Source organism: Hydra viridissima, unplaced genomic scaffold, assembly GCF_058129835.1.
Source record: "Hydra viridissima isolate aposymbiotic clone 2 unplaced genomic scaffold, HvirCarnegie_v1 scaffold_12, whole genome shotgun sequence".
Lineage (NCBI taxonomy): Eukaryota > Metazoa > Cnidaria > Hydrozoa > Anthoathecata > Hydridae > Hydra > Hydra viridissima.
In genome coordinates this window covers 2,024,215-2,161,046 of record NW_028324311.1, presented here as the reverse complement: position 1 = coordinate 2,161,046, position 136,832 = coordinate 2,024,215, and the positions used below count along the sequence as shown (strand labels likewise).

Sequence of the window (136,832 nt, the reverse complement as noted above, 5' to 3'; positions counted from 1 at the left end):
AGAAAAAGATTTTTTAGGTAGATCCTCTTCAATCATAAAATAATATTCCTCTTTCATTTTACTTACTTCTTAATAAAATTAAGTTACCGAGACATTACTAACAGTCTAAAAGCTGGTTATCAACGTAGACGATTTTAAAAAACGTGATAAGTAATGAAAAATTGGTCGCTAAGTAAAAATTCATTCTGTAACGAAGGTCCGTAGCCATTTTGAAAGTTCTAAAATTTTCATAATCCAACTGCGCTTGCGCACAATAACCTGTCGCTTATTAACAGAGTTTGAACGACCGTGTGTGGTCATTGGTTACCTTAATGGTTACTTTAGTTCATCTTGTTTTATATGGCTACTTTTTGAAAGTTTTCATTCTGAGAATAAAATTTCTAAAAAACCTGATTTTAAACATAAACAGTTTCGTACCCACCACCAATATAGAATGGCAAAGTCACTTTTTGATGCTTTTCAGTTACTGGGACATTCAGTCAACAGTGTTGGACGGATTCCAGTATTTGCTATCAAGTAACTGATTAGCACACTGGCTTTCCAAAGTGATAAATTATGCAATTATCATTATTTTAAGTGATGGCGGTTAAAGAACTTAATTCACAGGTGCTAAAATTTTAAACAGTTTGTCGTGTATTGATTTGTAAATTCCCACCTTTCCACGATTTCTAGGTAGAATTCGAATTCTACGATTTCTAGGTGGATGAAAAGATAAGTTTTTATTTTTAATAAAGATATTAGAGTTTATCTATTCAGTTTTAAAACGCAGTAGATACAATTTTTGTTTAAACCGTACATTTACCGCTTCTCTGTTCGGATTTGTAAAAAAAAAAAAAACTCTAAGCTTTCTTTACTACAGGCGATTTCATATCTGAAAATAAAATCGAAACATTGAAACGTAAACAAAGAAAAAAAAGCCAGAAAAACATTTATCTTAATAATCTATTAACAAAAAGCGAAAAAAAAAAAAAAAAAAAAAAAAGGCAAAATAATATTCTAAGAGAATAAATCGTTTTTTTACAAATAAAGTTTGGATGACATCAAAAAAAATAAAAATAAAAATAACAAAAAAACCCCAGAAATAGGAAAATTATTGGAAAAAGGTCAATTTAAGAGAAAATCCTGAAACTTGGTATTGTTTTGAGCACACCTTTTAAGGAATAAGTTTGGGACATTATAGCCATTATTGAAAAGGTGCGGTCGCATATTCACAGTCATTATTGAAAAAGTGGGGTTGCATATTAATGGCCATTATTGAAAAAGGCGCGGTCGCATATTTATAGCCATTATTGAAAAGGTGCAATCGTATTTTTATAGCCATTATTGAAAAGGTGCGGTCGCATATTTATAGCCATTATTGAAAAGGTGCGGTCGCATATTTATATTCACAATCAATCTTCGAACGCGAAATTATATATTATCCTTACTATTAGGATGACTAACAAAAAATTTGAGGAAAATATTCTAAACAGTCAAGAAGAAATAAACGTTGACATTACTATGATGCCCATGCAGCTAGTTCAGCCATATCTTCGTCTATGTCTTCTTGTTTCGATTTTGATTTTGCTACAAAGAACGAAAATTTTAATTGAAAATAACAACTAATTTAAAATCCTCAAGTTGGAAAAACGCTTTCCTATCATTATTTTTCCACTTTTGGTAAAAATTTAAAAGAATTATGCCTTTTTGAAATCTGCAAAGGGGGTGTGAAGTTTCTGTACAGAAGCACAATTTTAAAAAATTATCTGCGTTTTCTCACAAGAGATTGTATGCTTCTAGTATTATTTTGTTTAAATGTAGAAAACTAAATAATGAAAGTAGATGACCACTTACTAGATTTGGGGAGCTCTGTAGTAGGGACATTTGGTAAACTAACACCCTTAGATGGACCAACATCTAAAAGTTGTTCTTCCAGGAGTTCTTGTTCGAGTTCTTCAAGTTCTCCCATAAGCTCATCCTTAACAAAATACAAAAAACATTATAGGAATAAATTAATTTAAAAAGTGTGTAAAAAAAAAAAAACTTAAGCAATTTATAATACCAAGTGTAACCACAAACTCATGCATAAATTTTTATCCAACATTTGCTGAGCAAAAAAACTTGTTTTGCAAGAAAGTTTTTCAAAGTACATAATTGTCTAACACTTTTGACAAAAAAAATAAAGATTAATACTTCATCAACATCTTGATCAAACCCAGCAGTTGAGAAAACATCTGATATTTCATTGGCAAGTCGAGTTTGTTCTGATATCTCATCCATTAAATCATGAACATCATCAACATCCCTTCACAATAAACAAACAAAAAATTATTTAAGATGAGCAAAAAACTGTAAAAATGAATCTAACTAAATTAAATGTAGCAAAAAGCTGCAATCAGTGTGTTGAGATTCTTTTTGATTTACTACAAATTAACTTTTAGTAAGAATGCCCAGACAAAAGAAATTTAGACGAGTTACAATTATTTTATAAAAGCAGTAAAAATCAAAATTGAAATTTTAATTTACTACAATTTATAAAGTTTTTTTGATAAGTTCAAAAAGTTTTATAAAGAAATAAAATCTACTGCTTAAAAAAAAATTTTGTTCAATATTTTAGAAGAAAATTCAATTTTTTAATCTCTACACTTCCATCTAAAAGTTTGAGATCACTTGAAAGATATCTGTATATTTTGTTAATATTAAAATTGTATATTGTAACTATTTGATTTGCTCATACAACTGTCTGAGTAAGAAATGCTGATGTACCAAACTATTTACTTTAGAGAGAAAATATATATATACACTACCGTCTGTAAATTTGGACCCACCTTACAAAAATAAACAAAACGCGTTTTAACTCATAAATAAAATTAAGAGTGTCTGGATTGGTCTCATCATAAAGTACTGTGAGAACATAGTTAAGAGAGATATTTTTAAAAGAAATATATTCTTACATTATTAAATTAGCTACTATTTACAAAATAAAACAAACAGAAACATTTTTAAGCGATATTGCAAAAGCACCAGAAATTTGCATTGAAGTGAATGGAAATCAGAATAAACCTTTACTACAGTTAAAAAAACACCTACAAGAATCTAATATGTTTGTTAAATTTTGGAGAACCATTATTCTAGCTCAAAAAGAAGACTAAAATGGGTCCTTGCTTACCATAAAAATACTTCAGAGTGACAAATCAAAGTTTGAAAAATTTGGCTCAAATAGAAGAGATTATGTTTGCAAAGATCTTTCCAGAGTGTGTGGTGGCTTCAGTGAAGGATGAAGGGAACTCTGCTATGGTTTAGGGTTTGACTAAATCTCCAATAACCTTGTTATTGGAAATTTAGTTAAAATTCATATATTCAAAAAAGAACACAATACCATTCCTAAATAAAATCAATTCCATCTGAGTGCATTCTTCAGCAGGATATGATCAAAAACGCTACTTCAAAATATGCAGGCATTATTTTAAATAAAAACCAGGTAAAAATATTTTCAAGAACATGATTTGGACTTCATAAAGCCCTGATTTCAACCTTATTGAACTTCTATGAGATGAGCTGGACGGAAAATCCCACAACTGGTATCCGTCATCAAAGGAGGATAGTTGTAATATTCATTTGTATTTTGAGTTCTTTATTATTATTATAATTTTTTTTTGTAATTGCATGTCAAATTTAATAAACTTTTGTCTGATTTTGCAAACATCCTACCTTGTTAATCTATTCATTAGCTTTCATTCCTTTTTTTTTATTTTTTTAATTTTTATATAGTGGTCTTAAACTTTTGGTTTGCAGTATAAGTATTAAAATACCTTAAAAAATGTTTAAAAACAAGCCATATATATATATTGTGTTCTTCCACGGTTCAAAAAAATGACCTTCCACCCAACCTTTCTGACCCAGAGAAAACCTTTGGAGAGATGATAGTACATATCTAGAGGATTAAAAAAATCATTTCCCCAAAATCAGGCATTGGCATCAAAACTAGAAAAATGCATCTAAAGATTAAGCTAATATTGTTGATATATGCAAACCTTAAGATTGCTCAATTTAGTTATGATAAGGGGGCTTTTGATTTCAAATTACATCTTTTGACAAATATCATGTTAAATATGCATAAAATAATGAGAAAATAAAAATAAATTACAATTTTTCAATTTCAAGTGGCACTCTCAAATCCTGGAAATCAATTTATTTCTGTAGAACGTTTTTTACCCTTCCCATAATATCATTTGTAAGTGCCCTTGAGGCAAAGAAAACAAACTGATCTTCTATTTTCATCATGGTTTTTTGCCTTATTGGGCATTTTTGATCTTTGAGAATTATGCTTCTAAATAATTGAATACAAGAAATTTTTATTGACAATAAACAGATGATAAGTTTTTGAAAGATTAGACATACGCTTTTTCCCAGATTTTTCTGCTAAACAAATTGAAACAGTTAAATACTCATAAAAGGTGGCACAAAACTTTAGGGTGTTGTTATACAGCACAAAACTTTAGGGTGTTGCTATGCATTTATTAATTGGCAATGTGTAATACATAAATAAAAAAAAAAACACTTCATATTCTAATGGACAAGTATGACTTACACTGAGCAAAGCAAAATTATGATCCTTTTAGAATAAAAAAAAAGACCAGCTTTAATGCACTCTTAGAACAAAATCACTTTGTAAAAAACATTTCATTTGTTTTCTTAGTATTTTTTTGTTATAGTGCAAATATTAATGCTTTAAATTGATATTTGGGTTAAAAATATAATTTGTAAATTAAAATATATTTTACTAGAGGTTTTCTTTGGGTCAGAAAGGTTGGGTGAAAGATCATTTTTTTAAACAGCGCTTCACATTATCACTAATATGCAGAATCAGCATAATTTCAACTGATAATATCTCAAGAACCAATATGATACTTTTTAAGAAGAACTGAAGAACCATATGATTTTGCTCTGCGCACTTTATTGAAGATAATTTGAAAACTTTTAAATAAATTTGTTGTTTACTTTTACAAGAAAAAGAAAATAGGTTCAAAAAACCAGAACGTTCTAATCAGCACTACTTGAAAAATGATTCAGTAATTTTAGTAAACTACAACTTCTAAGTTTACATTAAAAATATAAAACAAAAAAACATACAATCGCTGATGGGCAGTTTTCAAGGCTTTAGCAGCAAAGCCCATACTCTTTAGTACTTCAGTGTTAGTGTTACTGCTTTCCAAAGCCTCAACTTGAAATTCTATAGTCGACAAAGCTCCATCATTTTGTTGTAACTGCTTTTCTAGTCGCTTCTTTTTCTTAAGAGCATTTAGAGCAACTGAAGAAAAATAAAAAATTTTAACAAATTATTAATCTATAAGGTCATTAGCAAGAGCAAAACAATAAGAACTACTCCATATATCTTTGGTTTTATAATCTGGGATATTGCTTTATGAGCTGTTAATGTGCTAATTATGGCAGAAATAGAGATTAATTGAGCTAAAACCACATTAACTGGAATAATTTTTAAATGAACTATATTATAAACATATTATGTTGAAAATTTGTGGTACATATTAGAAAATGATTTAAGAAGTCAATATATACCAACTAAATCACTAAATCACTAAAAGAGACAGATTTGGTAGAAGAATCAACTAAAATTCTATTAGAACACATTCAAAGTTTGCACAAGTCAATACCTCACCAGATTCAATCTGTAATTACCACCAAAGGGGGTCCTCCCCCTTACTAGAATAAATTTGTTTGTTTTTGAAGTTGTTTTTGTTATTTTGTCCAGCCCCTGTATAATATAAACATATTACGTAGAACAAATCCTTGAAGTAATAGCTAGATTGACTTTTTTTATTCAACACTTTTTGAAGGTTTATAAATTTTTTTTGTCTTTATAAATCTAATTGACTGCATTGTGAGATAAGCAGTCAAGTATTTAATTAGCCAGAAATAACCCAATTATAAGCTAATTTATTACTAATAAAAAGAACAATTTAACATTTATAATTGCATGCCAATTGGTGCTTGGAGAAGGACATGACCATCTAATGATTGTTTTTGATTGGCATTGATTAAGAGCCAAGTCTCCACAATAGTGTCAACTCCCTGAAGGCTGCTATCAGAAATAGTGGAACAAGATCCCCAATATTTTTCACAAGTACCAACATTAATCAAAAGCCTTAATAAGAAAATTTCAAATAATTATTTTACACTGGAAAAATCTATGAGCTGTGTTTAGGTAAATCAATACTTAGACAATTTTTGACATCCTCCCTTGCAACATTTTTTTTACCATAGTTCAGCATGAACATTCCATGCAAAAAAAAAAAATTTTTACTCATACAAATAAACATACATCGATTTTAATGAACATTTCTGAAAAAATACTTTTTAAAAGTGTAGATCCTTGAACTCCATGCTCACTTAAATTTCTACCAGCAATCAAATCTAAATTATACAAGTCATATTTTTTATGTCTGGGTTCATAAAAAATGGAACCAAAATTAACCAAAAACATTGGTCATCAATCAATGTTGTAGATTAAAGTAAAATGCCAAACTAAAAGTAACTGTAGCCTAAACAGGGAGATATTTGGAAATGTAAATAGGGAGATATTTGGAAACATAACTTAAAATCAGCTTGCCAACAAATTGTAGCAACAAAAATTCAGAACATGTAACCATTCCAAGCTTTGTAAAAAGATACAGGCCTTTATTTGAAGAAAATTACACCAACTTTTATCAATTTTAATACAGATGTATAAATATGGTAATAAAATTGATTAAAACGGTTTGAGCAAGCATATATTTTGCAACAGTTTTTTAATCCTTTCAGATTATACTTCTAAATATTGAAAACAGCAGTTGTCAATTTTTAATTTCAAATAACACCTGAAAAACAAAATATAATTAATAAAAAAAAAAACCCAAAATATAAATCAGGGCTGTGAAGTCAGCTAAACTCTGATCCTGACTCCTCTTTATGTAAGAATTTATATTACTTAATAAAAATTTCCAAACTGATAGATTTCTATTTTCAGTACATGTAAAAGTTAAAAGGATGTTTCTTAAACTTTTTTTCAAGTAAGGAAAGCTCAGGTAGCCTATAATGAGTTAGCAACCAAACTTGTCTTTGTAGAAAAAAATCATAGTAAAATAAATATACCATAACCTGTCGCTAGTACTACATGACATTGCATTTATTTTGATATTAACAAAAATAATAACAAAAATTAAGAATAATAGTAATAATAATTAACAACAACAACAACAATAACAACAACAACAACAACAACAGCAACAACAACAACAACAACAACAAAAATAACAACGTAATAATAACAAAGAAAATGCTGTGGCAATGATAGGTAAGAATATTGGAAGCTTATCAAAAGTTAAAGCTGATGACAATGATTATATACCTACTACTGACAGTATAATGCATCAGGGAGAAGTCAAATAAAAACACCACATTAAAATGATGTTTCAGGCAATCCAATCAAACTTATTAACATCATTAAAACCAGGCCTTGATTATTATTAAATCTTTGCAAAGATATAAACTCTAAAAAAATATACCATAAATTATGGTCCTTAAAACTGTACCATTTTTCAGATAACTTTGAAAAATTTAACGAATTAAACATGTCACTTCAAGAAAAAGCTGTTACATAACATTAGACTAATCTTAAGATTATAGACAGTATAAAGTCCTTGGAGACACAACTTCAACAACACTTTCCTTTAAAATTTAATGTTAAGACAGTAAGAGTTAGAAACTATATTCAATTGAAATGAAAAAATTTAACAATATATGCTCAAGAAGAACAACCCAAGGTATTGGACATCAAGACAAAACCTGAGTTTTCTAAATGACTATTAAATCAACTTTTATTTAGAGTAAAACAGAATTTCTATCAACTTATGAAACCAAAACATACTTCTACCATTTTGAATTATGTATTAATGCAAATTATTATTTTAAAGAGATTAGAAAATCAGAGAATTGGTTGCATAAGACAAACAAAAAACAAAAAAAAAAACAAGAAAAGTAATTATTACCAATTAATTAAAATGATACATATGTACATTTATAACTAGTTCATGTGGTCATGGTTGTTACCAAACATGGACCAAAACAGTCATACTGAATGGCATTCGTTGCCTTAGATAAAAATGCTTTGATAATAGTAAGTATTACTATACTATACATATATTATAAGATCAAAATAACTTAAAAATTAGCAAAAAAATTATAATTATAAAGAAATTTTACTTATTTTCTAGTTTTATTTAAACAATAACGAATTTTGCTTCAGACCAAAATTAGTTTTAATTTTTTCGTTTCAGACCTTAAATAGTTTATTTAAAATAAGTTTTAATAGGTTAAAATAGGTTGATTCTTTATGAAAAGTGCTGAATAAGTCTTTTTAAAATGTCCATCAATTTGATACAGAATTAACACAAAGCTATAAAATGTACATTTAATAAAAATTTAGTCACCCAGCACAATTTTGGTATGAAGCTTTTATTTTTTTAAACTTTGTAAAACATTCAGTTGTGTTGCTTAACAAATAATCCATTCTCAATACTAATCTAAGGTTACTATGATACATTAGACTCAGCCAAAATAAAGTTAGGTTTTGATTTTATTGCTTAAAACAATTACTCTAAAAAATAAGCCAAGTTACAAATAAATTATATGCATAAACAAATTTCATGTATAATAAAATTGTTGTATAAGTAATTTGCAATATAGGCATAAATAACCATTGCCGATAACAACAAAATTAATTGAAAACATAATATGAATTAAGAAAAGTAAACCTCTTTTATTTTTCGTTCCAGCCTTTTTAGCTATATCAAGTTGCTCTGCTATTTTCTTTTCCAAGTGCTCTGACTTTTTTGTTAAAAGCTCCTCGGCTTGTCTTAACCTTTGAATGGCTTCTGAAGCTGTTGGTTCATCTTCCTTTTTTTTAGTGTTTCCGAAGATTTTTGCTAAACTCATTATGAAAACTTAATATAAAAAGTTCATATTATGTACAGTTAAATATGAGAAAACAGTTTCCATTTATGATTTGTCTGCACATAATTGTTTTAATGTTACGTCATGGAGTAACAGAAACAAAAACACCTCATTCGCCTCAAAACTACCGCAAGATGCTTGAAAGAGGGTTTTGTTGGCCAAAAATCTTTTTAATATTAAAAAATACTGACCAACAAAACTTAAGTTACACTTTATTGCACAACTGAAGTTTATTTGGATAATTTTTTATTAACACTGCGTATCTCAGGGAATATATGGTCACATAAACACAGCGCAGATTTTTACAACTAATATAAACAAAAATCGATTATTGACTCATAAACTTTACTGATAGGAAGAAACATTGCTGATTAAAAATGTTGTATTTTCGGAAGTATAAATAGAAGACCAAAAAATTTCACGAACAGCCGAAGGTATGAATAAGATTTTCTGTATCTTAGCGAAACTCAAAAGAAAAAATCCGAATTTTAGGCTTATTAAAAGTAATTTAAGAATTTTTTTTTTTAAATCATCTTTAATAATTTGTTCATCAAGTTTTAAAACCCCATTAACCGGGTTATTACAAATATTTAAGTATGAGTAAAAACCTTGTTGAATGTTATAGTATAACTCTTAGTATTTTAGTTAGATTTTAAAAAGACAAAAGTAAACAATAGATTTATTTGTAATTGCAAATGCAACAATGAGAAGGAAATGTCATAACAAAGAGCAGGAAATGTCATAACAAAGAGCAGGAAATGTCATAGCAATGAGAGGAAATGGGATAACAATGAGCAGTAAATGAAAAAGAAGAAGAAAAAAGTAAGAAAGAAAGAAGACTCAAAAAAAAAAAAATAAATAAATAAGGAAAAAGTAAGAAAAGAAGTAAGAAACGTAAGAGAAGAAGTAAGAAAAGTAAGAAAAGAAGTAAGAAAAAAGATCCAAAGCCAAAATATTAACAAGTGCAATGCCTCATATGATACTATTTTGAAAGTTGACCCCTTTAGCACTGGTATCTGGTCAATGACTGGACTGTGGATAGTTGTAACTTGCAGTATGCCTTTAAAATAACTTGTGTTTCAATTCATGCTTTTGAAATGTGTTGTACTCCAAATTCTTTCTTTAAAAATGTGTTGAACTCCGAATAGCCCTTTTGACACTTCTGATATTGAAAAGCTTAAGAATACTAGGAGAAGGTTAAAAATAGATAAGAGATTATTTTATAACAGCAAAGCTTAGTTTAAAAACAAAATATTGCTGTGAGAAAATTGGGGAACCAGACTATCGCACATTCCCATTATCAATTAAGTACTCATAGCTGATTCAGAATAATTAAACATCTAATGAAGATCCATCGCTAAATTTTGAGGTGTTTAATTTAGAGCAGTTAAATAACAATAGCAATCCATAGTATTGCTCCTTAAAGAGCTTTTTTGGAACAGCACGTATCACTTGATCAACAGGAATTTTTGTCTGCTGCCGGTGAGGCACCGCATATAGCGTACGAAAACTCAATCTTCTAATCATACAATATAAACATGGTAAAAAGGTACTAAAAGCCTTTTGAGCTGGTGTTCTTCGAAAATGCTCTAATCGAGTCAATCTACCCAATCGAGTTGAGGATGTAAAGTTGGAAGAAAAATGTTAGGATTAGAGGGCTTTAAGAGTCATTGAACAAGCGCCACTCTTACACGCCATACACCTTTGAAATGTCTCTGAATAAATGTTTAATGTAACTTTTGTCGTTATTTTTCTGATCAAGTAAAATTTATAAAGAAAATAGGAATTTTTTAACTGACTTGTAACGCAAATCAAGATATCCAAAATAAAAAAACTGATAACCAATTTTGTTGGAATAACATTTAAAAAAGATTTGTTTGCTCAAAAAACAGTTAAAATATCTAATAGTAAAATGGAGGTGTAGATCATCCACCATTTATTTTATTGAAATATAATGCAATTGAAATCTCAAAATTCTTGTACTTAACTAATCTTTCAGTGTAAAACTGTTCCAATCATAAGAAAAAAAGAGCTGTAAAAAAAATCATCTGAATTTTCCCTTTGTATTGGAAAAGATAATTTACTCGCAGCTTTTAGCATGCTTTAAGGAGAACAATCTGCAGTATGATCTGTAGTCGAAAGTTTGTCCTAAAGGATATCCGCAGATCTTTTTGCGCCGATCTATATATGCAGCAAACTCTGCTAACTTATGATCCGATGATCATAATAAAACTACACAAAAAATTTAACAGCAAAACCAAAAATCGCTTTTATTATCGCATGTATAAAATTGTCCTGATTATCGCATACCAGTGTTGCTATTTACGTTCAAAAAATAAGAAAGGTTTAGTTTGCTTATGAGACTGCATATCGTTAACGAAGTATCGAAAATAACCCATATTTGTTTCGATATTGAGTTTTGATATGAAGTCGATTAGATATCGTTTGGATTTCGATGTTAGCGATATCATTAATATACCGTATCGTTATTAACGATAATATTGATTTAAATATCGGTTTAATTATTAACGGTCTTTTCTTTTTTTAAATATATAATTTTACATATTTAAAGATAATTAAATCAATATAATCGTAAATATTTGTCGAGACTTTTTGATATTTTACGATATTTTGGATTAGATACAAGTAAATGTTAAGTTAAAAATATCATTTTTACTTTTTTTGCAAAATATTTTCTTAATCTATTGATTAAAGTATTGATAAAAACTAATAACTGCCAATAATTTTTTAATGCCATTTTGAAGATTAAGTTGTTGAAAACAGTCCAGTCGGTTAGGAGGACATATCAACTGTTTGTTTATTTTTAAAAACAAAAGCAAAAACAGTCAAAAAAAATTGTTCATTTTTTGAAAAAGAAATATATTTTTAAAGCAATTATAACAAGTGTGGTCATTTCAATTAAAAAAATATTTAGGTTAGACTATTTTTTTAACTTACAATTCGCCGCCGCTAATTGTATTTAAAACGTTTTCTTAATAAAAAAAAAAACTCTGGGATTAAGCAGGTTTTAAGACCTTCTTTAAAGTACAAAAGACGTACAAAATTAAGCTCTTGAAAAATTGTTTGTTTTTTTTTGAAGAAAGAAAACTTTAGTTCGAAGTATTATAAAAATTGTAATTGAAGAAAATTAAAAAAAAAAACAAAAAAAAAACAAAACATTTTGATGCTAAAGCCAAGGACAGAAATTTGGAATCACTTTGAGGAGGAAGTCAGAACTACATTTGATGGAGAGCGAGTTGTTATTGCTAAATGCAAGCATCGTTCTGCAATTTTTAAGGTGGTAGACAGCAATTACATGGTCCTTTCTATAATGTTGAACTAAAGGAAGCTCCTGCACCTATAATTGCCTATTCTGGATTGGCTACACCTATAAAATTGGACATTGTCACTGAATAGGAAATGTTCGAAGAAGACCCAGGGGTTGTTACTATGGACATGCTGAACTTTTGGTAATCAAATAAAAACAAATTCCCTATCCTTGCTCAGGCTGGTTAAAAATGGTTGTGTGTGCCTGCTTCCTCAGTATCTTCAAAAAGAGCTTTCAGTGTTGGTGGTGCAATTGTCTTTTGCAAAAGAACAAAATTGCAGCCTTAGCAAGTTGAAAAATTGTTATTCACTCAGCAAAACTCCACTAAGGTTTAGATCAAAAGAAATTGACTTCTAACCAATCAGAATGAAAAAGAAAAAGAAGAAAATTGTTTAAAGAGGCTTCTACCAAGGACTTTTTTCAGGACTCTTCTGCTTCAAGTTAGAGAACTCTTACTTCGGTACTTACAACAGTGATTAAAATTGATAACTAACTTAATTTGGCCAATTGCTTTATGGCATCAGTGGTATACTTCACTGCCTAAAACTGATAAGATTTGCCCTTTGGTAATTTAGTGATTTCAACAAACCTTGTCTTCGGAATTTAATTTTAATCTTTAAATATTGTAACGTTACGATAAATATCAAAACTTTATCGTAAGTAATTTTTTTTGGAAACGATATAACCATTATATCGCGAGGTTAGAATTATTTTGTTCTATCTCCAATTTTAAAAGTTGGGAGAAAATGAGTTATTAATTTTAGTTAGTAATAATAACTTTAAACAAATTTTACTTTTAGAAAAAATCAAAAACTTTCTCCCAACGTTTAAACTTGGAGATAGAACAAAATAATTCTAACCTCGCAATATATCGAAACGAGCGATGCGCACAACCTAGTGTCGTATCCCATCGAAACAAAAAAGTGTCGATATGCAGATGCTTAAAATTTAATATTGGCATAATTATGACAATAAATTTATTATGATTGTTCTGTTTTTTTTTATCTTTTGATTGTTCATTTGTTTGATAAAAGCTGTAAACCAAAAGAACTCCGTAATTATTCCTTTATTGGTAATTCTATTTCACGCTCTCATTGCGTTGTATTTTGAATTAAGAAATTATAAAAATTCTAACTTCATCTAAGACATTTTTAATTCAAAATAGTTATCAAAATGTTCCTTCTTTTAGGCCAAGAAAATCTATGTTTTGATATTTTATCTATTTAATATTAATTATGACTTATTATTTTTTGTGGATAGCCAAAGCTTAATCATTATTTTTTTATAACTCGTTTTGTTTATTTGTCCTTTCTAATTTGCATTTTGATTCTTTTACAATTATATTTTTAGCTTGTATTATTCTTTGCTCACTATAATTAAGCTGAAGACTTTACTGTTGAAAGTGATTACATTGAAGAAATAACGTTGAAGACATTACAGGTATGAAGTTTTCGCAAGTAACTATAACGTTTTAAATAACTTTCACTTTAGCTAAGTTTCAGTTTAAAAGTGTAAAAAATATTTTCCTTCAAAAATTGATTAAAATAATTTTTATATGTTATGTAACTTCTGAAGGATAAAAATAAAAAGTGAATTTTTTTGTTTGTTTGGAGGGCAGTTGTTTTACTGCAGTTGCTGCAGCTTATAAAGGCTGCCGTTTAGAATAACGAATGCCCTGACCCCAAACCCTAACCCCAGCATGATTATTTGCTTCAAATTTTCAAATTAAAGTTTTATGACGTGGCAGTTGTTGCAAGTTAAGTATTTATCTTTTCCATTCGTTGTAAAAATAAATCTTAGAAAAATTTTTAATTCGAAAGTTTGTAAAAGCAACGCTGTTTTTCTGCGACACATAATTTTTTAAAATATGAGACTAAACGAAACTAGGCCTACGTCTACAGTTTCCGTCTTTACGTTACAAATTTCTTATCATACATTAAATGAATGTAGGACTATGAGGGCGTTTATCAAGTTTTAATTTTATTAACCTAGAATTTATTTACCACTCAAATGTGTCCTAGAGGACTACTTGATTTCTTGTCTAACCTAAAGTCCAGACCACACTTAGAAGAAAAGGTTTCAAAGTAAGTTAAAATTTTTAAAAACACGTTTTAGAGGCACACTATGTAGACTGGTACACAGTGTGATGATATGTGTAGAAACTTAATCAGAGCTCAGTAGAAAGTCAAGTTAACTAATCTTGCAGAGACCTTTAATAATCTTTATCTTAATCTTTTGATGTACACTGTTGAAGGGAGGAATTTTTCCTCAACTTGAATGTTGAAATAAATTTGCCTTTTCTCTAGTCGGGCATTTCTTTTCTTTCTTTCGAAATTTTAATTTTAATGTTAACGAAACATTTTCGGCTAAAATATCGATAAAAGTTTTTTATTGCGTTTGCGCAGAAGTATCTTGCCATCGACACGGTATTTCTGCACTAGCGCAATATTAAAAAATATAAAAATATCCATACCGCGTTTTGAAAATAAAATCTTTTATAAATAATAGTAATATAATGAAATCCCATGTTTTGGAAATAATCATTCAGATGATATGTAACTGATTTATTACATCAAACAGGCTCGCTTTTGTAGATTTTTCAAAAAGAGAGCATATCGCGTTTTGAAAATAAGATCTTCACATATAAATCTATCTCTATTCTAGAAATCATACTTAAATGGGGAATCCAAAAAAAATACTGATATTTGGATCATGTGGTGTTGGAAAGACATCTCTTTTAAATATTATTACTGGAGAAAATCACAGCACAAGTAGCAAAGCTACAGGTTGCACATTTGAAACAACATATTATAGACCTGTTTCGTTTGGAGATGACATCTATGAATTCATTGATACTGTTGGTTTGAATGAAGGTTTACTAGGAACAGTATCTAATAAAGCTGCTGTATCAAATTTGATTAACTTAATATTAACAAACAAAAAAGGATTTAATTTACTGGTTATGGTTATCAAATGTGGTAGAATTGATGAAGCTGCTGAACATCAATATAACTTTTTTTTTAAAAAGCTTGTAGGTAAAAAAATTCCAGTTATTTTGGTAGTGACGCACTGCGAGAATGAAGAATCTCTCTCTGCATGGCCTGAAGATAGATTTAACAAATCTGCTCTTGAAAAGTATTCGATGGAATTTTCTGCGATAATTGGACTTGCTTGCGGACAATCTAAAAATTTAGCTGTGGAATCAGAATTGAAACGGTTACGGATAGAATCAAAAGAGATCTTCCTCAGCTCGATCAAAGAACATGCTCTCGATTCTCCGAAAAAAATATTCCGAAAAAGTCCATTGATATTGTTACGTAGGACTTATCAGTTTATTGCACATCTGATGAATTGGTCGCCTTGGAGTGGAACACTCTCTAACCTTATGACAACTCTAGGTTTTAGTGAAAATGAAGTCTCGCAAACAGAAAAAAGTTTGAGTGAAAATGAAGTCTCGCAAACAGAAAATAGTTTGAGTGAAAAAGACTGAAAGTGAAGTTTGTATCAATTTTTAACCAAAAAAATAATGAAAAAAATATTAATAGCTGTTTAATATATTTTTTTGATAGTTTGAGAATCTGTTGCACAAAATTGCTTCATTATATTGGGGCCTGGGAAACAAAAAGCAAATTAAAAAAAAAGAGTTTATAAACCTTAAAGCTAAAGTTTTGAGAAAAATGTGCTCAAATAAAAATAAAATGCACTAGGGAGATATATTTGCGATATATTTATTAACATTGAATCATTCTCCAAATATTTTTTGTTTTTGAATAGTTCGCAAATTTTATTTGAAAAGTTTAGAGCAAGAGACCCTATTGTGAGGACGGCCCTATCAAACAAGACGTTGGCAAGAACCACGATATCTGTCCTAAACAGGAGTTTCGGAAAATAATTTCTCTTCAATATTTTAGTCATTTCACTGATGTACATTTGTGGACAAAATAGTAATTTATACAGGGTGCGGTAGCAATTTGCGAACTTTTTAGAACATTTTTCAAAATGAATTTTTAAAGCACATAAAAATCATATTCATGGAATATAAGGAGGAGAAAAGTTGAAGATAAATACTTTTCCCGCCTTAACATTCAATTAGGTTTCCTTGTTTTTTTTTTATCACAGCCTCAAGCCTTAGACGGAAGGACTGGCATATGCTTATTGTATAGTCCCTTGACATTGAGTTCTAAGCACGGGTAATTGATGACTTTACTAACTTGACACTTGAGTGGGCCTTTTTGCAACCCTTACTCTCAACTACGTTCCACACACTATAGTCAAGGGAATTCAGGTCAGGGCTGGATAATGGCCAAAATTGTTTGGGCAAAAAACTAGCCAATATTGTCTTGAAGATATTTTTGAGTTTTTCTGGATCCAAGACAAGGTGGATTGTCCTGTTGAAAAATTTCATTGCTTTCTAGCAGCCTTTTTCAATTTTTATGAATTCATGGCGCCACATAGCGTTTTAGTAAGCTAATATACACATCAGGGGTAACTTTTTCTTTCTCTTTGATGTAGATTGGTGGACATTTCTCTCAATTAGAAGCGATGATTCCTAGCATCATGATGGACTGAGGGTGCCTGATGTGACACACAGGTGGTGCTTTGTCACTCTTCTGCAAAATGAATCTGTCATTACGCCTATTTATCACACAGTCAACGCTAAAAGGTTTTTCATCTGAGAAAACTTTAACTGTTTACGAAGCATGGCTTTTTAGCTGATTCAGAAGATTCTTTGATTGTTTCAATCGTAAAGTTTTTAGTCTTTCTGTCAAAATTTGACGTGAAGGTCGGGCCACACTGACTTTTGCAAGTGTTTTTAGAGTTCTTCTGTCTGTTCTCTCATCAATATTAAACAATTTTGCTGTCTTTCTGATGGATGCAGTAGGATTCTTTTCCACATACTTTTTAATCTTTTTTGTGAACTTTTTATCAACTTTTTTGTTTACTGAAGAAGGCATTTTGGCTCTCTTAGCACTGTCACAATTTTTTACCTTGTAAAATGTAGTTTTAGATACTCCAGAAACACGAATCACTCCACGTGTAGGCAAACCCGCTTGAATCAAATTTAAAACTTCGGTTCTTTTGGCTTTAAAACTTTTAACTAAGATGTTTTTTCTTCACAACTTTATTAAAATTTAAGACGTTCATTGAATATTAACCAACAAAAACAAATTTACATCACAAAACCTAGCCAAAAATTAGTTCGCGAATCGCTGCCGCACCCTGTTTAATAACAGTCAATGATAACAACTTCATTAAAATGTAAATATAAACTAATAATTTTAGGTCAGTGGTACAAACATTGAACGTTTCAGAAGCTTGAAAACATTGAAAACTTGTTGAAAAGTAAAAAGAGATTTTTATGTAATTAGAAGAATAGAAAAAGTTTGAGTCATCTACAAATAGAAGAAGTTTAGAAAATTTTTTTATCTAAGTACAAGTTGATTATATACATTAATGTATCAAGATAGGTGGGACGCCTACGGTACATGTTATTCCAGATCGGTGAGAAACTTTTGGTAAAGTTGTTTCTGTTTACAGTTGCATTTCGTGGATCAACTAATATTCGGAAAATTGGTTGCAAAAAGGGTTGTCCAACCTCCACTGAATTCTATTCAACTTAAATGAGTTCTATGCTCATTCCAGATCATTCTTTAGTTTTGCTTGAACGTATTGATTACAGTTATACTTTTAGAATTTTCCGAAAAGCTGTATATCCTAAAATGTTCCTAAACTTATTCTCATCCGCACAAGCTTCTCATGAGGTCATGTCAAGCGGGTGCCCAATTCTACAAATATTTCTTATGCTCACCTGTAACGCGTTCATGAATTCATTAAACTCAGCATCAGATAAAAAAAAACCTGACGCTGGTGAGGCTGAAATCCAAAGTACTCTCTAATCCTCCATATTGACCTCTCCCCTAAAAATTATTAGAACAATCGATAACAAAATGAAGTAAAAGAAATTTCAAAATGAACAAGAAAAGGAGACAGGAGATCAACGGGTTTCTCACCTTTCAGAAGAGATTGACATTTCACAAATTACTTTGTCATGATTAGATTAGATAAATCACTTTATATGGATTTGTTTAGATTCGTAGTTAAAAATATCTAACGCTTTCAGGTTTAAAATGCGTAGAACTTGAAACTTGATTACGCTTTTAAACTTGAATTTTAAAGCAAAGTCTTAAAAAACTTGAACATTTGAAAACTATTTACAGAATTGCAGCTATAATTTCTCCCCAGCGCTACTTTCACTTTCATATGTAGCTATAGAAATCCTCACTAAATATCAAACGTTCATTTAACAAACTCTTTTAACTAAAATCCTTGTCTTATTAAGTAAATCTGTATGACACTCCTCTGTCTTTTGAGTATTTTAAAGTTTTAAAATAATTCTTAATAGTTTTTATAGACCGTTTAACTATTTAAAAAAAAAAATTTTTTTAAATTTATCATATTATCATTTATATTTACTAAGTCATCAGACTAATCAGGGGTTATCTTCATTACACTCAGTATAAAAATGCGAAAGCTGTTATAAAACCGAGCAACAACGTTGATGAGGTTATTTCATGTTGGTATTATTTGTAAGAGTAGCTTATTGTATCAAAATTTTCAAGTGGGAAACGGATTTTTATTGCAACTTTTGGAAATTAAATTTGATAAAAGCAACAATAAAAAAAGTTTTTGATTGCGGCTTTGAAAATGAGAAAGAAGAAGAGATTTTTTTTCCAAATCAATTTCAAATACCAGACGTTATTAAAGCTGACTATGAACAGACTTTTTTTTATCCTGGAACAATGAAGTATTGGCGATTGCGTTAAAATTCTTGAGTTTTTAGGCTTAAAATTAATGGGAAAATCCCTGTGGTATATTTTGATGAGACATTTTGATTAACATGCAATGCGTATGTAATGCATCTCCAGTGCTTTCAATTATTTAGAAAGATAAGCGCATTACTTGTTTTTTTTAATTTGAAAAAGAATTTTTAAATAAAACATTCGCATGCAACACATTAATTTTGACTGATTTTACAAAATTTTAAAAACAATTGGTTGAAACTCAGTTTTTAACGAATCCTTGTTTCTGATCTGAATTTATTGATATTCCTATATATATTGCCGCAATTGAGCCACCTTTAAAGACGCTTTAGCCAAAACTGGTTATGTTGGATTTTAATCCGGTGAGCGAGTAGACCAGCGGAAAAGATTTTATTTTCTTTCTTCAACTCTTTGAATTTAAAAGAGTATGGGAAAAGGCTTTAACTCTTTCAAACTGTTACCATTTATTTCAATAAATTAGCAAGTCAGCAGATATAAACATGCAGTTCTCTACTGCCTCCATGAAAAGTTACTTTTTATTCAAGTTCTGTAGACTTTTCCAAAAAACACCTTCTTGTAGCTTTGATGATAGAAACCGGTTGCTTCACTTTCGTGAGTGAAAACTTTATTTGTTTAATTATTCGAATTTCATCACAAAACGTTTCTAATTTTTATGTTATGTTTTATTATTTTTTTTTTTTATCTTTATTTCTTTGTGAGTTATGTAAAGTTTGTGAACTAGCGGCAAAATATTTCTCCTTGTTAAGACGATCCTTACTTATTGTTACAAGAATCGCCTTAAGCAAGGAGAAAATGAAAACGTAAACAGATAAGCTTTTTATGGCTGTTGTCATGATAACTATGTTATGGATATTGTACTAATACCACTCTTAAAAGAATTTGCTTGAAAGTGAATATTTTTTTTACAAATTTTGAGCAAATGGATTGTTGATGGTGATTTAATTTACAATATCAAAAATTCAATAGCAAATCGCATAGTTCCATCTCTGCAATTATCTATTGCTTAACGAGGCATTTTTCTTTCAACGACCTAGGGCCAGTATTGTAAAACATTTCGTGATCGTAGCACAATCTAACGGTAGCTGGTGCGCATAATAAGTTACTAAATATTTATAAATATAATTCTAATGTTTTTTGCAAATAAGTAGAGATTTTGATTAGTTTTCAAAGTAATAATTTCATAAAAGTTTTACAACGTTGATTACGTTGGTAAATTGTGCAAAACTTTTGCACAATTATTCAGCAAACAATTGTTTTATTGCATTAACACTAGAAGCCCCTGGTTATTATATGCCTATAAACCCTAAAGTAGATTGATCGATCCAGGTTAATCGCAACTTAACGTACATCACTTAATGTGTTATGTAGTTTATTCCTTTTTCAGTAAATAATATCAAAATAAGTTATAATATATCAATTTTTCAAAGTTAATATTTTGGCTTCGGCAAAGTGTCAAAATCGTGTTTGGATCAATTGATCCTTCTTGGGGCTTCTAGTGTTAAAATATGCCAAAAACTCAACATTCACAGGATATTTTGTTGCACCCCTTTTTTTGCTGCATTAAAGCACAACTAAAACCTGTTTCTCTCGTAGGAGACTTCATTTGATATCTGAAAGATAAGAAAAGGTTATAGCTAACAAGTGAAAACGCTTTGAAAAATCATCAGTCAAGTTTTTATTTAGAATAATTTCTTTTTTTACATAAAAAACAGCGGAAATTTGTTGAAATACGAAAGCGTATATAAAATCCTTCATTAATTGGTATTATACAAATGAAGTTTCGTATGATTATTGCAAGTTAATCGCATGATCCCTATTAAAGATAACACATTTAGTTTTGGTTAACAGGAATTGTTTTGATTTGTGCATTGGTGTTTAAACTGAAAGCATTTTTTTTTACATATAAATGTAATTTTGCAGTTCAACGTGTTTGTTAAAAGTTCTTTTTGACAATTAGGTTTAAAATAATGTCAATCGTTTTCCATTTTTCGTAAACTAAGCAAAGTTTTTCTTTCGTTAAACTCAGCAAACTTTGCTTTCGTTTAACAAAAACCGAAAACTTTTTGAAACTTTCTTAAACTTTCTTTAATTAGAATGGAAGCTAAAAAAGTGCTGGTGTTTGGATCGAGTGGAGTTGGAAAGACAACCCTACTGAATAACATTACCGGCCAAAACAACAAAACAAGTAGTGGCGCCATGGGATGCACATTTGGAACAACTTACTATGACATTGTCAGAATTAAAAGTACTGACTATCAGTTTATAGATACAGCCGGTCTGAATGAAGGATCGTGCGGCACCGTTCCTTCAAAAACTGCGTTAACAAATCTGATCAACTTAGTTTTGGACAATAAAACTGGCTTTAATTTAATGATTATGGTTATAAAATGTGGAAGAATTGACGCAGCAACAGAGCGTCAGTATAAGTTATTTACAAACCATTTGGGATGTAATATAGTCCCAATCATTTTGGTAGTTACATGTTGTGAGGGGGAAAACTCTCTGTCGGCGTGGAGTGAGAATGAAGATAACAAAAAAGCTCTTGCTATGTATGGAATGACATTTCGGGCTGTAATTGGCACATCTTTTGCTACATCTAGAAACACAAAGATAGAGTCAGCTTATAGCCATTTGCGACAAGAATCAAAAATGAGCATCATTAACGAAATTGAAAAGTATTCTCTGAGCTTTCCGATACGATTAGTAAGAAGTGGTGTGCTTGAGGTGGTTCGTCATGTATACAACTATATTGCCAATATTTTTAAATGGCCACGTTGGACAAGTACACTCAGCACTTTACTAATTTCAATGGGGTATGAGATAGATGAAGCTTTGGAGACAGAGAAAAGGTTGTCAAAGGAGAATGCAAAATCTTTAGGAAGTTAGTTCGCTATCGGAGTATAAATTGTTATTGTCTAAACTTTGCAGACATATGTAGCGATAATTTTCAGAATGATTTATTTCAAGAAAATATAACTAATGCCACTTTTTAATTATTGCTATTTATGTGATTTTAACAAGCATTTTATTTTGAATAATTACAAAGCTTTTCGTTCGTACAACTTGATATAAACAAGTTGATCATGTTTTAACTTGTTATTCAATCTGTTATTATCAAACCTAGTAGCTGAGCTAAGAGCTAAGAGGCAGACGGAGTATATTATGAACCCAATCAGTCCAGCTTTTACAGGGATCTGCAATCTTTATGCTGTGATAAAGATTGCAGATCCCTGTAAAAGTTTGACTCTTCCATGAAAAAGATTAACTAAATATTAAATCATCAAAAAAGTTTGTGTATCACGGATAGTCAGATACCAATCCCTCATAAAATATGATAAAATTGAGGTTGAATCTTGATCTCTAAATATATCTTTGCTCTGAATGACTGTGGAAGTGTGAGAATTATTATTTTTCATCTAAATGTCTCACTCTATGTTTGGTGTTCCTTTGAAAGTTATTATTACAGCGCGACGGAAATTTTTTCCAGCTTGAACTTAATCAATAAGATGCTTAATTAAGAAGATACTTAATCAAGAATATTTTTAATCAAGAAGATATCTTTTAAATATTAGCTTGATAATGAATATGTGTTTGTGTTGTTAAATAATCTTTAACTATGTTTGTGGCGTAGATTGAGAGGTTCAAATAGGATATTGGCGCATACTTTGCGATAATTTGATAACTTTGTGTGGATAAAAAGTACAGTAGTTTTAATAATATATAGGAATAAAATATATTTTGCTTATAAAAAAAGACCTATGTTTTTATCTTTTTGTGTTGCAGTTGTGTTTTCCACAAAAGAACCCTAAGAAACTTAGTAAGATGGGCTCAATGCAACAACTGCAGCTATTCTCTTAGATAAGCTCTTCCAATAGTTAATTTTTCAATTTTTAACAAAGGAAGAATGTTTTCTTTTTTGACCTTTTAGAATAAAAGAAGGTACATTTTTTGCATCTAATGGCAATTTATTTGCCTTGAAAAGTGTATGCTATACTTTTTAAGTACAAAATGTGCAGTTTCAAGCATTTAATTGACGTAGAAGAATAAACTAATTTTTTGCATTTTATTAAAGTTAGGTTGTGCGGTGGTTTTTTAAAGGACGCCATTATATTTTGAATTTTTTTTTATATAATTTCATGCATAATTTTTGGCATAATTTTTAATTAAAGTCACGCAGCAATTTTATGAGTTACAAATACAGAAAACTTAAATTAACCAGGAAAAGTTAATTATAAACTGTTAAAATGGAGCGGTAAACATTTGGTCTATATGTTCTGAACATAGTTATTTTAGTGGTTATCTGTTCTAAGGGTTTCTATTTCGAATAAAAACTTGTTAAGTTGTAATATAACTTTGTAAATGTAACTCTAGCATATTTTATTAATTATTATATTATATATTATTTATATATTTTGTTAATTATTATATTATATATTATTTTATTAATTATTATACTATATATTATTTATATATTTTGTTAATTATTATATTATATATTATTTTATTAATTATTATATTATATATTATTTATATATTTTGTTAATTATTATATCATATATTATTTTATTAATTATTATATTATATATTATTTATATATCTATAATATAATTAGTACAGAAATGCTTAATGTTTAATGTTTAATGTTTAACGTCGTTTCGTCATTAGTTACTAGGCTTTGAAAGAGCGCGTTCTCAAAATGCACGCGGCCATTGAAGAAAGATCCATGAAGCGAGTTAAAACTTTTTTCCTTTTGGAATTTAATTATTAGTTTAGATTTGGAATTTAATTATTAGTTTAGATATATTACATAAAGAATCATATTAAGATAAATAATCATCGTTAAGATCATCTTACAATTGAAGTAAGTATATGAAATAGTTATATATACATTTTTATTAGATAAAGTAGAAAGGATTTAAATTTTTATTAGATAAAGTAGAAAGGATTTTAATTTTTATTAGATAAAGTAGAAAGGATTTTAATTTTTATTAGATAAAGTAGAAAGGATTTTAATTTTTATTAGATAAAGTAGAAAGGATTTTAATTTTTTTAAATCGTTTATATTTTGTTTGTTTTAGTTTTTCTTTGAGCAGTTTTATTTTTGTTATGTTATTTTTTAGAAGGAAAATAGGGGTATGGATGTTATTTAAAGTTATACTAATGCTATTTCCATAAAATGGTTATTACTACTATGAAATTTCTGTGATGCTATTAACTATTTTTGTGCTTTTTTAGAAAATCTAGAAAAATAAATTAAAATTTTGTGCCAACACTGACATGGCATGCCACATGTTATTGTGTGTGAAGGTTAAATTTTGTTGTGAGGATTACAGTTCTTATGAAAAAAAAAAAGAAGGTAAAGAGTGCTGTTTGTAAATATATATTTTGTTTACTTTGATCTTTTTAAATTTTCTCGCGTCATTTTTAAAATTTTTGTTTGTACATGTTTATTGTTTGCATATGTTTTTTTGATATGTATGTGTATGTGGTAATAAGTGCTTTATAGTTGTTTTATCAATGTGTTTTTATAATAATGTAAAGTGTTTTTTTTTATTGTTTGTGTATGTGTTAATATGTGTTATATAATTGTTTTAAAAATGTGTTTAAATATGTATATAAGGTATACATTTAACCTTATATATATATTTAAACACATTTATTGAGTTTATAGTTGGTACATATGTTTATATTATGTTGTTTCTGTGTTTTCAAAGTGCTGTGACTTGGTAAATGTGTAGAGCAAGGTTTGTCAACTTTGCCAGCCAAGTGATGTACTTTTAACACAGGGTTACATGATAGTGTTTAGTGTCAAACTTTTACTGCTTAAGGTCTAGCTGTTTTCAAGCCTTTGTTATTAATTATGCTAAATATACATAATAATGTATTTTAATAACATTTTGTGTAATGTTGTTACTTATGTTTTGTTATATATGAATGTTATCTTACTTAAGTTATATTATAGATACATATTATATTAACTTATGGTGTGTGCTATTGTTGTGTGCTGTTGCTGTAATGTTTTTTTTTGTTATCTTTTGAGTTAATAGACATTTGGCTTATCTTCATGTTGGTGTCTATTGTTAAAAATGGTAAATAGGTAATTTTATTAAAAATCACTGCTTTTAATCATTCACTAAAAGATAATATAAGTTATTTTGCCATATATACAATTTGTTTTATCTCTATTTGATTTTTGGTCTTTAGCGCTGTTTACTACATGATTTTGCTATAAATATTTTGGAATCATGATGTTCCAGCATAAATTATTTTGTAAAAGCTAACGTAAAATAATAATATTTTACAACTACTACTCTGGTAAATCACAACAGCTTTTCTCTATAAGGTACATTGATTTTCATTTTTTGTATGTTATATTTTTCTTATTTATTTACTTATTCGTTACATTTTTTATTTTAGATTTATCAGATGTGTTTATGTGGTATAGAAGAACAAAATATTGTAAAGTTTTGTGAATTTTTTAAAAACATTTACTAAAAATTTTTTTTGAAGAAATAATATATGTTTGCAAAAAAGGGTTACCAACGTTTTTTTTTTTTTTTTTTTACTCAGATATGACATATGTCAAGTGTAAATTACTAAAATAATGTTAAATAATTGTAACTTATTTAACCTCCTTCTTCCTTTTTATTTTATTCTTACATATAGTCTAATTTTTTCAATTTGAAGGGGTTTTTTCTAAAAGGTTATTAGTTAAGGTTTCACTTTAAATTGTGGAAAACAGCCACTATAAATTAACAGACCGACCATAACCCGTATTACGGGTTGCTTATTGCTAGTTTTATTAATTATTATATTACAAATTATTTGTATATTTCATTAAGTATTATATTGTATACTATTTATATATTTTGTTAAGTATTATATTATTTACTATTTATTCATTTTATTAATTAATATATTGTATACTATTTATATTGTTTATTAGTTATTACATTTCGGCCATTTGGAAAGTAACAATATATATTTTTATACTGTAGAATATACTTAGATACAGTAGGGGAAAACCTCAATGAATGGGACAGTTTTTGCAAAATGCTTTTTAAACGCAGATAAAATTATTTAATATATATATTTAAATATGTTTGATAACCACCGACTCTTGCTCAATGATATAGTAAAAAAAAAAATTGGATTTACATTTGGCTATTGGTAAAAAGAGAGTTTTATTGGAGCATGGCATTTGTCCCATTCATTAAGTATGTCTCATTGAATGGGACAAACATAAAAGAATTAAAAACAAACGTATTTATTTCAATCATTTTTCAAATTAGTTTATTAATTGTAAATGTAGTTAAATATATACATGCATAAAGACCACACAAAAACTATTTTTAACTTTAAACATTTTAACTCTAATTAAATTTCAATCAAAGTAGAATTTTCTCATTTTAGAATATTATATTTAGTTATTTTTATTTAAGTAAAATATTGCAAAATAAGAGTGTGTAAATAATACCCATTACCCATGGGGATAAAAGTAAGGAACTGCAGCATCCCTATGCTGAGCTGTAAGTAATACTTTATTAAACTAATTTAATAGGTAGTATTTTGTCCCATTCAATATGCGCATCACTTTATCCAAAAATGATTAGTCACACCAAAAACACCATTATTTTAGCTTGAGTGTTTTACTCACTGTAGTACTAGAGATTGCTATCTATTTAAGCATGGAATTTTATTTTCCATAACTTCAAAAATTGCTGCAAAATCCGAAAAAAAAAACCATTTTTAAAAATTACTTTTTACATTCGAAAACACAATAACATCCATTGTCGTTACGGTCATAGAGCAATAGGATGGATGAGTCGGTCAGTTGAATTCTTGTTTCTATCACTCTTTGTTACTGGAATTTGAATATCCTTACATCGATGCTTCTACAAGAATCTGAGTTTGTCCCATTCAATAATTGTCCCATTCATTAAGGTTCTCCCCTATGCTTAAATTTTTGAAGAAATGGGAATTAGTTGATTTGCAATACATTTGTGAAAAATAGTTGTTAATTAATCTATAATGTATTGTTGAGCAAGGTCATTGGTTAACCTATAATGTATTTTTGAAGAATGACTATTAGTTAATCTATAACATATAGAAGGTAATAAACATAAAAAAAATGTGTAAAAAATTTTCGAAAGGTAACTTACCGGTTAAATTAGCATTGTGATGGATAAACCTGGGTGGATGGAGCACATGGTTACCACACACTAAAGTTGGATATTCATATCTTTATCCAGCTTAATACTTTCCAAAATTTTTGTAGAATTAGGGTTTTAAATAATAATTACCCCTCTGTAAATGGCATGTTGATGACGGACTTTCTTAGCAAAAGACCTGCTTTCTACAGGATTTAGTTTATTTTATTATTAAGCATCTTCTTCTCGACTTGATGTTTCATCAACCAACCGATAGAACCTCCACATTAATGATGAATCAGCAACATTTACCTCCTTAGATTTTTTCAACAAACAGCAGAACGCAGATAATTTTATTATCATCATTAACTATTTTATCACCATTATTAACTATCATTGTTATCTATCATTATTATCTACTACTATTATCAACCATTATTATCTGCCATTATTGCTAATCATTAACCATTATTGCAAAGCTATTCAGTCAAAGCTTGGTAAAACCTCAGCAATTACATTAAGACGAAAAATGTTCTTTCAATTGCAGGCTGTTAAACATAATGGCGCATCAAATGTTACACAGATTTTTGTTGTAGAATATGGTTATTTAAGGTAGGATATGGATTATTCCCAACTTCTTAAGTTAGAATCTTGCCAATAACTTGATGAAAATTTTGAAAAAAATATTATTTTAGTTGATTTGCACAGTTAAATGTCGTAGAATTCATCAATAAAATTTTTCTTTTCTTTTTAGAAGCAATAGGAGAAGATCCTAAAATCTTATCTCAAGCATCTCAAACTATTATCTAAAGCATCTCAAACCATTATCTAAAGCATCTCAAACCATTATCTCAACCATCTCAAACCATTATCTCAACCATCTCAAACCATTATCTCAACCATCTCAAACCATTTTTAGTCACATATAGTAAGGATCTAAAATCTGAACCCCATGGGAAACAAACAAACAAAGCGTGTCAGTTTAAACCTTGCTTTAGTCAGATTCATAAATCTAGGATGCGAAAACTGTTTTTTGTGAAATTTCCTACATGATGTTTGAGCTACAAAGCGCCCCTTGTCTCATGATTAACTAAGATGCACTGTCTTTTCTTTGTTTAATTACTTTTCTTGTTTTCTTAATTAATATAAACGTTCGATTAGTATACACTTGACTAATATACGCATTAGTATACACTAGATTAATATACGCAGTACTATGGCTTTAAGGGAGAATCGCAAGCAATAAATTGCAATCTTAACTATTATCACCATAATTAGCATTTTATCATGTTATCCAAGGGTAGTCTTTATTCAATAAATATCAAACATTTTGATGTATATAACTCTGTTACCAGACAAACTATGAGAAATGGCGCTATAGAGTTATGAAAATGGTGAAACCTGATTTTGAGTGATTTGTAGATTCTGGTATTTTTATTAGCGACAACAGAGTATAGAGATTAATGGTAACTTAAAACTCAGAGAAATAGAACGCCACTCATAGAACACCACTGTGTGTGTGTGTGTGTGTGTGTGTGTGTGTGTGTGTGTGTGTGTGTGTGTGTGTGTGTGTGTGTATGCGTGTGTGTGCGTGCGTGTGTGTGTGTGTGTGTTTGAAATTATTTTTTTTATTTTGAAATTTTAAAGTCGATTGAGCGAGACGTCTTTAAAAACTTGATTAAACACGTTTAAAGTTTTTGGTTTATTCAATTTCTTAAGTACATTTTAATACACATGTATAAACAAACGTTTAAAATTTTTTTGGTTCGAGAAGTTTTCTGTAAGAACTAAGTAATACATAATTTAAAAATGAGCGGATATCCTTTTTAACAATAAAAAACTCAATTTGCGTGACATGGCATAAAGCTTATTCTATTTAACTTACTGCTGCGATTTTAACGCATGCGCTGTCTGAATGAAAAAAAAGAAGATTTTTTCACAGTTCATATTACGTGTAAGAAGCGTTCGTGCATTTTTAAAATTTTCTTCATTATTTTTATTGCTATATTAAGAATAATAACAAATTTTCAGCTTAAGTTGTTCTTTTAATTTGCAAAAGAGGTGTTTGAGGCTCCGTCCTCTCCGTCCGTCATTTTCTGCTTCCGTTAGATTTCTACTACTTAAACTTGCAACATGTAGCTTGATACAAAATCCATTTTTTATCATTTAGCTCAAAAAAAAATCCATTTTTTCTAAAATAACTATGTAACCATTAGTTTAATGTATTTTCGGTATCCCATTTCTTATTCCACCAGACAGTTATAAACAAAGCCCGGATATCCCACTTTTCTATATTTGTTGTATTAGTAGTGTCCACATATTTGTTGTATTAGTATGGTCTGCATATTTGTTGTATTAGTATGGTCAGTATATTGTTTGGTGATTTAAACAAATTAAACCTTTGGTATTTGCTGTGCTGTGCAATGGTTGCTCTTTTAAAAAATGGAAATTAAAAGAAAATGAAAAAGGCAAATCGGGAAGTATTTAAACACATTGACATTTTTTTTACATCTTTTTCTAGTTTTTTGTTTTGTAAACAATATAAAAAATAACATTTAACTTTAAAAATTAAAACTCTAAAATTAAAAATTATAAAACATTTTGTTAAACGAAATTTAAAGCATAATAATTATTAACTATTAATTTTGCAATAAAAAGGGGATCTCCCATTTATTATGTTGAGAAATAATTATTTAGTAATATTTAGAGTTTTTATTTAGTAATAATTAGATCGCAGAAAATTTTGACAGCGCTATAAGAAAACTCTCGCCTTTCTCTGTATATGCATGTATAATAACATATGCAATAACCAATGTTAATAATACATAATTTGCTTTACACGAAAATATTTTTAATCAAATATTCATTCATTCCTCTAAATATTGCAAATAAAATCCAGCTTATTCAAATCTATAATTCTTTTTATTATTGTCGTCCCAAAACACCTTTGCGTCTGTACTCAAACAAACTGAAAATTCGGTTGTTTTTTTAACTTGAATAAAATCTTCGATGTTAAGTAAAGCCAAAAAGAAAAAGTATTCGCAGCTTCGATTATCATCTCTTTGAACAAAACCGCAAGATATATCCTGAGAGGACTTCCAGCTATCGAGAGTCAATCGAACGAAGACCTTCTTTTGAGAATTGCTGCTCTTTACAGCCGCAAGGCCGAACACGTGCTTTCCCGACAACGTGCCAAACTCAACAACGCAGATGCTTTTTTCTTGTAATATTCCTTCGTTAAAAACAAAATATCGGCTCGTTATTTCCTCGTTTATATATTCAAGAGAAGTGTTATTTTTGTCATCAACATCTTTAAGTGCCTCGTACAGTTTCACTTGGCATAAAACACCTCCCACTTTTTCATCGGCAAAACTGACTTTTTTCTTAACAACTCTCTTCTCACTTCCGTTATTGGCATTTCTCTTTTGCGGACTGTAAAGAAAGCAATTTTCTCTGAATTCGTAGCGCAAACAGTTTGTGTAATCGCACAACCATTCTTCTTTGAAATAGTTTGGCAGCATTTGTCTCGTTTAAAACAGTTGATTCAGTGTTCTGCAGTAATATCAGAACTTTGTTATGTTTGCTATAAAAGTTAAAGCAGCAACTTGTAATACTTCCTTTTTTATAGTCTTTACTTTTTCTAAATTCTTAGACAACTATTTGTTTAAAATCTAAAAAAAAAAGTTTGCAGAAAGATTAAAGATAAAGAGATTAAATCTTTTACTCACGTCGGTTGTTTTTTCTTCTTTTTTTTTTTCTTTTAAGCAAGTTTGCGTTTTTTCCTTTACCTGTAAAATACTGGGGGGGGGGGGACAACGTTTAAAGAAATAACTTAAGCTTTAAAAAGAAGCATTTTAGTAAAAAACAATGTGCTTTTAAAAATCAAATACTTCTCAAAGTTGTTTACTTGGTTTATAGCATTGAATTTATTAAAATCTTTAAATCTTAAAAAAACGTTTGATAGGTAATGAATATTATAAAAAAATCTAACACCGTAATCAAAATGCCACGTTTTTAATTTGAAATTGATTTTAATTAAATATACATTTTTGTGTGCGGAACGCTAAGAGAGGACTTTAACTTTACCTTCAGATTATTGAGATAAAATATTCATTTACACTTTGCAGGTTTTAATGCTGGATGAGTATGAAAAAAAAAAACAGATATTGGTGTGAAATTATTTATCTTGATAAAAGATTTTGATAACAGCATAAAACTACACCAACATTAAGAACAGCAGCATCGACAATTTAAGAGATACCTGTTGAAAAAAATAGTTACATGCTACGAATAATTCATATATGTGTGTATATGTATATATATGTATATATATATATATATATATATACATACATACATACATACATACATACATACATACATACATACATACATACATACATACATACATACATACATACATACATACATACATACATACATACATACATACATACATACATACATACATACATACATACATACATACATACATACATACATACATACATACATACATACATACATACATACATACATACATACATACATACATACATACATATATATGTATATGTATAAGTTCAGGTTGACATCTGAAATTCTAATTATGAGTAAATATGTAAATCATTTGCTAATAAAAGATTAATATGAAGGCGTAATGAAATTTGAAAAAAAGGGATCCAGTGGGAGTGCTTTTAATGTTGTTGTTAACACCACATCAGCCAAAATAAATTAAACTTCCGCTTACAAGTTAATAATTGTCATTCAAAATCAAAATCTTTTTTCGCTTTGAGAAAAACTAACTTTGGTTGTCTCTATCGTTCAAGTCAGCAATAAGGCTTATTTCAATGGGATACACCTTTGCAAAAGACTGGAAAAGTGAATGGAAGGATGAGTGAAAAGGTGAATCCCAATAGGTCTTTAATCTAGCGCTTACAAAAGTTACTATGAATACATATATCATGTGGTTCTCGTCACCAGTTCTCGTTCACGCTCCATAGCGGTGTAAGTGCAATGCGCTTGGCACATGAGTAGCAGACTATTTATGTACGTACAACTTTCACGAAAATTATGCAAATTATGTAAATTATGCGTGTGTTTTCGGGTTAAGCTTAAACTTGATTTAGGAAATTTACTTTTTCTTGAAATCATATGACAATAGTGAAAGCAAACTTAAATACACAAAAAAAAAAAAAATCTTTTCTGAAATAGTTTTTTTAGTAATTTATTAAATTAGTATATATATTTCGAAGTGTTTAAATAAATAAACCTTTTTTTTTTTTTTAATATAAGAAACAAATGGGCTGGTACTAGAATGTTTCTTATTTTAATTTGTCTATGAACAGAACACAAACAAAGAAATATTCCTCGAGCTCCTAATGAAATAAGCGTCTTGTCAAAAAGTAGCTTAGTACTAAAAGTAACTTCCTAAGATTTTTTGGCTTACATTACTAGTTTCTTTATAAACACGTTTTTTTTTTTTAGAAAAAGAAAACAAAAAAAAAACGTGTAATAAACACTTTGAAACAGATTAAAGCGATACCACTTCATAGTAATTTTTATCACTTAAATATATAGATAAATTGAAGTATAAATGGAGGCTTATATTATTTATAGATTTAAAAGTTAGCAGAATTTTTGATTGTGCGCTTTTGAAAATGATTGACATTCTAAGTTGAAAGCATTAATAAACAATTCATTTTTAAAAGTTAGACCTTATAAAATTAAGTAAAATCGATAATAAAATATTATCTTCTGAGTTTCGAAAACTAATTGGGCCTTTTTCGTCCTTTAAAAGTTTCCCATAAAATTTTATTCCTTGATTGTTGAAGTGTTATTATTTTTTTAAATCTAATCTAAAAAGTTTTTTATTCACGATAAATCTTTTTTTTTTTTTTTTTTAAATAAAAAGCCTTATACACACTCCTCCCTTTAGTTTATTTTGCTAAAACTATGGAGATCAGAGATAATTTCAAAAAGGCTGTAGATGTAAAAACGTTGAAACAGTTGAAACGTTTCAAGTGATATTCTTTTTTCAGGACTTTATTCAAAATTAACGCGGGAAATGTACGCGCGTAACAAATTAACCAAATTGAGAAGTTTAGTGAGTGAACGAGTAGTTTCACCAAATTGATTTTTTTTTTTAAAAACGATTTACTTAAACTTAGTATTTTCTGATACTTTTTACAAGAGATTTAGGTCATCGTTTAAAAGGTCATTTAGGTCATTGTTTAAAAGATTTGTTCGATATAAAAATCAAAAAGAAGGTGAAGATTTTGTTTTCAATTAACTATCATCTACCACGTTCATCTTCTTTAATGCTTTTTCATGTTTTGACAAATAAATATAATATAAATTACTATAAATCATTATAAATATAACATAAATTAACTCTATTGAGCGTAATTAATCACACTCAGGAATTCAATCCTGGGAATTTTAAAAAAACAAAGCACTCTCATTTTAGGCTGATGTATACATTCAACAACAATTATATATGATAATGTACATACAAAATGAATGATATAACAATGAAATATATTTGCATTATAAAGTTTAGCAAATTATTTTTGAAAAGCTATCTTTTTTTTAATTCTTGCTTTGGTTACTTTCAAGATCGGGGGGCCCTGTTTTTTTTCTTTCGTTGGTGCGCCATTTTTAAACATTTTTGTTATTTAAGTCTATGAATCTATTTTCAGTTTAAGAAGTGTAAAATTTATTGATTGATTTTATCATCTTTTTGTTCTTCTTTATTAAACTATTTTGTTTCCATATTTAAGCTCTTTTCCAAAAATATTTTCTTTTCCGAAAGTTTTTTATTTTCCAAAAGAAAACATATTCATTATAGAGGCATGATTTTAACAAATGCAAAAATAATTTTGATTTTATAATTAAAATAGTAAGATTATGTGGGTACATTTGTTAATGAGCAAGCACAGTTGTCAATTAGTCGAATATTTTTATTTTTTAATCAAGATATAATTTCATTTTTTTAGTATGAAATATTTACTTATAAATTTAGATAGTAACAAGGTTTTAAAATAACGTAGTTGTGACGTAAGTTACGTCTAAAAACTCGTTGAAAGATAAATATTTATTACTTTTTTTCTTTCTTGAAAAATATTTGTAATAAAGTAGAAAATACTTTTCAGTTACCTTTTTTAGGTATTCTTGTTAACTCAAACCACCACGTGTTAAACTTTTTAAGAAAAGCTTTATTAAAAATATAAACGAATATCTTCAGTTTTGTGTGTTGCTTCGGTTTTATTAAATCATTAATTTAGAAAACCTATAAAATATAAATCTTTAAAATAAATAACATATGGGATAGAATGCAATTTTATAAAAAGAAAGCTCATGAGGAAATATGTTTCGACCTATTGAGAGAACTTGCAAAAAAAAAAAACAAAAAAAAACACATCTAAAATGTAAAAATATAAGAGATTTTGTTTGCTTTTAAGCTTCACCGTAACTCCGTTATTTCTTTCCTGCATCGTACATTTGTTCAATTTTCGGTCTTTAAAATATTTGTGCAAAATTAATTTATTTAATTTATATCTTGTCAACTCTTCTCTAGTAACCTTTTCACTAGATATCATTTTGCAAAACACCTTTTTCACAAATTAACTGAGTATTTGTTGATGTTTGCGATATTTAAGTAACTTAAAATTAGCTCTTTTTTAAATTTACTTTTGAATTTAAACTATATATATTTACATTTCTTTCATAAAAATACATTACTTAAAATGCAATTCGACATTTATGAAAATACGAATGCTCTGAATGAGGTTAAAACGAGACAAATAAAACGAGACAAATAAAACGAGTAAAGTAAATAAATAATGGAAGTAACGCGCCATATTCAATCTACTTCACGAACTTATTAAAACAACAACAAAAAACCGTTCGGTTGAGAATCATCCGCCTCACACCCGTATTGCCTTTAGACTTTCCACTCCATCCCACATTCATTTGTTGGAAAAATATGAAAGCAACATCATAAAAAATCAAAACCCATAAATTTTCTGTTTCACTTTACTTTTCGATTTTGCTAACATTCGGTTTCGCCACGCTTTTATTTCGACGGAGTTGAGCAGGTGTAATTCCGTTGCTGAAAATACCAGAACGTTTAATGATGTTGCGGAGCTAATGGTTTTCATAGTTTTTACTAGTGAAAACCAAAAAATTGTAAATATGTGTTTGCGGTTTTTTATGACGATTTTATTGGGATATTTTTGGAATTTATACGGTGTTAATTTGTGAAACAGGTTTTTGTTTGGAGAGAAGATTATTGTGATTTATTGATATTTTGTTGCAAAAAAAATACAAGCCAACCGAGCCACGGAACTAAGTATGAATTTACTTGATATGTTTGAAACGTATGATTCGCACTTCGGATGCTACTGTCTGGATACAACGAACGAAAGTGATTGCTGAAGTTCAGAATCTAAAGCTTGAACTACTTTTTCCGATTCTTCTTAGAAAAGCTGCCCATTCATTGTACGACGTTTTAACCGCGAAAGATAACGGATGCGATTGAAGTCGAGAGCGTGTTATTAGCAGTATATTCTGTAGATGCCTACTAAGGGTCTGCGTTTGCTACGTTTTTTATTTCGAACGATCTCGATCGTATTTTTCATTTTCAAACGATTTCGATCGCGAACGAGCTTTAACGGATTTTTAACAAACTTTTTAAAAACTGAACTAACTTAATCGAACTGAACAAACTTTATATTTATTTATATTTATTTTGAACTTTATATTTATTTATATTTATTTTGAACTTTATTTAACTTTTTACTTTATTTTTTTTTTTGATTTTTTATTTTAATGTTTCAAATGAAATTTACTTATTTTCAGTGAAATTAGTCTTCATAAATTTAAATTAGAAAAAAAAACCTGGGTTTCACTTTGAAGATTTAATTCTGTAAAAAGTTTTAAGTTTCTCATAAGAATTTATTTGAATGGTAGCGACGTGAAATGTTCTGGAACTCGATCAAGACCAGTTGGTCTAACTGACTCGGCTCTACGCCGAACTTCAACTTTTGAAATGCTCGTTCGCTAAAACTCGAACTATAACAAACTTAACAATTTTTTGATCATATGATTTGAATGATGATCACAGAACAAAACTTAACGGACGCATTTTATACGATTTTATCGTAATTGCTCGTTTGATATTCTTGTTAAATTTGTGGTTGTTTTGAAGCAAACTCATACCCTTTATGCCCACACAGCTTATGAGCTGTTTGCAAAGCGTAAATTAAGTGACGGAGAGAAAGCTGACATATTTTTGACTGATTTAAGACGATTAGCCTATCTTGCTAAATTGTAAGAAGAATTTGAAGAATTGTTGCGTTTGACGTTTGTCGTAGGTTTGCCAAAAGCTTTATCATCGAGGCTTTGTCCCATGATGAACCCGATTGATATGTTACCCAAAGTAAGAGCTGCTTTGAACCATGTGGATGTGATTGACAGTGATGATGTTGACGCTGTATTTAGACACCATTCAACAAAAACTACTTTAATGTGCTACAACTGCTAAGGCTTGAACCACATTGCAAAGAACTCTTCGCTTGCAACCAGTAGTGTCCGAAGGTTTTTAGATCTTTTTAATGTGGTGAAGAAATGTTGGAAGCTGAAGGAAAAGGAGTGCTGGAGTGAGGAATCTGCGTTACCTCTCTCCTGGGCAACAATGGAGTCAGCGCGTTATCTGCTATTAATTTAAAAGTTGATGGCATGGTAGCAACTGCTATGGTAGACACGGGATGTTCAAAGACAATTTCAAATCAACGATTTTGAATAAGGAAAAAGTCAACAAAATTGAAATTAAAAAGAAAGATCATAAAGCAGTTTTTGATGGTGTTGAATATTAGGTCAAATGGAAATGGAGAGATGGAGATGGCGGCCTCCACCAGATTGTATAAAAAACTACGCAGTATGGGATACCAGCATGCGCTAAACCAGACTATGAAAACGAATTGCAAGATTGGATTGATCAAAAATGGTTATTAGAGTATAACGAAAATGAAATGTGGCCGCCCAAAGAGCAAATTCCCTTAATGGCTGCCCTTCAAAGAAACAAAGACAACAAAATCCGACCTGTTCTGGGCAAGACAGAAGCTTAATATTTTATTGTGTGTCGAAAAGCTTTGAGAATGGAGAAGAATGGATAACAAACTAGCGATTATTGATTTGAGCAAGTCTAATCTCTAATTAAAAACTGATAAATCTCTTTGGCCAATCCAAACCGTGGTAATTTAAAACAAAATTTATGATACGACTTGGTTTCGGATTAAATGTTATGCCGATGATCATGAAATCTGTTGTGAGTGCCATTATTGATCAAGACGAAGTGGTAAACAGTGGAACGTCCGCTTATGCAGATAACATTTTAGTCGACGAAAGAATGGCGAGTCTTGATTATGTCAAAAGACTTTTTTTAAAATATGGTTTAGAGAACAAAGAAGGTGAACAGGTTGGTAATGATGGGGTTCGTGGGTTAAGATTGTATGTGCGCAAAGTTGGTTAAAAACTGATGTGGTCCAGAGGAAATCGAGTTATGCTATTTCGCAAAAGTTAATTTGAAAAGTGGTGTTTTCAATTTGTGGATAGTTGGTCGGAAACTTACCAGTGTATGGTTGGCTATGAATGATAATCTCTAGATTATCTCTAGCCTTTTAAAGAGGAAAGTCGTCAATTTGATGAAGGGTTTGGGACCTTCAGGTTCGTGATGAGAATATGAAGTGCATACTTCAAGAAGGAAAAACTCCATTTCCGATATGCATCAAAGAACTGGGCACTTTGGAGTCAATCGAACGTTAAGCTTTGCTTGTAAGACAATTTCGACTGCTACTGAAAAATACGCTTGAAGCGTGATTGAAAATTGCGAACTATGTAAGTCAGTAGATCCAGCACCAATACGGTGGGTAAAAGGGAAATTGGATGTTGAAGAAAACTGGGAGAGATTGGACATGAGTATCATGCAATATGGTACTGAAAAACTTCTGAGTCTAATTGATTGCGGACCTTAAAAAGTACGCGTTGGGACGACAACTATCAAGCTCATACAGAAGTGTTGCTATAGTTCCAATACTCCATCTTACATTTTGTGAACGAGGAGCACCGTCTGAGTTATTGACGGACAATGAGCCGACGTTTAAAACTAAAGAGAAAAGGAGTTCCCTTAATTTTAGGGGAATGTATATTAAATTTCGAGCAGCTTATCCTGAAGGAAATGGAATTGTGAAAAGAAACCAACGTAAGAGAATGGCAGAACAACCGAAAATGTCAATACATGAAGCTGTAAGTTGGTGCAATGTTTTAACCAAAAAAAAGGTGTAAGCTTGATGGACAAAATATACAACTATCCAATCGGTGTTAAAGGATTGAGAAAAGAAAACCATTCGGAAAAAAATGGTAGAGGAGAAAGATTTCAATTTGGCGATAAAGTCTGGCTGAAACCATCGAATGTGATGAACCATATCCCAAGAAATTGACGTGGCTTTGCAACGGAATGCTTGGAAACGGTGAATACTTTCAAAATACCTCGATTGCTATTAGTATGATTCATAAGGAATCAAGGAGGATTGTAATTCCGTCGCAGAAATTGCAAGAATGTTTAATGACGTTACGGAACTAATAATTTTAATAGTTTTTTATCAGTAAAAACTAAAAAAATTGTAAACATGTGTTAGTGGTTTATGAAAACTTTTGAGGGATATTTTTGGAAAAGTATAAGGTAAAAATGAACGAGAAAATTTATAAAAATAGGTTTTTGTTTAGAAAGAAGATTTTGATTTATCGATGTGTTTGTTGCCAAAAAACTGCAGCAGACAATCTTTTTAAAATAATTTCCGTATCTACCAACTTAGTATCCAGCATTTACATGATGGTTATGTATTTAATCAGAAGTTTCATATTTCAAAACAAGTATAAGAGGGTGTGAAACGAAATAGGTTTCTGCTTTTTGTCAGTTATGAAACAACAAAGCAATTCCTGAAAATTGTCATCAAACTTCTTTAAACGTCATCAATATTTGTTGGAACATTCGTTTAGTATAATTACAGTAAATTAGAGTAATTAATACAGTAAATTTAGTCGTTATTTTTAGTACACAAATTAAATACAAGAATTTAGTAAATTCGTATAGTACATCCGTTAAATCTAAGTCTAAGCAAGTGCACATTTACATGCGTAGCTTTGCATGCATCCATTTTAACTTATAGTCTAAAGTTTAGATTACTTTGAGATTTATACACAAAAGAAATTAAAGCGGTTCTAACCACTGGCTATCAATATTTCTGGAAAACCTCATTCTGGAGATAAACATTTTCTTGTTCATAAGTAAATTCATAAAAACTGAACCTTCTCCTTAAGAAGTGATAACAAAATTTAGCTTTAAGTCAATATTTGAACTATAGTTAAATTTCCGTCATTTGATAAAGTGGAAAAACAAATATGTAGAAGAAATATTTTTTGACGAATTTGGAAAAAATCATTAAAAAAAAAATTAAAAGGAATATCCAGCATCCAGCATTCTTCACTGCCATTTATTTAAATATCTGGACATTTTGCCAATAGGATTACTTACTGTCAAGGTGTCAACCATTGGAACGGTTTACCTTCGGCATACTAAATTTTGTCATCAATTTACAAAATATTAATCTTGAAAAAATTGGATTGCAATCTTTTAAACTTTTTTGTTTTACAAATGTTTTTAAGCATTTTATAAAAACAATTTTTTTCTTAATTGTTTTTGACCATAGATATAAATCTATTGTAAATACCAGGGAGTCCACTAAGGATGTGACTCAGGGAAAATTTGTCACCTCTGTTTATGGTCTAAAATGTATTTCCTAAAACTTACACTTTAATTATGATAAAGTTATGTAAATATTTGAAAATTATCGCATATTTTCAAAAGGAAATAACAAGGCTATTGTAACCTTTTCCACTTCATGTTCTCTCTCTCTCTGACACACACACACACACACGCACACACACACACACACACACGCACACGCACACACGCACACACGCATACACACATACACATACACACATACACACACACACACACACACACACACTCCATCTTAAAATGTGGGACGATCGTAAAGTAGACCTCCTCCCTTCCCAACTTATCTCATGGCAAAAATGCTCGCTGATAAATGCTCGCTGCTGCTGAGAAATTATGATCATTACACATTTAAGGGTTTTAAATCTTTTATTTGATCTCTGACGAATTTTTATGTTTACTTTATTCTTATAAAAAGCAATAAAAGAAAAAAAGTGAAAATTAATTACGATTCTCTTTTAATGCAAAATTTTAAAGGGTATAAAAAGAATTGTTAATATTTGTTTTCATGAACTAAATTTCGACGTCGTAATTGTTTCAATATGGTGAAAACTTTTAGAACGTGATTTTAAATTCAAAGTTTTTATAACAATCTTAAACTTTAATGTTCACAATAAATGTTAATTTGTTTAACAAGCTTATCAAACCCTATAGACGATAAATTTAGATTCTGAGGTCACAACGCAGATTCTATTATCAAAGAGCTCAATTTTCCACTTATGCAATCCTCAATTTTAATCGACTTTCCAGGGGTAAAAGCGGTGTCTTTGCCAAAACAGGTTATAATTTTTATCCAGAAATTATTAAGTTTATAACATTATTTTCCTTTTCTAAATACATGCGTTGACTAAAGTTGCGATGTTTTGAATACCGATGTTACCATCGTAACTCAAAACTTTTTCAAATGGTTTTAAAATTTTTTATTTTGTTAGATTCTCCGTGAAATATCAATGACAACAACAAAAAAATATCTTTCATAATATTACACAAACCTAATTAACGAATATATAACTTGCTAAACATGAGGAGTGTTTATGCATAGAAGTTAATTCTTGCTCTTTGCGCGATGTCCTTTTAACATTTATATTAGGCATTTGGTTTAGCAAAAAATATATATAACTTACTGATCATGAGGAGTGTTTATGAATAGATATTAATGAATGTTCCAGAATGTTCCAGAATGTTCCAGAATGTTTTAGAAGATTCTATAATATTCTATAATGTTCTAGAATATTTTAGAATGTTCTAGGGTATTCAGGCATGTTCTAGAGTGTACAAAAGCTTTTGTTTACTAATAAATCGGATTTATTTATTTATTTTTATTATTATAGTGGTATAAGTTTTTTAGGAGTTTGATTTTCATATGGAGTTTCATTTTTTTTGTTTTAAAGCCGTGATTTTTTAAAATAAGTAAATCTCTTAAGCGCTTTTTTTGGGAGGGGGGGGGGGGAGGGTTGTTAATTCTATTTTAACAAAAACATGAAATGAGTTAAGGTTCTTAAACTTTTATAGAAAGTGGTCGCAGCAAGTGGTGAATCCCCTTTATGATCAATATTTTACATATTAAAAAGATCAGTTTTAACACATTGAAAGTTGTCATTATATTCTAACCTCAAGTTTCTAAACTGATCCATTAGAGTGATCTTTTTTAGAGTATTGTCAAATGAGTGGTGGCAGGTTTCCAGTTGGATTACGTGAAGTAACTACTTCTGAGGAAATTTTCCAAATGAGATCATTATTAAAAGAGAACTTTGACTAAAAAAAACTTATTTTTTTGATGGATTTAACTTTTTTAACTGCAAAATTGTATTAAATGAGTTCATTAATTCATGCAAATTTAAATGTGTAATTATTAATAAAAGAATTTTAGAGTTTACGGCAAATCCTCAGCTTTATTCTACTTCTTGTGTAAGTTCACTGATTATGCCAGTGACTTGTTGCGTAAGGTTTATATAAAGCTCGCTTACATAAAGCAAAATAAGTGAAAGTAAATAGACGTTCCAACATGCAATAGGTCTGTAAGTACCTTTTACATTGTATTACCGTGCAGGTATAACTGATGAATGTTTGCTATCTATTTCTCATAATCTATGTCTCAGCTAAGGTATAGATTATGCATGTGAGCTAGGCAGTGCTGTATGGATTGTTCTAAATCTTGAATTTCTATTGTTTTTTAAATATTTTATACTAGCTATGTAGATAGCATACTTCATTATAAATTGAGTAATCAAATTAACTTTGTTTGGCATATAATTAAATTTGAAGCTTTCTGTATATAATCCTTTTTTAAGATAGCTGTCATTGTTTACTATATATAGTATTAAAGATAAATGTATAGCTTATCTAATTTAGAAAAAAGCTCTCTATGAATAGTTCACCTGTAACAGTGGTGTACTACTTCAAAAATTGATTGTGTAATGTTAAAATCAGTTTTTTATCAGAACACATACATTCATACATACATACATACATACATACATACATACATACATACACACACACACACACACACACACACACACACACACACACACACACACACACACACACACACACACACACACACACACACACACATATACACACACATACATACATACATACATACATACATACATACATACATACATACATACATACATACATACATACATACATACATACATACATACATACATACATACATACATACATACATACATACATACATACATACATACATACATACATACATACATACATACATACATACATACATACATACATACATACATACATACATACATACATACATACATACATACATACATACATACATACATACATACATACATGGGTGTGTGTGCATGTGTGTATCTGTGTCTGTGTGATTTTGAACCACATAGCATTTCATCATTACATTTGTTTCTAGTCTCTTTTTGTTTTAAGCTTAAGAAATTTTTGTTTAGAGGAGAACTGAGAAAATTTTTTTTCAGTTTCATGTGTGAATCCAAAATATAAGTTATAAACATGGATGATGTGCAAACTTCATTAAAACATGAGAGTGCATTAGTTCAAAGCCAGGCATCTATACCAGCATTTTTGCTGAAGTTATGGAGAATTGTGGAGGACCCACAATTTGACCACATGATTTCATGGCACCAGGTTTAATTTAAACTTCTATTTTTTTTTTTTTTCTCAAACTTCTGCTAATTTTTGTAAAGGTTTTTGAACAGACATTAATATGGGTTAGTAAAAAGAAATCACAAGTTTAAATATACTCATAATTTACTAAAAAGATAACTGGTTTCTAAATTCTTCCAATTTCAAACAAATTTTTGATATCCTTGAAAAAATTTTTTGTAGGATGGTAAAACATTCCGAGTCCATGATCAAGCTGAATTTGCTAAGGAAATTCTTCCTAAATACTATAAGCACAATAACTTTTCAAGTTTTGTTCGACAAGTCAATATGTGTAAATTTTTTTTATAATTAACTTATTCTTTCATTTTTCTTTTTTTACTTCTTTTTTTTTTTCAATTTATCATTCTTTAGACTAATTAAACATGAATATTGTTGTTGTTGTTTTTTATGTCATCAGATGGATTTCGCAAAATAGTTGATCCAAAAACAGGAGGGTTAAAGAATGAGAAAGATCAATGGGAGTTCTTTCATCCACACTTTAGTAAAGCAACACCTGATGACTTAGCTAAAATAAAGAGAAAGGTATTTTTATTCTTATTCAGAAATCAAAAAATTTTTATCTGCTTTGATCTTTTGAATTAGTTTCTAAAGTATATCAGTTCACAATAGTTAATTACAGTCCTCATTTTAGTGAATTAGATTATCTCTTTTTTTCTGCAGCACTTTCGTCTAAAAAAAAAATAAAACACCAATTTTAATTCACTCTCTAATTTTTGTTTTGGATTTTTTATGATTGCTGCTTTGCATGATAATTTTAAAAATCTTTTAAAACTGTAAGTCTTTCTAATTGTAAAAATTGTGTTGCTAAAAATTCTATAATACTAAAAAAAGAGCAAACATGAGTATGTTTTAATTTGGTGTAAACTTTTCATTTCGTTTTTTTTCTTGCAGGTCCATATAAAAGATGAACCAAAAACAATGACAACATTTATTGAAGATATTGAACGCCTAAAACTGCAAAATGACTTGGTTGAAGAAAAGTTTAATATTGTAAAGACGTCAGTAATATATTTAATAAACTATTTTTCAATTTGTATACATATATATGATTGTATGTGTATATATGATTTGCAATTTTTCATTTTAAATTTATCTTGAATATAAAAGTAAAGTGGTTTAAAGTCAAATGCTTGAAGTAGTTGCTTTTATACTGTAATATTCAAAAAACATTGAAAATTGCTAATAAGCAAGTTCATTGAATGCATAATTTTAGAAATATGCTGAAAGGTTTGCTATTACTAAATTATTACTAAATAATACTAAATTCTTACTAAATGCTTTTTTACTGCTTGTTTTTTTTAGAGTAGATTCCCATCTTTGGATTTTTTTCTTCCTATTTGAGTTTGAGAAATAAATAAGAAATGTCCTCCTTAAAAATACTTTTCTCATGTAAGTTTCTTTGTTACACATAGAGAGAACAGTCTGCTGTGGAGAGAGATATCTGATTTGCGTGAAAGACACAAAAGTCAACAAGCAATTATTAATAAGGTAAAATTTTGTGGTTCTTAAAGGTTTCACTTTCAAATGTCGCTCTTCCCTTGATGATAGCCATATCAGGTCATTTTGACAACTAAGTTCTTCATGCATAGTTGAAACAGTAGAATAGTTTAATAGTTCTGATATTATAAGGCTATGCTTTTTTCCTTTTTTTTTTCTTTTTTTTCTTCAATGCTGTTGTTGAATTAAAGTTGATGTTAAAAGGTTAATGATCATTTTTATTATTTCTAACTTCACAATTACACAATGTTAAAATTAAAAATATGTTTTAAGTAATGTTTTTAGCCTGCTCTAATAACAGCTTCCCATTTGCTTGGGAGACAATTAATTCCACTCATTACAACATACAGTAAACTCCTGGTTATTTGGGAACCTTCTAAGGGAATAAGAATTTACTTTGAATAACTGACGTTTTGAATAACTGAGTTTGTATGTTTTTTAAGAAAAATTCTCGGGGAAGGAAAATTGCTTCAAATAAGTTGGAAATTCAAATAAGTGCCTGTTCGAATAAGTGGGAAATTCAAATAAGTGCCTGTTCGAATAAGTGGGAAATTCAAATAAGTGCCAGTTCGAATTAGTGGGAAATTCAAATAAGTGCCAGTTCAAATAACTGGGAGTTATTTGAATTTGCTGTAATAACATTCAACAAGTTTCAATGATTTATTAAGAAAAGTAAGTTTTTAGCATTTACACAAATACATTGCTTTTTTTAGTTAATACAGTTTTTTGTGAACTTGGTCGTGGGAAGTGGAAGTCAAAAACTTGTAAAAAAGAGGTAAATTTTTTATTAGGATGCCTTATTGTTGCCCATGTGTGTGTTCATCCATAATTTTTTTTTTTTTTTTTTTGAAGGCGTTCATTTGATTTTCTTGAGTCCTCCTCTTCAGCAAAAGTTCCAAAATCTCAAGTGCTGCAGCCATATAATCCTCAAAATGCAGCATTTCAGCAGTTATTTCAAGATGTGGAATCATTTGAGCAATCATCTCTTGAAGATACTGCTCCGTACACCGTAACTACTGTAATGATATCTATAGTTTTAAGTTGCTTGTTTGTTTTATGAACTTTTACATTTTCTCTATAATTTTACTAAGCAAAGAACATAACAAAGTTAAGATAAATAAAAAAACATCATTTACTGGTCTTAACTCAGTTTTACTTTTTTAAATATAACTTTTTAAAATACTTTTAAATACTTGTAATGAGCCTGTACTTTGCGTAACAATAGTACAATAACAATAAATTTAGCCATTTCACTAAACTAAATTTCTTTATGTTAGTTTGCTCCATTTTTAACATGACAAATGAATAGTATTAGCTATTACTTGTAGCATAAAACTACATGTTTATATTTTATTCTGCAGTCTTCTCAAAAAGTTCTTTTCCATCAGCTAATCATCAGTCGGAATAGTTGCGAGATATTTTTTTTTTAGGAATTTAAAAAATTTGGAAAATGCTTCCAAAGAAGCGCATTATTTAAATTCAAGATGCCGAAATTTTAAACCTTGTTAGATTATAAAGAAACTTGTATCAAGGAACTAAAATGTTTTTTTAGTAAAGTAGTAAAAGTATGTAGTTTTATTGATGGTTTATTATTATTACTAATATTATTTTTTATTTTTTTTAGCCACCAGAGGAAGATGATCAACTATTAAAAATAGTTTCAGGTTTTAATTTGGTTTTAGTTTCAAAAAAGAAGCTTTTTTAAATCTGTTGTATTGTAAATGTAATCATAAGCCTATCTTTGTTAAATCCTTAAGTAGAAATTTTCTGGTCTGCAAATCTTTAGGTGCAAGTCCAGCACAAGTTTATATGCAGCCAGTTACTTCTGATTCAGTCAGTAACAAAGTATCCTTAATTCAAGAATCAAGCAAGCCAATTTCATCGACTGTTAATATTCTTATGCCTTCTTCCTCTTCCAAAAGTGTAAATTGCTCAAAGCCTAAAACTTTAAGTATAAATCAAGTTTTATCAGGTTCATGCGTGGCACCAAAATCAATAAAAATAGTACCAACTGCAAAACAAAAGCCGACTTTAAAACCAAAGAAAATTTCGGCTAAAAAACCAAAACTTGAAGAATTGGTAAAACAATCATCAACTGCCTTACAAACTTTCCCTGATTCTTCAGACATTAAAACTGAAGACTGCTTGGATTTATCATATTTGGAAAGCATTAATCCTGATGCTGTAGCAGTTGACACCTTTTCTAATATTTCACAGGTAGCACCTATGATTACAACACCTGTCATTGATGTTGAAAATGAACCAATATACACAAACCATCCAACCTCGCTTGTAAAGAGGCTGACAAGTATTACTGATCGGTAAGCTTTTTCTCCTTGAAATTTGAATTTTTAAAAATTTAATTGTGTTGCTTTCATTCATTTACTACTTAACATCCTTCTTTGAGTATATAACGTTTTTACATATATAAAGTTTTGTGTTGAACAAAAGGTTTACATACTTAAAATTGCTACTAAAATATTTACTTGCTCAATATTGTTTACTGCAGTTCATGTTTTTTGAATGAGAACATTTTTTTAAAATTATCTTTCCTCTTTTTAAGTGATTCTATCACACAAGATGTCGACCAAATATCAAAAAGTCTGGATATCTTACAAAGCATGCTTGATACAAACCAGTTGAACTTGGATTTAAGAAATTTACAAAATGTAAAATTTTAAAAGTTTTTCAGTTTCAGAAAGTTTTCCTGTCATTTTAGATAAGCATTTTAAAAAACAGGTTTATAGAAATGAAACGAGATAAAAAAAAAAATAAGTTCATAGAAATGAAACGAGATGAAAATGAAAAGTCTTCCTTTTGTTGTTTTTATTTATTGATAATAACTTTGGCAATCTTTTTAGGCATACAATCGATTGCCCACTCAAGTTTCACTTTTGGTAAGCAGCTATTAAATAAAATGTATATGATAAGTTCGCTTGTAGCTTAAATTATAGCTTGCCTAAGGTTAAAGTTGCTTCTAATATTGAAATATTGAGAAATAATTCCTTTATATAATTTGATAATAATACCATGATGTTTTACTAATCGTTTTCAATTTTGATGGTGTTATTATTATTAACTTTCTTTCCTAGGATCTCATCCGGATGAATCAGCGTCAAAGTGAAAAAGAAGAACCATTAGAAGAGGAACATGATAAACAGATTTTAGAAGATCAAGGTATATTTTGTTATTTTATGATATAGTTTTTATTTAATGATATAGTTCGCTTTAAATATTATTGTCTTTAATTTTACAAATCTTTTTGTCTGCAGGTCAGCTTTTACCTTACACCGTGCCATTCTCACCAAGTCAGTTAATCGACGAAGATTATAGCGCAGACACTTCCATTCAAGAAGATATCCAATCTAACCTCCTTGACGATGATTGCGGTTTTTGATTTTTTCGAACATTAATTATGATATAATCCAAATGGTTAAATCTAAGAAGGAAGGAATTCAGCATAATCATGAAATATCTTTTGGTCCTGATATGCTCTTCACTAGCTTACTACTTTAATTGCACACACGTTATGTAGATATAGTATGTGCATATGTAATGTTAGTGGTGTGTACATATATACTGCTGCATATTGCAGTCTTTTTTTAATAATAAAACAGCCACTTATTCGACAAGAAATATTTCTTGAATTATAATGCTGTGCTTACTATGTACTGATAAAATCTTGATTATGTTATTGTTTGGGTTTATACCTGCCCTGAATTTTTAAATATTCGTTTCCATTTTTCTTTTTAACCATTTTTATTGGAAATTTCAAATTTTCCTTTTTATAATTAGAATTTTTAAAACTGTTGTTTTTTATTTTAATTCGCTAATTTATGCGAATGTGTTGATGCGTTTAGTTTTCACCAGGGAGAGGCTTTTTGTCCTAAAATCAGATATTTACTAGTTAATCTAGTTAGAGATGCAAATGGTTGGATATAATAAGAAAATTTTTGTCGTTTGCTATACAAATTCCAGTAAACTTATCGAGTCGCCTTTTTAACTATAATCGCTTTCGTTCAACCGCTCATTCTTAAACTAAATTGATTGAGTATATATCCCAACACGTTCGATTTTATTATATTTTAAAATCACTGAAAGTTCAAAATGTTCGCCTGTGAAATGTTTGAGCGCCTCTTACTTTTTTTAATGGCTTTTTCTTTTTTCTCTTCAATAGTTTTTATTCTCTTTTTGAGTTTGCTCTTGTAAAAATTGCAAAAAAGAAACAAACTTTACCTGTTAATACGAAAATAAAAAAGAATTCTTTGGGGAATTGATTCCGGGGTCATGTCTCCCCATCTCGACAAGTTAAAATTTGCAAAAATTAACCAATCCACTAAGAAGTCGTTTTGAGAAATTACGGAATATGCAAAGTTATTCCATTATATTGATTTAAAAGATGTCATCTCATTTAGTTATAAATCAAAAAAAAAAATAGTGTAATTTTACGGGGCATCGTAGTTTGGGTGATGTAAAAACTGTGCAATTGACTCAGAAGAGTTTATCAATATTACCATATATTTATATTGTAAACGCTTTTTTCATTTGAAGTTTTATTGTTAGAGAAAGTTAGGTATTTTGTAATGTTTTGCGAATAAATAGCTAAACCATAGCTATTGTAAAAAAAAATGTTTTTTTCTTGTCAGTTTAGGCTTTAAAAGGTTTAGATATCTGGTTGTTTAAAGAAACAAAGAATTGCCACAGTGGATAAAAAGATGAAGAGTTTTAAAATTTTCACACGGAGATCTTTGGAATTGTAAATTACTGAAGGCGCAGATTAAAGAAAAGTGCAGAAAAAGTCTTTCATTTTTACTAAAGTGACGTAACCTCAAACTACTTTCACAAACAAATGTTTATATAACTAGCAATCGTATTTTTTAGCGAACTAACAAATAGGCTTGCTTTACTAACGCCAATTTTCTAATACCGTAATAGCGAATAGAAATTGCTGCGGAGGAAACACGTTCAATGGCGTTTTATGCAAAGAAATTACTTCTGTGGTCTAAGCGTCTGCGTATCGTTATCGGTATGAAACGATAACGATATCAAACGATATGAGTTTGTCTATGAAACGATAACTTATCGTTTGAAACCATAACTGACTGGAAATTTATCGGTTTAAATGATAATATTGGTTATTTGGCTACCTAGAGCACAATGGTTTCATGTCAAGGGAACTACTTCATCTACTATATTGCTGTAGACTTCCAGTTTACGAATATTATAGAATTTTCCATTTTTATGTTTAACAACAGAAATATATACAGTTAAAGATAAATAACTTATACATAAAATAAATATAAATACATAAAGAAAAAAATAATTTGTCACAGTTTTAAAGAATTTAGCAAAGCCAATTTATGGCAGACCACAAGAATAACTTAGTATTTAATATTAATATAATGTGATTTACCAGATATATATAAGCTAAATTTTATTTGACAAAAACAAATTGGTTATGTGCTTTTTATGACAAATGAAATAATATATGAAATATGAAAAACGAAAACATAAATATCTGACCGTATTTTGTAAGATAACTATAAATTTGAATAACTTTTTAAAAGGTTTTGCTTTATCAAATGAATTATAAAAAAGCCCATTGGAAATTACACCAACTAAAAAGAATGCATAGTGGAATATATATTATGGTGCTTATAGAGTAGTCACGGCAAAAATGGCGACATGTTGGAAAAAATACTAAATAAATACACAAATTTAAGGCTGAATGAAGGACCAAGGAGTTGAATGAAACCAAGGAGTTGACAAAAAACTTTAGACAGAAGCAAAAATTCAGAAATTTTTTATCAAATTATATTTCTTTAAGTTGAATAAATTATGAAATGTATCATTTCATTTCGTTTCATGTAGGTATTTATCGGTTCCTTTCATTTGAAAAAGTCAGTAGCGAAATGCTTTTTTAAGTTGAAAAATCATACGATATTATCGGTTTATAACGATATTTTATCGCTACGTTATCGTTTGCATTTCCAAAGACCCCTATCGTATCGTTATAGTTATAGGTATTTTTTCAAAATCTTGTTATCGTATCCTTATGGTATCGTTTCAAAATAATAACGATACGCAGACCCTTACTGAGGTCTTAAAAGCCTTCCAAATGTATGTATTGGAATTTTTTGAAAAGTTTACAGAATTTTTAGACCACAGGTTTTTACACAATTGAACAAGATTATTTAAATTATACGGTTAACCGTTTAATTTAAAAGGGATTTTATTGTGCATCCCGTTTTTCTCGATGGTGCGACAATTTGGACGGCCATAGTATTCTTGTTGAATCTTTGTTTTCTTTCCTCCAGGTATTTTAGATTCAGCCTTTGGATTGTACATTTTTAGTGATAGAATTATGAATTGAAGAAGTACGAATAGAACTGTTATTGGGAGAATGATAAGAGTCAAATGAGGTTGAAAATCTATTTTCTGAGATGTCTGAATATTTAGCACTATATCCATGTACTATTGGTTGAGACACTCCTTGTATTTTAATATCTGTGTGCTGAATGTTTCTGTCGGCTACTGGAGACATTAAGAAATCATGGTCGGTAAATATGTCGTCATTAATAGGCCAAAAACCAATTTTTATCAAATGCCTGGTGTATATGGATTATATTCATTACAATACAAATGCAGGCAACTTTTTCTGCATCTTTGTAAGTTGTTAGTATTTTTTTTTTTTTTTTTCTTTTTTTCTGGATTTCTTACCATCCAGTTATTACACGCTTGATTATATCGAGTCCTATTTAAACTCACGTCAAGTGGTTCAAGGTGGAAATGTAGCCATCATTTATTTGCTTTCATTATAACATTAGTAAGGATCTGCGTCTCAGAATCGTTTTCTCGAAACGAACCGAAACAAGCATAACGAGACGAGAAATGTCCCAGAAAAAATTGACGAATAAACTGTCCCGGAATAAAGTTATAAACCGGGACAATAGATTTTCTTTCGGATTTTAAAAATTGTGTCCCGGATATCATCGTCTTGTCTCGTCTCGAATAAAAAAAATAACGAGATGCAGATGCTTAAACATTAGTATAACTGTGTGACATCGTGGTTATCCAAGCACAATACAACTAGATTCTACGCTGAACGTATAAAAAACTTTTAATAAAATGATTTAATACGAGAATGAAATTGCCGCTAGTCATCCAACCACTTGAGCGTGCTACTTGAAGATTTGAGTGTGTTACTAACAAGGGTGGTCCTGAGATTCCTGCTCAGAAAAAGCTTAAACGGTGGCGCTGTATTTCCTGCTCAGAAAAAGCTCTAGCAAAAAAGTCTCGTTTTGAAGAAGTAATTTGTTCCCTTTGTTTCAGAATTTTTTTGTGCAATTAATTATGGTGGGTTCGTCCAATGTTGTCACTTGAGCTTCGTCATCATTCAAAATTACTTTTGGTGGGTTCGTGCACTGTTGTCACTTTAGTTTCATCACCACTCAAAGTTTGGTCACGAAATTTATGACGGTTGTATTATGCTGATTGAAACTAGCACTTCGTCCTAAATAAAAGGCTTCAGGATTTCTTATGGAAAGATTTAAATTTTGTTGATAAAATGTAATCAAATATTCTTGACCTGCTCATAAATTTTCTTCACACTTTTGGCAAAATTTTGCTTCAATCAGAACTAAAAAGTCATCAATCAAAGTCAAAAGTTAATTTTCTTGTTTTAATGGTTATAAGACTGTAATGCATTTTTGAAAGAAACTTTCAAATATTCTGGCAACTGTTACTCATGCTCTGCTGTAAACACGTGGCATGCATTAGTATTTGCTATACTAAATTATTGAATGGGCATTGGAAGAGATTTCACGACTTTTCGTGACTGAGCTAAGCATAGATTTGACATTTATTATTTTTGCAACATCTCTTTTAGATTTATGTTTTTTTGCAACATCTCTTTTAGAGTTATGTTTTTTTGCTACATCTCTTTTAGATTTATGTTTTTTTGCTACATCTCTTTTAGATTTATGTTTTTTTGCTACATCTCTTTTAGATTTATGTTTTTTTGCAACATCTCTTTTAGATTTGTTTTTTTGCTACATCTCTTTTAGATTTATGTTTTTTTGCTACATCTCTTTTAGATTTATGTTTTTTTGCAACATCTCTTTTAGATTTATGTTTTTTTGCAACATCTCTTTTAGATTTATGTTTTTTTGCAACATCTCTTTTAGATTTATGTTTTTTTGCAACATCTCTTTTAGATTTATGTTTTTTTGCAACATCTCTTTTAGATTTATGTTTTTCAATTATGAAACTGCGTGACTGATTTTTAGTTCCAGATTTTGGTCTCTGTTTTTTTTTATCTTTATTCTCTGCACCTACAAAAACCAAAAATATCAGTTTAAATAAAAATAAATTAAACGAATACGGTACATCAAGGACGTATTAATAGATGGACGTTCAACGCATTGTTTCATAAAAAAGATATGCGTGTTACGGTATTGTTTAGATAACAATGGCGAAACAATAGATGATAATTGCGAAACCGGGGAGTATTTTTATTTTTTTCGACGTCGGAAAAAGATGGTCTCGACTATCCAATAAAAATATTTTTAAAAGTATTTTTCTGAGCAGCGAAACATAAAATGAGTATGACAGAAAACTTTGTTATTAATCAAGAAGATTATTCTTTTTTACTTGAAAATATTGATAACCAAATTGAAATAGTTGTGGATGACTTTATTGAGATAGATCTCGAAGAGTTAGCGGAATTTTTAGCAGAGGATTTTGAATTGGAGCTCATACCACCAGCAATTCCTACAGAGAAGCTGATTGCAGAAGAAACCAAAATGCTGAAAAAAACAGAAGAACGCATAATAACTAAATTTACCTGTACAAAATGTCATAATAAATATCTTAGAGAATCCAATTTTAAAAAACATGAAAAGAAATGTTACATTGGCACTAAAGGTGTGTTTATACTTACATTTTGTGGAACTTAATGTCTAAACTGGTGCTATTTTATATTTGCAAATACTCCCAGATTATGAAAATATTGTAATAATTCTTAACTTTGATTTCAGAAATTATTCAAAACTTTAAATTGTTGTTATGTACTATTGAACTTCCATGTAGAAGAATGCAAGTTCTATATCTTATGTTTAGTGTATTGCATTTACAACATATACCAGTGTTAGAAAATGTGCACAGTTAAAAAATGGCTGTTTAAAGATTTGGTTGTATTAAAAAAATTTAAATTTAAAATATTTTCAGTTGTAATAAGTCTGAATACTTTTGATTAGTCAAATATGCTTACAATATCTCTTCAATTTAAGCAATCTTTCATAAAATAGGGCCAAAAGCTTTTAAAATAAAAACTAGAAAGACTTAACAAAAAAAAAACAGCCTTTTTCCTAGAAATTAAAAATTAAGTCAAGATAAAAGATAGTAAACCTATAAATCACTTCTTCATAATAAAATTTTATTAACCTCATGGAAAGTTTTTTAAAATGTGATTATATTATGAAATTTAATAATGGCTATTAAAACTGAAAACTTATTTTACTTAAGTTTTGATAATTAAATATATTTTATTTTTATTTAGATTATGTGAATAATGGTGAAGCTACTAAACTAAAATCAAGTATTAAAGAAAAAGGTAAATTAAAGATAATTATTGAAAATTGTATACTGTAATCAACTTTTTATAATTCAAATTTGTATATACACACACGCGTGGACACTATATATATATATATATATATATATATATATATATATATATATATATATATATATATATATATATATATATATATATATATATGTATATATATATATTTATATATTTATGTTTATATATATATATATATAGTGCATACATACATACATACATACATACATACATACATACATACATACATACATACATACATACATACATACATACATACATACATACATACATACATACATACATGCATACATACATACATACATACATACATACATATATACAAGCTTCTCACAAGTTACTTCTTGTTTGGCGAATTTTTTTCCCATTAATTTTTTTATTTTGTAGAACTTCTATCATTGGAGCTCACAAAAGAGTTATATGAAAATTCTGTTAAATTCTTTCAAGAAAGTTTAAAAGCAGCTACATTAGATGAAACTTTTAGTATAAAAATTGAAGGGTTTAAAACTCCAGGAAATTATGCAGCTGAGTTATCCTTATGCATACTAGAAATTGCTGTAGAAAGAAAGATTGAATTTTGCAAAAATGTTTTTGAAGCATTTCTTCCTATTGTTAATTTGAGGAGAAACACATGTCAGTTAAGAGAGCAACAGTGTACTCTTTTACACTGTCTTTTCAAAAATGAAATATTACGCTCTACATGGAATGAACTAGTCTGTGACTTTTCTAATTGTAAAGCTGGGTTTGACCTTCTGTATTCATTTCTATTAAAAACATGGTTTCAGAATGTAATTGAGTGGAGAAATCATGTATTGTTGGAATCAAATTGTAAAGAGCTAGATTTAAAATTAACACCAGAAGAAGAAGAAACTGTTCGCTATGTAGCTGGATTTATTCCATTTTCATTGCGAAAAATGTATTCTAATCGTAAAAACACTGATTTGAGTAAAGCTGTAATAGACCTTATTAAGTCATGGGAATCTGATTCTGATAATAAATTATTAAATAAAACGTTTTTAGAATATACCAGAGGTTGGACAAATAAAATAAATAGAGGTGGAATTTTTTCAGTAAATGATGATTTTTACATATTCATTCGAAGGGTTGAGAATGTTGCCAGGTCAGTATTGAACTCTAACCTAATTATCAAATACAAAGGTGAAGATCTGAGAGATGTTTTAATGAAAAAATTCCAAGCAAGTTTTCTCATTGATTTGAGTTGGACATCTCTTACAAAAAATGTAGAATCTCAACCTTTGAAGGATTTGTTAAAAGAAATCATACTTAGAAAGTGGGTGAGTATACGTACACGCTCATTTTTGAAAGCCTGGGTCCGAATAATAAATAGAAAAAGTGGAAAAACAGGAAATAATGTTTCTGAAAAAGGTGAACCAGCATTAAGAAAAACATTGCATAAAAAGAAAAATTTTAAAAAGTAATGTCAATATAGGAATTAGTATATTACCTAAATCTTACATATTTATTCTATATCTTATGTTTAGTGTATTTTCTTTTTGTTAACAAAGAATTATTAATAACAAACATGAATCAATTTTACAGCTATTTTTGCTTGCTTTTTTTGAAATATCTTTTGTTTTGCTGATGTTGAGGGTCTCATTATGTTTTTCTTTTTTTAAATAAAATTTAATGAAGTTTGTTGTATTTAGATATTTATCGGAAAATCTACTTGTACATACAAGTATATCAAGAATTTAAACATGGTTTAACGATAATGTGTATGTTCTGAACTATATCTAATGTGTATCTTGATTTACTAAATAAGCTGAGTTGATTTTCAACGGGTAAATAGCTAGTTTTATATATAAATAAATTCAATATCTGGCTCTCATGAGCGTTACTTTAATTATATTTTTTCTATTCACCCGTTGACGGACAATTGCGTCTATAGCTGTCAAAGCGAAGTTCACTATGTGGCATGACGGTTATAGCCACAACCTAATTAAAAATGCTCAATTAATCAAAATTAAGTTTAAGCAGAAAAAGTAAAACTATACTTCTAATATTCTAAAAATTACAAAAACATATAGTGTTAATTTTCTAACTTCACTTGTTCCTAATGTGTTAAAAACCAACGGCGTGATTTCAAATTTGATTATGCCATTTGAATTTCCTTTTGGCATTTTGTTTTTTAGATAAATTTGGATGAAAAGGAACTTTTCTTTTGCAGCGTGAAGTAAAAAAAATGACAGAAAAAAAAACAAACATAAAAAATGTCGCAAATGTAATATGATAGAAATATTTTTCGTCTCCACAAAAATAATACGACCTATTGAATATTTTCTCTCCTTGTCAAAAAATGGATCGACCTAGACCTAATCTTATTAAAGGTGCGTGTTTCTGGAGATTCAAACTTATTTTTTAGCTAACTTAACGTTTTGGAAAATATTTAAAGAGGCAGAATAGCAGCAACACTTGTTGAATGAAAACAAATTTTATGTCAAAAACATAGCAACATATTTTTTTTCACAGATGCGTTAATTTTCCAAGAAAAAAAAAGCGAGGCAAATAAGTTCGACATTTCCGACAAAAATAAGAAATACTCTCTGATTTGAACCTTAAAGTGGGAAGCATAATCTGAGAGTGGGGTGAAAAGAACACTAAAAATATCTTTTTCGACCTTTAAACTATATTTTTTTTTTTTTTTTTTTTTTTTTTATTTTTTTGTTCTTTAATCTTTATAAACTCGTAATATATAATACAATCTTTACAGTTTAAGTATAGTTAAAAAAAAAAAAAAAAAAAAAAATCACAAGATTACGTTATAACAAATATTATATGAAATAAAACTGTAAAGTGTTAGATTACTTCAAAGAACGCGGGAAACTTGCAGAAGACCGATGGTCTTGTCATCAAGAAACCGCTTTGCGTTATTAATATTTTTGGATACTTCAATTTAAAATAAATTTATATTTAAAAAATCATGTCATCAGTTTCGACAGAATGAAAGTAAAAATGCAAAAAACAAAGAATGCAGACAAAACAAAAAAAAAAAAAAGAAAAAAAAAAAAAATTTTTTTTTTTTTTTTTTTTTTTTAATTTTTTAATTTTATTACAATACACATAAATATAAGTAGGTACACGATTTTCTAAATAGGTAATATAAAGTCGTTTTTTAATATATAGTGTTGATAAATAAAAATTTATTTATTTATTAGTGTTGATAAATAATATAATTTATTACTGTTGTTGTTGTTGTTTGTTTTTGAGTTATTTACAGTTTTTAGAGTTATTAGAGTTGATATTGGTTTCGGAACAAAGTTAGTTTTATATATAGTTTTGAATGTTTTAGGCTTAATAAAAGTTCATAAAGTTGTTAGTGTTTAAAATAAGATCTTTTAATAATGTTTTCAGAGTATTTAAGTTATTCGATTTTTCCAGTTGGGTATTTTTGGATACTAATTTGTTATATAGACAAGGACCACGGTACGAAATAGAAAAGCGCGAGAGAGTAGTTTTTTGGAAAGGTACTTTGAAGTTTCCCGTTCCTCTGGTATGGTATCTATTGTTGCTATTTTGAAAGAAATTCTTTGAAAAGTGAGAAGGAACAAGTCCAAGTTTATATTTGAGCATAAATAACAAATTTTGGAATATATTGATTTGATATACATTTAATGCTTTCAAATTTTTTAATAGTGGCTCAGCATGCGAGAGTCTATCCTTATGAAAAACTATTCTTGCAGCATATTTTTGTTTTCGATATAGTGTGGTTAGTTTGGATCTATGTGTACTCGCCCATGCAACATTAGCGTATATGTAGTAGCTTTGTATGAACGAGAAGTATAAGAACTTTAAATTATCAGGAGACAGTATAGAACTTGCTTTGTAAAGGATACCAATGTTTTTTGATATTTTAGTATTTAAAATATCTATATGTGATTTCCAAGAGATGTTCTCATCAATAAGTATCCCTAGAAATTTAGTTGCTCGGGTTCTCTCTATTTCTTTATTATCTATATTTAACGAAGGTAAATCGGAAGGTATTTTTATAAAGTTAGGATGAAAAAGAATGTATTTGGTTTTTTCTGTGTTTAGCGATAATTTGTTAGATTTTAACCAACTGTTTATTTTTTCAAGTTCAGTATTTGTAGTTTCATAAAGTTCTGTAATAGATGAGGATGCATAAAATAAATTAGTGTCGTCTGCGAACATTATGACATCCAATTTACTCGAGGCTTTAGGAAGATCGTTTATGTATATTAAAAACAAAAGAGGTGCAAGAATGGAACCTTGGGGGACACCGTATTTTATTTTGAGTAATTTTGAAGCTTTTTTTTTATGAGCAATAACGCATTGTTTTCTGTCTAGTAAAAAATTTTTGAACCAGTTTAGTGCAACACCTTTTATCCCATATTTTTCCATTTTCCTAATTAAAATAGCGTGATCTACTGTGTCAAACGCCTTAGATAAATCAACAAAGACTCCAAGGACGTATTTTTTGTTTTCAAAGGAGTTATTTATATTATTAATAAGATCTAGAATTGCGTGTTCGGTTGAATGTTGCTTTTGGAAGCCAAACTGTTTTTCATTTAGGATTTTGTTATTTGTTAGATATTTATACAGTTTATTGTATATTACTCTCTCCAAAAGTTTTGAAAATACATCATAGCAGCTTTGAAAATATATCATAGCAGCTTCAATTTAACTAGGAAAATTTATTTCACTTTACTCTATCCATTCTAGTAAACCAAACATAGCCTTTTTGCAAAAGCCTAGTTTTAGACGTCAAAGTTTAAACACAGCTAAATTTTTATTAAGCAAAGTTCATAGCTCAAATAAACCTTTTTCAGATTTGTGAACTATTCTTGATTAATTTTTTTGTCTTTTATAACCATAAGCTTCAGTAAATGCATAATTATAATGGGTTTACTGAGGGAGGTTTTTTGACGGAAACTTGACGGGTAGAAGTCGGAGTATCTGTATCATGAATTTTGAAAAATGACGGTAACACGCATAGTTTTTGGCCTATTGGCGGCACCTTTGATCTATAACAATGCGTTGAACGTCCATCTATTAATACGTCCTTGGGTACATCTAAAAATATTATTGCATACAAATTGATGATTTGGAGCACATGCAGGAAGTATGGGTAATAATAATAAGATCTCTTATTTCCTGTATTAATTTGTCTAAAAACTACTGCAGGAACATTAAATAGCTTAATTTCACAGTTTTATGGGCTATGCTTGCATCTGCAAATATATGAGAAATCATCACTGTTTCTAGTAAAAGTTTGTAAAGTAATCTTATTTTTACTCAATAGTCGCTCAGGAGGAGAAATTTTCTCACTCGGATTTTTTTTCTTTTTATGAGCAAATACAAAGATTTGTTTTTATTTCGCCCACGTGTACGAACGTCACCTATTATTAACGTCACTTATTATTATTAACATAAAGCATGCCCATAGCAATGATATATTAAGAATAACTAGATGTCTAACTGCCGTAAATCGGTATAAGAAAAAGTGAAGCAAAAATCGGCCATTATGGGGGGCAAAATCTTTACGCTATTTATGAAAACAAAACAAATACGAAGCTTTTGATTTGTTAAATTTGCCCCCCATAATGGCCGATTTTTGCTTAAAAAAATACGCGGAAGTTTGACATCTAGTTATTTTTAATATATCATTGGCCCATAGCGATATTTTTTACAAATAAAATTATTTTTTAAAATTCTCACGAAGCTTCTGACATGGCTGAAATTAATAAAATCACTTTCTTTTCTATAAAAAGCTATGTGAATTTGTAATTAGTGAAAATTGTTTTATAGACTTATAGAAGAATTTGTTTTTATCAAACACCTCAGTGTTACAAACAATTGCGCAGAAAGGAATCTAACTTATATAATAGTCTGTGAGCTCATCAAACTCTGAGGATCTGAGACAAAATGTTTTACTGGTTGTTTGAGAAAATTAAAAACTGATTTCAAGGAATACTCCGCAGAGTTTAATTGGCCAAGTAGATATTGTTACTGAAATGTAATTTTATGATTTTCGTCGAAGCTTTGATAAATTGTTTTAATTAAAATAAATGATGTTAACTTATATTAAATTATGTTAAACTATGTAAAATTTAAATCAAGGTACGGTTCTTTACAGATATTAGGTTCTTTAAAAAATGTTTTCTTTAAAAAATATTCTATTAATTGATATTGGTGAGAAATAAATCAATTTTTTGAAAAACTACCTCTAGATGAAAATCCTATTCTCTCTCAAACAAATTCATGAGTTTCGTTAAAAATAACATAATTACGTCATTAGGTTTATCACATTGACGTCATCAGATCATTTGCAGTCGGGATTCACTCGTAAGGAATTTTTTTTGCGCTTTTATTCATTTCTAAAAAATTTATTTTTCAACTCATTTTTTTCAAATTTATAGTTACTCCTGAAATAAAATATCTTAAATTTGGCTTCGACTTCCAGTTTGGTAGGACCTCCAAAATGTTAGAGTATCTCTCAATATACTTGCATTTAAAAGATTATCTCTAATATCTTTGCTCAAGTAGTAAAAGTATAAGAGGCAGTGTAGAGGCACCTAGAAACCAAGCGCTTTATTTTTGCAAATATATTATAGAGTGAGAGTTACCATCAATTACACCCAAATGCCTAGCCTAAAATATTGTTGTATAAATTAGATTCAATTTATTCAAATCAATCATATAATCAAAGTAATTGAATTTGAAACCATTTCAGTTGAATAAACTGTGATGGTGGCAGTATCATTAACAGCATACTTCATCACTATCACATATTGATATCACTCACTCAGACGATAGATATTTTACATACTATTTTACAAAAAAAAAAATGTTAGAGTTAAGGAATTTTTTTGACATGCTGGAAAAACTATACGTATTCTTCAGTGCTACCAGTCGGAGATATCGTCTGCAGAAAGAGCGCACCTGTTCGATTACGTTAAAACAACTGTGTCCAACCAGTTGGTCATTACATAATCAAGCTCTAATTGCTCTTCGCAGTTGATTTGTTGACATCATGAAGCTGTTGGCTTTGTTATCACTCAGTGGTAAGGAAAAGTGTGAGGCTGCATCGTTGCAGAAATGTTTTGAACGCTTCTTCTCAGTCGTAGTTGTAGTTCTACTTTCTTAGATACTAGGCCCTTTGGACAAAACTATCCAGTGCTAAGGCGCTAGCCAAGAGTTAGGGCATCAAGTGCGATTTTATTGATAACAAACGGGTTTCCCGCGTGAAGAAGTTCTTCGACGAACTTTCGAGAGATTCTAGACTTGATTCGCTAAAATCGGCCGACATGGGGACAGTCAGGGAGTTAGCAGAGTTTCTACTAACTAAGCATTCAGAACTGTCATTCACCTTCTCAGAAGTTATTACGGCATAGCTGTTGAACTTGACTCTTCCGGTTACGGAAGCAAGCGCGGAAAGAAGTTTTTCCAAGTTAATTGAGACATACTTGCGTAGCATAGTGTGTTAAGTTCGACTAAGTTCTCTGAGAGCGCTGTCAATCGAGAGTCAGCGCCTTAACAACCTGAATATAGACCAGATAATTGACAATATTGCGGACGCAAAGTCCCGCCAAAAACTCTTCTGGAATGTACCAAACAGTACTCACCGTCTGGTAAGAGTAAGTAAGAGGTTCAATGTTAGTAAATTTTTATGAGAAATTGAGAAAGAATTCCTAAATTTTTTTGGTTTGTTAAATATGTCAGTTTTCATTGCATTCGGTGTTTTGAAGTTTTATACAACAGTGTGGCGTCTAACACGGGGAGGGAAAGGGCGAGAGAGGGGAGAAGGGAAGGGATGGGAGAGGATGAGGAGGAGATAAGGAGAGAGGGAGAGAGAGGGGCACCTCAATATTATTATGCTTCCGGGCGCCTGGGATATAAGTAAAAAATAAAAATGGAGGAGGGGTGTAAGTCCGCATTTTGTATCAGAGTAGAATTTCTAATTAGTTTAACGTTGTTAATCGCTGAGGTCACAATGCGTTTTTAAAGCCAGAACGTGATCTTCAAACAACATAATTTGTAAAAGTGATACATTTTAATAAGCTTTCCTAAAACAACGTACCCACTAGAGAGTGTGTAGTTGCATAATAGTTTAATTTAGCTGATCTCTGTATATGGTTTGTCTAGAAATTTTTTTTCTTTTTGTCTTCTATGAAGTCTTCTCAGTCCATGATTTTTTAGGTCTTACATTTCCATATGGAGCATCACAGACAATAATTGAGGTTTTTTCTTTCATAGAATTAGTAAATAACCTTTCTCGCTCTTTTACTATTATTCGCGAGAACGTTTAACTACGCTTAGAGAATCACGGTTTTAGTTTGAAAATAATCTTAAACTTGTTTAAAAAGTTCTTAAGGTCCATTGTTTAAATGTAAAATACATTATAAAACGTGACCAGTTTTTGATTCTGTAAAAAGATTTCAAATTGTTTATCTAAAATATCGATTTTACTAGAGATTCTGAGAAAACAACGTAAGATTTTATAAATGCGTTCTTAGTATTCATTCGTACTTTTGTACTAAAGCTTTTTGGCTGAACGAATGTTTTGGACCCAGTGCCAGAATAAGACTTTTTGGGGCCTGCAGGTTCCCAAAAGCACAGTTCAAATCCGGCACAGTATGGGAAATCCAGCCTTACGTACGTTATATTTTTCTCTTCCAAAACTTGAAAGATTAAAAGGTTAAACTTTACAATTTGTATAGACTTGCCCTCAATTTGGAATAAATCTACAACAAATTAACAGTTTATGTTTTTGACCATTTTTTTTTAGCAAGTTGGAGATTCTTAAAAATAATTTTTTTTTTTTGATGAATGATTATAAGAAAAGTTACTCCCAAAAAAAAGTTGTTAAATTTATGAATATTTGTTATGAGCAATTTTATTCAAAGAATTTTGATGAGAAATTTTTGCTTTTTGTGGAAGATCAAGAGGAGTCAATTATAAGATTACGTACAATAACGTTGACGTAATTGACGTACAATAATTGACGTAATTGACGTAATTGACGTTGACGCCTTCATGTTAAAAACAATTATTTTATGATGAAACTAACTTTTTGCTTTAGAAAGATATGGTGAAAAAAATGTAATAATAGTATCCAATCACTCCTACTCTACAAAAAATTTTAAAGCATGGTCGTGCAATCATTGAAAGTTGTGTGCTACCTATTGGTTTTACCAAGAAACGAACGAACGTTTTACTCACAAAAATCTTCAAGGTTAAACGACCTGATCTCTTTCATAGACTTACGGACATCAGTTACCCGTAAAACGTTGTCCTCAGCAATACATTTCATCTTGAAGCAACCAACAATTTTTCTACCTGTGATTGAAACAGAAAATGATGGGACATTGAAAATTGAGATGTTTGAAAAAAATTTAAATAAATGATAAATTTTTTATTTATGCTTTCTGCAGATAAATAAATTTTTTTCAGACAAAAAAAAAATAATTTTTTGTTGTTATTTACAACATTATTGTGTTTTTAACCGTTTATTTGCTTTCTTACATTTTCGACCAAAATAGACCGCTGTGGCCTGGGGCTATTCTATGTCATGCGCAGTAGAGACTGGCTCTACTGCGCATGACATATCTAAAACAACGTAATTTACTTTTCTATTATTTTTAGTTTAAGAGCAGGTTAAGTTCGTTTCATTAAAATAAAATCTTTGAATTAGAATTGATCCCCCTAAAACTACAACCCGGGGCTATACTCCAATCTAACATACGCACCCTCTTCTTCCTTAAGCAATATATGGACAAACTGATAAAGTAAAAGAAAATTAAAAAAAAAAAAAAAGGTAACACTATTATCAAATATATTTACATAAATGTATATGTAAGTACAAATGTGTAACTTAATAGCGATAGAAAAGGAGAAATCATTAATCCCAAGTTACATAAAAGTTGGGTTGCGTGAAGGTGTTCGAAACTGTGTTTATAACTTTTGTATTAAAAAAAAGCAAAATATGAAACATTGTTTTTATTTCTTTATCTCTTGACATTTCTTTTTTTTTTTTTTTTTTTGCATACTTCCTTATATTGTAAATAATTATAATAAATTATTATATAATAATAATATTATATAATTATAATAAATAATTAATTAAATTATCTTTATTGGATAAAGACTTACATAAAGAGGGAGGAGAAACTTATTTAAAAGGAGGATTTTAGTTTTAAAAACAAATTTTTTTCTTGTTTTTTGATTTTCTACCGTATCGTTTTTCAAGAAAATTGTCTCACAAAAAACATCATAACTTTTGAATTAATAGTGATAGCTACTTGAATTTTTCAGGACTTATTCATCCAGTGTACTGCTAGTGCCTGAGTTTCATAATCTAAACTGTTAGAACATGCGACAGCAGAAAACTGCATTCTTTTTTTTTTTTTTTGTAATTACAGCATAAGTAATTCTTTTAAAATCTGTAGCATATTATGACTTCTAAACATTTCGGTTCCTTCTGAAATAAATTCGTAGCTGAAAATAATGTTTTTCCGTAGATTATATTTACAATTAATTTTGTAATATATGTATAAATTACACCTTTGTAATTGTATCTTAAGATGAAAATTCGTGATTTTCTTTATTTTAGAATAGTATGACTCTACAATCAAAAACTGCGGTGGCAGCTGATGGTCACTACCATACAACTGCCATCGCTGCGTTAGTGCACAAGTGTTCTTAAGACCTTTTACAGGGAGATCACCGACTGATTCAGTTCTTTCAAACCGGACGATTTGGTTCCGAATAATATTATCTCTAGGAGATATATATAATGTTATATCTCGGAGATATTTCTAGGGGATACAAATAAAGAGAAAACGAAAAAAAAAAAGAAAACAATACAATTAGAATTTTTTAAAACCCTTCAGTCTTTCAGAGGCCTGAAAAGTATAGGGGAAAAGAAAACCAAATGATTGCTCAACTGAAAGTTTTTTTAATGATAAGACGTAAGAAAATTATATTAAAGAGATAGAAAAGGAGAAATCATTAATCCCAAGATACCCATTAAAGACATGAGAGTAAAAAAGGAAGTTGTCTACTCTTAACACGAACACAACAATCTTTTCTGCATTAACCTTTTCACTCTAATTCAAAATAATTTTTCACGTACAATGAAATGAGGACACCTCTTATTTCATAAATTTCATCAAAATTATATATAGTTTGCCTTGGTTTTTCTGTAATAATTTGCATCTCCCACCCAAAAACTTGGATCAGAGCACCTGTCAACAATTTAAGTTTTCAGATGCCATGTTTTCCTATCGCGTTTGAGAGCCGATAAGTTTCTTCTGTTAACTTACACAGATATTTGAGAATTTTCTCACCAAATTTTGAAACCCAGTCGAATTACTTTTTCCCATAGCTTTCACAAAGTTCATCGTCGAGCCAAGATTTGATGAAATTTGATCAGACGATTTTTGATTTAATCTTACATCAGTAACGATTTTAAGGCAGCTGATCACAGTAGCCAGAAATTTTTGTACAATAATTAAAATAATTCGTAGTAGCTATAGTTTAATTCAATAGTTACGCGATTAAATTATTCATTATTCGAGGAAACAATAGACAAAAAAAAAAAAAAAAAAAACCTTTTCTACATTTTCATTCAATTAAATATTTCGATTAAGCTTAAGAACCACGTAGAAATTTAACATTCATCATATACTTTATAAGATTTATTTAAAATATGACCTTTTTTTAAACTTTAACCTAACCCATTTAAATATCAAAGTATATAATTAAAAGAAAAAATAGCTTCTTTATTGAAAATTAAACACTGCATGCATAGAAAAACCTAAAAAATTTAAAAGGGGAAAAATCACTAAAATCCTGTTTCCGCTCAGTAACACAAACTTCATAAAGTTGAGTTTCCACTTGTCCGTTTTAGCAACGGGAAAGGGATGGGAAAATCAATCATGTAAGCATGCGCAGTGATTAATTTTCAAAATTAAATTATAAATTGTGCATGCTCACGTTATTAATTTTCCCATCCCTTTCCCGTAGCTAAAACGGATGAGTGGAAACTCACCTTTAGACGGCAGTTACTGTGATATCTCATAACTGTCTTTGCATGACGTTCACTGTTACACTAGCACAGCTATGAGATTCGCGCTTACGGGTATTCGCAGTAAATTTTCTATTAGTAAGGGAATTTGATAGATATAAGCAGTTCTTTGTCCAATTAAATTCTTTATTGGTTCCTAACTTTTTAAATTTATGATAAACTTCTTAATTTAAAATATGACTTGCGATCAACTTTATTTCTTTTGTTATTTTTGAAATGGCAACTTTTATTTTTTTTTGTAAAATTTCAATTACTTTAAGATGAGGAAATAGCATGCATGAGAATCTTTTACACGAAAGAACCGACTTCCACCGACAATCACTCGATCAAAAAACTGAGTTTTATAAAAACCTTGATTTAGTAGAAAACTCAATTATATTAAAAAATATTAGGATAAACAGCAACTCCAAGCTTAACTTTTTACTGATTTGTTTGACACCTGATGAGGATAATTGACTTCTTAGATCAATTAAATCCTTACAATTTCAATGAAAAATGCTCTTTTTTAATTAACTGACAAATAAATTGTAATTACATTATACATTTATACAAATTGATATATTTCTACACGCCAATAAAAAAAACTCATTTTTCGATTTGGTTATCTTCAATACCAGCTTGTTGCATTAATTCGCCGATATTTTTTTCAAGTTCATCTATACGGTTGCCCATTTCATCCAGTAAAAATCAGTGTTAAGAAAAAAACACTATTGTTAAAAGAAATGAAGTAGGTAAGTTTTGGTACATAAAAAAAAGGTTATCATGATTGGTTAATTTTTGTCACATGTCAACAAAGAAAACTAAAGTATGTGAGCAGCCAAATCAAAAGCAAATTCAACAAAAAAAATGAATGAAAGAAAACCATTTCAACTCAGTTTTCACTAGCAGTTTTGATTTAACCTCCTGCTTATAGTCCAATCATTTTACATGAAAGTTTTTTACAACTTTTTTAATACTATTTACTCTGTTCTTCAAACACATAGCACACCCAGAAACAGTTTGAATTTCATCAAGACAGTATCATCCTCTTATTTCATCAAAACACTATCACCCTCTATTTTGCATATTTGATCATTCCTAAAAATTGTCAAATGCTATTAAAATAATTGAAAATTCACCTGCTTTTGATTAATCTACTCACATATACTTAATGTAAACTGAAAATGTGGTAAACAAATTTAAAAAATTACAAAACAACTTTGATGTGTCTTGTATCAAACAAAGATAAAATTTAAAATCATATTTTGTATAAATCTGAAATATGTTTTTAAAAATATTTAAAATAACGTATAATAATAATCAAAATAATTTCAAAATTAAAGATTTAAATTACAAATTAAGACAGCATGAGGTAAAACACATTTTGAAATTTAAGTTATTGTTTCTGTACCATTTCTAAAAATATTTGTTCTAAATTTCAGGTTTTAAATGAAAAAAAACTTAATCCTTAAGAAAACGTTTATAAAGGTAACCATAAATAAATAAAAAAAAAAACATTTGTATCCAACCTTTAAAATTACCTAAAACTGCTAAAGTGCAACTCCACTATTTTGAGCCTGTGATTTTCAATTATATTCAAAAAATTTATTGAACTATAACTTAAAACATAAAACACAGAAAACATAGAAGGCATTGATGAAAAGATATTTCTAGAAAGAATTCCATCTGACATTGTTTGAAACTTATCTTGCTAGAAAATAAAAACAGTTTTCATCTTAACATTTTACTCCTACACTTCATTTATAAAAAACAAAAGATATTAAGCATTAATTAAAAAATGTGTAACAAGTTATCATCATTAAGATCATCAATATCAATTCATCAAAGTAACTCACCAAAGTTCCGAGTAAATTTTCTACCTAAAATTTCCAAAACAATAAAAACAAAGCTGTTAGAAATATAAAAGAAATACGTTTTTTGCAAAATTATTTTTTTGAAAATGTTTGCTCAAAAATTGTCATTTTATTACATAGGGTAATGGTATTTCTATGCCAAAATTTTATTCAAATCTTAAACCTCCTACTTTCAATTTACATGGATATTAATTCTGGATATGTAAACTTTAGTGGAAAATAAATCAAATCTGCTATGTTGTTCTGTTAAAAAAAAAACAGCCATTTGAACTAAGCAAAAACTAGTAACAATAGAAAATGAAATGTAATAAAGCCTTGAAAACTGATCAAATGGAAAGCTGTGAAACTAATAGCACTACAGAAAGTATACCAAGGATCAGAAGACAATGAAAATGTAAATCAAACTTTATGAACTTTTAAACATTCCTAGAATTCATAAAAAATTTTTAAAAAGTTTTACGTTGCGATTTTTGCTTTTCTAATATGTAATGGAAGCTCATATTATGTAGCATCATAATATGAGCTAGGAGCTCCTAGCTCATATTATGTAATAGAAGCTCATAAAATTTTGCCTTTAAAAAATAAAAGGATTGCAAATGTTAACCTGACTTTGGCAGGCTTTGAGTTGTTCCTTGTGTTTATGGTATGTTGTAAATCAAACTAACTTTTGAATCTGTGACAGACTTTATCTAGAGCCTATGGATTTGCTGAGATAATTCTACTAGCATGACTCTCAAAGAATTTTGTTTTATCTAACTATGATATTGTAGCTACTATTCCTTTGTAAAATTTAAAAAAGTACCATGGATAGTGATGTTTTTGTTGTGCGCATTTTAAAGTTCCAAATAATATCTTCTAAAATTATCTTGCCTTTTCTAAGGCTGGCTATTAGTTCATTATGGCTAATATATTTTAAAGGTCAGCTCTAAGTACATTTTGAGTAACAGTAATTTCCTTGAAATATATGCAGATCAAAACATCAACACTTATTTCTGGCAAATTCTTAAGGATTTGTAATGTTTTAAGATATATACAGAGACATAAAGCCAGAGCTAAACACAATGTTCTTCTTTGTTTAATTTCTTCTTTGTTTAATTGTTTCTTTAGTATTTTTTTCAAATGTTTCTACTGGATTACATACTATATTCTGCTTGTCTTTGTTTGCTTCTCAACAACTCATATGAACCGCTCTTTGAAATTAAGTTTAAGTGTCACACTAAATCTGGTGATTAAACTTAGTTACAATGAGAGGTTCTGCAACTAAAGCCAATAGTTGTCAAATATATATGTCAAATAGTGAACTATTGGAACCTCTCATTGTAACTAAGTTTAATCATCAGGTTTAGTGTGACACTTAAACTTACAAAGAGAGGTTCACATGAGTTGTTGAGAAGCAAATGAAGGCAAACAGAATGCATTTACTATAAAGCAACATGCAACAATAAAAACGTTAATGGAAAACTTCAAGTAGTATAAAACATAAGGATAAAGAAAGATTTTGTTTAAAAACAGTTTACAGCTAGAATTACTGTTTTTCAAGTAATGTACATGTTATAAGGTAATTGGTTACATCAAATGTTTACTGCAGTTATTATTATAGTTCATTTCAAATCTTTTTCTGGTGTATAAAAATGTTGAAATCTCTGCTTAATTGATTTGGATTAAGTAAAAAATATTCTCTTTTTTTTTTTTCTTTTTTCTTTTTTTTTTTTTGCTTTATTGCGCCAGAGGGGAGGGTTAAGATATCAAATGTAAAACTTTAAGCTTTACCCTTATTTTAGTAAAAAGAGGTCTTTGAAAAATAAATTCTTATACGTACATACAACTATACGGAATTTTTGATTGTGATAACACTATTTCTGTAAAATTAATTATTGAAAGTATAGCCATCATAGTTTAAATTCATTTTACTCAAATTCAGTAAACAACGACTTAAATCAATAAACTAGCTTACAAATATGGTAAGGTCTTGAACATTTTTAGTTTCCCCAGAGGAAGAAGGTGACATGGGAGCAGCTTTATTAAGAGCTGCTGGTGATTGCGGCTCCATTTTCCGTCAATTCCTTAACATAAGAAAACTTATTTAATGAATAACTACACTAAGTTAAGTCGTTTTAGAAAGGGTGAGGGACCTTTTTGAAACGTTTTGGGACTGGATATCGGTCACCGTCAGTTATGTCGTTTAAAAATTGTATTTCAACCAATCAGCGTTTGAGACAAAACCCATGCTACTAAAAGTCTAGTTGCACATTTGTACAATCTTTTCATAGCTCTTCTAAGACCAGTCTGGTCATCATCAGAGGGACCACAGCTACTCATAGTTAGTGCGAAATGGTTGCACCTCCTGGGCCAAAAGATGGCAAGCCTAACTATAAAGTTGGTAGGTGAATAAAAATATGTTATAGTTTACTAAGATAATCCCTAACGTGACTCTAATCAAAAGTTGATTTGAAAAAAAATCTTTTCCAAAAAAATTTTTTTTTTTTTAACTCGAACAAACTCTTGGTTATGTTTATATTTTCTTGATCAATGTTAATTTTTTGTTGGTAAGCATCTACTCTGTAACCAAAACTCTATATTTTAAAGCGTAACTTTGCAGTTCATGAAAAAGTTATAATATTTTGTCTGCTAATTTTGTTGTAGTGTATGAAGATGTTTATCAAGTCAGTCATGCTTCATATTTAATAAAATAATTGTATCTTAGCTGATATTTCATTGGCTGACCTTGGTCGTCGGTATATCAACCTTGCTGAACATGAAATGCCTGGTTTAATGATGATGAGAAAACGATATGGTGCAGAGCAACCACTAAAAGGTGCAAGAATTGCAGGATGCCTTCACATGACAATTCAAACAGCTGTTTTAATTGAAACACTTAAAGAACTTGGTGCTGAAGTCCAGTGGTCATCCTGCAATATTTTCTCTACTCAAGATCATGCTGCAGCTGCAATTGCCAAAGCAGGTTTTCCTGTATATGCATGGAAAGGAGAGACCGATGAAGAATATACTTGGTGTATTGAACAAACTCTAATCTTCCCAAGTGGTGAACCATTAAACATGATACTAGATGATGGCGGAGATTTAACAAACCTTGTACATAATAAATATCCTGATCTTATGGCAGGTAATTATTTGTTACTTAAAATAGCTAACGCTTAAAATTTGAAACACTTTTGGGATATATTTAACTTTTTCAGGTATTGTATTTCAGTCATTAATGAAGAAATTTTACTCTTGACAGTAATTCTCTTAAAGGAATTCGAGGGTTATCTGAAGAAACCACAACTGGAGTTCACAATCTTTACAAAATGTTTAAAAAGAATTTGCTCAAATGTCCTGCTATCAATGTGAATGATTCAGTTACAAAGTCAAAGTTTGATAATTTGTATGGATGTCGTGAATCTCTTGTTGATGGCATTAAACGTGCTACTGATGTTATGATTGCAGGGAAGATTTGTGTTGTTGCAGGTTATGGTGATGTTGGTAAAGGATCATCTGCAGCTCTTCGTGCTTTTGGTGCTAGAGTTATTATAACTGAAATTGATCCTATTAATGCCTTGCAAGCAGCTATGGAAGGTTTGATTATTAAATTACTTATAGTTTATCTGCTATTATAGATAATTGATTAAAAGTTGAAAAAAAGTTTTATAAATGTCAATGACGAAGAAAAAAGACAAGCATATAACTGATTTCTTTGATGATCACATGATCTGAGACATTTTTGGTATCATTTAATTCTTTTTTCAGTTAAGCTTTTAAATTTATCTGGTTTAATATTTAGACTTAGATTTAACCCATTAATGCCTAAAAGGAAACTAGTGAGCAAAAAATGTCAAATGATAAAAAATATGAAGTTCAGATTACATTTATTACATATCAAAATTCTTCAACAAGATAAAACCTGAAAATTTTCAAACAGTTTTTCCCTTATTGCTGAATGTTTATTTTTCTAAGCCTGCTCAAGTGAGTACAGCTGGTATTAATGGGGTGATAAAACAAATAATACAAAGTTATTATTAGTTGAAAGAATTTTGTTTTAATGTGGGCAATTTTAATACCAATGTGGGGTGCCAATTCTTACCTCTAGACAGGCTCAATATAATGATAGTCTAGTTATTATACTTGGCAATATAAACGTCATTAATACCTTAAGTTATTTGTAAAATAATATTGGTATTCATGACACATGTGATGATAAATTTACTCCTGTAAGCCATTTTCAGTTTCTAATTTCTCTGTCAAAAACTGGGACTGGCTGTTAATTTTGCAATCATTTCTAATTTAAATTTACAAATAAATACCTTTTGTCTAGTTTAGCACGTGTAAGAAATGAAAAAACTAATTCAGAGCCAATTTTGAAAATTACTCTTGTCAATGATGATTAAAAGACAAGCATATATCTGAAAAATTTGATGTCATTTAATTCTGAGACATAATTTGTACTGGTGTGGTGGGTTAATATTGCTTTTTAAAATAGAACAGACAATGATGATTAAACACTTAGGACACCTTCTGATTTTCTATGATTTTTAAGTTAACTGAGATTGTTCTATGAAAATGATATTTTTATTTGATTAAGTTTAAAGTATAAATGGGAATATGAACAGACAATGATGATCAACTACTTAGGACACCTTCTGAGCTTTAGTGATTTTTAAGTTTACTGAGTTTGTTCTTTTATTTATTTGATTGTCCATAGCTTGTTACATAGAGCTATCATTAAATATATATTTTTTTTACTTCCATTTGTGTTCTAAGGTTATCAAGTGGCAACTATGGATGAAGCTTGTTCTCAAGCTCACATTTTTGTAACAACAACTGGATGCTCAGGTATAATCAGGCCTGAACATTTCCAACATATGCGTGATAATGCGATAGTCTGTAACATTGGTCATTTTGACTGTGAGATAGATGTTAAATGGTTAAATGATAATTGCACTAAAGAAACCATTAAACCACAAGTAAGATTTTATTTTTATGACATAATTAGAGTTTTATGTGCTTTGAGAGTTATTTGCATTTAACATTTGCATGGTCTACCAATTAGGTTGATCGTTATCTACTACCCAATGGACATCATATCATTGTTTTGGCCGAAGGTCGTTTGGTTAATTTAGGCTGTGCTCATGGTCATCCCAGCTTTGTTATGAGTAATTCTTTCACTAACCAAGTTCTAGCCCAAATTGAATTATGGAAGAATGCCAGCAACTATGAAATTGGAGTTCATATGTTACCAAAGCACGTTAGTGTATTTTGCTTGTAAATTATTATTTTTATTTAAATGTTTTTGATGCCTGTTCCTCCTCCCTTCCTTTACCTTTCTGTCCCTCTCTTTATTTGTTCATTTTTGAAGTTATTAATACCTGGATGTTGGAATTTTTTTTAGTTGGATGAAGAAGTTGCTCGTCTGCATTTGGAACATCTCAGTGTTAATCTTACAAAGCTTTCATCACAGCAATCAGATTACCTCGGTGTTCCTGTTGAAGGACCGTACAAGCCAAACCATTATCGATATTGAAAAACTTATTATCAATAAAATGTATAGTGTTAATAAAATAATGGCATATTGTGTAATTTTAATAAAACAAATACTTTTTTATTGCTCTTATACTCGTATTCAAAAATATATATTTAATGTACTGAGTAGTAATTCTTTGGAGTCTAATAACGATGGGGGGGACGGAACTTGGGATCAATTTTTTGTTCCAAGAAATAAAGTGGAAGTTCATTTTCATAATTTTTTTTTACATTCATTAAAGACCTACTTGTCTTAATTTATTGGTTGAAAAGTTTTTCATTACTAAGTAATCATAAAATTAATTGCTTTTTTTCTGTCCGCACAAGATAATTTCAAATCATTTGAAATAATATAGCTGGCTCGGTGATACGACAGCATTAATAGAGACACTCAGTACTACTGCTATTATGAGAAAATGCGACCTTTTGGTGTGTTGGCTACTATTTTTGTTTTCAAAGGAGGTTTTTTATGTAAAGAAAAGAGGCTACTTCATCATTTTTGAACGGAATAATCCATAAATTGAAAAAACCTCATTTGGGGACTTGATTTAAATAACATACGATAAGCAAAACGTAAATTTATTCTAAGAGTACATATTCTCTTCATAACATTAACCTTAGGTGCGTTCTATCAATATACAAGAGCTGCGTCACACGATGATCACACGAATAAAGAAACATTTAAAAAGCGAAAAGCTAGAAAAAGGAAATAGTTGTTTGCTTTTGAACCTTTTTTTTGGAAATTTTTTCATTTACTGCCATTATTGTAATCATACATTCTAATCTCTTTCCGTTAGACTATCGCCCTCTGACTTTTATGATTTCTTAACTCTCTTAGAGTAAGAAAGAATTCAACAAATTTTCATCGTGTTTTTCATTCTTTTTTCCGACAATTTTTCATTCATACAAGTTGAGTGTGTATATGGCTATAGTTTTCTGTTCAGATTTGTTGACCCAAACTTTATCACCATCATTAAAGAAAAATTCTTTTGTAAATATTGAGGTAAGTGGTGTAAATATTATGGTCTAATCGTGTAAATATCGTGGTTTCCTTAAAATTATCAGTTTGTTCAAGTTTTTTCGTCTAAAAGTACCAGGTTGTTATGACTAAACCTAAGTACCAGGCTGTTATGGCAAAACTGAAGTGGTGGAGAAATATCTCGAGTAAATTTGTTTTAAAAAGTTTTATAAAACTGAAAAAACTTTTGTAAGTGAAAAAGTTAATCTTACTTGTTGATTTACAATAAATGAGTACTAAAAGAAAAAAGAAAAGAGTTCTAAATGTATTGAACCATGAACAACCAAGCATAACTAACTAACCAACGTATTGAACCATGGTTTCTTATATATATATACAATAACACGTCTAGAAGATTTTTTCCTAACCATAACATTTCCATATTCGTCTAGAATTTTTGATTGATACACCTTGACAGACTGCCAATTTGTTTTGATTGTATATAAATGATCCCGGTTCTTGTGATCTGCTTTAGGGTCAGTTTCAAATCATCCGTTAAGCTACAGGAAAGGGATGGGAAAATTAATCACGTGAGCATGCGCATTGATTAATTTTCCCATCTCTTCACTTTCCTGTAGCTTAATGGATGAGTGGAAACTGACCCTTAGACTTTCAGTATTTGAATAAAAAAAAGTTTGAATAAATAAAATAAGTTTGAATTCATTAGTGATTTTTGAAGTTGAAAAGATAACCTTTTCTGGGCTATCTTTTGTAGATTCTATTGTAGAAAGTTTTTGAAACAAATATAATTTTTTTGTGTAAGCAGCAACGTGTATATGTTTCTCTCTGCTTACTAAAGAAATGGAATTTGTATTACTATGCCGCTTTGAGAAACGGGGGACTGCTTTTGTAAAGTTAAATATTTAAAACTTTTCCTATTCCCACTCAGCATAATTTTTTTTTTTTTTTCACAACGATTTTTGTAATTTTTACGTCCAATCTATTTAACATATATTTACATCTTAGTTTCTAAAAAAAAAAAATGAAGTCAGCTTTTTTTTTTCTTAAGAAATAACAAATAATTTTAAAATGGCTCTTTCTGAGCTCTCCAGTTTCAAATTTTTAATGAGTTTAAATGTCTGTAAAACTGACAAATTTTGATTTACATTAATGTTGAATTACAAACTTTTGCAACAAAAACCTCCACAAAAATGAAAAAGGTTTTATAGTCACTTTTTAGCGAAGTTGATGGTTTTGAACCATAATATTTAGTGGTTGAAAAATGTGCAAGGAATTGGACTGAAGGATGTCATCATAAAAATTGTTTTAAATGGTTAATATTTCAATAATAAAGTTTGGATGGGATTTTTTTCTATTCTAATACTTATTTTTCTTTTATGATATCATATAATTTGACATGCATATGTACCCTTTACATAAACATACATATAAAAGGTATAATGCGACTGGCCTTAATAAGAAGCTATGTATAAGGTTTTGTAAAATTTAAGAATATTTCAAACCTTTTATTTTGGATTAATTTATTTTGGCTTTTATTTCAGATTTTCGTTTTTGTATGAATCACTGAAAGCAAAACAAGTACAAAAAAAAAAGTTAAATCTTAGTTTACCATGGGTTTACCAGTTTACCCTGATTGACATTATCAAATCATATTGGTGATCTCTAACATGAATGCACGCAAAGTGAGCTCGAGTATTAATACCAATTTACTAAAATAAAAAATATAAACTATAATTCTTGATGCACTCATTTACTTAAACCAAGAATTCTTTGCTCTATTCAAGTTTCACATATTTTTTGAACTATTTTTAAGTTTTTTTTTTTTTTGTCAGTGCTAACGTCTGTAAAATATGGTGGAAAAGCAAAAACATCTCTCTGAAGATGGTCACACCGCAATGTGCGCAAATATGACCGTAAATACGTGTTAGCAGTGAAGGGAGTTTGATGCAAACTAAACTCACTTTAGGTTACTTAGATTTATTTAACTCACTATCAAAAAGCATTGTAATTTTAAAAAGAATGGAATTCGATGATAACAAAATCATTACCAACATCTCAAAAATTATAGACCGTGGTTTTGATTAAATATGGATAGATTTTATGGTCAGAAAAAACCCTTAAGAGATTTTTTTGTCTTTCAACTAAAGGATATATGTAATAAATAGCTTTCTAAATTGTTTAATATTTAATGGAAGCGATACAAACTGCCAAGCGCTTTTGAAAAACCCCCATTAGAATTGTTTAATAAGCTGAATTGATTATGCATCACTATCATTTTTATTTATAACGAAGAATAAGAATATTAATAGCGAAAAATAATTATTTTCATATACGTATATATATATATATATAAATATATATATATATATATATATATATATATATATATATATATATATATATATATATATATATATATATATATATATATATATATATATATATATGAAAAATACTCACACTATTTTGATCTTTATTTTGCGACGGCGAGAACAGAGATTAAGAATTACAAGATAGCCACTATTGAAGCTATCAAGATAACTTCGCTCTTAACTGGAGTTTAGCCTAAAAATTACCCTAAAAACTAATTGAACACTTTGGACACTTTAACATAACAGTAAGTTTTCTGACATGTTTTTGCTTCATTGTTTAAAACTATTAAAAAAGTTTTTAGAAAAAAAAAAAGGCTTTTTGATCTTTGACTCTTGTTTTTCTTTAAGTCTATTAATCTTATTATTCTTTGAGCCATTTATCTATTGTTATATTTGTCGGTAGACTTTTAAAACTGTTCTCAAAATAAGTACGGGTAGTAGCGTTTCCTCCCCGGGCTCGTGTACGGAAATTAACGTGGAGAAACTTTGGCAAACTGTAAATGATGCTTAAATAATTTAGTTGTTTAACGAGTTCAAACATAGTAATAATAAAAAAAAAAAAAAAAAAAAAAATTTTCTGAAGTATTACGTCATTCTGAAAACAGTTATGTTTAAACAAAAACACGTTTGTTTGTTTTTCTCCACTATTTTGAAAGGTTCTATTTATAAGTCATATATTCCAGGAGAGTGCAAGGTTTGGTAATACAGAATTTATCTGAAAACATTTTCTTAACGAATTTACAGTTTTCCATACTGCAACTATATTCCGACCGGATGAAACGGAAGCGTAAGTTATTTTTGTTGTTGCTAAAATAAGATTAAACGAGTATTTAACATCAACAAAAGAACCTTAAGAATTGTTCCGGCGACTTTACTTTTATAATCTAGTCGGTAAAGTATACTCAACTTATGGGCTAATTTAATATGAATGAAATACTTCACGTTTTAGGGGGACTGCTGTAAACTACTTTTAGCATAATGTTTAAACATTAATTTCAGTAATAATGTATTATTTTATCTTAAACAAAAGAGAAAGTATAGTTGTATTTAAATGAATTTTTTGCACAAAAAAGAAAAAGTTAAATTTTTTAAATATTCATCCTTAATTTTTTTTTTTTTTTGTAATTACGCCAACAAAATGCTAAAGGAGTTTTACGCTCGGAATATTTTAGAATGGTCGCTTCAAAATCATTCACTCCTGTACAATTTCATAGTTATTTCACTATAAACATTTTTGCGATTGTATAGTATTACTCCATTATTTTAGTATTCTGTTTTTTTTGTGTTTTTTTTTCAGATATTAGCTCAAGTAGTTAAATATCATATTAAATTTCATTATCACAAGTGCTTACAAGTCAAAAGATAAAAAAAAGAAAAAAAAGAAATGGGTGAAACAGAAGAATCTGGGGATCTCTTCACTCAAATCATGTCAGATATGAAGGTAAAAAAAAGCTATGCAATTAATAATAAATAACGAAATCTAAATAACTACACTATTACTTCAGCAAAAGTTGATTTATATATATGTATGTATATATATATATATATATATATATATATATATATATATATATATATATATATATATATATATATATATATATATATATATAAACACATACATGCATATACATTTAACAACTAATGTACAAATTGTTTTCTGCAGGCCATGGGACCATTTTGGGATGATCTTTTATTAAAGTCAACAAAGTTCTATATTTCTATCAAGTAAAACAAAATTCTATATTTCTAAATTTACTATAATTATTATACAATATACTCTTTAAGTTTCTTATATGATAAGTAATATGAATTAACTTTTTTTTATTGTTATTTTGAACAAATATTTACAGCTTATATTTTTGTGACCAAATTTTTTAGAAAAGTTTTTTATTTAAGAATTGTTTCTTTTTTTTTTTTTTTTTGAAATTATAAATTATATGCTTATTTAGAAAGTTATAATAAATATTCCATAATTATTAAATAATAACTATGTTATACTACACTGATATTATACTATATAATTAAAATTTTATGTATTTTTGTTATAATTTTATATATTTTTCATCTAATTTATTATTTAAATTTAGAAAGTTATAAAGTGAAATATAAATGAATAAATATTAAATTTATTTACATTTATAATTTTATTTTTTACCACCACTTAAAAGTTTTAGCTTTTTTTTCTCCTTAAACAAAAACATTTAACAGACTATTTACGTCATTTGACAATATACTTTAGACAAACAGTATTGATAGCAGATACATTTTTGGATGCATTCCAAAAAATTGCTGATAGCATGACAAATTCCAAAGGTAATTATTTGTTTGAACATGACAGTTTTCAGATAAATTTTCCTAAATATTATCAAATTCAAACTAAAAGAATTTTTTTGTTGTTAGATTACAAATATTAACTAAATTCTTTTTATTAAAATAGAATTCGAAAATTCCTTTGTTAAGCAACATGTAAATATTGTAGAATAAAAAACTTAAAAAAAAAAAAAAATTAAAAATTGATTCTCCTTTTTTATTTTATATTTTTGAGTGAGCTTTTTTGTAGGTGGAACACGAGATATTGGCATTGCATTTACTAAAATCGTTATGAGACATAAAGCAATTGAAAACAAGCTTAAAACATATGTGGGGTAAGTTTTATTTATTCTTGTTTTTGTTATTATTACAGGGAAGGAACACCATTTCTTCATATACGAATATTTTGTCTAATAAATAAAAGTAAATATATTTTCTTTTTGATTTTGAAAAAATACCTTTCATTAGTTAAATGAAGGTTGATAGTAATTTTTTCTTTTAGGATTTTGGCTGATAGTTTAGTAACTCCAATGCAAAGTTGCATTGATGAGTGGAAGAAAAATTCTAGCCAACTTGAAAAAGATCACACAAAAGGTAAAAACAAATTTAAAAAGTACTGTTATTGTTTTATGATCTTAGCTTTGAAAGGAATCATTTGCTGAATATTAGCATTAAGGTATTTTTTTTTTATAAAAAATTTAAATTTCTAAAATTTCTCATGCCTTCAGACATTCAATAGCTGGACTTGAATATATAGAAAATCTTAGCAAATAGTTATTAGGAACCTTTTTGAATTAATCCTGAATCTTAGATCAGTGATTTAAAACTGATTTTTTCTTAACCAATTTCTGTTGGTGATTTTAAATTAGATTTTAAGCGTTTGAAAAATGATTTGAAGAAAGCAAGCTCTGAAACACTAAAATTGAAGAAAAAAGCAGCAAAGAAGATTGGTAAGCAAGAGTATACAGATCAGTACAGAGAAGCTATGAGGGTAACATCTTTTTGTTATCAATATTGTAACTAGACATTATTCATAATTTAGTGTAAATTTTAAGGAATCATTGTTAGGATATTTTAGGAAATAATGGTCTTAGTAATAAACTCTTTGCCACTTTTCCTATATTTTAATTTCTGGTTCACCAAAAGAAAAATTTTTTGACAAATATTTACTTACAAATTATTCCCAGAAAATCCTTACATATAAACTCTGAGGTCAACACTGGTAATCATTTAAAAGTCTGAAAGTTTATTGAATGACTGCAATAACAAGTTTACATAAAAATCTTAAAATTTTATGTTTCAGTGTTGACACTCAATTTGAGCATTTTTTTTCATGATACTTGTTTTTTTTACACATATTGATTATTTTTACACATATTGCAGATTTTGTAAAGCATAGATATCCTTTTAATGCTATTTTCCCACAGATTTAATTCTATCAATTAAATCTGTGGGAAAATAGCATTAAAAGGATATCTATGCCTTATATTTATTTCAAAAGTTATGTCTGCATAAACTGATTTCCATTTACCGTAGACTTAAAAATATGATTTCAAATCTAAAATAAACATATGATCCTAATATAGTAAATTCTTAGTTTCTCCTTAAAATGACAAGAAAAATGAATAAAATTTTTTTTTAAATTTAAAAAAAATCCAGTTCTTCATTTTGTAAAATCTTAGAACTTGAAGTTGTAATTGTTTTAAATAGTTTAAAAAAATTTTTTCCTTTTTTTTTCTTTTTTTTTTTTTGTTGATTATTTTAAAAGTTAATCAACAAGAACTCTTAAAATATAAATAAAGAGCACCATCTATGGATTGCACCAGCTACATAATGCTTTTGAAAGATTATTTTAAAATTTAAAATTACTGCTGGCTAGGTTAGACAGGCTGCCGTATAGACATTTCAAGAATTGATCATCTTTTATTAACTTACACTACCGCTCATGATTATTTGCCCACCTCTATTTTCATCAACATGATGTGTGTGTATATATGTATATTCACATATACATAAACACAGGTACAAACACATATAGTTGATCTATTATATAATCAATTTTATGTATTCTAATCCCAAGTTAACTAAAATGTTAGAGTAAATGTTGTATGTAATTAGTTTTTGTTGTGCTGTGTTGTTTTTTGGGAGTTTTAGTATGTATGAATATTAATATGCCTAAAAAATAGATATTTGCTTCCATATAACTGACAAAAGTAATCACCAAATTTCATCTTTATTGAAAGTACCTAGGACAACAGTTGACCATATTTTCAAAGAATCAACAGAGAAGGCATCCAATTGATGTTTGGTGCCATCTGTCAAGTATAGTGATAGATGGTTCTGTATAATACTGGGATATTCTCAAAAAGAAAATATTTCCACACAGATTTGTTAATCTTGGGAGAGTGTTTATTTTTCAATAGGATAATGATCCTAAAGATCATCCAAGTTATAAAATTTAATTGAACTAATCAATTGAGAAAGTGCTGAAAGTTATGTGATGATTGGCCATCCCAGTGACTAGACTTGAACCAAATCAAACTATTTATGGGATGAGTTTGACAAGTAGGAAAGAAAAAATTGTGCCTCAAATTTAGGGAACATTAATGGAACATTTTGCATAAAAAAGAATGGTTCTAAATTTCAAGACACATTGGTTAACATGGTTAATAGGATGCCTAGACTGTCAAGCAGTAATCAAAAATAAAAGGTGGACTCAGATGAATCAAATATTGACTAATGGTAAATATATTTTATTTAATCAATGTATTTATTATCTATATAATTGGACATACTAAAAATTATACTTATCATAAATTGAGTTATTTAATAATTTATGTGATAATTTTGGAATTAGTTGAAGGGCATTTACTTTTGAGCGGGAGTGTATATACAGCAGACATGAACTGCTGCATATCTTAAAAAATCAGTCCAGTCTCTGAAAAATGTTGTTTGAAATTTTAGTAGACTTTTTATTAATGGTTCAAACTTGTCTAGTAATCACTAGGCTAGGTACTATATAAATATATTGGCTATATATATTGTGGTGTATTGTTCTTATGTTTATCTACTTATGACTTGTTTTTGTTTATTTTTGTATTGAAGCAGATTTGTTTTTCATGATTTAGTATTTCACAATTTAGATCTGTTTTTCAGTTTAGTAACCATGGAATTTCCCAGGGTTCCTAGATTTAGCTCTTTTAGTTATTTTTTAATGTACTTCTAAAATTGAAGTACAAAATTGAAGTGTTGCAGAATAACTTATTTGAGATACTGATATACCTTGTTGATCTTTTAATTAGTGGCATATTAACTATAATCCTTTAATAATTATGGTTTACTATAAATTGTATGATCTAAATTAATTATGAGACAATGTGCATCTTGTATTAACTATATGGTGTGATGTGCATCTTGTATTAATTGGTTAGAGTTATTGTCAGTGCAACTTTGGTATAATTATAAAACACAATAATGCAATCAAAAGAACAATTGATTACATTGTGTAAAATTTTGTGGTAAAGTTACAGTATTAAAAACAATTTGATTTTGTAAGTGGAGCTTTGCTACAATTGCAGAAACTCTAATTAATATTGAGCCAAGTCGCTGTAAATTTTTAAACCCAGAAACCTTCAAGAACTTCTTCATCTTACAGCAGTTTATAAATGTTACTTTTGTAGCCACACTTGAATCATAGATGAAACGAAGCAATATTTAACAAATCATTTGGTGCAACAGAGAACTCAAACAGCTCACCATGCTGGTGATTTTTGGACTTTAGTGAAAAAAAGTTTATTCACTTGGATTTCTCCAGTATAAAAAACAACTAAAACAAAACAACTAGAAAGAAAATCCATTGTTGAATATTTGAGTGGGGTTGAGAGTAGTAAACTAATATATTGCAGTTCACAAAAAGTCTATTTTAGAGACAAAATGGGATTCAAGGCTCAATATGATATATTCTAGTTTTTAAAAATATTACTCTCTTTGAATTCTAAATTTAAATCTAGTTATAGATCCAATCCAATTACAAGCATCCAATTCAATGACAACTAGTATTGATATATTAGCATAATAAAAATGTATATAACTACTTATTTATGTAACTTTTATTATTATGCAACTAATTAAATGTGTAACTAATTTTTTTTTATGTAACTATTGTAATGTTATGTTTATTTATTTAAAATTTTATAAATTCTGAGTTTTGACTATTTTTAGAATGCAAGCCAACTTTGCAGCTCACTAGAAGATCAAGAAAAAGATTATCTCCGCAAACTAATGACAGAAGAGCGCTCTCGTGCTACCTACTTCTTTGATTGTTACAAACCATGTATTGAACAAGAATTAACTCTAATTTCTGAAATTGAGCAACTTCAAACCATCTTGGAAGAGACAAGCAAGTTATGTGCAAACCCAAAGCAGCTGCCAATTATTTCAGAAGATGCTATAAATGCATACAAAGTTGCTGATTATTTGCAGCCTGGTAAAAGAGATGAAAATATTGTGAGTGTAAATGTATAAATTTTATAAGATTTTAAAATTTTGTATTTTAAAAATAATACTAATTATATGTTATATATGAAATATCTTTAAGAAAATGCTTGTACAAAATAGTATCACTATACAGTTTTCAGTGTATTTATCAGCAAGTAATACCAACTTGCTAAATAGTTTAAAACTGTTTCATTTTGAAATCAAACAATTATTAGGGTTTTCTTTGACAGAATAAATTGAACACTATTGAAAATAAAAATTCAGAAAGCTTTGGTGTAAATTAAAGTTTTGATTTGGAACTCTTTTCAAGAATTAAAAGATGTTAATAATTTTGTCAATACTTTTATACAAAAGGTTATCCATTTATAACACAGGGATGTAGGGTATTTTGTATATATTTATAAAAGTTTGTTTATTTTTAGAGCCCTTTATCTAGCCCATTATTAGTGAAAGATCGTTCATTGTCTGTTAGTATTAATCATCAAAGGCACACTCTACCAAGGAGCAGTTCAGTATCCTTAAGCAATGATCCCATTCCTGTAAGTGTCCCTCAACCTAATCGCAACTCGGCTGTTGAGAAACATTCCATGCATTTATCTTATTCTTCTAACGACTCAATTGAAAAACCGACTGGTTTCTTTGATCCTGTTACTTTAAATGAGATTCGTGGAAATGACAGTCATTATAAAAGTGAAAGTTCCCACGATGAGGATTTTCTTTTGCAGCAGGCTTCCTCTAGAGGTATGGGGCCTAAATGTCATTTTTAAATATTTTTCAACTGAGATTTTTTAAATTTTATTCAGCTTAAATTTTTTATTAATAATTTTAAAATTTAGTAAATCTGTTTAAAGTTACCAATAAAGTTTCTTTAAATACTAAAAAGTATTTCAACTCTTTGAAATCTTCTTCTTCTAGATTCTTCTACTTATAACGATTCATTAAAACATTAAAATGCAACTTCTAAAATTAATAGATAGGTAATTAATTTAATAAATTAATAATTAATAATATTTAATAAGTTAAAAATTAATAGATAGGTAATTAATTTTATTGTCAGTTAAAAATAATGAAGTTTAAAGATTAACTTACGAAGAATAAATTATGGTAAATGGCATAATACAGTAAATGACATCAATTTAAAAAACTTTATTTTAATATAGAGTTTAAAATATTTCCCTAAAGTAAATAATTCAACTAAAAAATTGGATCCACACCAATCAGACCAATAATCTATCTATTAGCTCAACAATCAGCAAATCAAAATAAATTAAATGGGCTAAATAAATTGTTGTCCTCAATTTATGTGATTATCCTTTTGTAAAATTTGTTTTTTCATATTTTCATATTGAACATAACTTTTTTTAATAGCTTCTCGAAACATGGCGTATCAATTTAGCACTAATAGTTGGTCTAGCAGTGAAACCTGTGATAGTTCTGGAATTGGCTCTTATAACTCTTTGACTTCTCAAAATAAACAAGTAAAAAAGACTCATCGTAGTGGTAGTGATTCAGATGCTATTGAGATAGATTGTGATGATTGTGAATCACAAGGTGTTGTGTTGGCTTACTCAGATTTAAGGTATGCAACAATTGATCGCAGTCATTTTAGACGAAATAAATTAACAACTGCAAGTGTTCGTGCTCCTAGTACTCAAACAAGCAACATACATCGGTCAAATAGCTTTAACAGTGATATTATCCCAGAATTTCCTGACTATAAAATGAACTTGCCTAAGTCAAAACACCATACTATTTCCACTAGAGGATACCAATATGGAATGAATAGGAATCATCCAAATTTAATACAAGCTTTGAATGGTCATAACCCTGCGGATTTATTGAAACGCTTAAGCCCCAATTCCACTCCAACCAAGTCTAATTCATTAGAAACTCAGAGGAGAAATTCTTCACCAGTTCCTAACAACGTTTATAAACCAGTTCATCCTATAATTAAAAAACAGCTGTCTGAAACTCATTCAATTCCTTCTCAATCAACAATTGACAATGAACCAGAAGCAGCAGCACCTGGGTCATTTTTAGCAGAACTTCAAAACCGTCGGATGTTGATTCGCAGACAATCTAATCAGTGTTAAAGATGTTGATTGATTTTAGGTTTTTTACTTTATACATAGGTATTACTGGTTATACTGGTTATACTGGTTATGCTGGTTGTTATTACTAGTGATATTACCTGGTATTATGTCATATAGTGATTTAAAGACATCAGGACATTTTGCCATTAAAAGGTCAAGTTTACTATTGAACGCGACTTGAGGGTGGCATAATAAAATAATGATAGATGAAACTTTTATATGACATAAAAGTAATTTTAAATTTTTATAATTAGATAGATATTGAGTTTTTAGCTAAATAACTTTTAAGTATTTAATTTCAGGGAAATATTTATTATGTTTTGAGTATTTGGTTCATTTGTCTTCCTGTCTTCTAAATTGACAATTTATCTGTTTGCTCAAAAGATTCACTTTCAAGCTCTTTTATTTTCTTATAATCGATATGTTATTTTCGTCCAATGAAGAATTCAAGTTTTTTACGCATTAAGAATTTTCAAAACTTCGTGGAGTTCTTTATTTTTATACTTTGAATTCATTTGCCTTCTGTTTTGGTTATTTATGTTTGTACATATAAATGGATGTGTAATTTTTTTTTTTTTTTTTTTGTGATTAAAGCCACACGAAATAATTACCATATAGCTGTATTTTGTGACATTGTAAATTTTAATCGATGTAAATCTTTTGGAAATATAAATTGAACTTATTTACCCAAATTATTGCATAAGAAAACGCTCTCAACCTTTTCATTCATTGAGAAAAAAAGTTCAGCAAAAAAATGAGTTTTAGTCCCAAAGCGCCGGATTTTTCAAAAACAACCTAAAGTTCCGATCACTTTTAAAAAATCATCCGACGCTAGAAAATATGCATCAACTTTTTTAAAATCCAAAACTGACTATTTTTCAGAAGTGACTTTTTTTGCACTGACACTGAGGTCGACAACATAAATCAGGTTTGTAATTGCCTGAATTATTCTTTAAAAACTTTTTTTTATAAACAAGCTATACTATAATAAAACTTTAATTAAACTTAGGAACATAAAATTCATTTGCATTCTGGTACTTGTTCTTACCTAATTTGGGTATGCTTTTTTTTTTTTACCAGATATTTTAAGCTTTTTTTTCCTGAAAAATTTTGGTTTAATTAAATTTAGTTTTAAATTGTTATTCGTTTGTAATACCGTTTATATATCCCTTAAAAAAATGATCCACTTGTCTACACGATATTTCATTAAGTTACTATTTTCTTATTACAATGGAGTTATCGTTGATACAAAGAATAATCAAACAGCAACAGAAAATAAAATAAAAATACAGTTGAGGCTTCGTTTTGGATTACACATATCGCTCTGAAGTATGAAACCCTTATGAAACAGTTCGGAGGGTTCTTCCTTCGAAAGTGCCGCATGAGTACTGAAGACCTTTTAAATTTTTGGCATTAGATGTAAAGTCTTCAGCATCTGATACTCTCTGTTCAATTTCTGTATTAAGTATGCTGTCTTCTTTTTCTGAAGATAAAAAGGGAATCAACTCAGAATATGGAATCAGTCAATTAGCTGGAGACTTACTTTTTTCTAGATAATAACTTTATTATGATATCTTTAGAACAGACGAGATGAAAATAGGTCTCTTTTTAGAAAATTGTTCTTTAAAACTCGCAATGTGGAACCTACTCTTTGCCTTGGTTAATAAATCGAAAATTGAATTTTATCTTTATGATGGATTTATAGAAGTTTTGCAAGCTTCGTAATAATTCGTGTTTGGCTGGCAGGTGGAGCAGCCACCGATATAAAAGAAAGGGTTAGGATCATTTAGACATTTACATCTATTTGAAGAAGCCACCATCAGATCTGAAACAAAACAGATCTATGATGACCTTTTCAGACTTAATGTAGAAAATATTCATCAAAAATGTATTTTCAGAAATATCGATAAAATTCAAATTGCAAACACTAAAGCATACCGCTAAAAGCGGACTTTGGTTTCATGCTACAGGAAACAAAGAAAGAAAAAAAACGGTTTTGCTGTGTTATTAACGATATTATCAAAAAAATTTACTAAACCTCTCCGAGCTTAAATTTACGAAGCGGCAATTGTAAGACCTATTAAAAACTTAGATGTTCCCAGGAATTTTTGCAAATAGCGAAAACAACGTTTGTTCTTCCTCTCAATTTGCAAAACGGTTAAAAATCTTGAAAAAGGAGGTGCTAAGTTCAAACAAATCTTTAATTTTTTACTCTACGAACTCTTGAGCTTCTTTTTGATTCTTGCTTTTATTTTGATGAGATTTTAGTTTTTGTTTTATTATCTCCACTATTGTACCAGCAATGTTAACATTAAAAATATGAATTAATCAACTTTAATATAAAAGTGGGATGGAAATTATAGTATTTATCCCGTTCCCTCCCTCAAACCAATGTTCCCATAACTATTTCTAAAACCAATCTAATTTATTCCTTTTCCAATAATACCGTATCAAACTATTAGCCATTACTCGTGTACACCGAAAGATATGCTTTTTTTTAAGTTTTTTGTACAGCACAGAAAACATTTTTTAATATATTGTATTTTTAAAAATGCACAGTTTCCATCAATTTTCATCATTTCAAGTTATTTCAAACTATTTAAAAATCATTTGACCATTTCACAAATGTGTTGTCTGTTAATGAAATGAATTTCAGTTAACCTTAAGTTTAAATTTTTTTGATTCTGACAAATGGTCTACAGCAGTTCGAATTTTGAGACTACAAACGAAGTTGTTTAACCAAACAAAGGGCTGCTCTACTAGCTTCGAGTGTTGGAAGTTAATCCACTTGCAGATTATGTCCCTTCCGCTTTAGGTTATTTAAATCTTGTCAGGTCAGTTTCAGTTGAATGTTACGTGCAACCAATTTCTTTTTTCGGTTATTTTAACTAAAGTTAACGACGTCTTGACCCTATGAGCGATTCTTTTGATTCTATTTAGGAGCTGACCAAACAACTTTCTTCAAGTGATAAAATCTTAGGCATAAAATATTTTCTTGAAAAGCCAGGCTTCGATGATCTCGTCATTTTCGGTGATCTTTTTGCAAACGATCATTGTGATTTCGAAGAGGATTTCACGGATGAGATCATCACGTTCTTTAAAATACTAAAAACAAATCATCAAGTAAATTGGCATCAAGTAAAAACAGTGGGACAAATATGGCAGTATATTACTTCAAAAAGACTAACTTGTTTTCCCAAATGTATGCATTGCATTTCAGATTTACTTAAACATCTTGGCTGCTTCTTGTGAAGGAGAGCGTTCTTTCGCAACAATGAAAAGAGTCACAAATTAATCTAGCTAATCTCTGCACTGAACATAGTTTGATGAAAAATCTACTTATTTTGCAACTTTGAAACAGAAAAAAAAAATTTAGTTTTTTTAAATAAACCTAAACCCACTTATTTTTTTGTGCCCGCTTTTTTTCTTTTTAGAACAATTTTGACAACGAATTTTTAATAAATTTTTTTTTTGAAATATAGACATCCACATACTAAAGACATTGAGTGGACCTACAACGTTTATATTTAGGTTTTTTTTTTTCAAATATTGTTTTTCCTTAGGCTTTCAAAAATGGTTAATCCGGCCTTTTAATCCGGTTAATCCGGATTTTAATACCTTAGGCATTTATTATGAAGTGATTCCTATTTACATTTCCAAAGTTTCAAGAAAAAAGTTCTCATTCCCAAGAGATTAAATATGAAGCTTTGTAATGAAAACAAGTAAATTTTCATGAATAATTTCTAACTCTTAAATAATAAAAACTTGGCAGTCGGCCGTCAAATCAAGCAAATGTTTTCATTATTGGCAGTAGGCCGTCAAATCAATCAAATGTTTTCATTATTTTCAAACTTCAAAAACCCTGACGGTTTTTGAGGTTTGAAAATAATGAAAGCATTTATATAGAAAAAAATAATATTTAAGAGATGTAGCATTAATTTTGGTGTATTATTTAAATCTGTTGCAAAAAGCGAAGGTTGTAGCAAGCGAATCAACATCCCGAAACCATTTTACTGTTTGATTAACTGGATTAAAAAGAGTCCTTTGAACTGACTGTTGAACTTTAGCAAGCAATATCGGCCATATATATATAGCTTAGAAAAATGTATAACCTCATTTTTGATTGGATTATATTAATTGTAGGAGATTTCAACTGACCTGCATGTCTTTCAAAGTATTTATAAAGTTAAGAAGTTATGAATTGTTCTTGTAAATTTCATTTAAAATTTTGAAAAAAAAAAAGCTTATTGTTATTATATTACAGATAAATAAAGGTTTTTGAGATTAAGTAACAATTAATCGACAATGATCAACAAAATATATACGATTAAGTTTTCGTGTTATAAGATAAATAAGGATTTACGAGAGAAAATAACATTTTAAAAATTGTTCACCATTTATCAACAGATTTATCTCATATTCAATTTCTCCACTTCTTTTTGCATAAGTTTCATAGACTCCAAACGATAAATAAAAACGGTAAATGAAAACGGTAAATAAAAACTCCTCTTAAACTTGGTTTTAATGTTGGACTTTCAGATGTGTAAGCACGTGAGAGTTCGTCAAATATGGCGAGTTCAAGTTTAAAAATTTTATTTAAGTTTTTCGATACCGTCAATTTGGCCACTATTTGTGATTTTGCTTCCCTGCGAATTATCTCTTTTATTACTGTGTTTAGTTCTTTTAACAAATTGTTGCCTAATGTAATATATTTTGATCTATCAATTGCAAATAAAGAAAATAATTTGCAACTAAATTATAAAAAGTGGCTCAAGTCACCCCATTTAATGGTGAAAGTGTGTCAAACAATAAAATTTATCAAATGATTCGAGTTTGTCAAGTATCATTTCCATTAAAATATTTTGTTTGAGTTTAAAGAATTTATCAAGTTTTACAAGTTTATTAAGTTTATAAGATTTAACAAAGCTGTTTAACACTTTTACTTTTTTTGAGAATTCAAACCAAATACAGAAAAATGAAAGACAAAATCAACATTTTCTCGGACATAAACATGGTTTTTCAGCATTGTTTTACATGAAGCTTGTTCGTTTGGATATGACCCAAAAACAACTATTTCTGATGCTGATGAGGAGGCTAGAATGCAAAAAAAATTTACGTGCAAGTTTTGCAAGAAGAGGCTAAGTGTTGGCCACCAATCTCCATGATTTCAAGATCTTTGTGTTTCTTGAAATCAAATCAGTGCTGAGATAACTGTCAAATTTAATCCTGAGCCGGATTTACCAGTTTGAAGCTCAACTAGGCTGTTTGGATTGGTATAATATAACATTGATGAATGGCAAAAATGGCGTTTCTTTAAGCATTCTTCTATATAAAAATCCGAGCTCAAAGTCTTACGAGTAATGTTTGGTTCACCTTTCAAACCTCACTAGCAAATTGCTTGCCATAGAAGGAACTTGGAGCAAAATTTTCAGTTTGAATATACTTGAGTTTGTTGGCGGCATATCTACCTCTCGACTGATAAAAATATCGCTGGCCTGGTAATTGTGAAAAGTCACAAGATGACTCGTCAGCCCTTCATATAGATAAACAACAAAGCAAAGAGAATAAAGTTAAAAAAAAACAACAATCACAAAAGACGCACTCAAGATGACTCGCCAACTCTTCATATAAATAAATGATAAAGCAAAAAGAATTAAGTTAAAAGCAGCAACTATGAAAAGACGTACACACGGAGACTTATTCAACCTGCCATATATAAATAAATGATAAAGCGAAAAAAAAAGAAATGTTAAATACTTAAATAATATGATTCACCAACCTGTCACGTAAGTAAATGATAATATATGGAAAGAAAAACAATTAAACAAAACAAAAAACAACTGGGAAAAAACGTAACCATGAAGACTCATCAACCGGCCTCATAAACAAATGATAAATAGGTATCGCAACAGAAAACAACCAAAAACTATCAAAGCTCAAAAAAATAGAAATTAATGGAGAGGAGGGAGAGGAGAGGAGGGAGACAGATACAAGGAAGACGATGGAGTTTTAAAGAGAAGCAAAAGAGAGTTTTAATTTATGTAAACATAATGAATAAAAAAGTGCTAACCATTACACACTAATAGAACGTTTATTGAGTTATATTGTGTAGTAGAATATACTGAGGACGACAAACACAACCTTAACCCATTACACATAACACTAGACCCATACCTCCCTAAATCCTAAACCATACTACAGCTACATACTACAAACAAATATACAGCAAACCAGCCAACGAACTTTGATTGTTAATCATTTAATTATTAAAAACACCGCTCTCACATCTCACATCACATCTCACATCAGATCAATCACTGATATAGTTTTGCCTTTATAAATCGAATGATTGATTTTGCTTTATATTTTTCTTAAACTGCATTCTTTTTCCATTTTCTGCTATTCTTTCAATAGATCGAGTCTCTTTATATTGCTGCAAAATAAATCCAATTGAAGATCGAGCAACAATTTTGAAATGTCAGCTTGTGACAACGAAGAACTTTGAAGAAAGGGTTCCAAAATAATTTCTCGATTAAATACTTGTTTATTTATTTTAACCAAATAACAATGATAACCAATACTTAACACCAATACAATCAAGCAACATCACATCAGCTTCTTACTGCAAAAAATTAGAAAAATCTGCTAAGCAGTTTTTGAGTAATAAACGATTAAACGGTGCTAAACTTCATCGTGTTCAACCAATATGACCTGATAACTTGGAAAACTGAATCTTTTTACTTATAAAATGGAGATGATATTGAAGGAATGAGGGGTTTGGATTCTGTAGCTAATTTGTAAGTAGCTGAGATTACATCTTGGGTAAACTTACACTTTTTTGGGTGTGATCAGCACAAAACATTTTAGTTTGAATCTCTGTGCTTCATCCTACGGCTAGCTTGATAATAGAAACCGCGATTGTTTCTACTAAACATTTCCAATGGAAAAATGACTATGAGTTGCTCTAACTTTGTACTGAAATGAACTTTAGTTTGAGAGTCATTAAAAGGTTTTCAACCCACTAATAAAATTCCTGAGTTAAAAATCTTCATTGATGAAATACGTTTTGAGAGACATGTAGGGATCATTGCTCCTGCTTATCCACCTATCAGTTACAAATACCGTAGCACCATGTCTTTTGAATAACTTTTTTACATTTTGTTAAACGATATCTAGAACCAACTATTGGCTGTCATCTTTGGATCCACCATGTTCATGAGCCTACAAAATCCTCTTCCTACAGATGTATTAAAAGGAAGATCATCACTGATTAAAAATGCCAATCCGAAATCAAAATGTATTTTCTTTGGATTACCGAACTCTTAAGGAGTCGACAACTGGAGCTGTTCTTTAACTCAATAGTAGCTCCAGTGAACAGTCATTACAATTATGAATAATTATGAACAATTATGAATAATTATGAACAATTATGAATAATTAATATTTTTGAACAAAACACGTTTTTACTTTTAATTTAACATTAAATAATAACTTTTAAAATCCTTATGTTGTTAACATGTTGTTAACAATATAAAAGAACTGTAACTAAACTGGGTTAATATTTAACAAAAGATAAAAATCGGTTTTGTTCATAAACAAATAAAAAAATAATACTTTAAATTTTTTAATTTTATTTTTGTTTAGAAAAAAAAAAAAAGTTTTGAATTTAATTTTTCTTGTAAGAGTAATGTGAAAATTAAAGTGGGAAAACTAAATTTTTAAAAGTAAAATATATAAAAAGATATAAAAAAATATAAACTCGAAAAACTCGATAAACTTGCTTGAGAATCAGTTTTATCGAGTTTTCAAAAGCCAATCAAATTTTCTTTTCAAGTTTTGCGATTTCAAGTAGTTGCCAAACTTGACAAGTCTGATATTCAAATAGTTCAGGCTCAATCCAGTCTTTTTTTCAAAGTTATTAAGTTTCAAAATTGAACTTTCAAACGTGTCCCCACCAATGTGGCGCCAGCTAAAACTTATTCGCTTAAAAAAAATGCTTTCTTTCTATCTAATGCGCTATCCATTTATTGTAGAGGGTGGAGGAAGGGGGCAAAAAATCGCGAATTTAGATTACCAAATATATTACTGCCACAAACATTTTTCGTTTAAAAAACAATAACAGTTTGAATTAAAGTGCAGTAGAATCAATAATCGATAAATTTAGAATAAAAGAGCGTAAAAAATAGATAATATTAGGACCTTTATTATGTTGTAATTACATTATATTTCACATAGTTAATCATTACACAGTTATTAATGTTATATTGTATATACAAAGTTGTCGATACAGGTTGAGTCGATACTAATTCCAGATCCTTCGTTATCTGAACCAATATCAGTTCAGATAGCGAAGAAAATTTGGATTTTTATTGAGGTATCTTTGGATTTTTAACACTCTGTAAATGAATTATGTCTGGAAGTAATTTAGTGGGAGAAATTTTACGAAGTAGTTTAATACCATTATTATTGGATCTGATATTATGAGAAGAAAATTAATCAGGCTTGCATTTTTTTGGCATACACATTAAGTTGTTCATAATTTATTTCATAACCACTAGAAATTACTGTTGCAAATGGTAAGGGGTTAACGTTATCATCGCAAATTTCCAAAAAAAAAAAAAAAATTATTACACCATTAACATCCGCGTTACATTGCGATTTAATAAAAAAAGAAAATTAATAAAGAAAAAAATTAAATTTAGTAAAGAAAAAAAAAATCGCCGGGAAGAGATGAGGATTAATAGAGGAACAGCTTTAAAAAAAATCTTGTTTGATTAAAGTAATGTTACCTAAATAATTATTTCTTTTTAAAATAATAAACTTGAACAAAAAAAAGATTTTTTTTATCAATATTATTCTAATTTATTATTTTCATCCTTATTTATTTAAACAGTCATAAAATAAATTGTTTAAAATAAATTATAAAAACCCTAGAAAAGACCACAAAAACATAATGTAAGAATTAAACAATTAAATAACAAAAATTAAATAAACACAAAATATTTGAAAAACAGTTTATCATTTCGGCAACCTTGTTTTCGACAGCTCTGTCACCATAAAAACTCAGCTTATCTATGACTGAAAAAACGCCCCACTGGTCCCGTGATGTCAGTGCAGCTGAGAGATGTCCTGAGCAATGCATTGATTCTAATGTTTACTCACATTACTTTTTATGCTCTCTCAAAAGAATTTATAAAATCTGTATAAGAGGAATTGAGAGCATTCCTAATCATGTCTGTCTGATTGCATTATTTTAAATGCAGCAATAAGATTTCCACCTTTAAATTTAATTTTGGCAAATCAAGGCATACGTTGTTTAAGAGATATATACATTGGTTTTGATTGAATTTTCCTCCATGGATTAGTAGCCTGTAAATACCAAGTTTGTTTGACCAGGTGGTTCAAAGAACACAAGTTGCTTTGACTAAGGATAGTTGTTAAGTGACACTTTTCGTAACAGTTAAGTCATTCCCTTCTGTGCTAAAACAGCGTTTGATCCTTCATCATCAAATCCCGCAAATTTTGTTTTGATCACATTAGACGCAATAGTTTCTGCAGTACGGGAAATTGGTTAATAACTATCTGAAGATTTTCCTATACACTTAGAATAGTTCAGGGATTTGGAGTGCTTTCCCTGGACCAATTGGCTGCCAATAACGCTAATACACTTTAACTGAACAGCGGGGCAGTAAATAATCTTGTACTACTACTGGTAGTATTCTAATGGGAAAGGAACAGAGTTGGCTTGATCATCGGCATGTTGTGATTGTATTAAAACGAGCAACTTCACAAATAAGGCAACAGCACAATGGATTTGATCTTGTTAGATTTTTATGAACTGCTTAGTAAAAATCAAAAGCGTCAGGTAGATCATTACTTGTTTTCTCCCCATTTTCAATCTGAAGAAGAATTATTTGCATCTAGCACAAACTGCTGATGATAAGCTCTTCATTAGGATCTCATTTCTCAATAATTTCCAAACTCTTGCAAGTATTGAGTCACTCTAATACTGGTCGAAGGTTTACGTTTACTTCACAATTTTAATTAATGCAATAAAAAAAGCGATTTTCCATAATTATTGTATATTGGTAGGATTATTTATTAAAAAAAAAAAGTAATTATTGAAACAAAACATTTTGGCTCTTGCAAAACTTTTTAGGACCTTTTTTATATTTTTGATTCTTCAAAATACCCACCTTTTGCCTCTATAATAGCAGCACATACTCTTGGCAATTAGTTCCATCAATTATTCTCTCAATTAGTTCCCTCAATTATTTCTTTGTAATTTTATTCCAACAAATTTTTAAAGACGTGCCGTGCTGTTTTTTATTGGTTGGTTGGATTTTACTCACGTTTCTGTCCAACTCGTCCCTGAATAGTTCGATCGAAATACAATCAAGAGATTAAGGAGGCTATTTCATATATTTTAGTTCTCTGGACTTTACTTCAGCTGAAATGTAACTCCATCCTTATTTAGAACTGTAATTCGGATCATTATTTTAATTAAAAAAAAAATTCGCGAACCACAAATCGTTTTCCACACAAAAAAGCGTGTTGTTAGAGAATTTTGCAGTACATATCTTCGTCCATTATGCATATGAATACCAATCTAGATCAAGTGTAGCTGCCCTACGCAGGTGTGCTTGTATTAAACTGATACTTTTCTTTTTTTCTTACCCGCTCTTCAAAAGGGAGACAAACTCGGAGTCGACGTGTTTTTGGTCTTCCCTGGAGAGGAGTGGGCCGTCTGCAAGGCTGTTGCTGGAAGACTTAAAACACTACAATACCAACTTTTGTTCCCTATAAAACATCTCAAGAACATAACCAACCCTCCACAATGGTTAACTGCTGGGATAGCACATTGATTAATCGTGCGTTCGCTGACCAAGTATTAACCAAACACATTGTCGATGTCCTCCAAAAATTTCAAACTTAGATTGATCAGTTTCGATTTATCAATTATATTCAGATTTATCAACAAAACTTTAGAAGAATGTTCAGTTATCTAATCTCTTTTGTGTGTGTGTGTGTGTTTTTTTTTTATTAATTCAATCTTTTAACTTTGTTTTGTTTGCGTAGTCATGGTTTTTTTTTGCGGCAACGCATCCTTTTAAACCGTAATTACGCAGCTGTCGCTTTACAATTGAAACAGATAGTGGTGTCTCGCGTTGAGTTGAGTTCTCAAATTTCTGCAGTAGTGAGGATACAATTTTTCTTACTTTGAATACAGATGAACTTGTTTTGAAGTTGCTTTAGGCCTTCCAGAACCATGACGACTCTTATAAGCAGTATTTCGCACTTTCTTAGCAAAGTTCCCATGATTGCACTTTGAGAAACATAAGTTTTTTGAAGCAGTTTTTTGCATTGAATAACCTTCTTCATGTAATGCTCCAATGACTGCTCTCGTTTATACACTCAGCTCTGCTCTTCGACCCATTGATCTCAAAATATAACTGGATAGCGTATTCTATTGTTATTTTCAAAAAAAGGTTGAAGCTAAAATTGGCCTCCCAAGATGGCGGCGATCAGAGCTCTTTACGGTGACCGATGTACATTTTATAAAGCTTTACAGAAATATAAAATAAAAGAATTAAACAGAGTTTTGAAAGAAAAACTAGACTATGAAATAGATTTTTAAAAATTTTAAAGAAATAAAATGATTTAAAAAAATTAAACCAATAAAGAAATTGATAATTCAAATGTTAAAGTTCTAAATATAAGAAAATATTTTTTAAGTGCAATTTACGATTTAACTAAATACTTATGTATAATTTATGTATAATTTATGTATAATTTATGTATAATTTATGTATAATTTATGTATAATTTATGTACCTTTTAGTTTTTAGTGACCCAACCCACTAGAAGGTTTATAACACAACTGCAATGCTAAGCATGGTGTCTACTTATAATTTTGACAAATTTTATATTTTCAATTTTTTTTAGCAAGATGCCAGATATGTACATGCTGCATGAACTATTAGCTGAGTGCTGTGAGTACACACAGCTCAGGGGTTCTTCCAAGGATTATTTAATACATGAATGTGACTAAATGATATAAAACTTGATATAAAACTTGATTATCATCAATTCCTTAAATTTTATATAACCGTTCGTTAATTTCCGCCGCCGCACAGTGAGTCAGAAAGGTGAAAAAACGGCAAAAATTATATAACTATCAAAATTAAACATGTGATACATCAATATCAGTATTTTTAGGTTAGAAAATTTAAATCAGTAATTAGAAATAAATTTTACGCGTATCAAAGGCGCGTGTTACGCGCGCATACGCGTCTCAGTATCATTTATGCGCGCAAAGAATGATTTAAATAAAATATTTGGATTCCTCAATCCCTCGATTCCCAAATATTGTATAATACCACGTATAAAATCTATAGCACGTATTTTTTAAATAAATCTATCGAGTATATTAGGCGCGTACTACACGCACGTATGCTTGTTAGAGTCTTTCGCGCGCACAAAAATTAGTTTGAATAAAAAAATTTGATTTCCTCGAACCAAAACGCGCACATTTACTAATTAAAATAAAAAATTTGGATTCTAAAAACCATTATACCATATTTTCTTATCTTACTATTCTATAGCCAAAACAAAAAAAAAGAAAAAATTATTATTAACAAAAACAGCTTTATTTAAGATCCAGGGCAAGTGGTTTTCCATTTTCAGATTTGTGATTTTTGAAACTAATGCGGTTAATAAAACTAATATTGTCAGGGGTTGCCTTCTACTACTTTTAACTTTACCTCAAACTTGACGTGTAAATTCATTTCAGCTTTAAGATGCTCATCTTCATTTCTGATCAAATTCATTTTGTTTCTTTTTGATATTGGAGTTGTAGTGGTCTACAATAATGTGTACTATAGGGCTTCTTATTCAACTATAGTGTTTCGTTTATGATGGTTAATTTAAGTGGAATAATAGCTGTTTGAAAAAGACTTGGCTCGCTAACTTGGGACTCGCTATTCTTTTTATGAGTATATTTTTGTTTATGCACACTTCGGAGACACCATCAAAATCCCCTTTGAAGTAAAGTACACCTTTAAACTTTCCCCCGTTCTCAGCAAATATTCTCATAGAGTCTTGACATTCAGTAAAAGTTAATATGCTTGTCAGAGTATGATTAAACATACTCTGTAGAGGAGTTGAAGCTGATATTTCTGTCAGAACTACACCCTCAGGATAACATTTCTGTCTTTCATTCTTAATTTCATGAAGTAAAGGATAAATATATGTGTTTTGTATTATGGATAAATTTCAGATAATTTGATACTGTTCATCGGAAAGATCACACTGAAGTTAAACCTCAAGGCCTCTTCATTTTTATTGGAAAATTAACCAAACTTAGCATTTAACATTGCCAGGATTTGTGGCATTTTTTGTGACAAAAGCAAAATCTTTATTGGTAGGATCTCCAGAGGTTTTTCTTATCGAAGCTAATTCAAATACTTCAGCAGGATGTTCAGCCAACTTGGCAACCTTAAACAAGATAATATTTAATATTTAAGTGAGTAAGCTACTATTTGAATTGGTTTAAGTTCAATTGATTTTTCACAACCTTGGATGTTTTGTTTCTCTTGCTTAGAGCTTCCCAGTCCTTACTACCTGCACCTTCCCAGTCCTTACTACCTGCACCTTCCCAGTCCTTACTACCTGCACCTTCCCAGTCCTTACTACCTGCACCTTCCCAGTCCTTACTACCTGCACCTTCCCAGTCCTTACTACCTGCACCTTCCCAGTCCTTACTACCTGCACCTTCCCAGTCCTTACTACCTGCACCTTCCCAGTCCTTACTACCTGCACCTTCCCAGTCCTTACTACCTGCACCTTCCCAGTCCTTGTTCTTTCTACCTGCACCTGCTGCAACGCCATTTCTGTTAACTATTACTTCTTTATCCAACCAGATTTTCTCATATTCAAGAAGTCTTGAGAAGGTTCTTGAATGTTTTAGCAACTTAGATTTGAACTTACAATTATATATTGATAGAGTTTTCTTCAGTTTTATCATTTCAGGTTCATCAAAACTTCCATGGTCTACACTCAAGTGCATCATCATGATTAATCCCTAACTCTTGAATGATGGGAAATAAATGTATTTTCACGATGAATGTAAGCAATGAACTATTATTCGTTATTTTATTTGAAAGTTTTATTTTAAAGCGTTTAATTCAAACTGTAGGCCCTCAAATCATGCGACTTTTGGTTTTTTGGTTTGAAACTTAGCATGACTTGTTTGAGCTTGAGTATTTGAATGTTGGGTTTTGAGTTATGACAAATTACCTCTGTAGTGTTAACGTAGTGTGAAAAATGTGTGAAAAATAATTAGCATGAAATTTTGCATTTTACTTTTTTTAAAAGGATGTATATTGAATCGAGGCAAGTTCGGGCAACTAATTTTTTTTCTTTCTGCTTTCAAATGTACATATCAATTGGAAAATATTAAAACTACCATGAAATCTTGTGGAATCTCTAAGTTTTTCAACCGAACTCATGATTAAACAAATTAAAATAATCAATATGAGGTACTTTTTTTAAGATCTTAGGAATGACAATCTAAAATCAAAATGCAGTGTCAAAATTACTGTTTATAGTTACCAAATATATATATGCCTATATACCAAATATATATATATATATATATACACACACACCAAATATATATCCCCTTCTATACATATGCCTTTAAATTAATTTTTGAACAGTTTTTTACCCATATCAACCTTAAAAGAGTGACACTAAAGCAAACATTTTGTACACAAGTTTTGTAATTAAAAATAAGATGTCTCAGGAAAAGGTGCAAAAATTGGTGAATCCTTAAAAATTGACCAAGAAAATAATTAGTTCCAGTTTTCTGGTGGTATTAGTTACATTATAACTCAATTTATTAGTTCCTAACAGTTGATTTTTATTGAGGTTTTTGCCCATTTTTTTGGATTTTGACTGTGCACCGTCTTGGGAGGCTAAAACTGGCTTCAAAAAATTTGTTATATTTTGAGATCAGTGTCTTCGACATATTTTTTACTATCAAAACATAAAAAATCTATTTTAAAAAATTTAGATGACAATTGTTAATTTAGATGCCATTTGTTAATTTAGATGAAAATATCTCTGTATCAGCTTTTTTTTTTTTTATTACAAAAAATGTTCTTTGTATAAAAAAAAAACAAAACAAAAAAAGCAATTTAAAATAAGTTCTGAGTGAATTCTCGCAGCACAAAGAGGTCGCGTAAATATGCACTTAGGCGCAATGAAACAATATTTCTCGTTAAAACAAGCGAGGAAACGTCAAACAGCCTCCTTCGTTTCAGGAATGTGTTTTTTTGTAGATCTATAATATATACTGATCGATAATATCTACTGATGAGTTGACTAAGCCATGTAGAATTTCCCAAAAAAGCAACTAAATTTAAACTAAATCCCTAAAAATTGGTTCTGCCCAACTGCCAAACATATTTTGTTTATTTCTTGGTATATTAAATCAAGACTTATTTGAAAATTTTAATATTCGGTAAAAAGAAAAAAAAAAAAAAAAAAAAGATTGATATACAACTTATATAGTGCCTTATGATAGTCATATTTATTGTTTAGAAATGATAAAATAATTTATTCATCAGTTAATGAAGGTAAAATAGGCTATTTATGATTATAACATATTTTTATATTTACATTTTTATATTATTTATTAGACTCCACGGGAAGAAACGGCAGGGTCACATTTTTTCATTTTGAGATAAATCATTAAACTTTTAAACCTTTATAAGTTTCGAAGTTTTAGGAAAATTTAGAAAAACTTTAAATATGCATTAAATCGTTTATTTGATTTGAATTCAAATACAAAGTATGCTATCATGGTTAGTAAAGCTAGAAAGTGTAAAAAGTAGAAACTTTCAAAATGTGACCCTGCCCGTGGAGTCTTCATATATATATGATTATAACTTTTTCTTATCTGTTTATTATAAAGTAATTACTATCAAATTGCATGTATTTATTATCGTTAGATAAGTGGGGGTAAGTAATCATAGTTTTTAGGACTGTTTTCGATTCTAAAATTATTGGCTACCTAAATCCTTATTTCTAAACTTGGCTTCGTTTAATACTTTTAAAAGCTTTGTTAAATGACGTATTCTAAGAGGCCTGTAAAACGCGTAACTTTATCCAAAAACTGCAGGCGGGAAATTTGTAAACAAAACGAATGAGACAAGACGAAGAAGCTGTTCTATTAAAAAATTGTTTTGCTGTCTATTAAAAATATTTTTAAAAATATTATAAATTTATTTTTTATTTTAAAAGTCACTAAATTCTAAATTATTTTTATTTTTTACAGCTTTGCAGATTAGTTAATAAAGTTTTTCCTTTAACAGTCATAACAGATTTCTCTTATAAACTGTTAAAGGAAAAACTTTATACTAACTATACAATATATAGTTATAATTTTACTAATTTCTCCTATTACAATCAAAATAATGTTAAATTTTTACAAATCACTGTGTAAAAAATCACTGAAACATACTGTCTCTAAGTAATATCAGACTACCTCTGATGAGTTCTTTAAACCAAATTCCTCTAAGTTTTGTGTGATTTATCTCCTCTAAATCCTGTCAACTGATGAACTCTGTAAATATATCAATCCCATTTAAACATACTTGATAAAGCGACCTCCAAATTTAAAAGATGAAACATTAAATTGTTGTTTTATGATAAAAATTTACATTTTGAATAACCATGTTCAAAACCTATTTAAATGTCATAAAAATCTGTACATAATTTATAAACTTAATTTATGTACAGATTTATATGATATATATTTATATTTATATAGATATATACAGATATATTTATATTCTACTTGATTTATGCCATTAATCAAGCAGAAGTTTTCCTAATATTCACCTTTTGTAGGAATATTGATGAAATATGTTTAACCAGAAGCTTGGTATTACTAAAAATCCCTCTTAGTGTAAATACTATTTAAAGTTACAATGTTAGAGATTTTTTTATCAATGCTAACTTAACTGTAAAATGATTTGGAAATTGGAGAATTCTGAAAAGTCTAGTAATTATTTCTGGTTAAATTTTTTAATTGTCTATAAAAGGATGTCTAAAAACTATGAAAGGATGTCTAAAAACTATAAAATTCTATAGAAATAATATGTTTACTTCTCATATAGATCTTTAAAGTAACTATTTCCATATATAGCCAGGTGAGCTGCAAAATCATATGATTTCACATTGCATGTAGATAGAAGTGATTTTATAGTTGTTCTTGAAGTGGTAGAGAGATAGAGAACTGATTTGGAAATACTTTGGGAAATACTCAGTGAATTTAATGGACAAAGTTTTACACAAACTTGGCAAATTTTAACTGGTTAGTATATTTGCAAATAAAGGTATATATGCAAATCAATATTTGACAGCTATGATTTTTTTTGTACTTTTAATAAATTTGATAAACCTTTACAATAATAGAACTCAACTTGAAGTTTTTTTAATACAGTTGTCAATTTTGTAACAACTTAGATTGTAGCATATACAAGGTGTAAAGTTATTATCATTTTTCACAATAAAAAAATATTTGTCTGCAGTTTTATGTTTTTCAGGCCTGTTATATAAAAGGTCTGAAAAACACAAAAATTAGTATATACACCTGTATATACCAAGCCATACTTTATGCAAACTAGATTTAGGCTTTTTAAGGAACTACAATTTAGTAAATGTATAAATTATATGTTTTAGAGTTAATATTGACATACTTTTTGCATATGTAACAGGGACATTCCATATCAAATCACCTAATGGTCCCCAGGGTACCACCTCAAATTTGCTTCAAATTTTGACCACTCACAATATTTATGAAAAAAATACAAGCCTCAAAATTTCAGCTTGATTGGCTGAACCGTTCCAGAGTTATGATTTATTTAATATTGACAAAAATCAGAAAAAGTTGAGTATCTGGAGCTTACATTAGATTTTTTTGATTTTTGACAGAGCATAACTTTGTAAATAAAAAAGGTGATCACCCTAAATTTTGTATGTTAATTGTTTTTCACCCAAATAATCCAATTTTGCAGGTGTTTTTGACTAATTTTAAACAATTTTTGAGTTTTTGTACCTCAAAGCTGCTAGTTAACACAATATTAGAAAAAGTTTTGGAAACTTTAATGTGCTACAGTTCAATACCAACAGACAAGCTGTGCCAATTTGTTGATACTTTTTGTATTTAGAGTAACCACTTGCGTAAAAATTAAAATTATGAGTTAAAAGTTATTTTAGCATTTGTAGCAGCCTGTTAAAATATCACTTTTTTAAAAAAATATGATAAATTACATTCACTTTGTAGGGATAGAAAGTAGCGTAGACAGTTAAAATAAATTATGAAACTTTTTACTTGTGAGGTTCTATATATAGACAATCACCAAAAAAGATTCAAAGACCTATACTCTATTTTATGACATAATTTTAGCATTTTGAGTGCAATTCTTTTTTAGTTTAAAAGGATACCTAATAGCGCAAGTTATATTACGTTTTTAAAAAAAAAAAAAAAATCAAAAATCAAAAATGCTGAAAGTAGAAGTGTATATACACATGAAACACAAATACACTAATTTCTTAATCTCTGGTTTACATTACTAATGATACTGTCATAATCATTATTAGCAAGTTTGTAGTTACGAGCACTTCTACCCTTAATGGCTGGAACATTTATTTGACATATTACTTTGTCAAATGGAACCCAACACTGACTTGATTGTGCATCATTAGTCCATCTTAAATTTAATTTGTTTCTATGCATAAGTTTTACATTAATCAGACAGTATCGCTAGAGATTCTACGTAAATAATTTGTCTCCACCTGGTACAAAACTATGATAGCTTCTTGTGCCTGGGATTGTGCTCATTTCTTCATATCGTTTCTTTAGGTTAAAATAAGTTTCATGGTTATTGATATCATCACTTGAAATGTAAAATATGTTACCACCTTTAATGTTTTTTTCAGCCCATCTAAACAGTTCATTTGGTGTAAGAATCTGGTTTGCATTTGCTGCTCGTAGACTTGCTTTTACTGCTTCTCTTTTTATAGTTCCTCCTATTCCATCACATGGACTTTTGCCATGGGATGTAACAAAGAAGTGATGCTCAGCATTTGTAATGTGATCTTCAATATGGTACATTAAGTTTAACAGACATTTGTAATTTTTGTACTGTGACACAGCACCATCACTGAAGTATTTTACTTTATTGGTTATGGTTAGTTTGATTCTGATCATTGGGAGTAACTTTATGAGAAAACAATGAACTGTTGTGTGTTCATGGTGAAGATGGTCAGAAATTGTACAATAGCATTCACATTTGAGTTGATTTTTTTCATCTTTGTAATAAACAGCAAATGGATGTAAGATAGCTTGATCGGTTTGCCATTAAAATCCTTGTACAGCATCTTGCACAAGAAAACTATAGTTCTCTGCAAAATCCATAAGAATAAGACAAGTGTGTTGATCTAATGTTTTTTTTGCCTCTGATAAGTAGGAGGGTTGTGCTTCTTTGATAAAGTGGTGATGGCAAAGGTCATACAAAGTTTCACTTAGAGTTTCAATAAACACAATAATGCTTGTTTGGACTGTGACAAGTGCATTTCAATCAGTTGACACCCATTTTTTGTATGTAATCTGATCATCAAAATCATTATTTTCAAACACATTTTCCAAGTAAGTCTTCAAATTTACTTTACTGGGGCAGTTAGAACATAGATGAAACATGCAGCTTCAACTAATTATATTACAAACACATACTTTTATCAAATCTTTGTAACATATTAAATGGCCCTTAAGTAAAGCAGCGCACATCAACTTAACATTTTGATGATAAGAACATACGCAAAAGTTCTTTTAATTGAACTGATATTAAACGTTTTTTTAAATAAATTTTTACATTATTTATACTCACTGAAACAAAATCTTTTTTTCCTGGACATTGTCTCATAAACTCTTCAGATTCATAAATTTTAATAACTTTTTGTTTAACAATATCTTCCAATGGCTGTCCTATTTTAGCCTCAGGTTTAGCAAGTATTCCTTTTTCATTTTTCAACTTTTGAGCTTTCTTAGCGAGATGTTCTGAAACTGAAAATGTTTTGCAAGTTTTTTCAATTGACCAACTATCAGGAGTTAGTGGTAATAGTTGAACTTTTTCTTCCTTCAAACTTATTTTCATTTTATTTTTTATTGCATCTAACAGTTTGTCTAAATCATTACAGTTTATACATTTCAGCCCTTTTTTCCAATTCTATATCTTTTGGATCTATATCCAATGCTGACACTACTAGGTTTTTCATACTTGTTGCAATTTTTTTAGTCTTGTATTCCATATCCTAATTTGTCGTGCCTACTTACATTTTAGAGTGGAGATATTTCCAATAAAGACACACTCAGTTATTAAGAACTGTCTTATCAAGGTCTGAACAACTAAAATCTTCTTCAGCAGCTTCATCTTGACTAACTTCTGTAATTTTTTCAAGTTTGAATTCATTCAAACAGTTAGTACAAACTTTTTGACCAGGTTTGATCCTAAGTTGATTTGCTATTGATATGTTGACTTTACACAATCCCTTGATAATTTTTTTCTTGTAGACTTTAAATGGATCACAACAGTATTTTTGAAGTGCTTCATATCTAGAAATATAGGCTTTTTCATGATGAAAGCATATCTCCTCATTTGGTTCAAAAGTGTATCCTATCCTTTGAATTAAAACTTCAATATCAGTATCTTTTAGTCTTATTCTTCCTACCATTCTACAATATGACATTTTATCACAATCTTCATTTAAAACTCTTCCCACACAACATTTCTTTGACATTTTTTATTAATCTAAAAATATTAAAATTGAGGGTTAATTATGTAACATTATTATCTTAGATAAAACTTTTTTATATTTTTCCAGCAATAAAATCAGTAAAAATAACTCTCAAGTACAAATGTGATTAAAACTGTCTAAAATGCAACCAATAAACTATTTATACATATAACTATTTCTGCATACATAAAACTTTTTAGTTTTTGGTTCTTGCAATAATAAAAACTAAAATAATAAAATCCAAAAAGTACTGTGCAGATTTAGATTTTACTACAAACTCTATTTGCATGTGATTATATGCATAAAATTAAACAAATATATATTATAAAATCATATCAAATAATTTAAGTTAAGACACTGATAATGTTATTTTAGGGAAAACTGATTTTATTTATTTAGGGAAAAATCAAAATTATGCACCTAAGTCATAGGGCTACAATCATGTCATAAGATAGAATATAAGTGTTTAAATTTTTTTTTGGTGATTGTCTATATACGGAAACTTGCCAGTAAAAAGTTTCATAATTTATTTTAACTGTCTACGCTACTTTCTATGCTTACAAAGTGAATTCAATTTTTCGTATTTTTTTAAAAAAGTGATATTTTAATAGGCTGCTGCAACACAGTTATCACGGAAACCAATAGTGCCAACCTAGCTGACCCGAGAATGCCACCTATATGGGGTGATAGCTGACACATTCAGTTATCCTGTGATGCAAATTTTGAAATCAATTAATTACATCCGCGGAAGAAAATTCAGTTTTAATGCAAAAATGTTGTGTTTTTTGCCCCTTTTGAGAACTGCGGAAAATCTGCTATAAAATCAGAACCACTCAAGAAAAATCAATGAAAATTTTTCCACTTATAGACCATTGCCTTAACTATGTTCATGTAAAATTTCAGCCAGTTTCATGCTCTAGTTTAAGATTTATAGTCATTTAAAGTTCAAATTTTACCATTTTTTTGTACTTTCGCCACTTATCTTTTCATTTTAGAACACTTAAAATGTGACAATACTAATGGTTTTGTAATATTTGAACTCCTCAGGGTAAGGGAAACAACTTTTGTAAAAATGGTTTTTTTGATTGTCATTATCATTTTCGAACTATGAGGCAAAACGTTTTTCCTGCAAACCAAAGTCTATATATATATGTAGGCCTTATAAGAGGCTCTGATATAAAAAGACCAATTTTAAATTTCAAGACAAGAAATGTAGTCAGAAACTTCAAAAATAAGCATTCTGTAAATAATTAGCTGAAGTTAGTGTAGATTTAATGATATTTTACTCCCCATCACCTTTTTCTCTTATTTTCATTTCAAAATAATGGAGAAGCTTTTTCTATTTAATGCTTGATGACATAACCTAACTGCGGACAAAATAAATAAGCTGCAGAATATCATGAGTTCTTTATTTACAAATAAAAACTGTTCAGAGACAAAAATAATGTCTGAAAAACCTTTTGAAACAATTTTCTCTCAAACTGTTTTCAGAGATGTTATCACATAACATAAATATGAATTTTGATTTCTTCCTCAAAGTTCATTTTTTTCAAAAATATTTTAGATAATTTCTGTCACATAACTACTATATTGTAGTTTCTAGCATGACATATATGAAGGACTCTAATGGCAACAGGTTTCATAAAAGGAAAGCAATTTACCTCTGAAAATTTCGTATAAATAGTGTTTGTTCACAACAGTGAAAAAAAATTTAACTCTAAAAACTTCTCATAAATAGTTTTTGTGAACAACTCTTTAAAGATGCTTACTATTCAGATCAATCAAGCAGTTCAACAATTTTTCCTTGTACTCCGGATGATTTTTGTCTCTTATATCTGGACCAATGCTGGTGAAAATCTTGATGCGCTGTTTCAACTGATTGCTCACTATAGGGTCCCAAGGGGGATCCTTTGCAACTTATGAAATCCGTAATGTGGTGGAAGAATGTGTGAAATTTGGGAGTCACACTTGCACCAGGTATCATGAGATAGCTCCTCTTAAAGGCTTCAATTTTTTCATCAAAGTCCGGCTGAAGGATGAAACCAAAGCAAGCTTCCACAACCAGGTTGAAACATTTGAATGCTTCAATAATACTGAAGGTTTGATGAACTGAATTTGTCTCAACCAGTTGGTGCAGAACGTCCACATTTTTCAGAAGCTTTCTGCATTCATTGCCCTCAAACTGACCCCCATGATAAGGACTTGGTTGAATGTGGAGTGCAGCAGGCCACTTATCGGCGTCAGACCATGCAGTTTTGAGCATCTTGAACAAATAGTTCACAATGCCTAAGAGGAGATGCAACTCCATTGGCGGGATGATTTCTAGAATGAGAGAGGTGTCAGGTCCACTGATTATCGGTTTTCTGATGACATTGCTGAATGATTTTGCATTGGCAACAACCCCACCTGATCGCTCAAAAGACTGCAGGTTTAATTTGATTGAACCGAGTGTTCGCAAGTTTCTGGTGTGGACAAGACTTTTTGAATCAATGTCACAAAATGCGCATGGGTGCATGCTTGAATGGGTTTGCAGACCACAAACAATATTTGCAACTTTCATGTCACAAGCCAAAAGGAGCTGAAGTCCACCTGCATTGATCATAGACCAGACTTTTTCAATATTGTCATGGGTTTCTGGAAGATCCTCTGATACTGCAACAAGAATCTGTCTCTTGACCCCAGTGTCTTTGCCAGTCCTTTCAGTGAGAAGTTGTTTTTGTGCCAACAGGCTTGCTTCATTCCTTGCTGGAGTTTCAACAATGTTGAGACAAAACTTAAGGGATCCTTTCCCGCCGTCGATGCCTAGCTTGACAAAATAACCACCAGAAACCTTGCGGGCCTTAAGTACATGATTAACAAGACTTGGCAAATCTTTACAGTGTGCCACAACCCCGAACTGTACCAGAGTCTGCCTTTCCATCTTGAATTTTCAAGGCAGTGCAGGTGAAGAAATCTTGCAATTCTCGGCCGGCTTTCTGAAAATTCATGTAAAAGTTTGGCTCCACCATCTTGGCATCAGATGTTTGATTCACAGTTCGGACAAGTTTCTTCAATCCGTTGTTTGATAGCCCAGTATTTAACTGGACATTCACCAAACCCTGAGTAGTCAACATTGGTGTGCTCAATGTAGGTTTGGCACCACTTGGACCTGAATTCATTAGAGCAATGGGCTTTATTTCTTTTAATATTTTCAGTGTTGAAATTGTGCTCTAACCTCAGAAAAGTGAGAAAAATTCATACTGCAAGTTACCTAGACTCCTTTTAACGAGCTGAGTTTTGAACTAATAAACTATGTAAAAATTTAATGAAGTTAAAATATTTACCCGGTTTGATAGAGAGTGGAGGCCCTCCACCTGCTTTAGCAAGTTTGACTGTTCCTCTTGGGGATGATTCCTTGTTGGCAATAACTTGAGAAGCTATCTGTTCTGCTGCCTTGGAGTCTTTTGCTGCCAAAGACTGCAGATTTTGTCGAAACTGCAACTGAGAACATTGATGTGGCAGTCCCTTTCCAAGTGGACTGAGGCACTCATGACATCTCACACTTGGCTCTTTCTCACCAGCATTTTGTTTTTCAAGAGGGTGTTTATCTTGCAGCTTTGAACGTGCAATCTGACAAAGGAGACAATCACACACTTGACTACGAGTTTCTGCTCTCAACCGTATTGAGCTGAAGTCAAACAAGGAAGGAAGTGTGACTTCTTTTCCCTCCTCTTTCCGGCGCAAAGCAGTTCTGCAAGATTCGCAGAGTCCTTGCGGTACCTGGGAATCACAAACATCAAGATTGGTGCTGTACAACTCGCAAATACGTTGTGCCTGGAAAGCTGTGAGTGGCCTAGAACTTTTTTTGAGGCAGAGCAGGCACACACATTTACGGTTTTCTTCATGACTTTTGGCATGGGTTGGCATTGTCACAATTTCCTTTAACTGTAAAAAAGAAAAGACAAGAGAGTGCACACTAGAGAACTTTTTAATTTTGCCTTTTACTTACAGATTATCAAAAGGTTTAAATTAGATACAAGGCACCATACAAATCATAAAAAGAAATGAAAAACACAATCAAATACAGCCTTTCATGTCACAGGCAATTTGTATGCATACTTTCTAATTTGTAATCTATTGAAAAAATCTACATTTAAAATTACCTTGATGAACCATGTCTATCTCTTTTTATATTTCAAAAGTAAGCTTTCTCAAATCCAACAAACCAGCATTTATTAAATAGAAAAAAGCTTTAACTAAAGAAAACTAAGTAATGGTCTTTTTTAGGTTATTGGAACTTTTTAAAAATACTCAAAAAATGTACCTGACAGATAAAAGTTGAAGTATTGATAAACCCTGATGTTCTGTTGGTGAATCCTAATGAATCTCCATTGATAAATTTTGAAGATCCGCAATTGATGAATTCTAATGACTTACTGATGATGAGTTCTGATCTACATAAAGCAAATAGTTTCTTATTTAATAAGAAGAAAAAGGTTTTTGAACATCATGTACACAAAAAAAAATAAGTAAGGGATTTTGGCTACACAACATAGGCCATCAAAAAATCCATTTTTACCTTTTGCCTATGATTGTTTGAATGCTTCAAACAAAATCCTTTAAAAATGGTCTTTGAGACTTTAGTAGGGAGAAATGTTTAATGCAATACTGCTTAATTCTAATTACTCTCTGATTTGAATTAAAGGAGTCTCTTTTCTACAAAGGGAAAATTTTGTTTTTGGTAGCCTTTCAAATATAAGTATATCAAATAGGAAAAAAAATACTTACTGTGAATTAAAGAATGTTATGAATGCTTTTCTTCTTTTCAAAAGAAAATTCTTCTTTGGAGCACTTATCACACATAAAAAAACGTTTGCACTATGCAAGAAAAGGTTTTAAAATGATATTTCAAAACAAATACATGCTAATCCCTAACTATTTAAGGTGGTAGCAATAATCCGTTTTTGTACTATATTTTAAAAACACGTTTAAAGCAAAAATATATACAAAAATTTAATTTTTTAGATAATTGTTTAAGTTATACTCCTCTTTAAAAGTTTCTGACTACATTTCTTGTCTTGAAATTTAAAATTGGTCTTTTTATATCAGAGCCTCTTATAAGGCCTACATATATATATAGACTTTGGTTTGCAGGAAAAACGTTTTGCCTCATAGTTCGAAAATGATAATGACAATCAAAAAAACCATTTTTACAAAAGTTGTTTCCCTTACCCTGAGGAGTTCAAATATTACAAAACCATTAGTATTGTCACATTTTAAGTGTTCTAAAATGAAAAGATAAGTGGCGAAAGTACAAAAAAATGGTAAAATTTGAACTTTAAATGACTATAAATCTTAAACTAGAGCATGAAACTGGCTGAAATTTTACATGAACATAGTTAAGGCAATGGTCTATAAGTGGAAAAATTTTCATTGATTTTTCTTGAGTGGTTCTGATTTTATAGCAGATTTTCCGCAGTTCTCAAAAGGGGCAAAAAACACAACATTTTTGCATTAAAACTGAATTTTCTTCCGCGGATGTAATTAATTGATTTCAAAATTTGCATCACAGGATAACTGAATGTGTCAGCTATCACCCCATATAGGTGGCATTCTCGGGTCAGCTAGGTTGGCACTATTGGTTTCCGTGATAACAGTGGCAAGCGCTTAAATAAACCTCAACACATAATTTAAAATTTTTCCGCAAGTGTTTACTCTAAATACACAAAAGTAACAAAAAAATTGGCACAGCTTGTCTGTTGGTATTGAACTGTAGCACATTAAAGTTTCCAAAATTTTGTCTAATATTGTGTGAATTAGCAGCTTTGAGGTACAAAAACCCCAAAATTGTTTAAAATCAGTCCAAAACACCTGCAAAATTGGATTATTTGGGTGAAAAACTATTACCATACAAAATTTCAAGTGATCATATATTTTATTTAAAAAGTTATAATCTGTCAAAAATCAACACTTTTACTTTCAGCATTTTTGATTTTTTTTTTTTATGAAATGTAATAAATCAAAAAAAATCTAATGTGAGCTCTAGATACTCAAATTTTGCCGATTATGGTCAATATTGTTTCAATTATAACTTTTGAACAGTTTGGTGAATCAAGCTGAAATTTTCAGAATTGTATTTTTTCCACAAAAGCTGTGGGTGGTCAAAGTTTGAAGTAAATTGGAGGTGGTACCCTGGGGCACTTTTGAAAAACTAGGTGATTTCATATGGAATAACCCAACAGTAGTTAGTAGATTGCTGATGTAACTTTATCTAGGTTATTGTTGAAAGAGTTTTTAGCATAGGTAATTAATTCCTGATACAAATCTTAACTCCTGATAAAAACTCCTGAATTTTTGTGACATTTTACATCTCAGTATATATTTTGTAATAGTACAAAAATATAAATTTTTATATTTTTTTACTATTTATAAATTTTTCGTCAACATAAAATGTTTCATTTTTTCAAGTTTTATTGGTTAATTTTTATTTTAGTAATATTTAAATTACTCTACAGATAGTTACATTTAGTGTAGGACAGCTATTTGTCTATTGTTGCCTGAAAGAGCATTAAAAGAAGTTGGCAGTTAAGTATTTAAGAAAGGACCAATCTTTTTGTGTTTCAGCTTATTTGGCTTTAAAGTTTTTGCAGTTATTTTAAATGTCAAGATAAGAGAATTGTAATCAGTACTATGTTATAGTCATTTAAATTATTTAGATCATGAAAGGAAGATTTCTATTCTCTTAAAGTTTTATAAAGTTTAAATCATATATGTGTATAAAGTTTACAAAAATGTTAGGTTGGTATGGATTGGGTTCATTGCAATACATGTTTTGTTTTGGCATCAGATGGAAAAAGTAGATTCCATTTAACAAGTTGTGGGCATATCTTTTGCAGCGAATGCATTGCAAAAGGTTGTAAACATCAAATTTTTTTTACCTCATTTTTTTTATCATTCTCAGATTTTTGTAGTTTTTAAAAGTTTTGATTTTTATGTACTTAGATACTGAGAAAAAATGTAAAACTTGTGGTCAAAATTATGCTGCAGCAATATACCTTTCAAGCCAGGTATTGGTGTTGATAATACTTTTTTAAGCAATTTTTAAAAATCTTCATAACAACTTAATTATGATAGATTTTTTTTTTTTTTTATTGATAATTGATTTTAATACCTGTAAGGTAAAAAACAAACACTGAATATGTGTCTGTTTTTATCTTATATTGCTGACATAAATGTTTTTCGAAAAAGAAATAGCTTGCATTTAGATGAAGCCAGATGTACAGATTTACTTTACAGATGTTAAAGATATATGCAAGAATGCTGTTGCTCAAGTGCAACAAGCTCAGCAGGTACATAAAGATTTTTAACGAAAATTTAAATACCACTAAAAGTAATAAAATCTTTAATTTTAATTATTTATAGAGCAGAAAACTGTTCTTTAATAAAATTCGGGTTTTTCTTTTATTTATTTCTGGATTTGATGGTGCCAGTTTTTGGCTGAAGCTAAATAAAGTTGTTTTTAGGTAAAATAATAAAGCTGGCATCAAAAATTGTGTATGATTAACACACATGAGTTTATTCTGTTATGTCATTGAAAAGTACAAATTTATGAAAATAGTTTTTTGGTTGTTCTACAAAATGGGTTTCATTATAGATTTTTGGTTGCTACTGCAAAATGGGTTATTAGATTTTATAAAAGAGGTTATAAGATTTTTTAGTTGGGTTTATAACTTTAATCTTTTCCCCATACAGTAGAATTATGTATCTATACAAATGATTTTCTACTGATTGTTTGCACCAAATAAAAATGCCTTTAAAAATTCTCTTTAAACTGAACTGAAAACTGAAACCATTCTTTCAGGTTGCGATGGTTTGATTTTATTTTTAACTTTAACCATAAATTCGGCTTTCAAAATTTATTAGTAGGTCTGGTAATGGTATCTCAACATTTTTTCTTTCACAAAAAGATTTTTTTTATTAAGAACTTGCTTTTACTTTCTTTGCAAACGTATTAAGTGTGGGCAAAATTTCACATAGTTATTAAACAGTTTATTTATTGTCTCTTTTTGATCTGTTTGTATATGAGCTGGTTAAAGCTGAATTGGTGTAATTCATTTTAAAACAGGAAAGGAAAATATGTTGTAGAAATGTAATGGGAAAGGTAAAGTAGCATAATCTATAGAGCATATTAAATTAGATCAAGAAAAATATCAAGAAAGAAGGGAGTTTCTGAAAAAGTAAAACTAAAAAGTTTAATGTTGCTGATAACATTTAGAAATCCTAGCTATCAGTGTAGAAAAAAATGAGCAGAAAAAATTTGATGTATTTCTTTTAATTATGCATTTGAGTCTTTTTGGTGTTAAGCTTTTTAAATTTAATACCAAAAATGGATTTATATGAGGGTTAATTAATCATAAGTTTTACAGCTTTACTCATCAAAAAGCAGATAGAGAGAGAGACTGGCACTAGGAACAACTAATATGTTATTCAAAACAATCAAATGATTGTTTTGAGCAAAGAAATATTTAGGTCCATCAAAAACAGTTTTATATTTTTTATGCTCTGGGTCAAAACAATCAAGACTATATGAGGGGCCCATCTGCAAAATGCGCTAAGTCACAAAAAAAAAAAAATGAGTTAATTACATTTCTACATTTTTTAGATACTGAAATCTATAATCTGTTTAAATATTAGATCTGATAAAAGACTCTAGATCCTAAAAATATTTAGGGAAAATATCACAACATTTTCAAAACACGCTAAGTCAAACAGGGTTACAGCTGCAAAACGTTCTTAGTCAGCAGCTAATCAAATGGCGTTATGATTTTTTAGCAACCAATAAAAGGAGTGTTTATATTAAAATTAGCGCACTTTTTGTTAGCGCTTCAAGTTTTATTTAATATTCACATAGAAAAAAATGACTGAAATTACACAAGGTTTTATAGCTGTTGGAGAAAATGCAAGCCACCGTCTTACTAAGGGTAACGCAAGGAAAAGAAAACAAGTTGAAAGGTAAGTAGTGTATTTTTATATTATGAATGTTAAAAGTTTTATACAAACAGAATCATACAAATTTATCTATATAGAAGATAAATTTGTGTGATTCGGTTTATATATATATATATATATATATATATATATATATATATATATATATATATATATATATATATATATATATATATATAAATGTTAGTTTACATTTTAATTTGGCATGGACCAAAACCACCTTCAAAACACTATTACCAACATGACCACAAAATGACATACAAATGTTCTGAAATAAAAAATACTGACCATTTTATAATGCTATCAAAAAATGTGACCAAGACAAATATATACTAAAGTTTTTGTCTGTTCAGAAAAAACAACGATCTAGAAAAAAAGAGCAATTTTATCCTCAAAAAATGAGAAATAGGTCTAATTGTGAAAATAGTTATTTTATGGAAAAAGAAAACAGACAAATAGTGCATGTTTGTAAAGACACTTTTCTAAAATGCTTACATGTTGGTAAAACTCGTGATCAAAATATTTCAAAACATTTCTTTAAACATGGTAATCATAGAAAAGATAACAGAGGTGGTGATAAAAAGAGCCACAAATTTAAGGATAAGCGAAAGGCTGTGATAGAATTTGTAAAGACTCTTCCTGGAAGGGAGAGTCATTATAGCAGAAAGAAATCTATAAAACTTTATCTACCATCAGAGCTTAAAAGTATTAAAACAGTATGAAAATTGTATGCAAATAAGGAACCCAATCTACCAGTGACATGAATTTTTCCGAAAAATTTTTATAAGCAACTTTAATTTAGGCTTTGGTTCTCCTAAATCAGATGCATGTTCATTTTGTGAAAGAATTTGAAACCAAATAAAGATTGAAAATAATTTAGAAAAGAAGAACAGTTTATTTACTGATTTAGTTGTTCATAAGCGTAGAGCAAATGCATTCTATGATCTTTTAAAGGAGCAAAGAGATGGTTTAAAAATTACTTGCTTTGACCATCAACAAAACCAAGTCATTCCTAAAGTTCCAGATCAGCAAGCTTATTACAGTAGACAACTATACATATACAACTTTTGTGTTGTAGAAAACAATAATAACGAAACATTAAATCCAGATAATGTCACTATCTATACTTGGAATGAGAATGATTTCAAAAAAAATAGTTCTTCCTGTTCCAGTGCAGTATTTGACAAGCTCTGCAATACAAACATGGATGGCATAGACACTGTTTGTTTAGTTTCTGATGAATGTGGTGGTCAAAATAAAAATGTTGCTTTTATTTATATGGCAGGGTTCTGGTTGTTAAGACATGCACCAACATTAGTAAAAATAATTGAACTTTTGTTTCCTGTTCGAGGACATACATTTTTGCCTTGTGACCGTGTATTTGGAACTTTAGAAAAAAAGCTTGAAAAGATTGAGCGAATATATTCCCCAGAAGAGTACTATAATGTTTACAGTACACAGGGAAAAGTGAAAATTGTAGAAAGAGACTGGAGTGTGTTAGATTTTAAATCAGTATCACTTAGCGTTTATTCAGTATCACAATCAGTATCACTAAGCATTTATTTTCCTGAATTTTGATTGGCAATGGTTTTTTAAAAACCATTGCCAATCGAAATTCAGGAAAATAAACGCTTTTTTATCACAAGAGGGTCACTTAAAAATATTAAAGTCCAAGGAGAACCAAATTTTAAATTTTTTCTGAACAATCCTCAGATTATAACAAAGAGAGGGCATGACTGTTTTTCTTGTCCATCTCAGATTCAGAAAGGAGTCCCAGTTGCTGATGCTAAAAAGAAAGATATCAAAGTTTAATTCTTGTGCATGCAGGAGTGAACTGGGAGCAAGATAATTGTTTTAATTTTTTAAAAAGTGTTATTGATTCTTTAATGAAAGAACACCTAGAAGATGAGGAAGATACTATTGTCTTGATGAAGATGCTGCAAGCAGACATGTTTAACTTTTTGTTGTATTTCAAATTTTGTTTTGTTGTTGATCAGTTTCTAAATAAAAACAATATTTTGTTTTTCCCTTTGTTTTATACATCCTTTTCCGTTACCTTATTTATAGTATAATAATTAAAAACCTATAATTTGCGCAAGTTAAATAAATCAAAATATTTCAATGCTTTTTAATAAACTAACAAGCCATGAGAATTTAACCAAACATTTTCAAAATAATCTAAGTCCAACTGACATTATCAAAATAAGCTAAGTCCATATTTCAAAAAGGTTTATTTCAAGATCCTGTAAAGTTGCATTTTTTTTATGCTTGTGATTTTATAGTGTCTATTTAATGATACAAATTTAACGAACACAATATTTTTTGGAGCGCTAATTAGGCGTGGGGCAGTTTTCCTTCGATTTCTCAAAATCAATTTACTTGGACTTAGAGCGTTTTGCAGATGGGCTCCTCATATTTTACATTTACTACCAAGAGTATACAGGTAATAGCTTCTACACTGTAATAAGTCATTAAGTGCAATGGTACCTGTACCAGCTGGAATAGTCTTTAAAAATCTACCTAAAGAAATATTTTACCATTGTCCTAAGCTAAAGAAATTTAAGAAATGCAAAATATATTGTATTTTCCCTTCCCTATCATGAGTACTTTCTGAACCTATTAATTTCTAAATTCACTATGACTCATGTAGCTTAAAATGGATGGTTATAGTTTCCTTACTATTAAAAGAATCTACTCCTTAACTGTTTACTGGCAAGTTATTTGTCTTTTTAGGTTGTCATAAATTAGACTTTAGCAAATAGTTTTTTTTTTGTTTTTTTGTTTTAAATAATGTCTACCCAGTGGTAGAGTGAAAACTTATATTGCAAAGAATTGTACTATCAAAACTTATATTATGAAGACATACTTAGTCTTGTACTTTGAATTCAAATTTTAAACTTAAAAGTTTCTTAAAATAGTGAAATTGTTCTGTTATTTTACATAAGTATCATTCTTGTAATAATAAAAAAGGTTTTTCTTTGAATTCTAAATATAATATGTTACACTGTTAAGTAATATTTTAGGTTGCTGAATTTCAAAAAGGGCATTCTCGAAGATTAGCTGCTTATCGAAACAGTCAGGTCTGTTTATTACTTTAAAATGTTGTAAAATGTTTGAACTTAAAGCAAGTTGTAGCTTAAGTTTGCACTTAACAGACAGAAAGTTTAAGCAAAAAACAAAGTTTAAACAAAGAACAGTTAAGTTTAGTAGGCTCATTCTTCAGTTTTGTAAGAAAATTGCATTAGTAAAGATAAAGTTGGTTAAGCCTTCCCATTTTCTCAAAGAAAACTGTATAAAACAATACAAAGCATTCTTTCAAAAGCTCTATTTTGCATAGCCTTGGTTTTTAGAAAGCTCTCAGTATTGTTTACTATAATTTCTGTGTTGTTGTTTTAGCTATCGCAGGCATCTGCAATGATTAGTCAAGCTAAAGAAGTAGAAAGGTAGATAGTAAAGTGAGAATATGAATATTATCTGACCCTAGTGAATATTTCTAGCCTTCTTCTTGTAAATATTCTGTATTTATAAGTTTTAATCAGATGGCTTTTACAAAAATAAGATGTGAATAATTTTTATTTAATTTCTGAATAAAATATTTCAAGCAATAAGATATAAATGATTTTCTATAATTGCATTTAGAAAATACCAGAATGCTTTGAGTGAAATAGAAATTTTAAAAAAGTTTATCTCTTCACTGGTAAAATATTTTTATAAATCTTTATTTTAAATTTATTTTTCTTACTTAAAGATTCTAGACATAAAATGTTCTATAATATATAGTACTATATGTTAACATAATAACCAAAATATAATTTCATAGATTTAAATAAGTCAATATTTAATCAATTACTTCTGGCATTTGATTAAAAAATCTTAACATATTAACTTGATTTTTTTATTGAATGTCTTAAAAAGTCTTAATGTTGTAGGGTTATGAAGTAAATGATGTACTTGCTGCTCAAGATTTTAGGTAATTTTTTCTGTGGCTTTTTTTGTGCATAGAAATACGGTTAGTTTTGTTGTCTGTTATCTAAATTATTAAATATTTTTGAAATTAGATAAAAGGTTTCAGTAAAAACTGTTTTTAATGATAGTCTTCTAATTCTTCATCCTGGCCATGGTTGGTATTATTTCCTAAATCATTATCTTAATACTGAAATCATTAGGTTTTTAGTTTTTGATGAGCTGTTAGACTCTTTTTCACTATGGAATTTTACATTTGAAAGATCTTAAGGATTAAACTCCAAAAGCCAAATACTTTTTTTAAAATTGTTGCACTTTTTATTTCTTAATTTATGTTGAACACGACAGAATTGTTGCATGAGAAAACAGAGATGACGCGCTTGAGGCCATTTTTCTGTTGATGCGCAAGTGTAAACATTTTTCTGTTGTTGCAAAACACAATCTCATTCATACAGTAGACATTTAGCTAGTTTACATGATTATATTGGTTTGGCATATTGGTATGAAAATTTGAAATTTATAAATTCCAGTTGTTATTCCAAATTTGTATTATAATATTTTTATTGGTATGAATAATTTTCCATATCTTGATAGAGACCAGTTATAGTTTTTATTGGTATGAATAATTTTCCATATCTTGATAGAAACTAGTTATAGTTTTATTGGTATGAATAATTTTCCATATCTTGATAGAAACCAGTTATAGTTTTCTTAGGATTGTTGTTAAGTTTCTTGTGAACTTTGATCATTTTAAAATTTTTAAACCTTATTGCTTTAACGATTCCAGTTTCTTATTGCATTTGGTTTTAAAAGCAAAAAATATAGCAATAACCACTTTTTGTACATTTAATGTTAATGTTGTAAGTCAAATATATTTCAAAAGAAGTCTTTAAGATTTAATGGTATGGAACGATATTTAGTCTTGGAACCATTTCCTGAGCCAGTGGAAACATTTGCTGAGCAAATCTTTTTTTTCAAATCATAAGATTTTTTCATTTTACATCAAAACGTAAGATTTTTTCATTTTACATCAAAACACAAGCGTGTTAAAGGAAAGCTCACAATTTATTCTTTTTGCACAACAAAACTCAACATTCTTTCTGTAAACCAAACTTTTTTCTCTTTTAATTCTAATGTTAAAATAAGAGAGTAGTTTTAAGTACTTAAGTCTTGAATGATGCTGGCATTGGCCTTGCCCCCAAATTCCTTAGCTATGATCTCACTTTTGTTAAAACTTTTTTGACTTTAACTTCAACTTTGAATGGAGCTAATCTTGACTATTTCTCTTCAGGAAACTGTTGCTAAAATTTAAATCTTGTAAATGAATGTGTTTTATTTGTTAAAAGCTTGTTCTCTTATAAACCAAATATGTGTGTTGTAAGGCTATGCTAAAACTAATTCTTAGTTTTTCTATTGAATTGGTTCATGTTTAAAAAGATTCACAAGATGTATTTTATTTCTGCAGTTATTTTATGTTGTTTATTAATTCTTACTTCTTGGTCTGTTTTAGCTTCCCAATGACTCCAAATTTATCAAATGTTCTGCAACACTCTGCTACACAATGCCCAACAACACCTGGAATTGTAACTAAAAGTATGTTGCTCTTTTTTACTCATAATTTTGCACTTCGTTAAAGTATTTATAATTTCTGTGGCAATCAAAAGTTGTATCAATCTATATACCAGACTGTATATCAATCTATATACCAGAAACCCAGAAAGAGATTACTACTTTGTGGCTTTTAAATTATGCTTGCTCCATTTCTTTGAAATCTACTTGGCAATCTTCTAATTGCAAATTATTCCCCCCATGATAAACAAAGTTTTCTGTTTAGATCTTCATGTGCAAAATAAGTTGTTACAAGTGAATGGGTAATATTTTAATTTTAACTGATAAATAAATTTTTATGATTTTTGTGTAATTAAAAAAAAGAAAAGAAAAAGAAAAAACAAAACATGTAATTAAAATTAATGTAAATATACAGAACTCTCCAGACACCTGTGAAGGCACAACTGCTAAGTCCACTGAGAAGTAATAATTCTGGCCCAATGTCCTCCCACTCTGTTAAATCAAGCCCTCTTTACTTAAATCAGCTTGCTTCAGCTGGGTGTCAACTTTCTTTAGTCAGTCCTAGTTCAATAAATGTAAGGATTATGCATTACTACTTAGATATTGCAGAAACACTCTTTTATTTGATATTGTTTACAATACCGTATTTTTTAGAGAGCTGCAAATATGGTTTCAAACGGAAGAATTTCCTTAAGAACGCCACCTGTAAATGGGAAAATAGGTCAACATCTCTTTTAAATTGGTTTGCACTAATTAAGGTTCGCTCTGAGATCGACATGCAACTAATTCTGTACTTTGTTACTAAATCTTTTTTTTTTTTAATTTTTTTTGATCCGAGTAATTTTATTTTATTTTTGTAGATATTTTAAAACTCAAAAGAATAATTGTTTTTCATTGCTTTTCATATGTAGGTCCAATTGTTAGCCCTTCAACGTACGGGATTTCTCCCAGGTTGGTTTTTAAATCCTGTTATAAATATTGCTTTACGTCAACATCATTTTTCGTCATAATTTTTTAAAGTAATTTTTCAGATTGAATCGTTCATTAGTATCACCGTATCATCGAGGATTATCTGTCAGCAAAATCGGACAGCACTTAAATGGTTAAAATTATAAATCAGTAATTTTTTATCAGTTATACGTAACAAAATTTAAAAATATTGAAAAAAGTGTTGAGTCGTCAACGAAATAAATCTTCTTGAGAGATCAACATTCTCCATTGAAACTTTAAGTCAAGTATTGTGCGAAAAGATGAAGGTGACTAAATCTTTTTTTAGCACAACAGTTGACCCCTTCACAACGAATTATCTCTCTGGATGAAAAGCGTCCAATACAGGTAAACTTTACTTTATCTGGTTTTTTTATACCTTCATTAGTGTTTAGTGTGGCAATTTGATGGTATTATATTACTAAGGACATATGGTCAATTTTTTATAGCTCGGGCTTCTCATGCGTCCTGGCTTTCCTAGGTGAGTTAATAATGGCCGTCATCAAAAGATTGATATTTTAAAAAAGATCCTTTAAAAAAATAATTTTTTCTTTTTATATTTGCACGAGTATTTTTTTCTATCCAGAACGAATCATTTTAGGTTTGATGGCTCCAAATCTCAGGGTGCAACTTGATTGAAGAAAATAAATTATCTTCGATATTTTTTATGGATATTTTTCAATTAAGTTTGTTGTTCGTTGTGTTAAAGTTGTGTTTGATAAAAAGTTAAACTTTTATGTTTATTTTGAATGTTTAGCATATTCTGACTTGATTATGAAAGAGTGCCTTATGAGCAAAAACAACAATCTTGTTTAAATGGCACTGTTTCCTCAGGAGAGTACGCTGCAATTGTTTTTACGTTACAATCATGCGATGTTTAAGAATTGCTGGCTTTTAAATACGACCCTGGAATTGTTTCTCTCTTTTTTTCTTTTTTTTTCTTCTTTTCTTTTCTTTTTTTTCATTCTATAGATTTCGAAAGCTCTTCAAACCTCACTTTTAAACTAATCAATCAATTTTAAAATCTCTTTTGAGAAGTTTCAGTAAAAATATAATTATCTCGTAAAAATGAATGTAAAAAATCAATTGTCAATTTTAAACTTTTGAAAGTCAAAGAATTCATTCAAGATCTGATTTCTGATTCAAAAAACCAGAAATTATTTGAGTATTGAGATGTTAACTTTTTATTTATTTATTTTTTTCTACTTCTTTGTTTATTATCTGAATATTTTTGTTTTAAAACCTTCATTTATTAACATCCCGTTATCTGCTTTAACATGGCGCAAAAGTTCGTGTATAGCTTATAAAGATTCCAGTAAGCCACGATATGGAATGAGTTATGAAAAAGTAAAAAATTTCCCTGATATTTAGGAAAGAAAGAATGAAATTACTAGCAGTCATTAAAATGCGATGAACCCGCATTTATACAGAAGTAAAAATTTTTTTCAGGAGAAACGAGTCACTTAAATTGAAAAAATCATTAATTTTTAAATACATCTGCATTAACCTGTATACTAAGCTTAACGAAAATATATAGGTAGGAGGAGTCAAGAGCCTCCCTTAACCCCAATTGAAGATTTAGTGCTAATATTTATAACAGCGGTATGCTTTAAGTTTACCGTTAACTTATTTTGCTGATTACTTAAGACAAAGTAAACTTCAATCTTTGAGGTTCGAAACTTGAATTTTTGAATAAGAAAGTATTGAGGGTTTGTATTGTTGGTATTGCAAATTTTTTAATGAACTTTTAAAACTTAGTATGTCTAAACATGGAAGTTGTTATAGACTCTGCTTTTCAAGTATTTTGAAGTGATACTACTGAATTAAACCCGCTAAACATATCTTTCAAAAATTACACTAAATTCGTTGTTTTTAGTCATTAAGGTAGAAACCAAACCGCAATGCTTATTTTTAATGCAACGTGATTGTTATGTGAAAACTGCAAATCAAATGCAAATGATAAACCACAGGAAACTAAATAAATATACTACTGAGAGAGTACTTAACAAATGATAAAAAGGCTACAAGTTAAAATAGCTAGTGATACTGAGTCTGAAAAATATAGGATAGGACAGCGTTGCGATAAAACGGGTTGTTGCAAAAATGCAAAAACTTGATGCATAGTAAATTACCAAACTTTGATTAGATAATATTTTGTGAATACTTTATTACAGCGGTCTCCACCGACCGTGTGAAATGAAAAAAGTTTTGTTTCGGTTCCAGCAGATCCATCTAGAAATAAGGAGACCAGTTGCAAGCACACCATTGAAAACAGCCTCAAGCTTCGTTCGCATTAAAACAGTGTTTGACATGTTATATGTTAACATTATTTTGGTAAAGATTCTCAAAATATTAAAAGGGTAGAAAAATATTGATATGCATAACATTCTTATACTTCGTGAAATCTAAGGTATTATGGTCAAGAATTGTATGTCACAAAAAACCCGGAAATGAGTTATAAGGGCAGTTCTGTCATTATTAATTGTAGATGTAGTTAAATTTAAATATTAAAGGAAGAATAAATAATGAGAAAAGTCAGACGATTAAAAAAAAAAAGAAAATTGAAGTCAAAAGTAGTTTTAGAAAAAGATATATATTTGATTTGAACCAAGTTGTCATTCACATTAACAAACTTTTAATGTACTTTTTCGTAATTATTTTTGCCAAAGTTCAGAAATTTATTTGTAATAGTTGTAGTATTTATTAGAATGCGGTAAAAATTTTTTCAAAAAACCCAGGGGAACCAATAAAAGGTTATGCAAAACTTACATGCTAAATATTTTCTGCAAGAAATTCTTCTTTGTTATAAGATGTAACAAGATGTAAGGTTTAAGATATAGCAGTATTAAGTTTTTTTAGATCAGACATGAGGCACAAGCACTCCTACTAATAACAACTCCCGAGGGGTCTGTTAGGAAAATGAAACAATATTTTCTATCTTTTCCTACATGCGAGCCGCATTACAATAAACACAGTACTTCAAAGAAATATCTACCTTCAGGTCGAACTATAAGCCTACAGTCGGGTCAAACTGAAAGTAAAATGTATGAAATGTGTCTGACAACACAAAACCGCTGTTTATACTCAAGTATTTCGTTCTATAAGTCATTTAAAAAGCCAGCTGTAAATATAGGCAATAAGATCGTTGCATTAGTGATGCAGCTAAAAATAGCACTTGAATTTAGGAAACGAACCCTGCTTGTTGAACAGAAGATGCAACACAATGTGCTTTATGCAGATAAATATTGTTGTCTTAAATATGATTCATTAGTTATCTCAAACGAGGTAAAAGAAGCGGAAATATTATCTTTAAGCGATCCTATATACAGAGGCGCGCAAAATTTTCTGGCCACTGGCTTTACGTACTATTATTTACTTAAAAAAAAAAAAAACTGATTTTTTATCACGAGATGTTAGTATGAGATATGTTTGTAGGAAACAAAATAACATAGTTACAAACAAAATAATGTAAATATGTTATTAGGAAACAAAATAATATTATTACTGTTTGTAAATTATTATTGTAATTATTATATTTACATATGAAAAATTTTCCGGCACTTTTTAGAAGAAAAATTAGACCACATGTTCTATAATAGACTTAAGTTAAATATTTTGTAACCATACTTTTTGCAGCGATAAAAGCTTCTCAACGATGTAGCATTAACTGAATTAATCAATTAATACTAGTAGATGGAATTTTTCACCATTCTTCCTTCAATGACTTGAATAATACGGCTTTATTTGAATATTATTTGCTTTCGAACTTAATCATCTAGCATTTCTTATAAGTGTTCTATTGGATTTAGTTCCGGTGTTGAGAGCTTAAAAATTTTACATTTGAAGCAGAATGCTAATGCACTAAACAGCTAAGATGTGTGTTTGGGGTGTTTTTCTTCTGAATAAGATAACAAATGGTTTTCTGAAATATCCTTGTAAGTAGCAGTGTTCATATTTCCCTTTGACCGATGGAACGACCCCCTGTGCACACAAAACACCCTAAACCATCATACTTCTTCCACTGTTTTACAGTTGGAGTTTGGTACCAAATGTTGTTTCTGGTACCGTTGTGACGTCATACAAATTGTCGACCATAACTTTTTTTTTTTCCAAATGCTTGATTCTCCCATTTAGATGATCTCTGACAAACTTTATTTAACCATCTTCAATACTTTTTTTTTTTTTTTTAATGCTTTTACGACCAAAAAGCCCCACATCATGTAGTCTTCGTATCACAGTATTATGACTATAACATTAGCTAGGTTTTCATCCTTTAGCTTCGCGTGCTATTTCGGCAGCAGTTTTCTTGATATTCACAGGTGATTTGCGTTTAATGATGCATCTACTTTTTTTGGATATTTTTCTTGGTCTTTCACTACGTGGACGATCTTTTAAACCATATCTACTAAGCATCGGCGTTACCTTACCGTCGGTTAAAATTCGTAAATTTGCGTAAAATGCGTAAATCTGCGTAAAAAGCATAAAAATGCGTGATTACCGCGGTAATTTTGCGTGAAAATGCGTAATACGCAAAATACCGCATTTATCACTTTTCGCCGCTTTTTATAACAATTTACCACCTTTTTTTTTGATTACAAACAAGTTATTGATAAAAAGTTAATCATCAGATATATCATCATCTGTCTCTAATAAAATATTTGCAAACTCAGATTCTCTGTACTTTTTTTCTCATTCCCTTTCCTATTCGACTTCATTAGATTAATTAATTTTACTTTTTGGCTAGTACTACTACCACTTTATCTTCGTTGAAGTGTCATTGGAATAAACAAATAAGAGACTTTGAGTTTGGTCTTCACTTAGAGTTCTTTCATACCCTTCTTGTTGATCTAAGTCCTTGACTCTCCTGAATGTCTAGCTGCAGCTGTTGTTACTCTCCAGATTCAGGACCAGTTTCAGTTTATGATATTTGGCTTGGAGAAACCTTTTTTAGGTTCAAATCTTTTTTTAGTTTTAGTTTGACTTTGTGACCTTCCCTGTTGGTGAGTCTTCTCAGTTGGTTGTGTGACATGTGGTAAGTCATATGGCTCTTCTTCATAAGTTTTTTCCCAATCTTTGAAGTTAGAAGGAACCTTTGTTTAATTTTGACTTATAAAAAACTAACATAGCTTGTGTTTTCTGGTTTTGCATAATGCCTAAAATCTGTATCTGTCCTACCTCCTACTAAAAACATTCTTTCTGATGAAGCGGAAATTACAGAGCCAAGTAACTTCTGTTCAGACCAGCTAGCAAAGGTGACTCTTTTTTATTTTGCTTCCAATATTCAAAAGTTTTATCATTCTTTTCAGGTAAGGTTACTACATACTTTTCACATTCAAGCCTCATGAGTACAGAAGAGAACCCACATTATAATATTTGACTCCATGGCCATTATTTGGTAGACTTTCTCAAAAATTCGATGAAGTTTTGTAGGCACTCTGCAACTTGAGGGTCACGCTCTTCAACATCATTTACGGTTTTTTGCCAAACAAGTGGAGAATTTATATGTCTTTTTAAACTTTATGCATGGTCACCTGTTTTTCAGAAGACCAGGAATCAGAGCATTGCTTACATTCTGTCAGAAAAGTTAAAATGTTGCAAATATCCTCTTATGGTACTGGACTTATCAGCCTCTTTATTTTCATTATCAGCTTTTTAAATCTGGTAAAAAGATAGTGGGTGGCAGAATCTAAAAGAAAATAGCCAAGTTATAAATGTTAAAAAGGATGCAAATTACAATTTTTCAGTAGTAGATAGTTTATAAAAAATAAATACATGAACCACAAGGCACATTGATGTGTTTTTAGTAATTCAGAATTAATTTTTTTCATAAAAAAATGTCGCATATTAATCAAAAATTCAAGTTTTTGTGCATTTTACCGCATTTACGCAAAATTACTGCGACTTAAAAAAATACTAAACTACAGTAAGAGTAGAACACTCACTTTAAGTGAGCTTTAACTCCACTGGTGCAACCTTGAGACAGCTTAACCCTTTCATTCACCAATTATTTTTCCATAACTAACATAACCCAAAAAAAATCATCTACAAAATGACAGCAGTACTATGAAATGTTAAAGTAGACTTTTTCAACTCTCATTTTTAAAATAATATCGTTTTCAATCGGTTAGAATGCACCATTTGAATAGGGGAAGCTTAGTTTATTTGTTGTTATAAAACAACCCAGCTCATGAAAGGGTTAATCACTTATTTGCACTCAGCAAATCCTGATTTCTTGCCAGAGCCAGAGATGTTATCCTCTTCTCTGTCGAGCTTGGTAAAATAATTCCAAAGAGACATAGTTTCTTGAAGATGGTCTCGTTTGGTAGTGGCTTTGGTATACTAATTAGATCACTGAAGTAAGAACTTTGAGACTGGTAGTCTTTCTTGATTTTAATCAAGCTAGGAGGCTAATTTGATTTTAGAAGGTAATTAATTATTTAACAACTATCTGGCTTGATAAAAACAAAGTAATTTTTTACGCTATTTTACCATAATAATTACCGAGTTTATTAACTTTTATCACAAATTATCGGAATTTCCGATTTTTCCCGCTATTACGCATTTTCACGCAATATTACCGATTTTACGCAATTTTCCCGTCTTCTGTAATAAGAAAACGGTAAAATGCGTAATAAGCACTGATCTCAAAATATAACTGGATAGCGTATTCAATTACCTTTTTCAACAAAAATTGAAGCCAAAATTGGCCTCCCAAGATGGCGGCGATCGGAGCTCTTAGCGGTGATCTATGTACATTTTATAAGGCTTTTTACAGAAATATTAAAAAAAATAAATAGAGTTTTGAAAGAAAAACTAGACTATGAAATAAAGTTTTAACGATTTTAACGAAATGAAATGATTTTCAAAAAAAAATCAGATGATTAAAGTAATTATTTTGATACTAAGGTACAAAATATTCGATATACTTTACGATTAAATAATATTTATGCATAATCTATGTACCTTTTAGTTCTTAGTTACCCAATGCAGTGTGCTAGAAGGTTGATAACATGACTGTATGGTAAGCGGCAGTGGTGTCTACTTACAATTTTGACAAATTTTATATTTTCAATTTTTGTAGCAAGATACCAGATATTTACATGCTGCATGAACTATTAGCTGAGTGCTGTGAGTACACACAACTCAGGGGTTCCTTCTAGGATTGTTTAATACATATATGTAATTAATGGATATAGTATTTAATAAAAATATTAAGAACAAAGTATTATTTTCTAATATATGTTATTTTACTTATATATTATGCTTTGTAATATTTCAGCTCTCAATAATTGAGTAAATTGTTTTTAACTTGTTATTCAAAACAAATCATTAAGGGAATGTTTTGATGACATATATTTTGTATGTTATCAAACATTATCAACATTATGTATCTTATCAAAAAATTTTTGATACGTAAATTTACAATAAACTATCTGCATTAAATATTGGAATGCATTAGTACTTTCTTATCATTTTGAACAAAGCAGTTTTTTAAAATTCAAAGACAGAGGAGGTTTAATTAAACCAACTAAAAGTGTTGCTATCATATGCAAAGAAACTGAAAGATGTTTCCAAAGGTTGCTTGCCTCAATAAATGGCCACCTTCCAAATGAAATAGGAATTCAAAATGGCATTTCTAGTGCTGTTTTGAAATCAGTTGATTGCTCAAAAATATTTAATGAACAAACTTCTCATATGTTTGACTCAGCTATAACTGATTACCATTTATTTGCACTGATTAAACTTATTTCAAAAAACTATGCAAAAATATATCTTTATCACCTAGGTAAAAAACAAACTGCCAAAGTAACTGGAAAAAAGCTTAGGAAGCAGTTAATAAAACTTATCCTATTCAAAAACCAATCAAAAATATTTTTATGATATGATATGATATATATATATATATATATATATATATATATATATATATATATATACATACATACATACATATATATATATATATATATATATATATATATATATATATATATATATATATATATATATATATATATATATATATATATATATATATATATATATAATAACTCTAGAAGAAACCTCTGAGTTGTGTGTAATCACAGAGCTCAGCTAATAGTTCATGCAGCATTTATAATTTTTTTAGTGCCTATCTGATGAACTAATGCCTAAAAAACATTTTATCTTAAAAATAAAATCAGCTGCCTACCATGCTGTTGTGTTATTAACCTTCTAGCACACAGCATTGGGTAGTTAAGAACTAAAAGGTACATAAATTATAAAACAAATGCTAACTATTTGAAACTTGAGATTTCTGCATAAGCAAACTAATACTTTTTCTTTACTTTTATTAAACAAACTTAATTTAAGCAAATTAAAATTAAAATTTGTACTTAGTTTTATTGAGAATTTTTATTTTATTATATTTATTCTAAAAAACGAAAAACAGAAAGTTAATATAGAGCAACTTATTGTAAGAATATGTTTTGTTAAATAAAAAAATATTTAAATTTGAAATTTATGTAAATATGTAATATTCCGTTATTTTTATGAAAAAAACCTTTTGTTAAACAAAAAAACTAGATTTTTATTAGATTACATATTTATCAATATTTGAGCTTAAGATATAAAACTTGATTATCATCAGTTTTTTAATTTTCATATCACCATTCCTTAATTCCGCCGCCATCTCGGGAGGCCAAAACTAGCTTCAAAAAATTTTTTAGTATACGCTATCCAGTTATATTTTGAGATCAGTGATAATAAGCAATTTTATCGTGTGCGGTAAAATTGCGTATTACGCATTTTACCGTTTTCTCGTTACAGAAGACGGTAATGCATTTTATCGCATTATATCGAAATTTTTTTACCGCCGGTGCTTAATATCTGCAACAGTTTTTTTTGCAATTATATCGTTCAAGGCTGATTTACCAATCAATAAAGTGAAGCAATTTCATTAGATTTTCCTTAAAAAGAAAATTTTATTACTTTCTCACGATTTTGGATTTGCGAATGTCTAGCCATGTTTGTGCAATCACAACCTTCTATGAACGAAATGTAAGCATTCAAGGCGCTATTATTAGGAAATGCATCTTTGAACGTCCTACCGCGTCAAAGCATATCGTCGCTAGACACTTTTGCACATGAAAATATAAAAGTCACAATAACAAACACATTCGCAAACATAAATAATATTACATTGCTATATTATTTTGTTTTCTATATCGCATACTGACATATCATAATGATTATAAATCATTAGTCTTTTTTTTAAATAAACTAGAATACGAAGTGTCACTGGTCAGAAACTTTTGCACGTCACAGTATATTTAAATACTTTCAAAGAGACGATTTCACTTTTATTAAAGAATATTTAACTTAAAACATGTTTTGATAATTGAAAGGAGTTGAAAGTCAATATATTACAAAAAAAATTATTTATTCACGATAACATATATCGCCTTCTTCAACCATAATGCTGTTTTATGGAAAATATCATAAAGAATAAAGAAACAGTTAAAAAATCAGCAGTACAAAGTACAAATCATTTCAAAATTTGACAATGGTTGCACCATCTCAAAACATAAGTAAATGATTGCATTGATCTCATCAATTAATATTTTGAACCTTCTGGAGGCTGTGCCAGCTTAGCGTTTTCTTTTAATGTCATTGCCCTTAAAAATAAAAATATTTAGTATCTTTAATTTATACACAATCCATGTTTATTAAGAATAAGCACAGAAACCTTAATAAATTTTTTTAATTATAAAAACACTTAATGAATATAACAAAAATATGAAAAGTTTAAAATTTAAGCTGATGTCGAAAAATATCATAGGAATAGAAAAATAAAAATAAAACTAATTATATTGAAAAATAAACAGACCACCAAACATTTTTGCAATTTCATGAATTTTTATTTCATATTCTTACCTGCGCAACTCAGTCAATAGATGTTTAATTGTATACGACCTTTGCCATTTTGATAATACAGGTAAAATTCTAGCATCCAGCTAAAAAATTAACGCAACTTAAAGTTAAATTACACTTATATAAAATTTAAATGACAGAGAATGAATCTAATTAAAAATATATACATTGCCATTGTTATCTACACCATTCATGTTAATTTTAGTAGTAAAAGTACAAGTTGGACGCTCATTTGGATATCGACTTCCACATCGAATATTCAAATTGTATATACGGTTCTCATAACATGTCTAGATCAACAAAAATTATTTTCTTTTTAATGAACTTTTTTACATCAATTTATAATGATAAAACTATAGAAAATATAGTTCAGTAAAAAAAAAAAAAAAAGATTTTTTAATGCACAAAAGTCAATTATCAACATTTTTAGAGCTACGTAAAAAAATACTCTTGGTGGTCCAAGAATCATTCCTGTCCAGCGAACTAAGTCCATATCATCATCAGTTTCTAAGCCCCAGCTAACAGTACCATCACCTCCCTTTTGACCTTCTTCAAGTTCCTCCAACAAGCGAAAATTACGAGGAACTAAAGAAAAATAAGATTTGATCACTATTTATACCTAATTTTATTAAAATATTTTTACAAAATTTAAAACAAAGCAGCCTGCAGCAAGTATTCTATTTTGAATTCTTTGGATTAATTTAAAATAGATTGCAAGTTCTTTGATTATGTATGTATGTATGTATGTATGTACGTATGTATGTATGTATGTATGTATGTATGTATGTATGTATGTATGTATGTATGTATGTATGTATGCATGCATGCAAGCATGTATGTATGTCTATGTATATACATCTGTGGGTGTGTGCGTGTGTGTGCGTGTGTGTACATATGTCTGTGCCTTATTGGTTTTATCTTACTACTTTTGACCCTTTGAAAATCAGAGTTAAAAAATCAAAACATTTAAACAATAAATGCTATAAGAACAAAATGTATTTTAACTGCTCTAATCCTAAAAGTATTCTATTGATAAAATAGTCATTTTATTATTCTGTTTTATAAGTTATATTACCAATAAACTTATTAAACCACTTCAACAGTTTTATTAACTAACTTGTAAATGCATTCATAGACTGGATGTGAACTTAGCCTTAGTCACCTAGAATGCTAATAGTATCACCATTCGAATACTTGATGACTAACATAGCAAAGTACTTAATGATAAAAAAAAATACAAAGATTCAATAGAATTTTACTTGGTATTTCAAATGAATTTCTAAGATTTTCTATAAATTTCGTGTTTCTTCTAAATAAAATTACAATGTATGTAATATATTTTAGAATATGAAAAATTAAATTTAGCTTCGTACCTTCAATATTTGACGCCATTTCTTATCGGACACAACACCTATAGCGCCCGTCTTTTTAAAACATTTTTATTCCCGTCATATGTATACAAGGAATAGTTTAGGAGGTTTATTTTGCGGATTTAAACTATTGCTACGGTCTGGATTTGATAATGCAATCTCATTACCCCCGCATTAGTGTTTTTTCAGCTAAATTATAAATTTTCCGGAGGTAAATTAAAAAAAAAAAAAAACCAACGACCATCTTTCTTTTATACACGCGAGTCTTTTTGATCGAGCACAGAACGCAAAATGGTTGGTTATATAGCACGTTTTAACTTATTTTGATTGCGTTAAGCGTTTAACTTTGCATTGCAGTTGCTCTTATGGATCTTTTACTGGAATATGTTTAGGTCTATACGAGATTCGTTGAGGCTGGTCGAGTAGCCTTGGTAAACATAGGAAAACACCAAGGAAAACTTGTTGTCATTGCAGATATAGTCGACTTGAACAGGGTAAGTTCTCTTTGAACTTTCTTAAACTAAAACTTGCGTTAACATTAATGTGTAAGGTATTCCTTTAAAAGTGCCATTGGGAAATATGTTAGCATTACTGTTAAAGTTTTAAAACAGAAGAAATGTGTCCCTCAAGTATGTCAATACACCAGCAAACAAAATAAAACTACAACATTTTATAGGAAGCGATGATGTGAGCTAAAGACACGAGGTATGAGAGTAAATTGCTCTTCAATTCCAAATTTTTACTTTTATCCATGTTTTTCTCTAAAGAATACTTTCAGTTCTTAACAGACCTAGATTCTCTTAGCCACATTTACTCTATCTTAAAGCAGAATTTTTTTAGGGTGACCACAATGCTGAAAATTGCGAGTTAGTTTTAAATGAGCAAAGTTAATCAAAAATTTTTGAAAGGATATAAAATACAAGAGAAGAGAATCTTACAAAACATTTTATTCATTATTTCATTTTCAGTTTTGTAACTTAATTGATATTTTTGATTTCTTTAAGATATAATACCTAATTCATATTCTTGTAGATCAAACTTTTAAAAACTATATAATGCAAATTCAAATTTCAGCACAACTATAGATATTACTAAGAGTTCATTGCAGTCAAGTACTGTTACTTACGAATATCTATTCTCTGAAGTAAATTATTTAAATAACCTATTATTGTAATTATGATTAGTATTTATGATTGAATTATGATCAGTATTACTAGTTATAGTTGTTACTGATCATGTTCATATATATATATACACACATACTAAACTGCAATAGCATATTGTAAAAAGAGATTTTAATTTTTTACATTGGCACATAATAGCTAATGGTTAACAGTTTTGATAGTTAGTCATTCGTTCCCAAGTGCCCATATAATGATAATGGAAGGAAAAATACAATTGCAATCTCTAATTTTGTAATAGTTGGAAGCCTCCTAACATTTTCCAATGTTCAGACCTTAATATTTCAAATGTTCAAACCAGATTTATCTTATGAATATTTTACCGCATTCTATTTGTTGAGTTAACTTACATATTAAAGATGAAGTATTGGCACATAATAGCTAATGGTTAACATATTTCGATTGTTTTTCATTCGTTCCCAAGTGCCAAGACTATGATGGAAGGAAAATACAGTTGCAATTAAAGTTTGTAATGGTTGGAAGCCTCCTGATAATTTCTACAAATTCTAAAGTTTCAACTTTGGTTATTAAGCACTAATGATGACTTATACCTTAGGACACCTATGAAAGGAATGATTGTTAACAAGGAATCTGATAGGTGCATGATCAAATTCTAATTACAAAGAGTTTGGTTTACTATTTTCTAAATTTGATATTGATGACATTCTGAATAATTCTATTCTAAAGTAGATAATGATAATAAAAGGCACATAATAGCTAATGGCTAACAATTTTGATAGATAGTCATTCGTTCCCAAGTGCCCAAAGATAACAGGTAGGAAAATACAATTACAATCTTGGGTTTTGTAATGGTTGGAAGCCTCCTGAAATGTTTTTAAAATTAGTATGCACTTATGATGATTGATACCTTAGGACACCTATGATTATTATGATTGTAAGAAAGGAATCTGAATGTGCAGTTTATCACTAAACTTTTGGCTTTTACTTTGATCTTTTGTGACTGTTATGGTTAAATTTTTTTTAAAGGGAATTGTCGAAAATCCAGTTAATGGTGTTCCTCGTCAGGTTATGCGTTTCAAAGACTTAAGTTTAACTGACTTAAAGATTGATATTCCACTTGGTGCAAGAAGTGGTGCTGTGCGCAAACAATATGAAAAAAATGAGATAAACACAAAATGGGAAAAAACAGCATGGAGTGCAAAACTAAAAAGAAGAGTTGCTAAATCTAGCTTAAATGACTTTGATAGATTTAAGAGTAAAGTTGAGAAACAAAGAGTAAGTTTCTTTTTATATTTTATTAAATAATTGCCTATCAATTTTGTAAAATGATAACTTCAGTACTGTTACCTTTGGACACATGATTTTCTAGGATTGTAATTAAAAAAAGTTATTCTTTTTTACATTAAAAATTTTTCTTATAGAAAAACCGCAAAATCAATGCTGTTGTTAAAAAGTTGAAGAAAAAGTAAAATCTTTCGAAAGATAAATTATACCTTAAAAATGTCACTTTTTTGAAGTTCTCCTGTGTGTGTAGTGAAGTTGACCTGAGATAAGATTTCACCGTTAAGGCACATTGTTTAAATCTGCTACCTGTCAATTTAAGAGGGACTCAATGCCAATTACTACAATACTAGTTTTATTTAATTGCAATACTAGTTGCGGTCTACCACTATTTACAATTCATATATGAAAGTTGAATGTCACTAAAATTGCGCTTATAAAATCCTGTTTAAAAAGTAGACCCTGTAGTAAAAAGCAGACCCTGTAGTAAAAAGCGAAGGGTTGACTATACAGTTAGGGGATTTATGGTGATTTTTTAGTTTTTTTTTTTTTTACAACAGTA

The 136,832-nt window shown here is 29.3% G+C and overlaps 12 protein-coding genes, 2 long non-coding RNA genes, 1 other non-coding gene and 2 pseudogenes across 28 annotated transcripts; 10 read left to right on the top strand and 7 right to left on the bottom strand.

Annotated features, from left to right (window-relative positions):
• Positions 1-845: 845 nt before the first annotated feature.
• On the bottom strand, positions 846-9,087 carry LOC145194095 (charged multivesicular body protein 4c-like). Its single transcript, XM_090069093.1, has 5 exons — positions 8,793-9,087; positions 5,113-5,290; positions 2,173-2,284; positions 1,834-1,957; positions 846-1,566 (listed from the first exon to the last, which is right to left on the bottom strand). The coding sequence occupies exons 1-5, from the start codon at positions 8,971-8,973 to the stop codon at positions 1,499-1,501; spliced, it is 663 nt and encodes a 220-aa protein (XP_089925219.1). The 5' UTR covers positions 8,974-9,087; the 3' UTR covers positions 846-1,498.
• A 4,377-nt stretch (positions 9,088-13,464) lies between these two features.
• On the top strand, positions 13,465-18,268 carry LOC149880713 (uncharacterized). The gene is made up of 2 exons (XM_090069144.1): positions 13,465-13,759; positions 14,984-18,268. Exon 2 carries the CDS (start codon positions 14,997-14,999, stop codon positions 15,807-15,809), a length of 813 nt encoding a protein of 270 aa, XP_089925270.1. The 5' UTR covers positions 13,465-13,759; positions 14,984-14,996; the 3' UTR covers positions 15,810-18,268.
• Positions 18,269-21,255: 2,987 nt separating this feature from the next.
• Positions 21,256-22,047, top strand: LOC149880712 (uncharacterized). The gene has a single exon (XM_090067865.1). It carries the CDS (start codon positions 21,256-21,258, stop codon positions 22,045-22,047), a length of 792 nt encoding a protein of 263 aa, XP_089923991.1.
• Positions 22,048-23,871: 1,824 nt separating this feature from the next.
• LOC145190919 (uncharacterized) lies at positions 23,872-27,905 on the top strand. Of its 3 annotated transcripts, none has more exons than XR_016446032.1 (3): positions 23,872-25,504; positions 25,579-26,690; positions 27,859-27,905. It is a non-coding gene; the product is annotated as an uncharacterized LOC145190919 (long non-coding RNA). The 3 variants fall into 3 exon arrangements; XR_016446034.1 differs by lacking the exon at positions 27,859-27,905 and having other exon boundaries at positions 24,129-25,250; positions 25,366-25,504; positions 25,579-27,273; XR_016446033.1 differs by lacking the exon at positions 27,859-27,905 and having other exon boundaries at positions 24,142-25,258; positions 25,366-25,504; positions 25,579-27,273.
• A 14,169-nt stretch (positions 27,906-42,074) lies between these two features.
• On the top strand, positions 42,075-48,659 carry LOC145194330 (uncharacterized). Of its 2 annotated transcripts, none has more exons than XM_090068477.1 (14): positions 42,075-42,187; positions 43,122-43,317; positions 43,519-43,627; positions 43,754-43,878; positions 44,248-44,354; positions 44,769-44,844; positions 45,567-45,628; positions 45,706-45,871; positions 46,478-46,517; positions 46,640-47,174; positions 47,417-47,522; positions 47,715-47,750; positions 47,946-48,030; positions 48,126-48,659. In XM_090068477.1, the coding sequence occupies exons 2-14, from the start codon at positions 43,183-43,185 to the stop codon at positions 48,248-48,250; spliced, it is 1,707 nt and encodes a 568-aa protein (XP_089924603.1). In that variant the 5' UTR covers positions 42,075-42,187; positions 43,122-43,182; the 3' UTR covers positions 48,251-48,659. The 2 variants fall into 2 exon arrangements, with proteins under 2 accessions (XP_089924603.1, XP_089924602.1); XM_090068476.1 differs by having other exon boundaries at positions 42,080-42,191.
• A 4,583-nt stretch (positions 48,660-53,242) lies between these two features.
• On the top strand, positions 53,243-56,543 carry LOC145192500 (uncharacterized). Its single transcript, XM_090069854.1, has 3 exons — positions 53,243-53,778; positions 54,413-54,466; positions 54,890-56,543. Exons 1-3 carry the CDS (start codon positions 53,454-53,456, stop codon positions 55,939-55,941), a joined length of 1,431 nt encoding a protein of 476 aa, XP_089925980.1. The 5' UTR covers positions 53,243-53,453; the 3' UTR covers positions 55,942-56,543.
• Positions 56,544-67,052: 10,509 nt separating this feature from the next.
• LOC145194553 (uncharacterized) lies at positions 67,053-70,595 on the bottom strand. The gene is made up of 4 exons (XM_090068611.1): positions 70,377-70,595; positions 68,405-68,428; positions 68,217-68,259; positions 67,053-67,249 (listed from the first exon to the last, which is right to left on the bottom strand). Exons 1-4 carry the CDS (start codon positions 70,470-70,472, stop codon positions 67,155-67,157), a joined length of 258 nt encoding a protein of 85 aa, XP_089924737.1. The 5' UTR covers positions 70,473-70,595; the 3' UTR covers positions 67,053-67,154.
• Positions 70,596-70,640: 45 nt separating this feature from the next.
• Positions 70,641-74,061, top strand: LOC145194552 (adenosylhomocysteinase-like). The gene is made up of 6 exons (XM_080072220.2): positions 70,641-70,802; positions 71,127-71,546; positions 71,678-71,998; positions 73,181-73,383; positions 73,470-73,664; positions 73,809-74,061. The coding sequence occupies exons 1-6, from the start codon at positions 70,754-70,756 to the stop codon at positions 73,938-73,940; spliced, it is 1,320 nt and encodes a 439-aa protein (XP_079928346.2). The 5' UTR covers positions 70,641-70,753; the 3' UTR covers positions 73,941-74,061.
• Positions 72,792-72,855, top strand: LOC149880711 (small nucleolar RNA SNORD27). The gene has a single exon (XR_016446089.1). It is a non-coding gene; the product is annotated as a small nucleolar RNA SNORD27 (small nucleolar RNA).
• A 3,891-nt stretch (positions 74,062-77,952) lies between the features above and the next one.
• Positions 77,953-86,873, top strand: LOC145193992 (protein MTSS 2-like). Of its 4 annotated transcripts, none has more exons than XM_090069071.1 (10): positions 77,953-78,077; positions 78,588-78,731; positions 78,957-79,018; positions 79,533-79,606; positions 79,854-79,938; positions 80,106-80,197; positions 80,473-80,594; positions 83,825-84,109; positions 84,523-84,841; positions 85,469-86,873. In XM_090069071.1, the coding sequence occupies exons 2-10, from the start codon at positions 78,675-78,677 to the stop codon at positions 86,191-86,193; spliced, it is 1,821 nt and encodes a 606-aa protein (XP_089925197.1). In that variant the 5' UTR covers positions 77,953-78,077; positions 78,588-78,674; the 3' UTR covers positions 86,194-86,873. The 4 variants fall into 4 exon arrangements, with proteins under 4 accessions (XP_089925197.1, XP_089925196.1, XP_089925199.1 ...); XM_090069073.1 differs by lacking the exon at positions 77,953-78,077 and adding an exon at positions 85,016-85,077 and having other exon boundaries at positions 78,461-78,731; XM_090069070.1 differs by lacking the exon at positions 77,953-78,077 and having other exon boundaries at positions 78,393-78,731.
• A 1,794-nt stretch (positions 86,874-88,667) lies between these two features.
• Positions 88,668-90,759, bottom strand: LOC149880710 (uncharacterized). Of its 2 annotated transcripts, XR_016445742.1 has the most exons (3): positions 90,588-90,759; positions 89,382-89,456; positions 88,668-89,298 (listed from the first exon to the last, which is right to left on the bottom strand). It is a non-coding gene; the product is annotated as an uncharacterized LOC149880710 (long non-coding RNA). The 2 variants fall into 2 exon arrangements; XR_016445741.1 differs by lacking the exon at positions 90,588-90,759 and having other exon boundaries at positions 89,382-89,569.
• An 8,332-nt stretch (positions 90,760-99,091) lies between these two features.
• On the bottom strand, positions 99,092-105,379 carry LOC149880709 (uncharacterized; annotated as a pseudogene).
• On the top strand, positions 103,378-123,818 carry LOC145193927 (uncharacterized). 6 transcript variants are annotated; one of them, XM_090069515.1, is made up of 17 exons: positions 103,378-103,576; positions 113,836-113,950; positions 114,040-114,104; positions 114,303-114,386; positions 119,070-119,126; positions 119,443-119,489; positions 119,686-119,743; positions 119,976-120,016; positions 121,520-121,602; positions 121,844-121,880; positions 121,994-122,153; positions 122,233-122,299; positions 122,490-122,529; positions 122,610-122,680; positions 122,855-122,913; positions 123,015-123,046; positions 123,167-123,818. In XM_090069515.1, exons 2-17 carry the CDS (start codon positions 113,842-113,844, stop codon positions 123,198-123,200), a joined length of 1,044 nt encoding a protein of 347 aa, XP_089925641.1. In that variant the 5' UTR covers positions 103,378-103,576; positions 113,836-113,841; the 3' UTR covers positions 123,201-123,818. The 6 variants fall into 6 exon arrangements, 3 of the variants coding, with proteins under 3 accessions (XP_089925641.1, XP_089925642.1, XP_089925643.1); XM_090069516.1 differs by having other exon boundaries at positions 123,323-123,379; XM_090069517.1 differs by lacking the exon at positions 119,443-119,489.
• On the bottom strand, positions 105,945-107,071 carry LOC149880708 (uncharacterized; annotated as a pseudogene).
• On the bottom strand, positions 110,074-111,769 carry LOC145187788 (uncharacterized). 2 transcript variants are annotated; one of them, XM_090069875.1, is made up of 3 exons: positions 111,362-111,769; positions 110,382-110,982; positions 110,074-110,267 (listed from the first exon to the last, which is right to left on the bottom strand). In XM_090069875.1, exons 2-3 carry the CDS (start codon positions 110,962-110,964, stop codon positions 110,074-110,076), a joined length of 777 nt encoding a protein of 258 aa, XP_089926001.1. In that variant the 5' UTR covers positions 110,965-110,982; positions 111,362-111,769. The 2 variants fall into 2 exon arrangements, with proteins under 2 accessions (XP_089926001.1, XP_089926000.1); XM_090069874.1 differs by having other exon boundaries at positions 111,201-111,768.
• An 8,149-nt stretch (positions 123,819-131,967) lies between the features above and the next one.
• Positions 131,968-133,998, bottom strand: LOC145194198 (ubiquitin-conjugating enzyme E2 variant 2-like). The gene is made up of 5 exons (XM_080071828.2): positions 133,851-133,998; positions 132,926-133,062; positions 132,645-132,767; positions 132,481-132,560; positions 131,968-132,221 (listed from the first exon to the last, which is right to left on the bottom strand). Exons 1-5 carry the CDS (start codon positions 133,867-133,869, stop codon positions 132,161-132,163), a joined length of 420 nt encoding a protein of 139 aa, XP_079927954.2. The 5' UTR covers positions 133,870-133,998; the 3' UTR covers positions 131,968-132,160.
• Positions 133,999-134,060: 62 nt separating this feature from the next.
• Positions 134,061-136,490, top strand: LOC145194516 (large ribosomal subunit protein eL14-like). The gene is made up of 4 exons (XM_080072180.2): positions 134,061-134,141; positions 134,240-134,341; positions 136,016-136,264; positions 136,411-136,490. Exons 1-4 carry the CDS (start codon positions 134,139-134,141, stop codon positions 136,456-136,458), a joined length of 402 nt encoding a protein of 133 aa, XP_079928306.2. The 5' UTR covers positions 134,061-134,138; the 3' UTR covers positions 136,459-136,490.
• Positions 136,491-136,832: the final 342 nt, after the last annotated feature.

What these genes read in the sequence shown, in the direction of transcription:
- LOC145194552 (XM_080072220.2), top strand. Translation starts at nt 70,754, where the DNA reads ATGGTTGCACCTCCTGGGCCAAAAGATGGCAAGCCTAACTATAAAGTT. An exon ending in CAAGCCTAACTATAAAGTTG is followed by an intron (nt 70,803 to 71,126) that starts GTAGGTGAATAA and finishes ATTGTATCTTAG; the next exon opens with CTGATATTTCATTGGCTGAC. An exon ending in CTTGCAAGCAGCTATGGAAG is followed by an intron (nt 71,999 to 73,180) that starts GTTTGATTATTA and finishes TTGTGTTCTAAG; the next exon opens with GTTATCAAGTGGCAACTATG.
- LOC145192500 (XM_090069854.1), top strand. Translation starts at nt 53,454, where the DNA reads ATGAGTATGACAGAAAACTTTGTTATTAATCAAGAAGATTATTCTTTT. An exon ending in ATGTTACATTGGCACTAAAG is followed by an intron (nt 53,779 to 54,412) that starts GTGTGTTTATAC and finishes ATTTTTATTTAG; the next exon opens with ATTATGTGAATAATGGTGAA. An exon ending in ATCAAGTATTAAAGAAAAAG is followed by an intron (nt 54,467 to 54,889) that starts GTAAATTAAAGA and finishes TTTATTTTGTAG; the next exon opens with AACTTCTATCATTGGAGCTC.
- LOC145194553 (XM_090068611.1), bottom strand. Translation starts at nt 70,472, where the DNA reads ATGGAGCCGCAATCACCAGCAGCTCTTAATAAAGCTGCTCCCATGTCA. An exon ending in TTCAAGACCTTACCATATTT is followed by an intron (nt 68,429 to 70,376) that starts GTAAGCTAGTTT and finishes TGGAAATTTTAG; the next exon opens with GTAGAAAATTTACTCGGAAC. An exon ending in AGATGGAATTCTTTCTAGAA is followed by an intron (nt 67,250 to 68,216) that starts ATATCTTTTCAT and finishes ACTGATTTTTAC; the next exon opens with TGGATGAAATGGGCAACCGT.
- LOC145193992 (XM_090069071.1), top strand. Translation starts at nt 78,675, where the DNA reads ATGGGTGAAACAGAAGAATCTGGGGATCTCTTCACTCAAATCATGTCA. An exon ending in AAATCATGTCAGATATGAAG is followed by an intron (nt 78,732 to 78,956) that starts GTAAAAAAAAGC and finishes TGTTTTCTGCAG; the next exon opens with GCCATGGGACCATTTTGGGA. An exon ending in TGAAAAAGATCACACAAAAG is followed by an intron (nt 80,198 to 80,472) that starts GTAAAAACAAAT and finishes ATTTTAAATTAG; the next exon opens with ATTTTAAGCGTTTGAAAAAT.
- LOC149880713 (XM_090069144.1), top strand. Translation starts at nt 14,997, where the DNA reads ATGGGGAATCCAAAAAAAATACTGATATTTGGATCATGTGGTGTTGGA.
- LOC145187788 (XM_090069875.1), bottom strand. Translation starts at nt 110,964, where the DNA reads ATGCCAACCCATGCCAAAAGTCATGAAGAAAACCGTAAATGTGTGTGC. An exon ending in TCCACTCTCTATCAAACCGG is followed by an intron (nt 110,268 to 110,381) that starts GTAAATATTTTA and finishes TTCTGAGGTTAG; the next exon opens with AGCACAATTTCAACACTGAA.
- LOC145194516 (XM_080072180.2), top strand. An exon ending in ATATAGTCGACTTGAACAGG is followed by an intron (nt 134,342 to 136,015) that starts GTAAGTTCTCTT and finishes TTTTTTTTAAAG; the next exon opens with GGAATTGTCGAAAATCCAGT. An exon ending in GTAAAGTTGAGAAACAAAGA is followed by an intron (nt 136,265 to 136,410) that starts GTAAGTTTCTTT and finishes TTTTTCTTATAG; the next exon opens with AAAAACCGCAAAATCAATGC.
- LOC145193927 (XM_090069515.1), top strand. Translation starts at nt 113,842, where the DNA reads ATGGATTGGGTTCATTGCAATACATGTTTTGTTTTGGCATCAGATGGA. An exon ending in CTGCTTATCGAAACAGTCAG is followed by an intron (nt 119,127 to 119,442) that starts GTCTGTTTATTA and finishes TTGTTGTTTTAG; the next exon opens with CTATCGCAGGCATCTGCAAT. An exon ending in AAAAGTTTATCTCTTCACTG is followed by an intron (nt 119,744 to 119,975) that starts GTAAAATATTTT and finishes TTAATGTTGTAG; the next exon opens with GGTTATGAAGTAAATGATGT.
- LOC145194095 (XM_090069093.1), bottom strand. Translation starts at nt 8,973, where the DNA reads ATGAGTTTAGCAAAAATCTTCGGAAACACTAAAAAAAAGGAAGATGAA. An exon ending in TGGAACGAAAAATAAAAGAG is followed by an intron (nt 5,291 to 8,792) that starts GTTTACTTTTCT and finishes ATTTTTCTTCAG; the next exon opens with TTGCTCTAAATGCTCTTAAG. An exon ending in TACAGAGCTCCCCAAATCTA is followed by an intron (nt 1,567 to 1,833) that starts GTAAGTGGTCAT and finishes CGTTCTTTGTAG; the next exon opens with CAAAATCAAAATCGAAACAA.
- LOC149880712 (XM_090067865.1), top strand. Translation starts at nt 21,256, where the DNA reads ATGGAAGCTAAAAAAGTGCTGGTGTTTGGATCGAGTGGAGTTGGAAAG.
- LOC145194330 (XM_090068477.1), top strand. Translation starts at nt 43,183, where the DNA reads ATGGATGATGTGCAAACTTCATTAAAACATGAGAGTGCATTAGTTCAA. An exon ending in CCACTCAAGTTTCACTTTTG is followed by an intron (nt 47,751 to 47,945) that starts GTAAGCAGCTAT and finishes TTTCTTTCCTAG; the next exon opens with GATCTCATCCGGATGAATCA. An exon ending in ACAGATTTTAGAAGATCAAG is followed by an intron (nt 48,031 to 48,125) that starts GTATATTTTGTT and finishes TTTTGTCTGCAG; the next exon opens with GTCAGCTTTTACCTTACACC.
- LOC145194198 (XM_080071828.2), bottom strand. An exon ending in TGATTCTTGGACCACCAAGA is followed by an intron (nt 132,768 to 132,925) that starts GTATTTTTTTAC and finishes TTGTTGATCTAG; the next exon opens with ACATGTTATGAGAACCGTAT. An exon ending in GTGTAGATAACAATGGCAAT is followed by an intron (nt 132,561 to 132,644) that starts GTATATATTTTT and finishes TTAATTTTTTAG; the next exon opens with CTGGATGCTAGAATTTTACC.